Raw genomic sequence first — 121,896 nt, 5'->3', positions numbered from 1 at the left:
AAAGTGTGCAACACACGGTCCACAAGTCAAGTGTTTAAGATAACTATATTCCTGATAAGGTGCCTCTCTAATAAGTAAAATGCAGCATCTGTGCCTCCTGTACAGTGCAGTGCATGTATGGTCTATATCTATAATAACGTGACTCTGTCTTCCATGATCTTACATAATGCTTTATGTATGTCTCCTGTTCCAGTTTAAGTCAGTGTCTCTATACACTATTATTCGAGAACAACAAGAAGTCCTGTGGCACCTTATAGACTAACACCACAAGCTTTCCTGGGCAAAGACCTGCTTCATCAGATGTAGCAGGTCTTTGCCCAAGAAAGCTTATGCTCCAAAATATCTGTTAGTTTATAAGGTGCTACAGGAATTCGGGTTGTTCTCGAAGATACAGACTAACACGACTACCTCTCTGATACTATACACAATTTATTAATTATTAATTATTATTATTATTATTATTATCATCATCATCATCACAGGTGCTAAATTTGGGGCTCTAGCCTCCCCTGGACAGTTGATAACATTTATTTTCCATCAGTCATCATCATCATATTTTCCACTGATTAATTATTGTTATTGTAATACTTCGCGCACACCGTAGACGGCAGTAGACTTACCACCCCGTTCCTTCCTTCAGCTCGGTCTCTTTTGTGCCCGGAACTCTCCTGGCGGGCTGGGTTGCAGTGGGGAGGACTTTTCCTGTAGCTCTCGCCCGGAAGCCTCTCCTGTGGGGACGTGTCTCTGTGCTGCCGGGCCGGGCTCGTGGCTGTCGCGAGCTGCTGCCATGGACGCGGCCAGTCTGGTGGCGAAGCTGCAGCTCCGGGTGCGGGAGCTGGAGGAGGCGCTGGCCAGGGAGCGGGGCGGCGGGCAGGGCGGGCGGGTCCGCATCGAGAGGATGAGCCCGGACGTGACCGACTCCAACCCCTACAGGTGACAGTGGGGCTGGGTGGGGGGAAGTTGCCCTGGGGAGGCCCTGGACGGGAGGGGTCGGGGGTTGCCCTGTGAAAGGGACGAAGCCGCCGTAGGCCGCGGGGGAGAAGCCCTGCCATATGGGGACAGCGGGGACAAGCCTGGCCCTGCACATAGAGGGCTGGGGTGGCAGGGAGGGGTGTTGTGAAGGAGAAGGGAGCGAGCACCAGTGCTGCTGAGTCTGGGAGAGCTGTCATATGGGGGAAGGGTTGTATAGGGGATTTATGGGCCGCGAGGGGATTCCTATGCTTCGTGGAGAGGGGAAGTTTTGACCTGTTTGCCTGTTTAGGAGAGACGATTTGTTAAGCAAATGAAGACATACTTTCCCCGTTTCGTTCACTGAGAATTGCCCCTCCTCCTCCCCTTAACCGGACCTGTTCCTTGATGCTGAATTATAAACTGGTTTGTATTTTATAGACTAACAGAAAAGTTTTTTGTTAGTCTATAAGGTGCCACAGGACCCGTCGTTGCTGTTACAGATCCAGACTAACACGGCTACCCCTCTGATACTTGGTTTGTATTTTGTGTCTTTAAGAATGGAGTATTTACCAGGAGTTCTTTACAGTGAAGTTAATCACAATTAATGAAGAATCTGTATCTGAGAAAGAATTGGGGTTGGGATGCCTGGGTTTTATTTCCACTAATTTACTTTTATACACTGGGTCATTTAGGGCTTGATTCTCAGAGATGCTGAGGATCTTCACTGCCTGTTAGCTTGTGACACTTCTGAAAATCAGTCCTAGAATCTTGCTGTGCCTCATTTTGCCCGGGGATTAAGTTAATAATCTATAGATTAAACAGTCCTTCTTTGGGAGCAAAATATTGCTATTTAAAACATTTCAGCTGCAGGATTATGTTTAATCCTCTGCATTTTGTTGTCTGCACAACCTGAAAATAGCCCAGTCCCTCCAAATGTATCTCAGAGTCCAATATTGAAGTTATATGGTGGTTCTCCCTGAAAGCTTTTGTTGTTGGTAGTTATCAGAGGTTATCAGGGTGTTTCCCTGGCACTGGGAAAGCGGTTTCTGCAGCTACTTAGAAAATATTGAAGGTGTGTACACACATGCCTGCAAATGGTAATACTTTGAGTAGTCTCATTTGTTTCAGTGGATTTTTTTACACTAATAAATTAGAGCATGTAAGTGTTTGAAGATTTAGGACCTTTGTATTCTTATACATAGAGGTGGGTTTTCATTCTCTCCTAGTACATGCCATTTAGCTGTTTGAAGTGTAATGAGCACATTGGCTTCTGTTTATTCTCTCACTAGAAATACCTATAAAATCATGGTATGCAGAAGAGTTAAAGACATGTTCTGCTGAAGTAGTAGGTTTTTTTTTTTCAAGCTTTTGCTTACAGAACGTGATGGGTTGGTTGTAGAAGAGTATCCATTTACACGACTAACTGATAAGATCATATATCCATTAGGGCTACCTGTTACTCACAGCCCCCAGATCCCCAAGTAAATAGGAAGTGGCTGGCTCAGCCTCTCTTCCTGCTTACATTGGGATCAGGCAGTTTCCCCCACTGCTGCTCTGTATTTAAAAGGCTGAGCTGGCACACAGGCTGGCTCAGCTTCTGTGCCTGCCATGGAGATTTGTCTCGTCCCTCCTTTTCATCCCCTACCACTCTACATAAAGGGAGGGGAGCTATCTTGGGGGGCGCCTATGGCATAAATGCGGGGAAGAGCCCAACCCCTATGGTGGGGGATGGAAGCTGAGCCAGCCTGTGTGCTGGCTCAGCCTTTTAAATGCATAGTGGCCAGGTGTAGGGATGCAGTTAACTAAGTAACAAACAGAAATTTTGGCAGCTACTCAGTTACCAGATTGCTTCCTCTTTAACTCTTGGTGGCATGATAGAGTGATGTAGTGATTTTCTTTCAGAGGTATATCTAATATTTCAGTTTTCTGAAATGCATAAGCCTTAGAAATAGAATTGGAAAATGACATAAAGGGTCTGAAATTGTTCTTGAAAATAGATACCTACAGGTGGGAAACTTAATTATGTAACTGTTCTAGAGATTACAGGTTGGACCCCTAGTGTCCAGACTTCTGTCATCTGGCAGTGTCTGTGATCTGGCATCCCTGTGGGTGTTTCCAGACTGGAGCACACTCAGGGAAAACTGGCTCTTCATCCAGCACGTCTTTCCCTATCCTCCCAGAGCTTCTGGAGTGCTGCAAATGAGCCATTTGTGTTGCTCAAGCTGGGGTGTGGGAGGAAAAATGGGGACGAGGGGACACGCGGGGGAAGAGGTAGCGTGGCTGTGGAGTCTTGCAGCCAGGAACCAGGAGCACAAGCTCACTCTCTGCTCAGCCAGTGCTGGCTTCTCTGCTGTCACCGGAGAGCCCCACAGCTTGTGGGAGCATAGGGGATGACATTGACCCCTGCTGGTCTGACAAATTCCTGGATGGGTGCTGGACCAGGGAAGTACAACCTGTCCTTACTGTTAGATTTCAGGGATGAGAATATAGTATGTGGTAAGAAATGTGACATTATGATATAATGGTAGGGTTGGCTTCAAAGCCATTGTCTCATTTTCTATGGTTTTGACTCTGTTATCAGCATTATTATGTTTATTTTCAAATAATTTACTATTTTTATTCTTCCAGTCCCACCTAGGGCATTGCTAATTGTTTTCTTAACATTTTTTAAAAGTAAAATTTATCTTAGACGAACACCCTGATAAATCTGATATTCATATTCTGAATCCTTTTCTCTTAGATACTTTTGAGAAGTAGTGTAAATTTAAATATTTCAGAAATAACTTTATAGATGATAATCAGTCATAGAACTTGATACTGGAATTCCAACAGCATTGACTATGTAACTTAATTCTATTTCAAGCTCCTCTGGGTTTGGTCTTTGTCATTCTGCTCTTTCAACTTTTTATTGTTACTCAAATAGTTGTATCTCAGTGATTTGAGAGAACTTTCCATAAACTTTTTGGATGATTTATTTATTTGTCTTGTTTTTCCTAGCCGCCTGATGGCATTAAAACGAATGGGAATTGTGAAAGATTATGAGGTATCATTATATTTGTTTTAGAAAATTGTTTTTACTTCCGTTCATGAAAGCTGCTTTGTAACATACTATTGTGTATTTATTTTTCTTAACATAGAAAATCCGTACCTTTACAGTGGCAGTAGTAGGTGTTGGTGGAGTTGGCAGTGTGACTGCTGAAATGTTGACAAGATGTGGCATTGGTAAGGTAATATACATTTTCTTCATGTACCAGTAAACAGATGAACTAATCCTGTATATAAATAGGTACCGGCAAGATGGATTTCTTGTTTGAGTCTGTGCCCATGTTGTCAGTCGACTGAAGCAAATAAAAGTAATACTGATGAAAACACTGGAAGTGATGAACCTTCTGAAGCACCTTGTTCTCTGTTCAAGTAGACCAGGCTTACGTAGGGCCTAGTCCTAGAATGCAGAGCACTCTCAGCTGGGTGTGCCACACTTTTTAGGATCATGTTCCTTCTGTATTGCTTTTAGTTCAACTATAGGTGGCATACGAGGAAAAAAGCTGTTAGTAAAGAGGGGAGATTCATAATGCATAAAAGGAAGACTGAGCACTCTGTTTCTCATAACATAAGAACAAAGGAACAGTCAGTTAAGTTGAGAGGCAATGAATTTAAACCTGTAAGTGGAAACAAGTTTTCACACACTGCGTAGAGCTCATTGTCACGATATAGAAAGACAAAAGTTAATATAATCTACATGCTAGAGTTGCAGTTCAAAAATACAATCAGAAATTACGTTGGAATAATTACATGTAGGAATGTCAAAAGATTAATTACTAGTTACAAAAATTAATGTATATCGATATGCTTAGTCTGCTGAATGCTCTGCTTATTTTAGATAAATGTGTCCTGTTAATTGTCATTTTGATGACTTGATCTGAACTGCTCAGTGTTCTCAGGTCTTACTGACTGGTAGAGAGCAGTCCTTCAGTCTATACATATCAGTAATGATTTGCATGTGAGTATACCCTGTAAAATGGATGGAACTACTCACATGTTTTTATGGGATCAGGGCATATCACAATTTGCTGTTGTTATATCAAGGTGGTGTTTGTGAACAAAGACCTATTGAAAATTCATATATACTATAATCTTAATTGTAGCTGCTGCTGTTTGATTATGACAAGGTGGAGTTGGCAAACATGAACAGACTCTTCTTCCAACCTCATCAAGCTGGACTTAGTAAAGTGCAAGCAGCGCAGCATACTTTGAGGTACATAGTGGACATGAAATAGGTTGAACATGGGTTGCTAATTCAAACTAGGATATTTCACTCTAAATAAACTCATGTGGAATCCAAGGACTGACGTGCCCTAGAATTTTTACTGGCATAAAGTAGGATAGATATAGGATTTTTTTTTTGATTAATGACATTTTTACATTGAAAAAGCCTCAGTGCAGATGCAGTTGCATCGGGGAAAAAAAGGGATTTTTGCTTGTAAAGCTTTTCATTCAGAGAATTGCCATAAGCTACCCTGCCAAAAGCACATATTTACCAGTAATGGCTGCATCTATGCTTGGGGGGTTCACCTTTTCTACACTGAAGAGTGTTTCAAAAATAGTCCAGCAGGTCTTATGACCCGGATGGGTGATGTAGTTCTTTCGGGGTTGCTAACTTCATTCATTTTCACTGTTGGTTAATTTTATTTTCTCCTCAAGGAATATTAACCCTGATGTTCAGTTTGAAGTGCATAACTACAATATCACAACAGTGGATAATTTCCAGCATTTCATGGATAGACTAAGGTAAAATGTTTTGAGAAAAGGACACAACTTTTTTGTTTGTTTGTAAATAAAGTCTAAAATTATTTATTGGCCTCTTTTTTTTTTAAATGTTAGGCCTCTAAATGAAAAACCAGTTACATTTTGTGTAAAATATAAAATAAAATAAAAGACACTTTTTGTTTTGTAGTCTTGTTTTTCAAGTTACAGCTAGGTAAATAGCATTTACTTTTGTCTCATTTTAAAATGAACATATTGCGTGATTATATTAGTGTGATTTTAGCTTTTCAGCTTCCGTATGTTGTCATACTTTTTCAAAAAGATAAAAAATTGTGCAATCCCTGCTGTTGAGTAGCTTGACTCACATTGGAAAAGATATTGACTACATTGTATTATTTACATTATATCTCACAAATTTAGTTCTGAAATGACTGCAGATATATTCTGCAAAGTGAAAGTGTGAGGGGAAATAAACTATATTATATTTCTTAAAATATCTGTAAGAGGTGCAAATTGTACCCAGTGGCATTTCCTTGCATCTGAAATAGCCTCTTATTTGAATCGGTTATGACTCCTCAGATAACCCCATTTCTAAGGACTGCCTTTTCACTTAATTCTTTGGCTGTCCCTGAACATTTTGGATGAACAGGGTTTTATTGTTTTTTCTGAGGCAGTTTGTGGACCACACACAGCTCATCATGGTAAGGTCCTGGTGGGACACCTGACCGGCTACTTACATCATGTCTGCAAATACTGCCATCCACCGCTCCCATGGGTCGTGGTTCACCCTTCCCAGCCAATGGGAACTGTGGAAAGTGGAGGCCAGGAAATCTGTGTAGGCTGCAGGTTGCCCACCACTGATCCAGACTCTTCTGTTAGATGGGAATGTATTTGCCATCATTTTATGTAACGGAAAGAATGAAATGTCTTGACAATCATTTTAATAATGTGTTTTGTAATCCATCCTCATGTAATCTGTGGTATTTACTTTAGTTATGGTGGGCTAGAAGAAGGGAAACCTGTTGATCTTGTACTGAGCTGTGTGGACAACTTTGAAGCTCGTATGGCAATTAACACTGTAAGTGCAACATATAAGATCTGTGCTTACTCTTGTGGGTTTGCTAATATATTCAGTTGTTCCCTATCAGGTGCAGGGAAACTGTTCCTGTCGGGGTGGCAGCTGGACTCTTGGCTGCCACCCCTGATGAGCGGTTTCCCAGTCTCTGGAGTGGCAGGGAGCTGGAAACCAGGCAGCAGCCTGACTCCCAGCTCCCCTCCTCTTGCAGAGCCACAAACTGACCAGGGTAACAGCCCTGGTCATTTTTTCTGGATCAAAGGAATGGAGGGGAGCTGGGAGCCCACTGTCCCTGGTTCCCAGCTCCCCTCCACTGGCTGTTGCCCTGGTTGTTTTCGTGGCTCTGCAAGGGGAGGGGAGCCGGGAGCCAGGCAGCAGCCTGGTTCCCATCTTCCTTGTACTTGCGCAAACATTTGAGTTATGCGGTGTTGCAGGAATGCAACGCTTGTGTAACTCGAGGGTTTACTGTATTTGAATATGCAGCAACATTCTGGTCCTGAGGCTGCTGGATATGAAAGAATTTACTGTATTAGATCCATGCTAATGTGTGTAAAAATAAATTATAATTGAAAAGAGAAAATACTAAAAAAAATTGAATAGAAAATTCTGATAACCATATTAAACTCTTGGGTCCTGATCTGGCAACTGTACCCATGTGATCTGGACCCTTGTACGTATTCAGAGCCCCATTGATTTTTATGGAGCTCTTGACAGGCAAAGAGATCTGCCCTCCTGGATCCAATCTCCATATTTGGCCTTTAATTTTTATTATTGTCAGTTATTCAAAAAAGGCACAGAAATAGTTTATAATAATACCTCTTTTAATCTGACAGTTTTTATTTTCTGGCTTTAAGGGGTAAAAGTCACACATTCATCAGTGTATACATGATTTCTAATAACCTTTTGCAACAGACTTCTACAGTATTAATTTATTGTGTCTCTTATATATGTTTGTGCTTTCAAGGCCTGTAATGAGCTTGGACAAACATGGATGGAATCTGGAGTGAGTGAAAATGCAGTCTCAGGACATATACAGCTTATCATACCTGGTGAATCTGCCTGTTTTGCGGTATGCAAGCCTTTGCTAAGGGCTGCTTTTTTGAAATATGGGATCCACTGGATTTCTAGTTTGAGCTGTTAAAAACGAAGTGTGATCTGAAGGTAGCTGGTATTTCAGGACTACATAGCCAAAACTTGTTTTAGTTCAGAATAACGCTGGTTATTACCTTTGTGTGGTGTGTGGTGTTCAGAATTTTGTAATGATTTATTTTTTTCTTCTTCCAGTGTGCTCCCCCACTTGTAGTAGCTGCCAATATTGATGAAAAAACATTAAAACGAGAGGGTGTTTGTGCAGCCAGCCTTCCTACCACAATGGGTGTAGTTGCAGGGATTCTTGTACAGAATGTTTTGAAGTAAGTTATTTGAATGAGCTTCTGTGACTAAACTTACAGTATCTTGGTATAAAGAACCCAGTAGGCTTATTCCTGACAACTTTTAAGAGCTGTACATCTTCAGGACTTCATAAGTTGTTGAGGTGGGTACATCTACACTGCAAAACTAAACACTCCAGCAGCGAGTATCTGCATGGGTCAACCAACTTGCACACTGCAGCACTAAGAATCGCAGTGTAGATGTTCCTGCTTGTACAGGAGCCCAGGCTGTGAGAAGGTCAAGAGGTGTTTCAAAGCTCAGGCTCCAGCCTAAGTGGAAATGCGGACCCTGTTTGTAACTCCTTAGTTCATTAACTCAGGTTTTGACACTTGCTGTCACAGGGTTGTCTTTGTCGTCCCCACCTCCGCTCCCCTTCCGCAGCATAGCTGCATCATCGAACACTCTGCTTTGAAGCTACTATTTTTTACAGATTGTTTAAAGAGCTCTTTTGCAATAGTCATTTTATTTATTTATTTATTTTTATTTTTTAATACTTATTTTATTGAATGAGGAAACAATGAAGAATGTCAAAGCAGCAGGATAACTTGCTTGATATAACTGTCTTGATTTTTTTTGCTCAGAACGCGTGAAGAGAATTAGTGCTGCGTAGTTTATTCAGTGATGCAAAAGAGCTATAAATATTTTCACAGTAAAGTAAAATTTTCTACAAGTAATATCTCAAACTCCATCTGTTCAAAGAACTATGTCTATTGGAAATTTTGAATAATTCTGAGTGCATATATTTATATTTTTGTTATTTAAATTAAGTCTGGAAAATAGAATTTCTATCTCTTGAGTCCTGTGCTAAAATCCTAATTTAGACAAACTCATTCTGGAAATAAATGTCCACATGCTGTTAGCTGCAGATGAAGAATTAAAAGCAGTCCAGCTCTTGTGCAGTAAAACAGAGGCTTCAGTTTTGCTTTCTGCTACAGAGGTGTTCTGGGGACTTTATGTTGTGTGAATCTAGAGTGAGTGAAAATGCAATGTCAGGACATAAAGGCAGAATTTGGACTACTAGTTAATTTCTTGTACAGTACAGTCTCCGAGTACACGAGCTCAGAGTACACAACCCCGCTTTTAAGTGTCTGACCTCGATTCCTATACTAAACCCTGTATCGTGATTTCCTGTTGTGCTAAGCTCACTCTTCCCACCCTGGCTCAACCTCTCTCAGCTCTGCATGACTCCAGCTCCACTCAGCACCCACACATAGCTCTTGTTCACCCCCACCCCTGCCTCTGGCTCACCACCTCTTAGGCGTGGCTCTGGCTTAGCCTCCCCAGCCCCAGTTCAAACCCCCTGCCGGCTCACCACCTGCGTGCAGCTCTGGCTCACCCTGCATGCCCACGCTTGGCTCTGGCTTACCACCCCTCATGCATGGCTCCAGCTCACCTGACCACCCTGGTTTAAAGCACCCGCATGCAGCTCTGGTTCAAGCCGCCTGCCCACCTTGTGTGCCTCCGGTTCAACCCCCCTGATGGATCACAACCCGTGCCCGGCTCTGGTTCAAGCCCACCCCCACCTCCATGCAGCTCTGGTTCAACCCCCTTGCCAGCTTACCACCTGCACATGACTCTGGTTCTGGCTCACCACCCCTACACACAGCTCCAGCTCAACTCCACCCCTTGCCCCCCTGCAGCTCTAACCCACCCCAGGCTTACCCCCCCAACTGCCTTTCTCACCCCAGGACTTATCTTTCTGCTGTTTCCTCGGCTGCAGAACATGTGTTCTGCCAGGGAAGAAGACAGACCCCCCAGTTATGTGAAATCCTGGTTTATGCGAGGGTGGATGGAACGGAACCCTCCCATACTCTGAGCCCTTACTGTATTTATGACTATTTTTAGTGTGGGGTTTCCAAGAGATCAGCCTGTCCTAATTTTGCTCCCACTGAAGATGTTCTTAAGCGGGTGGTTAGTTAAGCCAACATAAATTGCTTTTCACAGTTCTACCCTGACTGAATGGAATTGGATACAAGGTAGGGTGAAGGGGAAGGTTGTACTAAGTGCCCTTCTAAATTTACCTTCTCCTGGTTTGCAATTAAGTCTCCAATTTCATCCGTGATATTTCATATTTATATTTCTACAAACCTAGGGGCAAATTCTTATGTAGTCTAATTCAAGATAGCTGTTATGTGATTATTTTGCTGATTTACACGAAGGCTGCATCTAGATTCTGTCTGGCTGCCAGCAGCATGATGCAAATGAGGGCTCATGAAATTGCAAATGGACACTCATTTGCATGTCTCATCTACATATTCGTGCCAGAAGACAAGCAGTATTGACGTGGTTCTGCTGGCAAAACCCCCCTTTGCTGGCAGACCTTTATGCCTGGAAAAATCAGGGATAAGGGGCTGCCAACAAAGGAGATTTTTGCCAGCAGAGCAATGTCTACACTGCTTGTTTTCTCCTGTGAATATGCAAATGAGTATCCATTTGCAATTTCATGAGCCCTCATTTGTATCATGCTGCCCACAGCTGGACTGAATCTAGATGCAGCCGAAGTGACGATCTAATATATAATTGTTGACGTATGCACACCTAATTTAAAGTCAAACACCCGTAAATTAGAGTAACAATACAGTAGCATGCTTGAGGGGTACAAACGTATTTAATAATAGCACCTGGAAGAACATTTAGGCAACTCTGAATCTGTGAACAAGAAAATACTTTCATTTCACTGCAGTTCTCATTCTGTTTCTCCAGGTTTTTATTAAATTTTGGTACTGTCAGTTATTATCTTGGTTACAATGCAATGCAGGATTTCTTCCCAACCATGGCTATGAAACCAAACCCACAATGCGGTGACAAAAATTGCAGGAAACAGCAGGAAGAATACAAGGTAAAAGTCCATTTTAGTCAATGCACATGGAAGATCTGTGGTAAATAAAGCAGGTCATTAGAAGTAATTTAGATCATTTCAAAGTAAAAAGTAAGCAAAGTGACTTCTGATACTTATCTTTGCAAAAAAAAGTCACGTATTCTCCAGTCCTTCAACCTCTTACATATGTGCTTAACTTTGTAAAGATTACATTTAATGGATTTCTTGAAGAAATTATGGCTTGCTTTTTGATGAATAAAGACTATTTGAACAGTTGTACTTATTTCTTTTATTAAAATATTGGGAGTGTCACCTTTTGGTCTTCCCTGCTTTTGCTCTGAGATTTGTTGAAGGTTTATAAGATGATGTGTCTTATGGGCTCTCAGTCTTTGTTAGGCTGTGGCCACACTTGGCCAAAACTTCGAAATGGCCATTTTGAAGATTACAAATGAGGCGCTGAATATTCAATTAGCATTAAGACGCTTCTGGCCGCGGCGCTTCATAAGCACTGCTTTTGAACGCTCGCGGCTCTGTGTGGCTACATGGGGGTCCTTTTTGAAAGGACACCGCACATTTCGAAATCCCCTTATTCATCTCAGTGGAGGGGAATTAGGGGGTTTTGAAATGTGGGGGGTCCTTTCGAAAGGGACCCCTGTGTAGCCATAGCCGGAAGCGTCCTAATGCTAATATTCAGTGCCTCATTAGTAATCTTGGAAATGGCCATTTTGAAGTTTTGGCCCAGTGTGGCCTCAGCCTTAGAGAGTGCAAGTTTTGAATATTCAAAGTCTTATTTTCCTCACATTTTACATTAGTCATCGATGTTAAATTGGGGGAAGAAATCCTTTCAGGACTTGTGTATACATCATAAAGGAGCATGCCCCTTTTTAATCCGCAGCAGGCCATCCTTAAATGTTTCCTAAAAGGCCATAAACAAACACACAAATAGTTAGACTGACTTCTCTCTCCCCAGTCTTGCAACAAAACTAAACTCATATTTGTGGGTCGTTCCCACCCCCCCCGCCCCCCCGCTTGTCTCTTCAGGAAAAAGAGGCTGCACAACCAAAACAAGCAGTAGTTGAACCGGAGGAAGAAATAGTGCATGAAGACAACGACTGGGGTAAGCAGTCACCACAGACTGGAAGATACACCTCCACTAAACTTACAGAATTTAATCTTTATTAAACACTACGGGTGCATCTACACTAGGAATTAACTTCAAAGGTAACTTTGAAATTAGGCACTACATCAAAGTAGCCAGCAGAGAGTCTACACACATTTTCCCTTACTTTGAAGTAGGGAGCCCAACTTTGAAGTCTTTACTCCATTCCTGGGAATGCAGTAGTGCCCTATTTCGAAGTTTAACTTTGAAGTAGGGTGTGTTTAGGTGCTCTGCTTTGAAGTTACTTACTTAAGTAAGCAACTTTGAAATTATTTTTGTAGTGTAGACATAGCCTAGAAGTTATGCTTTCTTTTCAATTTTAATAAATCTGACAAACTAAATCAGTTTCAGGTTTTGGTTTTTCATATATTGAACAGATTAAAATTTAGACTCCATTACAGAGATATTTAAATATTTTCACCTCATTTCTTTAATCTTGTGAAAATGTCTATATTAGATCTTACAGGATCTTTTATTCAGAACTTAGATCCTAACTTAAGTTTGGACATTAACAACTGAGAGAATTGCTTGGCCAAAACTTGTCAAAGAATTAAATTAATGTGCTTTTGAAATGTTTACTTTCAAAATATTTTATTTTTATTAAAAAGAAAATACAAGTGTACTATCTGGAAAGTAAAGTCTACAGTGAATGACTTAGTTTATGCAAGAGACCCCACAGGAGAGTTGAAAGTCCCATCCCTGGAGCCCCTTATACTATATTGCAGAGAATATGACTTAAAATAGAGCCCTGCACTGATACAAAATTTGTATCCGCATCCATCTGTGCAAAAATGTGCAGCAAAATCTGCATCCATGTGGCTATACAGTGGATATCTATCAATTTACAGGGCTCTACTGTAAAGGTCTTTTACTAGCTATACCTTTAACGTACTTTTTTTATTTTAATAACCTCTGCAGCAGTTTTCCTCTAATGGTGGTAACTTTAATACAATTAGTTTTTTATTTAAATAATTAATTGACATTTTGACATTAAGGTATTGAGCTGGTATCGGAGGTTTCAGAAGAGGAACTGAAAGCTGCATCTGGTCCAGTTCCTGATCTTCCAGTGGGAATTACGGTGGCGTACACCATACCGAACAAGGTAATGTTAAGTTTCCCCTTTTAAAAGATTTATTAATTATAGTATTAGAAGCTTCTGTGTTGTGTAAGTAGTCAAAGGAAATCTTTGTAAAGCAGTTGTCCGCTGTATTCTTTGGAATATACTAAAATATTACATATTACATAAATAGAGGAACATACGTATAGCTATCAACTTTACCATTTGTCCGTAGTAAAACCCCATCTGTAACAACTCTACTAAAATAATTACACACCTGTGCATTCAATCTGCATCTTTCAATCAAATTATTATTGCTTGAATCTGTACAATATAATTCTTTTATACTATGCATTTATTAGCTTGAAGGTAGTTCTGAGGGCAACAGGAACTAATGCATTTGTGTTGGAGCTGAAGCACACACAGGAATTCCCCAGATATGAGCATTTGCAACCATTCGTACAAATTGTTTATCATTTAAAAGAAAGTGTCAAATTAAAATAAAATGTGAGCTTAGTCACTGGTAAATTTAAGTTTCATGTTTGTGTGTCAAAAATTAATTTCCTTAAATCCTAATCAGAATGGTGTTTACAGGTGGATATTGGGCCAGACATATAAAACTGTAAATGTCAATGGCAGGGGTCTGCAACCAGAAGAGCCATTTTTTTTTCAAATTTAGTTACAAAAATCAGTATTTCAAGAGCCGCAATGCATGTGAATGAGACAGTCCTTAATAAATAATGTCAGCTCCTACTTTTTGTAATGCCTATTTTAAGAACAGTGCACACACAATAATTTGTATTGCGATCCATGTAAATATTTAACCCTTTTCTGAGTCCTAGTAGGCTCCAAGATCAGTCCTATCTAGTGGCAGTGACTACCAGAAGTTAATTGGCGATCCAAAGGGGGTCAGTTTAGGAGCACACAATATAGCAGGGGTTAACAAGCTTTTTTATGTTGGGCCCCAGTTTTTGTCCCTGCAGTTAGCAGGGCCCCTCCCCCAGCTGGTCCAATGACCCGGAAGCAAGCATCCATTTCCCATAAGTTATGCACCATGCTCCACTGGCCATGGGGGGGCAAGGAGGGGAGCCAGCAGAGGTCACAGGTGGGAGACTTGACTGCACTGTGCACTCATTATGAAATTTTGTGCCCCCTGCCTAGAGCTTAGAGCAGAAGCAGTGGCATCTGGAGATGAATTATTTTTCCAGCATTTCGTGGTTCAACTTAAGTAGAAGTCCATAAATGGCACACCAAGACTGAGTAGCTTTCAAAGCATACTGGCAACAAAATTAGCAAAGGCCTGTTTTTCTGACACAGGCTTGCAGCACTTGTGAAGCCTGGCTCTCTCTCTGACTTAATTGTCCCACCTGTGAAATAGTTTTATTGATAATTCCTTTCTCACAGGAGAATGAACTAAAACTTATCTGGTTAATCCCCATTAGTAGCCCATAGCAAAATTGCTATTGAAGCAGCCTTGTTGCTGGGACCTACAGCCCAGAGCATGAAGGGAAGCTGAAAGCCCATCAGTGGTGGGCAGACCCTGAGCCTTAGATCATCACAGACCTAGGGAAGTAGGTAGAAGAGAATCCAATAGCCCATGGTGAATGTGAGCCCTCTTTTTCCATCCAAGATGAACACTTTTTCCTCTTACCTCCTGCTCCTGAGTCCCTAGCTAGGAAATATCTCAGTATTAATTAATTTGAGCACGTTGTCCAAAACCCTGACATCGACTGAACGGCAGTCAGGCCAAGGCAGCTCTATGGGTTAACTATAGCAATGCAGCCTCTCTGGGAGCTGCTTCTCCCCAGCCCTAGGCTGGCTCCATTCACAGCTGGGCTGCAAGCGCTTTGCCTGCTGGGCTGTGCTCCCAGACTGAACCTGCTCTCACAAGGAGAATGCTGAGCTTGCCAGTGAGAGGCAGTGACAGGCTGGCTGCAAAACAGGTGGCTGGCTGAAGGGGTTGAGCTCCCAGTCTAAACCCCACCACCCAAAGGGAGGGGAGAGCCCTCCTATTATCTCCTAGCACATCTCCGCTCCCGCCCACTCTGTTTCTGACTTTGCTCCTTGCCAACTAGCTGGAGCAGCTGTAAGTTGAGCTGAGGCAAACACAAGTTGAGGGGGGAAACTCCTGGGTTACAGAAAGTTTGCAAGAGCTGAGCAAAATCCTCAAGATTTTCTGCCTTTTTTTTTTTTTTTTGTAAAAACCCAGCCGGACAGAGTTACCTGGATGTACGGTAAGCCTAATTCCAGTATCCTGAGCCACAGAGGAGTCAGTGGTCGGAGCCACAAGCGACTCCTCAAAGAGCCGCATGCCGCTCTGGAGCTGCAGGTTGCTGACCCCTGGTCTGTGGAATAGCATATATTATAATGTCTGGGCCTGATCTTGCAAGAACCCTGTATTGTGAACTCTTTGGGTCCTTTAATATCCTGTTTTATTCAGAACAAAGAAACTAAATATTTTCCCCCTTTTGCCAACAGGAGGAGAATGTGGTAGCTGGGGAAACAGTGGCAGAGTCTGAGGAAAGCCTAGAAGAACTCATGGCCAAGATGAAGAACATGTAGACAAAAAGAATATTGAATTTAACATTTGGGATCTTGTACTAGAGCCTGATTTAGAAATATCACCAGAAATGAGTACATATAAGAAATTCCAGTCTTAAAACTTGAACTTTTGGTACAGCAGAAGTATATAAACTTCGAGATGGCATCTCATAGCTGTGTTTTGCTGTTCACTTACATGCTGCTTTAAAAACAAAAGTTGTACTACTGTAAGTTACTATTTTTCATCATGTTAGGGTCCAAATCTCTGTGGATATTCAAAATAGATAAACTGGCCCAAAAAAAGGTAAGCATAGAACATCATGTGGAATGATTTCCCTCATCTTGGCAAGCTGAAGGTGGAGTAACCTTGTCTGGATGGAATGGTTCAAGGGCTTGATAATGAAGTTTAACGTGTAAGTTACCCACCTCTAATGTATACCAGACTGGTTGTAGTTGTAAACCTCCAGCTCGTTAGTTCTTCAGTGAGCTGTACTGTTTAAGTGTTCATGTGGCTGTACCAGTCGTGTGGGTAAATAGAAGGTTTCAGTCTTTTCATAGGCCATAAATTTCACTTTGGTGTAAAAGGGTTGAGTGTCAGCTTGTCACATCCCTGTTCTTTCTTAAACAAGGATTTATGTATACATTGCTGTTCGATAGGGGTGTAAGTATGCAACTGTTTTGGTATGAATTCTTTGTGCCCGGGTCAATGATCCATTAACCAAAACAGCCCATAATATATCTTTCCTGCTGCTGCTGACAGCCAAGTTTGTACATAATAACAATGCTTATGACTTATTAAAAAAAAAAACAAACTGCACAAGAACCTTCAGTATTTTCAAAAACACAACCATTCTTTTATTTTAAATGCTAAATATAATTCCAAAAACCATTTAATTACTTGTCTACTACTTTATATGGCTGAAAGCTTTATAAAAAGGCAACTATATACATTTTTATTCTATGCATAGTTTTACAAAATAACATGCATAAATTATTGGAGAGATGTTATGCAAAATAGTTCTTGACTTCTGTGTAAAGCAACTTTTACACTTGCCAGTTCCAAATTGTAAAATGAGGTAGAGTCAAGACCTAATTAGCTTAAAAATTACAACAAAATAAGAAGGTCTGATTGATGTTTTTCACCTTTACAATTAAAGTATATTGGAATTTAGAATAAATAATTGGAATAGAATAAATAGGTAGGATTCAGCCACATTACTTTAGGAAGGAAGTGTGGCCCTGCAAGGAGTCCATAGGAAACTTTAACCAAGCAAACTGTTGGGATTATTTTAAAAACGGGACAGAAGACAACGCTTTTTCAAAAATATCCAATGCAGAACAGGGCCAAGAGCAGAGGCAGATGTCCAGGGTAGTGTTTATGAACAACCGGACACAAGGGATATCAGCAAAGCGCAGGCAGATACAATGCAAATACGGGATCCTTTAAACATAGCTTTACAAATGATTGAGCAGACATCCACATGGATCTGCTGCACTTAACTATTGACACCCCTGCCACACTGGTGTGCCTCACCTTTATGAAATCACCTCCAACTGCACCTTGCCCCATTTTAAGCAATACATGACACTCTGCTTTTCACAACACCATTTTTTTTAATAGAGTGGATGAGCCTGTCCCTCTCTCCTGCTGTGCATTCTGCCCCCCCGCCCCCCAATGAGGGGAGACCAGGGTACAGGGGAAGAGGTTGTATGATTGCCCCCTGCACAGAATGTACAAGCTGCAGTTCCAGCAGGGACTGCTTTAAAATGTAAAAGCCACCACCCGGGGTTGGCAGGGGGAGGGAAAGGGCAGCCCCATAAAATGTACAGCACACAAAGTTTAGCAGCCTCTCCTGCTAACTTCTGTGCAGCATAAAAGCCTTCAAGCACTGAAACCCTACAGAGGATAGGACAGGCTGCTGTCTAGAGGCAGGATGTCCACAGCCTGGCAGCCATGTGATGGGAGGGAGAGGGCTAACCATGTGGTGGTGGGCTTGATTTTCATCTGGCACTGCTGAGCATCACTGTTGTGATTTTTCTTGAGCATATCCTGAGAAATCTTCCCATAAACGTCCACATTTATTTTGCTGGTTCACATTTTACTCAGCATAGGTTGATCATCTCCCTCCTCTCCCCTGCCCAAAATGAGACCTTGGATTGCCTGATGGCTCCATGCTGGGATTCTTGTGTGACCCTCAGACTCATGGCCAGGAAGAAAATGAGCTCAAATTGCTGTGCTTCCTGTTACCTACTTCCTTCACAGCTGGAGAGCAGTGGAGGTGAAAGCAGCCAGAACAGACACATTTGGGGCATTGTGGGATAGCTCTGGAGGCCAATAAAATTGATTTGAAACAACCATGTTTTCACATTAGCATGCATTCAACCTTTTTACATTTAAACTTGGCGTTACACCTCCTTAGAAGGGTGAGGCAAGAAAGTTGATTTTAGCACCCCTTAAAATCGACCTAATGCTGTTTGCAGTAAAGACAGTCACAATATAAAATTGAGCAAGTACCTCATAATTGACTTAATGCTCTAGTGTAGACATAGGCTTAAGTGCTTACTAGAAAAGGAAAAAAGGGAGAAAATAGTGTCCCTTCAAGATAAACAGCTTCTGTACTTTAAGCCTAGCTGAATAAATGAGAGTAGTTCATTAATGATGTTGCTCATAGATCCACTGAACTATAAAGCAGGGGTGAGCAAACGATTTATATCAGGTCCCCCTTTTCATCCCTTTAATTAGCTGGGGCCACCCTCAACCTGTCTAATGTAATCCTAAACCGATGAAATTTTGGTTATGTTCATGTGGGGAAAAAAAACTTTCAGCATGAGTAAAAGTATGTAGCTGTCAAAATATTATTAATCGGTATATAATTATGAATACACATGCATAAACTAGTTACGTATTTTAACATTTTTAATTAAATGGATGAGCATGAGACCCAGCAGCTGATAGTGCTGGGCCCCCTTATGAAATTTCACACCACAAGGGGGCTAACCCCCACTTTGCACACCCCTGTTCTAAAGTCTGAAAAGGAGCATATCATTTTAAAATAAATGAATTTATTAAATTGTTTGTAAATGTTGATCGATCATTGTCGCTAACTGAGAGAAACTATTGTAAATTTAATAAAAATCAGTTCACAGCTATTCTCTGTTGCTAGTCAATTCTCTCTTGGTTAGTACAACATCTATATGGATTTCATTTTTTTTCCAACTAAAACTGAAAGGTATGTACCAGTCTTCAAGTAACCACTCATTGATAAAACGTATCCCTGCTAAAAATAAGTTGATATAATGGACCCAAATTAAAAGCTGTAGTTAGAGATAACCAAAAAGCTCCATCATGTATTGTCTGAAATGTCAGCTTGTCATGCAGCACCTGAAGTGTAAACTTAAGTTAATTAGCATGCCATGCGGACCTTGCTGACTCTCAGCTTTACACAGAAGTTCTATAGTGCTCTTCAATTTGTTTCAGACCCAAGTTTAAATCAAAACACATGACAGAGACGTGTATATTATGGTCCCAATGGCCTGTTAGTGTGCTGAAGGCTTGTGTGCTGTAGATTTCCACTCAGGCTTGCCATGCACAAACGGATGACAAAGGCCCCAGTCAACAACCAGAATCTAAAAACTAAAAAGCACCCAGTTTCCTTAAGGCCAAAACACAGGCAGATGCCAGTTGGGAGTATGTGATTTCTTTTGATAAAAACAACATGTGGGTTTCAAAACTACTCTGTTCCTGAATTATAAACTGCTCCTGCAAAGAGGGTAAGGTATAATACTAAATTCCACAAACACTGTAACAGCATGAACATGGAAGGAATTGATGTGGAATAACTAGAAAGAAGCTCTTTTATTGATTATACCCTGGAGGTCACATGTCCTCTACTAGGAAGAGGTATAGAGAAAAGAACACCCAAACATTTTCTAGCATTATAGCTGCAGTCGGAACAAGTAACTCATAGGACATGCTCAGGTCTGTCACTAAATGCCAATGCCTGTGTATAATACAGAAATAACTGTACCACACGGTCCATGAAAAAATTAGCATGAACAGATACTTTAAACTAAAATTTAGTACTAGTTGATATTTTCATTCATCACAAACATTTTGGAGCCCAAAATCATTTCTTTTCATCTCCGACACACACAGATTTTGTTTAAATACTTGATGGTTAAGGCATTTTTCATTAGCATTTGTTTTTGTGTCAGTCTGCATCACCTTTGCCCATGGTCTAGGAAGACATTTGGCGACAATGCACTTCTTAAACTGAAAGTGTCTCCACTTGATGAGGGTCGAGAAGCTGCTTTGCCTCCTATCAGCAAAGTCTCTGCTTCTTTTATTTCCATAGCTCTCTTGTACAGCTCAGCAGCCTTCTCGAAATCACCTCGTTCATAGCTTGGGAGAGAAGTAAACCAAAATTTAACCAAATGTACCCCACCAACTCACTCCTTTACTGAAGTCTGTGAAAAAAAAATCCCTTTGTTAATGCTGAGTTAAGACTGCCTGGTGTTAGCTGGTGCCCTTCCAGGCCATTTTATTCATCAAGGGTAGGTCTACACAGCAAGTCCTTGTGTCCACACAGCACAACTGCTATTTTGAAAAAAATTCAGAATACCTATTTCAAAATAGGTGCTGTTAAGACAGGGAATAGTGCCTATTTCAAAATAAGCCATAATACATCCAACTGCTCTGTTTCGAAATAGGCTCTATGCCTACATCTTCATTACAGGGTTTTGCCGACAAAATGCATACTGTCGTCAGAACGCAGCACTTCCGTGAACAGCCTTCTGCCTCTCCCTCATGAGGCAGAACACCTTTCTTGACAGAATCTTTTGACAAAAAGCCATGTGGATGCTCCAGGGGGCCCTCTGTCGACAGACAGGGCTTTTGGGTCACCAGACAGTCCTGTCCGTCTACTGTGCTTCTGGTTGGCTGTTTTGTCAAAGGATTGACCAGGCAGTCCAGCCACTCTCTGTCAAAAGATTAGAGAGACAGAGCACTCTGCTTTCGTGTGTGACCATGATCCGTTGACAGAAGTTTTGTTGGAAGATCTCTTCAGATGGCAACTTCTGTTGACAGATCACTCTAGTGTAGACTTAGCCTATGTATGTAGATGCTCTATTTAAGTGCTATTTCGAAATGCATTTGTGTGTGTAGCGTATTTTGAAATAATGCTATTTTAGAATCTCTCTTCTGGAATAGCTTTTTGAAAAACAAGGCTGCTGTGTGGACCTTACCCAGGAATCTCTGAAAATAAGAACAGAGAGGTAAGATAAAGGGCCCACACAACCTAAATTCTGCCCTGCTGTAGCTGGTGCTAGCCACTGGAAATTATCAGCCTGCACTCCAGCTGCGTTCGCTGTGATAAATGTAACAGTATTGCATGGTGAAGCAATAAATTGGAAGAGTTGTGATCTGCAATATGGCAAGATCTGGACCCAAGTACCTTCATGTTTGCTGTGAAGGGAAAGAGGTGCATAGGTACCTCAAAGTTCCCGTCTGCACCATTTCAGACTGTTGCCCTGCTATTATTGACAGTTACTAACACTGAATACATTTTAGCCTCTAATTTGTCTAATAAAGCATTTTCTTTTGATATAATTATTCATATTTGATCATTTTTTAATGGAAGACGTTCCCCTTTATTAGGTGACAGGAGAAAAAAATTTGTCCTTACCTGAGCACAGCTAAGTTTTTTAGCGTTTCTCCCACACGAGGATGCATATGACCAAAGCTGTCTTCGTAAATCTTTAATGCTCGTTCATATAGCGGTAAGGCTTCAATGTGCTTTTTCTTTTTGGGTGGGGAAAGGAAAACAAGGTGAAAACAATTTGTTTAAATGGTATTACACATACTATTTGGTTTCTGCAAATGGTACAGACATCCTAGAAAGGAGCTTCTTTGCTAAACCAAAACAGTATTTTGTCTTGTTTTTAAAATAATTGGCCTGCATTGAGTAGAAAGTCCACAACTACAATTTTATCTGATCTCAAATGCCTAGGCAAGATCACACTTGGTTAACATGCATGAAGACATGCCCGAATTTCAGTAGGTAATGCTTCCTCAGTCAGTACTAAACCAATCCTTTAGGTGTAGTTTTAAACCAAAGACAATGATTTATTAACAATCCCATGGCTTTTTTTTTTTTTTTTTTACAAGATGTGAAGCATTTTTCTAACTAAATATTTTATAAGCTTGTAAAAATTTACATGAGACTCTGAATTCCTTGAGGGTCTCCTTTTAAATGGAGCTATATATTTTAGCAATTTTGTATATAAAATTTAAGACAAGAAAAACCTACCATTTGACAATGAAGAACAGCCAGGTTTACCAAGGCAGTAGCTACACTGGGGTGCTTTGCACCAAATGATTTTTGTCGAATTTCAACAGCCAACTCATACAGAGGCACTGCCTTGTCAAGCTTTCCCTAGAAAACAAACTAGTGTTTAAATCAGACATGTGGCTGTAGCAGGCCTAGGTGTATATACAATTATTTTGTAAATAAAAAGCTTAGAAAAGTTGTAATTGCTTTCAGGACAAGAATGGGCACTTAGACCTTAGAGTTGGACCCTTAATGAATGTCTACACTAAACCATTCCTGTTGATCATTAATGATCCAAGTGCCTTCAACTCCTCATCCAGTCATTCACTCTGATTATTTCTCAAGCATGTTCTTGTCAACATGCAATTCCTCCCACTAGTATCTAAATCAGGCAATATTTTTAAAAGGGTTGTTTCATCCCTATCCCTCAAAATGTTTGCTCCATTCCCTGCAGCTGTATTCCACTCCCTTACGATAAATGGCAGGGGAATGGGTTGATCTTGAGAAATGATTTCTAATGCACCCTAATATTACAGGGGACATGGGAAGAAAAATTCAGTAATCAGAAAACGTCAAAAGGTGGTGTTTTCCAACAGGTATTTTTCAAGCAAATTTGTTCCACTCCAGATTTGCATTTGCCTCCCTTTCTGATTTTTTGGTAACCTGGGACATGTAATGGGGATTCTATTTCTGGGATATGGATGTTTGACATTTAGCATAAAAGGGAAATTCAGGAACATCTCCAAGGTAGTTTTGGCTTGTGAAGTCTGCAGTTTTCTCCCTGTTTCTTCAAAGCATCAATCGTCAGTAATGATTTTTTCAGCTCAAGGAGTAACTGTGAATAAAGTCAATAACTGTGTAAAGTAATGTGTTTGACTATTCTTTATGTACTGCCCAACTCTAGTCTTTTCCCTTCCACTAATTCTCTTTCTATTTTTATTTTTGTTCTTCCAAAGGAGCACTCTCTACAAGCATAGTAGTGTTCTTTTCTGATAGTGTCAGCTGCACCAGTCTGAAATGAAAAAAGCTCATGTGATCCTAACCCATTTCAGAATGTTGCTAGAAATGCTAGCAGAGAAATACTCGTACAAGGGCACAGAAATGGTCTGGACAAGAGAAGTTCACAGGATTCTTCTTCTAATTTAAAAGAATGCCAAAATGCAAGCGTGCCTGAAGAAACACACAACTACTGTCATCCTACTCTGTACTTTTTATTTGAAAAAAATCAGGGTTCATGTTCTGTCTAGGTTCATGGCTGCAATATTCCTGCAATATTCCTATGGAAAGGGATTCCCCTTTATATTAGACAGAAAACTGGCAGTTAATTTGTAAAGTATTTTGAAAACATAAACTACGACTGCCATCAGAGTATTCAGCAATAGAGTGATTACTTATTTTTCACTTAACTGAATTGAGGGTTCAAGATACCCACAGAGGGAGCTATTTATGCAGATGCTGGCTACTCTAAAAGCTCTTTCCAGTTCTATTATATATTCTCAGGTGGCTGACGGAGTTCATATGTAAAAATTAGGAGAAATTACACTCAAGTGCCAAAAATATGGTGTCTGCACCTGGGTGAATTGGAACAAACTCTTTCAAAGGATGCTGCATCAGGTACGCAGAGGAACTCCAAATATGGAAATGGAGAACAGATTCCATTGCAACAGCCACAATGCTGGCTTTTAACTGACTTTTTTTTTTTTTTTCTGGTAAATATACTGGCTGAATAAATTTGCCTGAATGAAGGTAAAGTTTCCAGGAGCCCAATACACTGAAGTCATTAAAGAAAAATTTCTCTATATGCTTAAATTTGTTATTGTGCATTTTTGTAAGATGCTGCTATTGGAACTCCTTTTGGTACTCTGCATCTTGCGGGATGGAAAGTGCAAGACATTATTTTAAAATGATGTATAAAACACATACGCTTACCACCTTTTTGTAGAGTACAGCAAGGTGTTTCACAGTGTACGCCAAGGAGGGATGATCAGGGGCTAGTGCTTTCCTCCTAATTTCTAAAGCTCTTTCATAGAGTTCCTCAGCCTTATCGTAGTGTTTCTTTTCATTGTATAGAGCTGCCAGATTGTTCAAAGACTGTGCACAGTCTGAGTGGTCTGGTCCCAAGACTCTTTCCCTCATTTCTAGGGAGCGCTTCAGAAAAAGTTCTGCTGTCCTATAAAAAAAATTCACACCACAGTTTGCCAAAGATTATTACATTTGTGCAAATTACTAAGGCTACTGTTGTGCCTGCAGAAATGACACTGTATTCCAACAGAAATATCAGCTGCCTCTAGTGAAAGAAATATAACAGAGCAACTCATTTAAGTAGTCTTAGTGAGTAATCAAATACAAGAAAAATAATAGCTAGCCATATGCTGTCTCACTGAAAGAATGTAGTTATAGAATTAATTAAGAGCCAAAATGCAATCTTAGAGCACCAATACCAGCTGTCCAAAAGCTAGCACATAAGGTCATAAGGAATAAGTTCTATCCTTCTATTACATTATCTGGTAAATATTCCTTTTGGATCCGATCTGTACCTTTTTGTATACCTCACACTAGCTTACTCATCACACTAGCTTTAACACAACTCCTCCCAGGAGTAAACTTTCATGAAAAAAGTAGACAGATCAGGCAAAAGAACCCCAGAATGATGGAAAAATTCTGAAAGCAGCAGTTAGAATGCTTGATGCAAACAACTGTAAAGAATGTAAAAGAAACAGGTTTGAATATAATGGGCTCAGCTGCTATAATCTACACGTTGGGACCTATCCCCAGACTTTCTTCTGAAGTAATTGTTCAAGTGTCTATGCTATCACATGGTTATGTATACTAATACACTACTGTGGTGGTGTGTTACTATTCCATCACACATTTACTATTTTCCTCTGTGACAAAAAGCACGATCCCCATAGAATACCTGCATGCAATATCCACTACTGCTAGCTAGTCTGTCATCCTGACACACACAGACTATGGAACCCTATTCTTGAGACAGGTCAGTTTAATAAATTGGAAATATCCCTTTCACATTAGATGGTGAGAAGGACTAATACATACAGAAAATATGGGTTCTATCCTAGATTTGCCCCACAGGAGCCAAATGAATACTTACTGCATAACAGCTAGGGATCAGGCTTACATTTATCATGGTACAAACAAATGCTCTTCTATCATTGTCTCCCTTCAGCTACATCAAACTACCAAAATGATCCTTTTATGGTTGATTCAGAACTATAGGAGAACACCCTGTTTCAAAAAGCAATGACAAAACTGTCATGGATATCTTTACTAAAATACAGTGTACTATTTAGCTCACCAATTAAGTTGGGGGGAAAGAGCTAAAGTAAATAGGGATCTTCTGAAAAAAATTGCAAATGAACTGAGACACTGTGGAGTATACAATGATCTCACATGGCAGATTGTCCAGCTCAGTCACATATTATCCCTGACTTTGGCCTGACTACATGACGGGTGAAACAAGAAATAACTTACATGTATCAACTGCTGCAAGTCAATTCTCATTACTACCATTTTGTGCCAAAACGCTAGACCACAACTTATTTTAAATTTTGTATTCCACTATTGAGGCCTTGATAATTGGATGAAAGAAAGATGTCTAAAAGGAATTAAAGACTTGAGGTGAAATTCTGTGTTGCACTTCTAAGAGGCACGGCAAAGAAGAATGGATGTTAAGGTGGCTTTAAAGCACCCTCCCACTCCAGGCTGCTTGAGGTATCAGAGAGGCTCTCCCTGTAAATTACACAGCTCTGGGGGCCCAAATTAAAGAACATCTCCAGGTTGCCCTGTGAGTTGAGCTTGCAGGGCTGCTACCCTGACACATCAAGCCCTCTAAATTAGGGGATGCAAAGTTGTCCTAGGAAGATAGTTTGATGGATGTCTTCTGAAGGAATTCACTCCTGGTCAGTTCTGTGGCTTTTGTGCCTCTTTATGCTGCGCTGGCCTTTTTGTACCTCATAAAGGAATAACAGCAGGGTCAAGGATCTCACCTATAATATATATGTACATTTCATTCATTACTTTCCTTGCAGGACTGGGATTTTAAATGCTATAAAAAAAACCCCTTGCTATTAGAGTCAGAACTTTATAAAGGTGTCTGATGTAACAAAACCACTCTAGAGATGACATAAAATACTCCATGTATTTACAACTAGTGATACAGGTTGAATCTCTCTAATCTGGCAGCCTCAGGACCAGACTGGTGCTAGTCACGAGAATTTGCCAGACCACTGGTGGTCAATATTGTCTAGCAGCACTACTAACACTTCCACTGCTTACTGGGCTCTTAGAAGACATTTAAGGGTAAATTACAGCTAAATAACAGCACAGAACACTGAGAGCCACGACTGGTGGCTGTAAGCAAACTTTATGGGACCTTGGAAAACTTGGCACGTCCATGATAAGTGGTTGTCTAGCTCACTAAAATCATACCAAATGCTGGATGTTGCCAGATGAGAGAGTTCCGGACTAGAGAGGTTCAACCTGTAGTTAAATTTAGTGTAGAATTGGTAGGACATCAGTGCTAAGACAGACAATTCAGTGATGTGGTAAATATCCATATGCCAGTGACACATAGTACAGCAGATTTCAGTTACTTACTATGTGAGAATTTCATATAGAAAGTGGTAAAACAGATTGGAAATTCCACTGTGTTCAGCATTTGAAAGCATTTAAACTCATCACTGGGAATTTTTATGTGGTTCCATGTACTATGCTTTGCCCCTTTGGATATAACAGGAAAAGAAGGACTCTATCACTGTGTCACATAAACATTACTTACTCCAGATTATTCTGCAGATAATAGAGAACTCCAAGCTCATTGAGGGTTCGAGCATTATCAGGTGAGTCTTTCCCTAATGTGAGCTCTTCCAGCTGCAAGGCTCGTTGACGCAGAAGAGCAAATCCAAACTAAAGCAAAGCACAAGGTAATGAAAGTCTGTCACCATCCCTTCAAAACTTTGACATCTGATTGACGTTCACTTCTGTGCAGAAGGGCTGCAAAAGGCCTTTGCACCAAACAGACCCCTTGTAAGCCCTGTTTTGAGAATTAAAGAGCTGCATAGGTTTTTCGTCTGTCCTCTGCATGGGGGTGAATTACACCCTGTGTCTCTCCATGAAATATACATCCTCAATTCGCTGCGCTCTGGTTTTGCCTTACCTCTAAAATATGCTTTAATCTTAAATTGCAGTCCAAACAATCTGTTTCAATTAATTGTTTAGGTCTTAAAAATGCAAAATGGAATTCAAGCTGATGTACAAAACCATAATAAAAATGTTACTGAAGGTTTTGCAAAGTTTTGCAGGAAGGGTTGTTACAGCAATAGTTGTCATAAATGATGTGGGCTGAGAGCACATAGTGTGGCCAGATACTCCAGAGACCTCTGATGCCCCCTAGACCATACTGGTGGTTTTAATAAAAAATGTGTGTGTAACAGACATCATGATGAAAGTTCAGGAAGTGAAATCCCCAGGAACAGATTTTATTTTTCTTTCAATAACTACGGTGTGAAGAGTCACATTTTCACTGTTGTCCTCTATGTTGTTCAACTACATACATCCTAGCAGAGTTCTTATAGCATGGGTGCTTCTTTTCCTCCAGGAGACTGAGCCTAGAACTAGAATTCAGCTAGAAGCTTACTGGCAGGAGAAACAGACACAGGAAAAAAACAAAACAAAACAAAAAAAAAACCCACACAGAAGAATCACAAAAGGGAGCACACTCTTGGGTCTTCATTCTGAAAACACAACCAAGTGTAGCAGTGATTGACATTGTCACCACTGGGTTGATCTATGGTGGCAAGCACTATATGCAATAGTGACGAATACCAGAGGGGTAGCTCTGTTAGACTGTAGCCACAAAAACAATGAGAAGTCCTGTGGCACCTTACAGACTAACAGATTTTTTGGAGCATAAGCTTTCATGGGCAAACACCCACTTCGTCAGATGCATGGAATCTGATTAAATGGGTGCATGCATCCAGCCAAGTGGGTCTTTGCCCACAAAAGCTTATGCTCCAAAAAAATCTGTTAGTCTCAACGGTGCTACAGGACTTCTGGTTGTTTATATGCAATAGCGTTGTAGAATTAAACCGTCAGTTATCTCCTAAAGAGCACTCTCTCTAGTTTCCTTTCAAAACACACAGTCTCCGGCTGAAATCTAAATCCCCAAAGTCTAATATTTGCAGATTTCTATATCCACATATTTATTTTCCATCTCTCACCACTATATTCCAGTTATACTTATGCACCTTAATCTCCAGTGAGGTTGAAAGAGTAGATATCAATGCTGCTCCTGAAGTGGTTAATCTCACAAACTTTCAATTATCAAAAGCTCTTAAGCACTGGATTTTTAAAACACCTTCTCAAGCAAACTTTACCATCCATTCAACAAAGCCATAATTCGCCCCTATTTTGATTAAGTATAAAATCTTTACCAAATTGCCTTTCCGCCTTGCTGCTTTTTGTCGCATTTTAAAGGATTTTTTCCTCAGCTGTTCAGCTTGTTCATATCTGAAAATAGTTATTTAATATGTTACAAGAACATCATACATGGCAATGATATGCATTTTGGGTTAGATTTTCAAAATTAATCTAAGGCTATGCCTACACAGCAGCATTATTCTGAAATAAACTATTCCAGAAGAGAGATTCCAAAATAGCTTGTTTCAAAATGACGCTACTACGCACAAAATGCATTGCTAGTTTGAAATACAGCATCTACACACGAGTGCCTATTTCGAAATAGAACCACCAAGGCTTATGATGAAATAGATTCTATTTATTCCCTGTCTACACAGCCCATATTTCAAAATAGATATTTTGAAAGAGGTGCCATCTCTTCATGGAATGGGGTTGACCTATTTCTAAATAGTGGCTTCATTGTGTAGACACTAGCAAAGTTACTTCAAAATAATGGCTGTTATTTCAAAATAGCTTTGCTCTGTAGACATATCCTAAGTGACTTAAGATAGAAGTACCCCTGAAAGTTACTTAGGTACTTTTAAAAATCACATCTTTTGTCAAAGATGAAAGTATGCTAAATGCTTATGACTGCATTAGGAGTGTAACAGGGTGGCAGTGTTCTTCTGTTTCCCCACCTTCTTAGCAGGTGGTGTCACCCTGCACAGAAAACCTGACTAGTTATGGACAGCATGCCTTCACTCCACCCCAAATATAAACAGACACAAGCTGCTTTCTGCACAGAGAGAACTGCAAGGAAGGGCTTGTCTATATTAAGTGGAAGATCAACCCCATTAGGGTTGATCTTCTGGGCTTCGATTTTGCGCATCTGGTGAAGACTCAGCAAAACTGATCTCTCTGGGGTTGGCAGTCAGCCCTATACTCCACACTATCGTGTGGCATATGGGAGGTCAATGTGAAAGTAAAGAGGCTAGGTCTTCTCTAGGAAAATAAGCTGATTCTGATACACAATTCTAGCTACACAAATGCCATAGCTAGAATTGTGTATCTGATATTGACTTATTTCCCTACTATAGGCTATGCCTATGTCTACACTACAAGATAAATTCAAATTTAAGGCTCGATTTTACAATGTGACTGTCTTCACTTAAATACCATAAGCTCGATTTAGGGAGCCCTAGTAACGATATTATATCATCGCCAGGACCAGCTGGGTGTAGTGTCAAGTTCAAATTTAAAAGTTGTAATAAAAGTCAGTGTGGAGGTGCCATGTCCTAAAATTGAATTTATTAGCCTCCAGAGGTGTTACGTATGTACCCCTCAATGCCCCACAGTGATCCGCTCTTGCCGCTGCTCTCCAGTTGCGCAGAAATTCAATTTGGGACCAAGAAGCCTGGGTCACGTTTGTATGAGAAGCAGAGAAATGCCTCTTTCTTTTTCTTTCTTTGCGATTAGCACTGTGAGTGAATCTACCCATTACAAATACCCACAACATGGTTCTGCCTCTACCTCTCCTAGATGAGCACTTGGTATTTTTTTTTTTTTTTGCACTGCCTGGTGCTAGCCAGTGCCCCATCACGCCACGTGGCGTCAAGGCTGTTGTGGGGGTTATGCCTATATGAGAGGCTGAGAAACTTCTTCTCATCGGTTTACATTTGGGGAACCACCCCACTCCCCACCACAGGTGCCACACAGTCAGGGGTTTTCCATGCTCAACCACATCACATGGTTAGTCCCTGACCCAATAAAAGGATGTGCCTGCCATTCGGTGCTGACCATGCTGCCAGGCAGCTCCATGCCCTGGCTTGCGCACAGTGAGGGGTCCAAGGGTGGGCTAAGATTTTGGGGGGCTTGCAGCTGCAGGCGGGGGGCAGGGCAAGTTTCCCCAAGCAGCTAAGATTTTTGGGGCGTTGCTGCTGCTGGGAGGAAGTCTTCCACAGCAACTAAGATTTTTCAGGGTGTTGCTGCCACGGGGGGACAGGGGAGGGGGAGGACTACCTCAACTGGCCTCCCACTCAAACCCCACCACATCCCCTGCCACAAGTACCTGGGGGCTGGCTAGCTGTTGCCAGGGGAAGTCTCCCCGGGTGGCTACGAATTGCAGGGCATAGCTGCTGCCCAGGGGGAACGGTTCAAATGGCCCTCAAGCCACAGACCCCACGGCCAAAACGATTTTCAGGGACCATGTCAGCTGGCTAGTCAGCCTCCCAAATACCAAACCACCCCACAATGGCAATGAAATTTGGCAAGTTCCATCCCCTGCGTTGGCAATTTCTCTGTAATGAAGAGGGAAGCCAAAAATCTTTTTTCCAGCCTTTTCTATCCTCTTTGTAACTTTGGACCCCTTCCTGCAGGGAAGAGTGGGTGGAGGGTCAGCTGAGAACACAGACGGTGCACAGAAGCTGTATAATGGACTGGAAAGCTAAAAATCCTCTCTTAATAAATCTCTTTTTTCAAAACCTTTACAATTTACTCTTCACACTTTTCATTGTCCCTGTATTATTTTCAGGGATCAGATGCAATCAAGGGGTGGGGGGGCGGATAGTCAGTGGAAGGCCAGTTGAGAAGATATACACCTGCTGATTTTTATAAAATCTTTCATAAAAGGTGACAAACCTGGAGGTAAGTGGGGAAGGAGGAGGGAACAATCAAGTGGGTTTCCTGGGTGAAGAGGAGAAAGTGGGCCAATCGGCCCCTTCTATAAGATGCTTGTACACTAATGCCAGAAGCCTGGGGAACAAAACAGGAAGAATTAGAGGCCCTGGCACAGTCACACAAGTATGAGATGGTTGGAATAACGGAGACTTGGTGGGACGATTCACATAACTGGAGCACGGTCATGGAAGGTTATAAATTGCTTAGGAAGGACATACGGGAGAAAAGGAGGAGGAGTTGCGCTCTATGTGAGGGAGCAGTATGATTGCTCAGAGCTCCAGTATGAGGAAGGAGAAAATCCAGTTGAGTGTCTTTGGGTTAAGCTTAGAGGTGGAAGTAACAGAGGTGATATTGTAGTTGGTTTCTGTTATAGGCCACCAGATCAGGGAGAGGAGCTAGGTGAGGCTTTCTTCAGGCAGCTTAGTGAAGCTTCCAAATCACAGGCCCTGGTTCTAATGGGAGACTTTAATCATCCAGACATTTGTTGGGAGACCAATACATCAGCACACAGACAATCCAGGAAGGTTTTGGAGACTACTGGGGACAACTTCTTGGTACAAGTGCTGAAGGAACCGACCAGGGGCCGTGTGCAACTTGGCCTGTTGCTCACAAAAAAGGAAGAATTAGTAGAAGAAATCGAAGTGGGAGAGAACCTGGGCTGCAGCGACCATGAGATCGTAGATTTCAGGATCCGGACAAAAGGAAGAAGGGTGAGCAGTAACATACAGACCCTTGATTTCAGAAGAGCAGACTTTGACTCCCTAAGAGACCGGATGAGCAGGATCCCTTGGGAAACAAAGATGAAGGGGAAAAGAGTTGAAGAGAACTGGCAGTATTTTAAAGAAGTCTTATGGAAGGCACAGGAACAAACAATCCTACTGCGTAGTAAGAAATGCAAACATGGTAGGCAGCCAGCTTGACTTAACAGGGAAATCCTTAGTCAGCTTAAATTCCAAAAGGATGCATACAAGAAATGGAAAGGAGGACAGTTGACTAAGGAGGAATATAAACAGACGGCTGGAGAATGCCGGGCAGTAATCAGGAAAGTGAAAGCACAATTGGAACTGCAGCTAGCAAGGGATGTGAAGAGTAACAAGAAGGGTTTCTACAGGCATGTGAACAATAAACGGGTTATCAGAGAAGGTGTGGGGCCATTACTGGATGAGGGAGGTAACCTAGTGGCAGATGATGCAGGAAAAGCTGAAGTACTCAATGCTTTTTTTGCCTCAGTCTTCACAGACAAAGTCAACTTCCCAATGACGGTCCTAGATGATGCAGTATGGGAAGGTGGAGGGCAGCCATCTGTGGGGAAGAACAAGTTCTGAGCTATCTAGAAAAACTAGATGTGCACAAGTCCATGGGTCTGGATTTAATGCACCCGAGGGTATTGAGGGAATTGGCAGAGGTCATTGCTGAACCTTTGGCCATTATCCTTGAAGACTCTTGGAGATTGGGGGAGATACTGGATGACTGGAAGAAGGCAAACGTAGTGCCCATCTTTGAAAGAAGGACAATCCAGGGAACTATAGACCCATCAGCCGTACCTCAATCCCTGGGAAAATAATGGAGGGAATCCTCAAGAAACCCATTTCGAAGCACTTGGAAGAGGCGAAAGTGATCAAAAGTAGCCAACATGGATTCACCAGGGGCAAGTCCTCCCTCACCAATCTGATCAGCTTCTATGAAGGTAACAAGCTCTGTGGACATGAGGAAGTCAGTGGATGTGATATACCTTGACTTCAGCAAGGCTTTTGATACGATCTCCCGCAACATTTTTGTCCATAAGTTAAGGAAATATGGATTGGATCCTTGGACTATAAGATGGATAGAAAGCTGGCTTGATGGTCGGGTCCACTGGGTAGTGGTCAATGGCTCAATATCTGGATGGCGGTCTGTTTCAAGCGGAGTGCCGCAAGGCTCGGTTCTGGGGCCGGTGTTATTCAACATCTTTATTAATGACCTGGAAGAGGGACTGGGTTGCACCCTCAGCAAGTTTGCAATGACACAAAAGTAGGGGGAGAGGTAGATTTGTTGGAGGGTAGAGAGAGAATCCAGAGGGGCCTGGACAAATTGGAGGACTGGGCCAAAAGAAATCTGATGCGGTTCAATAAGGAGAAGTGTAGAGTCCTGCACCTGGGGCGGAAGAATCCCAAACATTGTTACAGGCTGGGGACCGACTGGCTCAGCAGCAGTACAATGGAAAGGGACCTAAGGGTTATAGTGGATGAAAGGCTGGATATGACTAAACAGTGTGCCCTTGTAGCCAAGAAAGCTAACGGCATACTGGGGTGCATTGGGAGGAGCATTTCGAGCAGATCTAGGGAAGTAGTTATTCCTCTTTATTCGGCACTGGTGAGGCCACATCTGGAATATTGTGTCCAGTTTTGGCCCCCCCAGTATAAAAAGGATGTGGATTTGCTGGAGCAGGTTCAGCGAAGGGCAACAAAAATGATTAAGTGTCTGGAGCACAACACCTATAAGGAGAGGCTGAGGGATTTGGGCTTGTTTAGTTTACAGAAGAGAAGACTTAGAGGTGATTTAAGAGCAGCCTTCAACTTCCTGAAGGGGAGCTCTAAAGAGGAGGGTGAGAAACTGTTCTCAGTGGTGTCAGATGGCAGAACAAGGAGTAATGGTCAGGAGTTGAAGAGGGAAAGGTGTAGGTTAGATATTAGGAAAAACTTCTTCACCAGGCAGTTCTTGAAGCATTGGAACGCGTTGCCTAGAGAGGTGGTGGATTCTCCATCCCTTGAGGTTTTTAAGTCCCGGCTGGATAAGGTCCTGGCTGGGATGACTTAGTGGGGGTTGATCCTGCTTGAAGCAGGGGGCTGGACTAGATGACCTTCTGAGGTCCCTTCCAGCCCTAAGATTCTGTGATAAGTCAGTTGCAGCTACAGTTTAAAAAAGCTGTTAGAAGAAAGAGATTTCTGTGTATTTGGCCATCTCTGTTGATGCACTGGTTTTCCTTCCTTCCACTTGGAAAAATGGACATTTCCTTACCATAGGAGGGGAATGAGGCAATTCAATGTGGGAAGATGATGTGAAATACAAGTGAAAATACCCAGAATGCTATAGCAATGAGGGAACTGTGGGATAGGTTCTCACAATGCACTGCTGCAACAGTTGATGTTTGTGGATTGAGTGTGGCAGCAATAAGTTGATTTTATGAGGAGCATGTGGGGAGGTGAGGATAGTCAAATTCAAATTTATAAAATTCAGCATGACAATATTGATACTAATAAATTTGAATTTATCTCATAGTGTAGACGTAGTCTAAGCCAAAGACAAAAACCCTAAAGGCGTAGCCAGATACTTCCAAGTTTGAAGAAGAAACTTCGGCAGAGCTATTGTGTTACTTCAACCGCCCATGAAAGAAAATCCCCAAGACACAGAGTTTGGACACAAATCTATAGTTTGTTCTGCAGCTGAGAAGGTAAGGACTCAGAATCTGAGTTTTCCATGATTTGGTTGGCGAATAGTTTGCAAAGAGAGAAATTTCAACTGTTTCCTCTGGAACTACGTTCAAGTTCTGATGCTTTCTCTGCAGAGCTAATAATACAAACTCTACCAAGGAACTTTTTGAATGAGTTTTACCCAAGCACATTTCCAGCATCTCTCCATTACTACCACCCTGATCTTTGGCCTGTGAGGAGAAAGAGGAGGACTCCTTTCTTTCGTCTCCCTCCTTTCCTCTCCCAACATCACTTCCCAGCTTGAAATGAGCACTGGGAAAGCATTTGCCTCATAAGTGGTGTCTTTATATCATCAGTATACAAAAGTATGTGTTGGGGAAGGATGAATGGCCTTCTTATTACGGCACTGGATTGAGGCTAAGGAAACCTGGTTCTGTTCCAGGCTCTGCCACCAATGTACCTTGGAAAGATCACTTAATCCACATGCATTAATTATTAAGGGTTAAGCATTTTGCTCATATGTAAAACTTCCCTACTCCATAGACATGATGTTAATATAAGACAAGCAGGATTTAGATACATTTATCCTTCAGAGGACTCACAGACCGCTTCAACCAGACTTGTAAATTCTCCCTATATTTTGCCTGGATCTAACAATTTGTTTTTGATGGCTAAGTACAACATCTTTATGATTTTTCCCTGCTGTCATCTATCCCCAGGTAGAAGTAAATGCTGCTGCTAATAAATACATAATATTAATAAATAAATAAATAAATACCACCTAGTACCTGTGTTTGGGCTGGCAAATATTCATGGACTATTTTGTGAGGGTGAAGTCTGTACCAATACAAGGGCTTTTTTTTAATGTATTTTTGTATAACTGCATATAGTTGGACACCACACAAATATGTTTACTAATCTTTTTCTAGATCTCAAGCTCTTTTCCTTGTGATACAAACGCACAGTTCACACAATGGTAGTAGTTCTGCACAGGCATCAAAAGGAAATTAAATCTATAAAAATGTGTAATTGTAGAAAGAAAGACAATGTAACCCCCTAAAAGAGCTGCATGTTCTGACAAATCCAGGAAATCACCAATCCTATTAAACTTACTTGTTCTGTTTTTGGTATAATGTTGCAAGTGCATCAAGTTCACGGGCAACCCTGGGATGTTCAGCACCGTAAGCGTTTTCAGAGATTTCCAGTGCCTGCTTATATAACTGCTCAGCATTTCCAAACTTCTTCCACTGCACATAAACTCCTGCTAACTGATGCAGGGACTGAGCAACCCTGGGGTGATCTGGATCCAGTGCTGTCTCCCAAATTTCCAGAGAACGCTGCAGAGGAGCAACTGCCTGCAATAAAGGAGTTGAGAATGTAATTAGCCAGGCAAGATATTGTACAAAAAACCTGATCAAGCACTTACTATGCTCTGCTTAAATGGCTCACTTGCTGTTATACAATACTGTACTACTATGGCCCCTTTTCGTCTCAAGAGATGGTGGTTAGCAGCGGCAGTGAGAATCTACGGGCAGTGACAATATTACCTCTTATTCCTAGGTGCACTTACCTGGCTGAGGAGGCCCAGATCTTTTAAGAATCGTCCCAGAGTCTCATAAAGATCAGCCAGACAGGTCATATTTTCCTCTCCTTCACAGCTTTTCTCATATTGCTTCAGAGAGTCAAAATACTCTGCTGCCATCGAACTCTTATCTTTTCCGACAAGCTGCCAGTAACTCAGTAACTCTGCAAAATGCCCCCTGTTTTAACAAGAAAACTAAAAAGTAAAATACAGAACACTCCCAAGTCTCAGTGCTAGGAACCAGCCACCCAGCTTGATGGCGGGGTACAAGGAAAGGGAATGTGCACATCAGGAATTTTCCATCATGTTGCAAAGTGGCTGCAGAGCAGCTCCATGAAGGCCGCTGTAGTCCAACAGTTAGAATGACCAAACTGTGGAGCAAGGAAAGGACAGAGGGTCTCTTCATGACAGTCAATTCACTGCCCTGCCTCCATGCACACTGACACCCTACCATGCTCAGAGCACCAACAAGGAAGTTCATGGCACATGCTTTGCAACTAGCCATCCATCCAGAGTATGCCAGAAGTGGTACCTCACTAGATGTCTCCCCATAACTTTACACTTTGCTCTTTATCACCACCCTTTCAGTTAACACCTGTCAGCCAGCTTCCAATCCCTGCTATAGGCTGGCATGTTGATCTAGTTTAATTTCCTCCCATATTTCTGCACTTAACAATTTATTTTTAAACAAATTAAAGACGCTGTTTATTTAACTGGATGGGAAACCATTTCAATACCTGTATGCATTCAAAGTCTCCAATCACTCTTACCTTTTGTAAAGATTCTGAGACACAAAGAGGTTCAGCAGACACTTGTGTAGCTTCTGCTTGTTGCCTTGCTGTTGGAAAAGCCAAGGAAGTTCATCTGCACTCCTCCAAGTCACTCTGCCTTGACTAATGGAGAAAGAACAACCGAACTAAACTCACTTTCCATTCCTAACATTTAAAATTATAGGGCCTGTTTTGAAAAATGGCTAGTCCTCAACTACATGGAAAAAAAGCAATAAGCCTCTCTTCTGTCACCAATTACCTGACTTGTGTATGCATTTCCTGATCCCCTCTTTGTGAAAAGGAGGCCTACAGTATAAAACTAACAGATATTTTGGAGCATAAGCTTTCGTGGGCAAAGACCAGCTTCCGCAGATGCATGTGGGGGGGGGGGTTGTACCAGAGGGATATTTAAAGAGGGGGGGTATCCCAGTAAAAGGGTGGGCCATAGCTGACAAGGTCTATTCAGTCAAGGTGGAAATGGCCCATTATCAGTATGTATCAAAAGAGATAACAACAAGTCAGATCAGACAGGGGGATGTGGCCCATTGTCAGAGTCTAATGTGGAGATGTTAACACCCAGGGCAGAGAAGCTCTTTTGTAAGGGGCCAGCCACTCCCTGTCTCTGTTTAATCCTTGGTTGATGGAGTCAAATTTGCAAATAAATTGCAGCTCAGAGATTTCTCTCTCCATTTGCAAATCTGAGTTGTTTTTTCCTCTTTTGATACGTACTACTGATAATGGGCCATTTCCACCTTCACTGACTAGACCTTGTGAGCTCTGGCCCTCCCTTATACTGGGACCCCACTCTTTAAATATCCCTCCAGAACACCCACCCCCTACCCATGTATCTGATGAAGCGGGTCTTTGCCCACAAAAGCTTATGCTCCAAAATATCCATTAGTCTATAAAGTGCCACAGGACTTCTTGTTCTCAAAGATACGGACTAACACGGCTACCTCTCTGATAATATAAGAGCACAAGAACGGCCATACTGGGTCAGACCAAAGGTCCATCCAGCCCAGTAGCCTGTCTGCCAAGAATGGCCAGTGCCAGGTGCCACAGAGGGGGTGGACCGAAGACAAAGATCAAGTAATTTGTCTCCTACCATCCATCTCCAGCCTCTGACAACGAGAGGCCAGGGACACCATTCCTACCCTTGGCTAATAGCCTTTTATAGACCTAACCTCCATGGATTTATCTAGCTCTTTCTTAAATTCTATTGTAGTCCTAGCCTTCACAGTCTCCTCTGGCAAGGAGTTCCACAGTTAACTAAGCGCTGAGTGAAGAAGAACTTTCTTTTGTTAGTTTTAAATCTGCTACCCATTAATTTCATATAAAATTAATGAAACTAAGAAATATGAAACTATTCACTACAGCTTGAATCAATGATCCAAAGTTTGACTCTCTACAATGTAGGCAGATCTACGAAACTCAGGAAACCCAGGGTAACACAAAAGATTAATATCCCCACGCTATTCCTAGACAGGTTGGTACCCCCGCTTGTTTACTGACACATTTTACAAAAAGGACCAAAGCCTATGTTCTAGTGATGGGCAACCTACAGCCTGTGCACCCCCTAGTCCCTAAACCCCTTGTGCCTCTCACACACTGGGGGCCCTGCACTTACCTACTCCCCCTCCCTCCTAGCATGTCCAGAACACCATGAATCAGCTGATTATAAGAACAGCCATACTGGGTCAGACCAAAGGTCCATCCAGCCCAGTATCCTGTCTGCCGACAGTGGCCAGTGCCAGGTGCCCCAGAGGAGGTGAACCGAAGACAATGATCAAGCAATTTGTCTCCTGCCATCTGTCTCCAGCCTTTGACTAAAGGCTAGGGGCACCATACTTTACCCTTGGCTAATAGCTGGTGCTATTCAACCTCTTGGAGGGAGAGGGAAGAGTGGGGAAAGGGTGTGAATCAGCTGTTTCATGGTGCTCTGGAAGTGCTGGGAGAGAGCAGCAGGAGAAGGGACGGGATGAGCTTAGGTGAGATAGGGAAGAGGCTGAGCAGAGGTGAGAAGGGGTTTGAAGGAAGGGGTGGAATGAGGCTGGGCTTGCAGCACAGGGATGGTTTGAGCAGCCCCTGGAAGAATGAGAAGTGGCACACATTGAAAGCTAGGGCACATGTGGGGTACGTGCTGATTGCAGACATTGTGAGAGCAGTGCACTCCCACTGCTTCTTTACGTTACTTTTATTGGCAATTTAATTTATCCTGACAATGGGTCACTCTGGGCTTGTCTACACTAAGAAGGGGGCCTGGTAATCAGCCCAAGTGGGGAACAGCAATGAGCTGCTGCCATGCACATGCAGCACCTCATCAGGCTAATGCTCACCGCACAAACTTTGAAGTTGATAACTTCAACGCACCGGCAAGCCTTGTAGCCGCGGGCACTTCGAAGTGCCCTTACCTAAGGGACACTTTGAAGTTGCGCAGGTGTTTCGAAGTGCCTGCGGCTACAAGGCTTGCCAGTGCTTTGAAGTTATCAACTTCTAAGTTTGCATGATGAAAATTAGCCTAATGAGGTGCTGCATGTGCATTGCGGCACCTCATTGCTGTTCCCCACTCGGTTCGTATTCATAGTGTAGACAAGCCCTCTGGGTTGAACAGACATGATAAAGAAATAGAATTAATGTATTTGATCCTATTCTTGGGGTCATGGTTAGTGCACATCCCCATTTCAACCTTGCGGACCACTGGGACAAAAGTGGGACACTCATGCAGCCGACTCACTAGCCTTGGTTGCCCATCACTGCTGTACTCAGTGTGTAGTCTGAATTTCCACATTCTGTATTCAAGTGGGCCATGGGAGCTGAGGAAGGTATTGTTTCCTCCACCATAGACTGCTCCTGCATTCTGAGGCCTGGAGTGCCTGTGTTTTCTCTGTGTCCCCCAACACCTCCCCACAGCAGATTAGTATGACCACTGTTCCACAGGCCCCATGCCCATGTCTTCTATATCTTAACCATGTGTCACTCCTTGCAAGTGCTGAAGACAGGACTATGCCCCAAAGCCCACAGTGGGTACACTACTTCAGTTAGAATCTGAGGAAGCTATGAATCTATTCCTTGACTAGAAGTGGCTGCATCAGTAATAACCTGAATGGGACAAGATGAGGTTTAATGTTTTGCCATAATGGACTACTTAGATGAAGGCAGAGAAACCATTTGAAAGAAAAGAAATATCTCCTAAAAAGACCACAATTTCTTGTGTTTGGAGTTCTGAAATACCTCAGCTGCATGGTGAAGTAGTCTATTAGTTTTTCTCTGTAAGCAGAAATAATATTTTGACCTTCTTCCATGTATTCTAGCCTCACCGTTTCCCAAGCCTGAAAAAGACAGTTATAGTAATCAGTAGATGTCTATCACATACTAACAATGCAGGAGGCTGCCTAAAGGACACAAATGGGAAACAAGGATCTTGTGCTGAGGTACATAAAATCTTTTGCTGCTAAAGGGATCTTCAGCGTGAAAGCAAATCAATTAAAAATTAAAAGGAGTTATAAAGGCCCAAGAGATTTAGGAAAAGAAAATATATCACAATGTGGGAGAGGGATTGGGAAAAGGAGGATGGACGCCTGATACTTATTTTTCTCAGTAACAATAATTTCATTGGGTCTATTGTGTTCTTCTTGACCTTGGAAACTACCTCGTTTTGCATCACTAACATCATAGTTCTCAAACGGCCACCCTGGGTTTGCTGAGAAAGGGAAACATAATGGAGGTGTAATGACTAATTTATATTGACTTTTTGTGAAACTAATAAAGTTATACATTGCTGGCATTCAAATATAAACAAAAGGACTCTACTAAACTAGGTAAAAGCTCTTAGATTTATCACTTGCTTAAAATGATCATCCTTCTTTCTCCTTCAATTCTGGCTTGATTTTAGCAGACAATATTTTCTAGGTCTGCTAGAGTTAAATTAATGAAAAGGCAACTTTTGATGAACAACGCTGATCATCCTGCTAAGAGTTCTGAAGATAGGGCTACTGATATCAGATCAAAACTGAAGGGAGAAAAAGTGGGAATGAAAACAAGCTTATAATTAAAATTATGTAATTTAAAGACAAGGCAAATGGGTTCTCCCACTCTCCTTGATGTACAACATTTATTTCTAGTCATGATAGCTCTCTAGACCTTAAAAATGATCACATTCTTGAGACTAACACTAGCTTCTAAGGGCCATGTCTACACGTGCCCCAAACTTCGAAATGGCCATGCAAATGGCCATTTTGAAGTTTACTAATGAAGCACTGAAATGCATATTCAGCGCTTCATTAGCATGCGGGCGGCAGCGGCGCTTCGAAACTGACGCGCCTTGCCGCCGCGCGGCGCGTCCAGACGGGGCTCCTTTTCGAAAGGACGCCACCTACTTTGAAGTCCCCTTATTCCCATGAGCTCACGGGAATAAGGGGACTTCGAAGTAGGCGGGGCCCTTTCGAAAAGGAGCCCCGTCTGGACGCGCCGCACGGCGGCAAGGCGCATCAGTTTCGAAGCGCCGCTGCCGCCCGCATGCTAATGAAGCGCTGAATATGCATTTCAGCGCTTCATTAGTAAACTTCAAAATGGCCATTTGCATGGCCATTTCGAAGTTTGGGGCACGTGTAGACGTAGCCAAGCACTTGTACAGGGCTTAATAAAAGCTCTGATCCTGGACCTTGAAACAATGAATTTCTTATTCATAGGAAGTTAAAAACACAACCACTTAGGCTACGTCTACACGTGCAGCCAACATCGAAATAGCTTATTTCGATGAATAACGTCTACACGTCCTCCAGGGCTGGCAACGTCGATGTTCAACTTCGACGTTGCGCGGCACCACATCGAAATAGGCACTGCGAGGGTACGTCTACACGCCAAAGTAGCACACATCGAAATAAGGGTGCCAGGCACAGCTGCAGACAGGGTCACAGGGCGGACTCAACAGCAAGCCGCTCCCTTAAAGGGCCCCTCCCAGACACAGTTGCACTAAACAACACAAGATACACAGAGCTGACAACTGGTTGCAGACCCTGTGCCTGCAGCATGGATCCCCAGCTGCCGCAGAAGCAGCCAGAAGCCCTGGGCTAAGGGCTGCTGCCCACGGTGACCATAGAGCCCCGCAGGGGCTGGAGAGAGAGCATCTCTCAACTCCCCAGCTGATGGCCGCCATGGAGGAACCAGCAATTTCGACGTTGCGGGACGCAGATCGTCTACACGGTCCCTACTTCGACGTTGAACGTCGAAGTAGGGCGCTATTCCGATCCCCTCATGAGGTTAGCGACTTCGACGTCTCGCCGCCTAACGTCGAAGTTAACTTCGAAATAGCGCCCGACGTATGTAGCCACGACGGGCGCTATTTCGAAGTTAGTGCCGCTACTTCGAAGTAGCGTGCACGTGTAGACACAGCTTTAGTGTGGCTTTGTAACCATTCAAATAGTCAAAAAAGCAGGCACACAGAAAAAAGACACTTTGGAGACTAAGTTGATGACAATTACATAGAAAATTAAACAGATTTCTATAGCATTCTTGTTTGTCTAAGGGAAGGCAGCAGGTAAGACTGCTTTGATTTACACTGCCCTAAATCTGGAGAAACCTAAGTGGCACACCTGGAGTTACACCAATGTAATTAAGAGCAGATTTTACTCAAATATTTCTAATTTAACTGACTGCATTTGCCTCTGTCTCTTACCTGCAGGTGCTGAAACTTTAGCAAACCACAGCCATATGTCAGCATACACATCTTGTGCAGACTGTGAACAATGGAGGCTAACGCAGCACAGGATAATTCGGGATAAAGTTCCATCAGTTCTGATTCACTCACTCCATTGTGGCTAACACTGATGAGACAGAGAACCTGTACAGCCAACAATTTAATGCTTTAATACACTTAACTGCTCATTGAATAACTCTGTTATACTGAATCCCAAGACATGCAGAATGCCAGGTTTCTACATACAATACAGACTGCCCTGATAAATGTAGTACACAGCGTACATAGAGTTACTAGAGATACAGTGGAAAACTGGCTTTGCAAATTAGTTCCAACCCGAAGATTAAGTTATGGATGTTTAATTCAGATCAAGCTACAGCAGAGTGTTATACTGATATCAGTCTGGAGTTAATCCCACTGGCTTCAGTTGAATGACTCAAGATTTATACTGGAGTAAATAAGGCAGTACTGGGCCCAACATGGCTTACAAGACTTCAGAAAACTTTCCAAAAATACACAAAATGATTTCGCCAGCAAACACTGTGACCCAAGTACGTTAGAAATATTTATGTGGCGTGACCTTCAACACAGGAACTGGTTTGACAAATTGGACTATTCAGATTGAAAACATTACTAAAGGACAAATTATTCATCTTTGCATTCCCCATAACACACAATTATGCAGAATTGTCAGTTTCTGTTTTACGACTGGAAATTAAAAAAATATTTTACCCTTCAAAAGGTGTTTTGGAGAAACAACATGGGAACTTCAGAAACTAAAGTTGTTCGAGATCTTTAATGCAATGTAGATACCTTAACAAAGGCCCTGCTGATCGTGGAGGGAGGGAGGGCAAAGCGGGCAGCTGCCTCAGAGCCTGGCATTTCAAAGGGCCCTAACGAACTGGCTACCACCACTGCTACTTTGGCAGTGGTGGCAGCTGTAGCTCTGGGCCCCTTTGAGTTCCATGGCAGTGCTGCTCTGCCACTCCATGCGGCTGTGGAAGGGAGGGGAGCCAGTGCAGTGGTCTGGGCAGCACTAAGGGCTGACTGTCCTAGGCCCTGCCCCTTCTGCCTTGACACTATCCCCTCTGGGGGCACAGAGCTGCCTCCCCCTCGCACCTTGCCCTGGGGCCCATGGTGGCTGTCTTAAAATCGTACAAAATACATGCATCAAAATCTTGTGCACATACAATTATGAGTATTAATGCTTTCACTTTCTGAGACAAAATTGTCCCTCTTGTAACCTGAATGAGGATGGGTTTGGCGATTAACTTTTTTTCTACTTGTTCTTAGAATAACTCAAACATTAGATCCTGGATCTTGAGTGTGTGTGTATCAATACCTTCACGGACAAAAGCACAAGATACACTACCAGCCAGTGTCTGGTACAGACCACCAAATCATACTAGAGAAAAGGATGACTGGCTTCATAAGCACCAATCAATATAGTAAAAACAGGTATGTTATTATGGGGACCCTATATTAACTATTGTATTATTTGACTGAGATAGGGTGGAGCACCTACTGACAGTTCTATATGTCCTGAGAATTCCTAAAAATTACAGGTGATCATTTCCTAACTCAAGAAGTACAGCATCCAACCAGGGGATTTCTATTTTTGCCTCTTGTCTTGAAAGATGAAGAGGACAAAATAATGGTACTGCTGATATGGGACTAAATTAAAAAAGAATTAAAAGGAAGGCATCCATGACTCATTTTTGCAGATATGGAGGCGAATACAAATTTTGTATCTGCGCAGGGTTCTAGCTATGTTGTGAGAAAGGTCAAATTCAGTTTAAAAAAATTAATAATTCAAGAGCCACAAATGTACACGAATACAAGGTGGTTCTTAATAAATAACGTCAAACCATGCTTTTTTTAACCCGTTTTAAGAACAGCGCACACACGATGATTTGTAACTTGACACATGTTTACTGCAGGATATTCACAAACTTTTTATGTATTCTATTTCCTCACACTTTACACGTGTGTGTTTGTACCACTATTTTCCTACTTTAATTCTGCCACTTTTACTTCACTTTTAATTTCAATTTTCCTTCTTAAATTCCGTGTTGCCCTTCACACCAGGAATGCCGCAAGATTCCTTTTCCTGTTCAAAATCAAGACTTTATTAGCAACATGATAAAAACACAGATACAGTATCATATCCCCCAACACACTGCACATATTAAACTGGGAGTTATCCAACATTTCAAGATCACATACCGTTTGCTATTTAGCTATGAGTTGTTCATCGCTGGGCTTTTAGACATTAACTGTTAATCAAATAAGCAGGAGAGGGAGGATTACTTTGCAATTATAGCATTGGGAGCCACAAAGAAGTCCTTAAAGGGCTGCATGCAGCTCCAGGGCCACAGGTTGCAGTCCCCTGGAATCTGATCCTTGGTTGTATAAACAAGAGATTATCAAGTAGAGTAGCTGTTATATTATCTTTGTAGGGACACTAGTACAAAGACTGCAAAAATATTGTACTCTGTTCTGGTGTCCACAATTCAAGAAAGATGCTGATCAATTGGAGAGAAGAGCCACAAGAATGACCAAAGGACTGAAAAACCTGCAGTCTAGTGAAAGACTCAAGAAGCTCAAGCTATGTAGTTTATGAGAGAGAAAGTTAAAGTGTGACTTGATCACAGTCTGTAATTACCTACACAAAGAGCAACTTTGATAACAGGGGGCTTTTCAATCCAGCAGAGAAAAGCAAAACAAAATCTAATTTAGGAAATATAGGTGCATATTTTTAACAGTGAGGTTGATTGGCACACTTTACTAAAGATTGTGGTTGATTCTCCTTTAACGGAAATTTTTAAATCAAGATTAGACGTTTCTCTAAAAGACTTGCTATAGTCCAAACAGGAAATAATTAAGGGAAGTCCTGTGGCCTGTATTATGCTATGGGTCAGACAAGAAGACCACGATGGTCTTTTTGGTCTCTGAATCTATGAACCTATGAATTGCCAAAAACATTCAAATACTTTCTTCTTAACTCACAGAAACTCATCTAGAGGACAGAGAACATGTTTCTTACAAAAGTTTCCATTACACTGTTTGCTTACCTCTCTCATGAGGTGTTTGTCTTTATCATTCACCATGGACTCCTGAACTAATCGTAAAACAAGTCTGTATAGCGACACTGTGTCTTGACACTGGAAGCACTGTTGAAGGATTGCATCAATATTTCCTGCACTTCCAGCACTGTGTGTAAGGACAAGACAAGTTCTAAACCAATCTCCCTCCTCTCCCCCAGAACCAGGCACCCCCAGCCTCCCTGCTCTAACCCAATCCCCCATCCTTCCTCCAGAACCAGGTGCCCCCTGCTCCCCACTATAACCCAATCCCCCACCCTTCCTCCAGAGCCAGGCACCCCCGGTACCCTGCTCAAACTCGATGATGGTGATTCACCACAGCTACCACTACATGTTTCTCCCACCAAGCGATGGGGTGCATGCAGAGAGGTGGACAGCACTCCCAGCATGCAGCTCCAAACAGGAGCTGCATTTAATTGCTCAATGAGCCACATGCAGCTCAAGAGCCATTGGTCGGCCACCACTGTCTTATGGGCTTATCTACATGGCTCCGATGTTTGGATTACATGGGTGTGAAGCGTTCTGTTGTGTCTGTCATACGTGGACACTGCTAGCACTTCTATGAGGTACTTAAGTCCCTGTTAGCAAGACCTGTTTTCAGAGGACTATATTAACACACACTAGGTACCTTATAGTTCATGCTAGGAGCAGCTTTCTCGCACAGCATTGGTTGATAGTGGCATTTACACCCCCATAGTCCACACTGCAGTGCAACGTAGGCATAGTACAGAATGTAAAGCACAGAGTAAATCAGCAAACCCAACCACCCATAGACAAAGCACCTCTCAAAATAATCACGTCCAAATGAAATTAAGTTAAAAATGGAATAAAGGGACTGACTGCTACCAAAAAAAAAACAAAAAACCAGTGACGCAAAAGGATGGATAGGGACCATGGGCTGGTTCGTGGATTCAGAATAGGGAGAAGAGCATAGACTTTTATTCAGATTCAGTAGGTACCCAAATACATAGCCTGAAAATGGCACAGATCACAAGTTCTGTTTAGTGTTCTTCTAGTGCTCTTCCAAACTAAATAGGGAAATAACTTTCTATTTTCTTCTGTTAAAGCAATTTCATCTCAACAAAGAATATTTTTTGATCTGCTGATGAAGCAATCTATAATTTTTTACATCTACAGATTGACATAATAACGTCAAGCTATCTCAACTCACCAAGCAATCATTTTGCCCAGCAAAGTGACATACAAAGCATTGCAAGTTGTGGCAGAACGACAATGTTTCTCAAGTTTCTTCTCCTAAGACAAATTTAAACAAACATTATAAGCCAAAGTAATAATAAACATTCTGAAGAGTTAAGAATCTGACACATGCAGAGTGTGGATGTTAAAAAAGCACATTATGACTACTGTACAAAAAAGTTGTGTGTTTTTTCCCCACAAAGTGAGATACGTATAAGTGGAGACTTCCTTTCAAGTTAAGGATCAAGCAGGGCGAGATCACCTCAGCAGATGATTGGCACCTTGTTAGGGTCCAGCTCCATGGATAGGATTCAAATGCCTTCCTTGCATGTGTACAGGCATATTTATTGAAAATATATATTATACTAATGCAGAAGGACATGTCTGCAGAAAGACAGGTAAAGAATAGTTCCCTCAGTAGTAATTTATACAATTCCACCTCAATTTGGTGCTATCAGCCTATGGATAAAAATATTTACACCAGATCCTTATTTGAACTAGAATTGTATTTAGTTAAACTACAGACATTTTATACAACACATTCTCCTGGTTATTGAAACATGAACAAAAATAAGTCTTTGTGATCTTTCTACATCTTCATTAAAACTTAGAGTAAAGTAATTTCAACAGAATTATAGCAGACATACCTGTTCTTTAGTCAATTTAACACTGGCACAGCTACATTCTGCACTAATGAGAGATTTCACGTCTTTAGAATTCAGTGGCTCAAGGTGAAGGGTTGGCCATAATCTTTGTGAGAAAGAACAAAATTACGTTCACATCCAACAAAATGGTATTTGAAAGAAAAGAGATGTAAGTACTTGAAGTGGGAAAAAAAGATATCAGCGCAAAAGTCTGAAACTAAACACTTCTGTGGCAAAAGGATTTTGATAATACAAAGCTGCATTTCTATTTTTAATCTTGCCCTTTAATGGCTGAGTACATCAAAGTACTGGAAGCCTGAAAGTGCATATGCGGATGTTTAGTATATATGCATGATAACATGTACAGTCTGGAAAATTCAAATCCAAAGTTCCCATTGACTTCAGTGGGTACAAAATCAGACTCAGATTTTATTGTGCAATTTACAGCTATATACAAACGTAAAATAAGTATATTCAAACCCAGGCTATCCTCCACAAAGAGCAACATACCTCCATGCCTGTGGACATGTTTCCACGTTCACAGATACAATCACCCTTACATTCACTGGCAGGGGGTCTATCAGCCATTTCATGTGTTTTTCAGCTTGCTTAAAAAAAAGTTTCAGACCATTAATTCAAAAGTCATTAAAAACAAATGTCACATGTCACTATCATCTCATTAACTGTTCAGCCCAGTGAGAACAATCTTATTGCCTCTGTTCTCTTACAATTGTTCAGGACCACATTTTTGATAGAGAGCCAAACTCCTTTTCATGTGCACCAGCATGGTGACAGCTTAAGTAAAGAAGTTAGCACAGTATCACATAGGCTACGTCTACATGTGCACGCGACATCGAAATAGTCTATTTCGATGAATAACGTCTACACGTCCTCCAGGGCTGGCAACATCGACGTTCAACTTCGACGTTGGGCAGCACCACATCGAAATAGGCGCTGCAAGGGAACGTCTACACACCAAAGTAGCACACATCGAAATAAGGGTGCCAGGAACAGCTGCAGACAGGGTCACAGGGCAGACTCAACAGCAAGCTGCTTCCTTATAGGGCCCCTCCCAGTCACAGTTGCACTAAACAACACAAGATCCACACAGCTGACAACTGGCTGCAGACCCTGTGCATGCAGCATGGATCCCCAGCTGCAGCAGCAGCAGCCAGAAGCCCTGGGCTAAGGGCTGCTGCCCACGGTGACCATAGAGCCCCGCAAGGGCTGGAGAGAGAGCGTCTCTCAACCCCTCAGCTGATGGCCGCCATGGCGGACCCCGCTATTTCAATGTTGCGGGACACGGATCGTCTACACGTGCCCTACTTCGACATTCAACTTCGAAGTAGGGCGCTATTTCAATCCCCTCATGGGGTTAGTGACTTCAACGTCTCGCCGCCTAACGTCGATTTCAACTTCGAACTAGTGCCCAACACGTGTAGCCGTGACAGGCGCTATTTCGAAGTTGGCGCCGCTACTTTGAAGTAGCGTGCACGTGTAGACGCAGCCATAGAGTCTTGCCATCTAAAGATTGGATCCATGCCCATCCCACAAATCAGTCCACAATCTCAGAGCCCCCTGAGATCAAAAGGCAACATGCTTGTTCAAATTCCAGAAATACCCAGTTGCATGGATAAAACTAATGATAATTTAATCCATTTAATAAAACAGCAAATTATTATCAATATATTTTCTTTTACGGCATACATAGTTTTACTGTCTTCCTGTCTCTTCTAACCTGCTATATTCACTCTTAGTTTATTCTACATGTATAAAGGTAAAGCAGGTTGGAAATATACCTGTATTTGGTCTATAGAATCAATAATGATGATAATGCTGCCTTGGTGACGAGCAGAAAGTTTTTCTAGCCAGCGAGGAAACTCTTCCAAAAGCTTAGCTGGATCCAGGGTTAAAGGTGATACTAACCAAGAATGCTGCATGAGCTGCAAAATTATAAATATGCATAAACATACATCATCTTAAGGAATGCTTAGGAGGTTAGGGGAGTTGGACATAAAAAGACAGGGAGCGTATGACAAAATCATTCACTCCTGAGAAGCTGAATACAAACAAGTCGATACAAAGCTGTTTTTCCTTCACTGCATATAAGGAGCAAGACATTTAAGAAAAAGGAAAAAGTTGTTTGAAATTGTATATTTAATTTTAGATGGACAATATCAAATTAAAAATCCGCTGTCTGGGAATAAGAGATGTGGCAAACATGTAAATAAAAATGTGTAGGTTTTTAACAATAAAGGGATGAGCCAATTTCACTTTTTCTGAAGGGCTCAGTCCTGTGAGGGCTCAGTTCTGTGAGGTCCTGAGTGCCCTCTTTTGAAGATAAAGAGAGCTCAGATCCTGGCAGGATCAAGCTCCTAATTTGCACTATACATACCTGAAACATACTTCTAAAGCAAATTAACATGGCAGAACAGTAGTCCAGCTGAAGTGTGGTGCCAACTGGCAAATGCAGCTTCAGGTTTCTCAGCGCATAGAAGAGAAACCACCTGCTTCTTTCTTTGGCCAGATGGCAGAAAATAGTATTATAAAAACAAAAACAAAAAAAACCTTGTGGTTTTCTTTATAAACCAGCAGTGTCCAATAGGAATTCAAAGCTTGCCACCCTTGTGGGTGTCATCTGTCCACATTTACATTATATTATACAAAAGCTTATTAAATAATATAAGAATATTGGTAGCTAAATAAATGTCCTTTTCCTCACACAGAGCCAGGCACCACTAGTCTCTGTTATAATTCAATACCAGCAACTGACCAGAGCCGCTGCTGCCACGTGGTTCTCCCACCAAGCAGTGGGGTGTGTACACAGAGTGAGCGGAGAGCACTCCTCACATGCAGCTCTCAGGACGAGACACATTTAAAGGCTCTAAGAGCTGCATGCAGCTCGATGCCATGGATTGGCTACCCCTGTCTTATGAGTTAGGTATGCATGCATTCACCACAATGCAGTGTCCTAGTCGCCACATGTGGTGACTCGTGAACATACTGGACACCATGGTTATAAACGAACAGTATTTTCCCCTGGAATCATAGTTGATAATTTAGTATGAAAATTACAGTAATTTAATTCCTGATCTAAGATCAGCTCCACAAAATGAGGTAAATCATCATCTGTATCAACATGATTTGGTACAGACAGATCTGCAAGAACTTTTAAAATAGGTTCATACATTTATGAACGAATAAGGTTACAAATACTAGACAACAAGAAGAGTACCTTTAAAGTAAGCCGTTTGATTATTAGTGCAGATTCTGAACTGATAGACATGGGCCTCCCAACAAAATGATAGAGAATTAGCGTGTTTGGTGAATGCTTCTGTTGCAGTTGAATCCTAATGGGGGGAGGGGGGAGAAAAAAAAGAGCCACATATACACTCCAAATAGCAAATAGCCCATGCTTTGCAAATATATTCTTATATCCAATAATTATTATTGTAGATTTGTCAAATGTAATGTACATTTTATCTTGACGTGCACTATATAAATAATAAAATATGTCAAACAATCATCCATAGTTAAATATTTCATATCAGAATTTCTACTTTTAGTAGCCATTCAGCTACTCACTACATTCATAGATTATAAAGATAACACACCAAAAAGAGCAGCTCCTGGGGGAAAAGGAGAGCAATGAGTGATCTTCATGGCATCACCATTCAAATGTTACTAATCTGAATACTGTCAGTTTATTCTGCACTTGCAGGGTCTAGCATAGATAGTAAGTAACTCCAAGAGGCATTTCTGCAACACATTTCTGGGTTCGGATTCTCCTGTCCATTTATCTCAGTCAGGGGTGGGGGGGAGGTAACAGGTAAAAATTTTCCTTTGTGCAGAATGCCTACACTACCCTCACTTTCAAAACAAGGCACCCCCATAAAGGTTCTCCATGCCACTGGTCCCTCTGGGCTGTAACTGGTATCTAGAGGGGAGTAATTATCAAGTGTTACTAACAAGAGAGCTACACTTTATAGCAACGAAGGGGAATAATTTTTGATGTGGGGTGGCTATTCCAAGGTTTTGGAAAGTGGTCAGGGCTGTGCTTTTCTACGGCAGGAGTGCGGGGTCTGGGTCAGAGCTTGGGTGTAGAAGGGAGCTTAGGGTAAGGTACTGGGTGCAGGAGAGGGAGTGGGGTCAGAGAGGGAGTTTGGGTGAAGGAGGAGATTGTGACCTGGAACAGGAAATTGGGGTCCAGGAGGGGCAATGCAGGAGAAGATTCTAGCCTGTGGGAGGGATGTAGGAGCAGATGCAGGGTCTTGGAGGGAGTTGGGGTGTAGTGCCAGAAGCAGGCTGTGCCAAAGAGCTATTTACCTAAGCAGCTCCTGGCCAGCAACACTTTCAGGGAGGCTCCCCTGCCCACCAGTAGCTTCAGCCCGCGGGCTGTTCCACATTGTTCTCTGCACCAAGGCGGGGGGAGGGGGAGAGAGGGTACCGCTTTGTGTGCTGCCCCCCACTCCCCCTTGCAAAATCTCTCAGCTCCCACTGGCCAGTTTCCAGGCAGGCAATGGCAGCTGACACATTTTGGTGGCGATAGTGTGAGAAATCACCCAATGGGAACCGAGAGATTTTGCTGAGAGTAGCAGCAGCACCCAAAGCTCTCCCCACTCTGCAGCCATAAGGACTGGCCCTGCGCTGGATTAAAAGGTTTGGCAGGCTATATCTAGCCTGCCCCTGCTTTACGCTGCTGCTTATTGAACTTCAGTATTTTCTAATGCTGGTTTCTCCTGCTACAAATCTGATACTGTGCTGCTCTGGTTTGAAGTGTACTTTTAAAATACATTAACTATTTTTACAGGTACCATTTTGATAGGAGAAGAGATTTGCCAGACCCTGGTCCTCCAGACACTAGAAGAGGTGGGATGGGCGCTGGTGCTGCCACTAGATCATTTAGGCGTTCGTAATACTGCAAGCACAATACTGCAAGTTAGAAGGGCTCCAGTATTAAATAAATACATACACTAATTAATTCATATATTGATTTATACATCCACCAAATATTAAAGCACACACCTAACTTTAAGACTGTTAGTCCCCTTAAAGTCAAGGGGACTAAGAATAAAACAAAATACATGGCTACAGAGACAAAGCAGTTTTGTTGTTGCTTTTTTAAAAATGGTAAAGGAAGAAAGGATAGCATCACTAAAACTATTTAATGCAACTTTCACAAAAAGTTTGAAAATAGAAAATTTTTGAAAATTAGTTTGGGATGAATTTATGGTAGTAGTAAATGTGACTGACTAGTGACTTTGGTAAAGGAAGACCACATACAAGAGGGCACACTATTTACTCCCTGCAACTCTGCTAATGCACTGCAATCTTAGCCTGCCAGAGCCCAGTGGGGTTCCAGATTTGGTCCTCATGAAAATGTATTTACCAATTGAACTAAATTAAGGCATTGTGATGAGGTAAGCAAATGTCATTAGGGTCGAGAGTGAGACAAAAATTCATTTTGACGCACATGGCAAATTTGAATGCAAACTTCCGAGAATGAAAGGATGATCTGGTAGTTACTGCAGAGAGTTAATTCACTGCAGCATCACAGACTTCTGTGAGGCCTGGGGCAAGTCGCATAGCCTTTGTGTGCCTCAGTTACCCATCTCCAAGCAGGGAATAATAGCATTGCCACACAGAGGCTATATCTACGCTGGGGAAAACTTCGACATGGCCATGCTAACGGCCAAATCAGAGAATACTAACGAGGCACTGAAATGAATATTCAGTGCCTCATTAGCATGCTGCCAGCCACGGCACTTCAAAAGTGCCGTGTTTCACTCACGCGCACCTCATCCACACTGGGGTCCTTTTTGAAAGGACCCTACAAATGTCAAAATCCCCTTAAGAATAAGGGAATTTTGAAGTGAGCGGGGTCATTTCAAAAAGGACCCCCCCATGTAGATGAGCCGCATGTGAGCCATACGCGGCACTTTCGAAGTGCCGCAGCCAGCACCATGCTAATGCTAATGAGGTGCTGAATATTTATTTCATTGCCTCATTAGTATTCTCCGATTTGGCCATTACCATGTCCATTTTGAAGTTTTCCCCTAGAGCAGGCACAGCCAGAGTGTTTTGAGGATAAATACAGACACTCAGATATTACTTATGTGGATCCCATCAATCTAACTATGATATACTGCCAAGGATAAAAAGCTATTACCTTAGTACTCCATGTCAAAAATTGCTATATGTGGTTGCACTTGACTATCTGTAACTGGCGATTTTTCGAACCTTACAGAACCAGAAGTACAGAATGATATGAATGGAGACCAGGAGGGCACATTTCTTACAATTCCAAGAAAAGGAATCATGTGAGTGTTAACCTTTTGATTTCCATTTCTAAAATAACTAGATCAAATTTACTGGAAAAAAAAAAAATCAAGCATTCCCACAGCTCTCTGTTCCAGCTTTCATCTCAGTTGGAGGCGGCTGAGTAGAGTATGTCATTACATTTGCCAGTAATGTAAAGGGCACCATCTGTCAGTGGGAAATAGACAGTTTTCCATGACTAACTCCCCACATTGATCCTTACCTTTACTTTTTTGCATGCCAAAACCCAAGGGAAGAGATTCTCTCCCATGACAGCCTAATGCGTGAATACTGTTGTGACTGTGTAGTCCAGGGGTTCTCAAACTTCATTGCACTGACACTCCCTTCTGACAAGAACATTTATTAAATAAGCCCAGGAGTGGGGACTGAAGTCTGAGCCTGCTTGAGCTCGATGACCTGGATGAAGAGGAACAGGTGGGCAAAGCTGACATCCAAGGGTTTCAGACACAGGCCGGGGGTCTAACATGTGAGCTACAGGACCCAAGGCTGAAGCCTCCAAACTTTAGCTCCGGGTGGTGGGACTCAGGCTTCAGCTTTGGCCTCAGGCCCTCGCAAGTGCAAGCCAGCCCTGGCAACCCCATTAAAATAAGGTTCTGACCCTCTCTGGGGTCCCAACCAACAGTCTGAGAATTGCTGTTGTAGAGAAGCCATAAAATTCCCTCAGCCAGGTGCCCTCAATACAGGCACTGCACAAGACAGTTATTGGCTCACTTAGTTCTCACCTACACCAAGTTATTGTACTGCTTTAACTATTCCCGTATGCTGTAAAAAGCTGTACAATTCCATAGCGTAAATGCAGTTATAAGTGATGGATATAGCTTATTTCTGTAAAGAACGGAAGTACAGCTAAGGCACACTTATGCTACTATAACTAGGGGTTACATCGGTTTAACTACTTCAGCGGAAAACAAACACATAACCTTAACAAAATCAGTTCAATCACACAGGCTCAGATACATTAAGATTGTGGGACAATACGATAGTCTTTTTATTATCCAATTCCAACAGACCTAATGTTATGTATTGAGACAGAGCTTTCATTTGTGTAAAAAATCTATTAGTGGCCTTTCACTTAGACTTCAGAGTATGGGGTGTTTAGGGTTACCATGTAAAAAGAGAACACCCCTGAAAGGGAGTGTATTTGTGTCAGTATCTACCAACTCACATTGTATTAATCTGTTATGGTCAGGGGTCTGCACCCTGTAACCTGGAGTCACATGGCTCTTTAAGGACTTCTTTGTGGCTCCCAATGCAATAATTGCAAAGAAAAAACACAAAAACCAAAACCAAAAAAACCCCCCTCCTGACTATTTTTGATAAATGGCGAACATTTAAAAGCCCAAAATTGAACAACTCATCTCTAAGTAGAAAAAGATGTGTGATCTTGAAATGTAACTCCCTTTAGTGTCCCCCAGAGAGGAAGAAAGAAAAGGGTCAGGAGTGAAAGTCAGGAAGACAGTGGTGCAAACACACATGTAAAGTGTGAGGAAATAGAACATGTAAAAAGTTTGTGAATGTCCTGCAGTAAACATGTATCGTACTGCAAATCATTGTGTGCGCACTGTTCTTAAAATAGGGGTTACAAAAAGTATGGTTTGATGTTATTTATTAAGAACCATCCCGTAGTCACAAGTATTGTGGCTCTTGAATTTTTGAGTTTTTTACTGAATTGGAAAAAATGGCTCTTCTTGCCATTTTGGTTGCCTATCTTCGGTTATGGTACAGCCAGCACATTAATACAAGGTAAGCTGGCAGATATCCATACAGATACACTCCCTCACAAGGATGTCCTCTTGTTTTGGAAGGTCAAATATGGCAACCCTTGGTGCTACTCACCGTCTAAGAGCAACTCTTATTTCAAGCTGGCTATCAAGGCCACTTTTCTTTCAATGGAAAAAACAAGGACCACTTCTTTACCAATAAGAGAGGTAGCCGTCTGTATCTTCAAAAACAACAAGAAGTCCTGTGGCACCTTATAGGCTAACAGATGTTTTGGAGCGTAAGCGGGTCTTTGTCCATGAAAGCTTATGCTCCAAAATATCTGTTAGTCTATAAGGTGCCACAGGACTTCTTGTTGTTCCTCACCAATGACACTTTAAGACAAAAATAACTAGCCTTTTTCCAGAAACTAAATATATCATATGGCCTCAGCCAGTCTAAGGCGTAAAAGCCCCTGAGTTGTTCTTAAACACAGGTACTTCCATACACCATTACTGCTGCACATGAAATGGAGAGACATTTATTTCCCTTAATCAATAGACATGTCTACCTGCTTACTTTCTCAAAGCCTAGTTCACATGTTGAGTTAGATGCCTGCTGGAAAGCTTCCATCTGTTCTTGTTCATCATGTGCATCCCACAGTACATCTCCAAAAACTTCCTCTTCAGGGGCAGCAGAATCCTCTTTATTACCTAAATCCTTGCCTTCTACTTCTGTGCTTTCACAGCCCAATATATCCTATGTAAAAAACAAACCACAATGAAAAATTGTAACTTATTTCTTAAAAGTACATGCTATCATAGCCCCATTCTTTCAACCAGGCAGGGACACCTCTTGCATGTCATTTGTGACATAGAACATATTTTGTGCCACGAATACTACCTGGTATGGGCTGCTACAGTGTTCACACACCACTGGACAGGACAAGATTTTATGAACTATATCCCTTTCCTATTAATGTTAATGTATCTGTTCCCATTTACACCAGCAGCGAATGTGACCACTGTTTTATAGTGAGATCTCATGAAGCTGCTTTCAGTTTTCCCCTGACAGAGGTGGCCTAGAGTAGCATAGTTCTTAAATTATTCTGTGAAGCTGTGGCTTTCCTTACTTCCAGGAATTAGTAATGTTGAAACATATGGAGGCCCTTCCATCATCATCATCGTCCTTTACACCTGCTGGCGTGAAGGGCAACAACAAAGGTACTCCACATCTGTCTGTCACTGGCCAGCCTCTCAATAGCACCCTAAGTGTGATTCAAGCTCTTCATTTCTACTTCAACTGTCTGGTGCCATATTGTCTTGAGTCATCCTCATTTCCACTTCCCTTCAGGAGCCCAGTGAACAGCGGTCTTTGTGATGGAGCTTCCATCTTTTCTGAACACATGCCCCATCCATCTCCAGCATCTTTTCATAATGATGGTGGTCATGTCATCTTGCTTGCACTGTGCAAGCAGGTCCTGATTTGAAATTATTCTTGGCCAAAAAATATAGAGGATCCTCCAAAGGCTTCTGGTATGAAAGATCGACAATTTATTGAGGTCATCTCCGCCATCCACCAGCATTCTGATCCATATAATAATGTTGATAAGACACAGCTCTGATAAAGCTTCAGTTTGGGGTGGATGCTGTACTGTGATGACCTCCATACAGCATTCTACCTCATGAAGACATTTCTGACTTTATTGTGTCTGCTCTGAATACGGCTTCTGACACCTTTATCTTGTCTGATACCACCACCCAAGTATGTAAAGCTCTCTATGGCAGATAGGTTATGGCCATCGATCTTGACTGATACTGTTGTCTCAATGTTTAGGGTCCTGATTTCTGTCTTCTTCTGGCTAACTCTTAGTCTAACCTGTTTTCTGAAGGTGCTGAGTCAATTTGTCGTCTTTTGCATACGATGATGCATATGGGAGAGCAACACGAGGACACCAGCAAAATCTAGGTCCTCTAGCGTGGAGAAGATGTACCATCTGATGCCTCTAGGCTCATCCTGTGTTGTACCCCATATAACCTAGTCTATGATTAAGTTAAAAAGCATCAAAGATATGATGCATCCCTGGCTTACTCCAGTCTTAACTTTGAAGTGCAGATCATTGTTTCCCATGCTGCATGTCAAATTGTTATAAAAACTCTTGATGAGCTGTACTACTTGGTTGTGGTACTCCATATGCTCTCAAAATGTGCCAAAGACTATCCCTATGAATGCTGTTGAAGGCTTTTTCAAAAACCAGTGAAGTTGATGAACAACAGCTTCTGCCATTCAATGCATTGCTTGATGATGCTACACAGTACAAAAATTTGATCTGTACACCCCCTTCCTTTGCAAGAGTCAGTGTGTTCTTTCCTCAGTGATTTGTCAACAGTGTCTGAAGATCCTCTGAATAATGATCTTAGCAAGGATCTTGCCTGACACTGAGAGGACAGTAATGCCACACCAGTTGTTACAGTCATTGAGGGCTCCTTTCTTGCGTATCTTAACAACAATTCCATTTGTCCATTCCTCTGGCACCTCCTTCCCTTCCCATATCGCTGTAAAGAGTGGTTGGAGAATAGTGGCTGCAAGTTCTGTGTCTGCCTTGAACAATTCAGCAGAAGTTGTCATGTCCTGAAGCTTTACCATTCTTTAAGGATCTTATTGCCATGCTGATTTCTACCATTTCTGGTGGAGCAGTATTTATGTCAAGGTCTGTTTCTGCTTCTAGAATATCGGCTTCCTCTTCTGAGGATGGCCTGTTCAGAACTTCCTGAAAGTATTCTGCCCAACGAGCCTCTTGTTCCCTCTCTGTTGTAAGTAGATTTCCTTGTTTGTCCATAACACGGACACTTGTGCTGGCATAATACTATTAGTTTTTCTATGTGAGCTCTCTTACCAGCTCTCACCAGTTTCTTGACATGCTGGTCTGCTTCTATGTATTGCTGCTGGTATCTTTTTGGAGGCCCTTGAATTATGATAAAAACTTTATTCATCTTTAATTAATATACACAGATTATTAAATGGACCATGGATTTAGTACAGTGCTTGCAGAATACTGGCAATATGGCAATTCTGGAAAGTATGGATGGCACTGCCCCTTCCAGAAACCTTTTTACTGTGGGGGACTAATATGCTAACAATTACTTTTCCCATCATTTGAATTGTAAGCAGGAATGCACAAAACATGCATTCTCCATTCTCATGTAGAATACACTGCATCACGTACTCTACCTGTTTAATGATCTTTTCCACACAATTATAGGTTTCATATGCGCCTTCTTCTACTCCTCCCATGTGATCAATGAGCTGAAAAAGTTAATGAGAAAGTATAAGGCAACTCTAGGACTCACTATTAAATGAGGCTACACAGGGTTTGATGGTTACTGAGACATGTACATATAAAATATACCCAAAGCTTATATTCTTTCCAGAATAAAATTCACCATCTTTCAGAATGAAAAATACTTTGGGCGCTTATCCACTAGCATCATAAGATAGGATTGATTTAATTTAAAAACGAGATGCTTCCATCTCACTAGAACTAAGTTGGCAGTGGAAGACTTCAGGATGAGTTAGGATCAAGGAGGGTCCCTCTCTCAGATCAGGGAAACTAGGAGAGGACAGAGGGGGAGGAATAGCTCAGTGGTTTCAGCACTGGCCTGCTAAACCCAGGGTTGTGTATTCAGTTGAGGCGGCCATTCAGGGATCAGAGCAAATAGATGTCAGGAATGGTGCTTGGTCCTGCCAAGGGGGTAGGAGACTGGACTGGATGACCTACTGAGGTCCCTTCTAGCTCTATGAGATGTGTAGGTATATCAGGAGAATGATTTACTAGAACAGCTAAATTTCATTGTTAATAAAGATGCCTGTAAGAAAAGGTCAGCTTCTATGGGATGATGGCTGTCAGAAGAGTGTATTTAAGCAGAGCCTGGTATCACTTGTATGTATTATGGGATTATTTCTTTGTTGTCCTTTTCCTTATTTGAGTGGCAGGGAGGAGGAGGGGACTTAGAGTGAGAGTTCCTTTGATGTGATACCCTAAAAAGCAATACTGAAAAAATGTATCATTAATCATGTGGTTACATAAGTTTTCAAATTGGAAAGTCCTATAACATGTAACAAGGATTTAGCATTTATAAATTTAGTAGTATTCTATGGGAAATACAAATGTAGTTTAAACAGATGATGTCCTGTCATATACTTTCAAAAAAAAATTCAAAGAATTCTAAAGCAGGGTTTTTCCCTAGAGGATGATCCAAAACAACACAGAACAGAGGGGTTTTTTTTCATTAAATCTTATAGGATTTTTTCATAAGACATTCACAGCTCACTTCTGCATCCCATTGCACAACTGAGAATAAAACTTGGTTCAAGTTTTTGTACAGGTGCAGTGCTCAATTTTTTAAATGTACAATTTCCTAAAATTCAACACCATACACTCGTTCACAACACACATCCATAATAAAGGCTGCGTCATGCAATTTCTCACTATATCTGATGTTACAAGTGTATGTTACAAAACATGAAGAACAAGCTTTGAAACATAATCCTCTAGGTGTAGTACCTTTGCTTTGTTCATATAACCAACTTGCTCAGTTAACTGCTGCACAGGGTCTGAGCTGACTTTGCCATCTTCTAGTCTGCGGTAAATCAGCCGAGGCTTTCCTTCAGGATTTTTCAGTAAGGCTTCTTCACAGTCCTTCAGCAAACATCTAGATTGGAAATCAGCAGTCGTGAATTATATTACACTGTTTCAGTAAACAGTTCAATCAACAAACTCCAAGGATGAGCTTCACTGCAAAATCTAATTGAAGGGGCATCCCTTTTACCACAGAAGCAACCAGAGATTGAAACAGAGGATATCCAAAGTCTGGGCCAAGAAAATGGAGAAAAGTTCTCTTGTTGCTAATTATACTTATTGATATTAAAACTCTTTCAGAAGCAGGTTTGTACATTATTGCTTTTTTAATTCAAAAGAAGTCTAGCTTCTACAAATTCTTTCATATTAGTACTCAGATTAAACAGAGTAATCGTTCTGCATGAACTTTTCATACACAAGAGAATAGATTCAAAGGTAGTTATTAACATGTCAAATATATTGACACAATGACATTAGTTATCTGAATACCCTATTCTGCTCCTTAAAGCCAAAGGGAAAACAGTTTTTATGCCTTTACTGGAAATAGGATCAATTCCATAGTTACGGCTCATCAAAACACTCAGATTACACTCTTAACTTGAATCTGGCCAGTGCACTGTACTGGTAGGTGTATGAAGGAATATCTATCTTTGTTCATGAAAGTTCTGCATTGTGAATCTATTATACCACATACATGTCCAGCTTCAGGGAAGACAAAGCAGTTTATAGGTGTAATCTTCCCCCCATGAAGCATTATAATCTTAGTTTCTTGTACAAATAGTGAGACTATTTAAATCAGTGGTGGGTAACCTGCAGCTCGTGGGCTGCGTGTGGCCCACAAGAGCTTTACCTGCGACACCTAGGGGAAGACACTGTCTAGGAATGACTACAGCAGAAAGGGATCTAGGGGTTATAGTGGACCACAAGCTAAACATGAGTCAACAGTGTTGCAAAAAAAGCAAACATGATTCTGGGATGCATTAACAGGTGTGTTGTGAACAAGACACGAGAAGTCATTCTTCCGCTCTACTCTGCGCTGGTTAGGCCTCAGCTGGAGTATTGTGTCCAGTTCTGGGCACCGCAGTTCAGGAAGGATGTGGAGAAATTAGAGAGGGTCCAGAAAAGAACAACAAGAATGACTAAAGGTCTAGATAATGTGACCTATGAAGAAAGGCTGAAAGAATTGGGCTTGTTTAGTTTGGAAAAGAGAAGATTGAGGGACGACATGACAGCGGTTTTCAGGTATCTAAAAGGGTGCCATAAGGAGGAGGGAGAAAACTTGTTCTATTTGGCCTCTGAGGATAGAACAAGAGGCAATGGACTTAAACTGCAGCAAGGGAGGTTTAGGTTGGACATCTGGAAAAAGTTCCTAACTGTCAGGGCGGTCAAACAGTGGAATAAATTGCCAAGGGAGGTTGTGGAATCTCCATCGCTGGAGATATTTAACAACAGGTTAGATAGATGTCTATCAGGGATGGTTTAGACAGTACTTGGTCCTGCCGTTGGGGCAGGGGGCTGGACTTGATGGCCTCTCGAGGTCCCTTCCAGCCCTAGTATTCTATGATTCTTCCCATTTGGTTTTGGGAAGAAGGGACTTTTGAAATCCAGGAGGGCCTTTCGAAAGGCTCCTGTCTACACCACCAGCGTGCATTTGGAAAGCAGCACTTTTGAAATGCGCATGGCTGCCATTATGCTAATGAGATGCTGCATATTCATAGAGGTGCCACATTAGCATCTGCCAAAGTGGCTGATTAGCATCCCCCTTTCGAAAGGAGGGGGAGCAAATGTAGCCAAGGCCTCAACGTCTTTGCATTGCCCCCCACCCACTCCTTCAAGAACATAAACAGCAAAGCTGATCCAATTTTCCCTCAGTTATTTTCTATCACCTGTGCCAGCGAGACAGAACCCCTGCAGTGTCTGTGTCAGCCTGCTTCCTTGCATACTGTGCTTGCATTAGTTAATCAGGGATACCGTCAATTAGCAAGTTGTTAATTAACTTTCCTGACCATTAGCAAAAAAACTGTTCTTAGTCAGACATTTAATTATAAGTAACACACCTACATCCAAATGGGGGGCTAGCAAAACAGCAAAAGATAAATTACCAGTGTTCAGAACTTAACTCCTTGTGTAATATTTCAGTGGCACAGAACAGACACTTCTATAGATAGCTTTTATTGGTTTAGACGAGTGATGTGCTGTATGGTCCTCCTCCTCTCAGCAGGCTGGAAAAGCTAGAGAAGCCTTATCCCAAATTTCTGACCAAAGCTAACAGAGTTCCATATGAATGCATTTATTCATTTACCAGTTCTATTCCCCAAGCCTCGCTCAACTCCAAAGGAAGCTAAACTTCAGATACTTAATGTAGTAATGTTATATTAGATGAACAGATCAAAATCTGTTAATCTAGACTGTTCCTGGCTCTTTGCTAATAAGGTTATGGGTCAGACAACATCTTAACAGAGATTATCAAAATGGCTGTTCAATTGTAAAAGGACAAATGACTCTTCTCATTTTTAGTATTTTAACTTCTAATCCCTCTTTTTTTTAACCCCTTCATGAAATACAGTCAGAAAGAAAACAATTACAGTTGCAAAATAAAAACCATCATAACTGAATTGTAACATTATCCTTAATTCAATACTTTTAATTTAGGAAACTGTTTTTGTCTAATAAGACAACCAATTATCTACTGTACAAGTGGAAAGTACTGCAACATGAGTTGTTATGAAACATCATTGAGTAAAATCAGCACAACAGGCTAGGATCAGCCACTGAACTGAAGAGCCAGAAAATTAATCTAGAAGTGGGTTACATATACGAAAAGAATATGTGACCATATAAAAGGGATGCAATATAGGAAGATGATTAGACAGAGATGCAAATAAAACACACAGATGTTCTCACATACCATCTCTAATTTCCATGATTCTATCACTAGGAACAGCAGAAAGCTGTTCTTGGAAAGCAAGCGATTTAGATATTATGGCGACTCTTTTATCTTGTATTTTAAATAGAATCTAAAGCCACAGAACCAGGGAAACCTAATCAAGAAGCTGCATTACCATAACTGCCTGAACTAGAAAATCTGAAGTCTGAAGCAATATTTGTTATAAGAAACTAGTTTAAGAAATGCTGTAAGTAGAACATTGTACCTGTTTTAATCAACCATGTGCATAAATTGTCAGTTAATCAACTATGTACATAAATTATCAGTTTCTCTTTGCTTTGTCAATCTGCAAAACTATTAACTTACCTTGGCAAAGTTAAATGTATGAACAAAATGACTAAGGAACTTTTCTCAATTTCCCATTTTCTCACAGCCTGGAAATCATTTCCATTTTCTATTGGAAAATGTACTACTTGAAAGAAGTACCCCATTGTTTCACATATTCTTTGAAGCTTTGGTGAATAGTTCTGAAAGAAAATGTAAATAAACTGCCTTTTATTATTAATTATGCCTATGCATTTCAAGCAGGATGTATTAGGAAACCCCAATTTATTTCATTAAAACCCCAGCAAAACTCCCATTGATTTCAGCGGGATCATGATCCATCTCCTAGACCTTTTAAGAGCTATCACAGGGATTTGATGCACAAGTATTAGAGGAGAAAAATAGAGAATCTTAAATTAATGATCAATTAACATAATTTTTGCACTGTTCTCTCACCCTAATGAAGATGTCCACTTCAGGCTGAGTCTCATCTGTGTTAATGACATAGCATCTTACTGTGTTACTCCAGAGAGAGTGGGAAAACAATGGAGTGACCTGCAATAAACTGGCAATAGCTGCATCCCAGTCATCTGCAAACAATATACAAAGGTATAGAACTCCTTATTACGTACACTGTGTAACAGTTTGCATCAATGTTCTCGTAACATACCCTCCTAAAGAAATTTTATAAAAAAATATAAAACTAATATCATAAAATACTTCACATTTAATTAAAATTTAGATTTAAATACCATGCAAAATTATAAAATACAGAATGAAATATTATATATATTCACATATTATACCTATTATTATGTTTCTTTTAAAATAAGTGTTTGTGAAATTTAGCCAAAATGTGAAGCTGATGGCTGCCATACCAAAAAAAACGTTCTCTAACAGGAGTAATAAAAATGCCTATCTAATCAGATGCTTAATTAAGCAATTCTTACTAAAATATTGCTATTTCAAAATTAACTGTAACTATATTAAGTTAACAAATATTGGTGAACTAATAGATCACATAATTCTTCTTTAGACAAACTGCACTGCTTGCCACGTGTGTGCTCTAAGTTAATTCAACATATCACAGAGAGCTTTAAAGCTACAATAAATTCTCTTGTATCTGGTATTCTTTCAACTGGAACTCTCAGATAACCCACACAAACATGCCACGTGTTCTGAGAGCAAAACTGACTAGAAGTCACACCTGTCCACCACTGCCAGTGTTTTCTCGGTGTGGTACCGGGCCCCACAGTGGCCAGCACTCCCCCACCCCAGCGGGATCCCTGGCCCAGAGTTGCCAGCACTCCCCTGGCCAGGTTCCCAGCCCCGGTGCTGCCCGCACTCCCCTCGGCCCCAGAGAGCTTCCCAGCCTGCTCTTGTGCTCTCCCGGCTTCTGAGCACCAGCTCCTGCCCACTTCCAAGTCCCAGCGCTTCCTGTGCTCCCCCAACCTCAGCACCAGTGTGGTCCCTGACCACAGAGTTGCCAGCACGTTCCTCCAGCCCCTGCCGGCTTCCCGGCCCCCAGGCTGCAGGCTTTCCCTGCACCAGGGAATCCCACATCTTTGTCTCTTCCCACTGCTCTCTGAAAACTGGCATGTTTTCGTATCCGGCAACCTTCTGGTCCTGGGGTTGCTGGATGTGAAAAAGTTTACTGTACTTCTTTTTCTTAGCTTCTCATTTTATAGGCTCACATCACTTATGTTTTGAGCAGTTTTGAGGAAACTGCTGACATGTGAAAATCTTAACACTTTAGCATTACTGAAAAGTAATTTTGTGTGTGATTTTCTATTTTTATGGAGATCACTAAAAGCTCACTATAATCTTGTAAATTCCTGCTAATGTATTTGGAATATAAAACACTATCTCTACTAAGCTGTCTGGCCAGTTACTAATGGTCTCCAAAAAATGTCAAAAAAGCTACCTATAACAAGCAGGAAAATGGTGTCACAAAGCAATAGATACAGAAAAACTCAAAGTTAAGAATGATAAATTACTTAAAGTAAATACCCTGAACTAAGTCTGTGTCCCAGGCTAGTACTGATATTAAGGTACTGAGCCAACCCAAACTAGAAAGTGACCATTGTTGTTACTAACTTAAAAAAAAAACAAAAACCAAACCCTAAAATTGATATGGAAATCAGGGATAATCTTTCCCATAGTACAAATGTGTAATTCAGTAGCATAGGCCTTGATCACACAGATGGAACTGTGTGAATGGACCCTCAAAATCACGCAAAGTTCCTGGAAGGCTCTTCCTATGCAAATCCAGCTAAAATAGTGGGGCCATAATGTGTGACATCACGCATATTTCCTTTGTGATGAAACAATGAGAAGTACTGTAGCACCTTATGTATCTGACAAAGTGGGTCTTTGCCCCTGTCTTTGTCTTATGCTCCAATAAATCTGTTAGTCTGTAAAGTACCACAGGACTTCCCATTGCTTTTGCAGACACAGACTAACATGGCAACCCCTCCGATACTACGTGCTGAAAGATCTGAGAATTAGGGGGAAAAAAAAAAGACAAAAAATGGACAAGATACAGGGACTCTGTCAGGATAAAATAACTCACATTTAAAATACATTTTTCTGGGTTACGTTATTCAAAGCAGGGTCATCTAAAGCTTCTTCTTGAGCCCCCTTGCAATAAAACAGCATTCGGTGTATTTATTATGAAACATTGAGATTTACTAATCGTTAAGTAAGAGGTATATTGGTAGCAGTGAAAATATTAAACCCAATTAGGCATGTCTTAGTTATACTTCCATTTTATTTTTATAAAAAGCAATCAAATTAAAATATTAAGTGAAAGACACAGAACATAATGTAACAGAACAGAGGAATGGATGCAAAAGACCTCAGTGGTAAAAATTACTTAGTACACAGCCATTTGTTAAACCCACTTAGCAGACAAACATCAGTTGCTTACCTCTGTTTATGTTTGCAAATGGGCCTTCCACATCTATGGAACTATGAGCAAATTCAGGCCCTCTGAAAGACTGTTGAAGTTGCATCATACTACCCATGGACGGCTCACTCCCCAAAACTCCACCCGTCCAATATTCAGATTGGGCTCCAGTCGCTTGAAAGTAAATACAAACTGATTTTCACTAATGGAAAAACATTGTCACACCTAAATACTTCAGTTAAAATTTTCTGTCAAGTGCCATTAATTGAAATTCTTCTCCCTTAGCAAGTTCACTTATTGCTTTGTCTCATGTAGTTTCCCATCAACACTCTCTGTTACCAAGAAGCTGTGCTATTAAAGAAACACATAACTGAGCACGTTAGTACATGGGTCTCTCACAGGTGACAATCTCAGTGTTAGTTTCAAATGCAGTGTTCGGTCACCTGTAAAGAAGTGTGTCATAGTTTTAATGAAGATTTGCACTTCACAAAGTCACCAACCACACTGTTGACATTCTCTGTTTAAGAAAGACCCAGAATTAAAGCGCAGAAAATAGTTGCAGGTCAGAAACGAAATACGTTTCTCAGTTGGGTGGAAAAGCTTTATAGTTAACTATTCATATTATGTTTGGATTACACTATTGTTTACTAATCTATCACTTTACAGACCACTAACTTCAAATCTCTGGGGGGGTGGGGAAAAAAGAGGAAGTTAAGAAAAACTTTTCAAAATGAGGGATGAGGAAGTATAAAACAAAAATTAGAAGGCATATAAAAGAAGAAAAAAAATGCATAGGGAAGAAGTAGGAATCATAGACCCATTACAATCAAAGGGATCACTAGACTATAGTACATGTATAAGTGCTTTACATTAAAAGAACCATACATATCACTATGAAACTTTTCTAGTTCTGAAGGTTATTCAGCCACTTCAGCGGTGATTTTGTGTCACATCTTGTTAGCAAATCAAGGTCAGACGCAACAGCACTGGACCTCAAAGGAAAACTCAAGTGTTTCAGGAAGTGATGCTGGTGGTTCCTAGTCTGTATCTAACCAATACCTTTGCATGGTACTAATGGGCACTGAGCTAATGAAGAAGCCATGTTTTTGGATCAGATGTAAAACCAGAAGGCTGAAAACCTACAACCACCAACTCTCCCGTTAGTTACAAGACTAAGGCTATTCAACCCTGTTCCCCTTGTCAAATTCCAATTTGATGTTCTGCCTAAGTTTCCCATGGATTTTGCTCATTTTCTGTCCTGATGGTTTGTGTGGGGTTGATTTGCCAAATTGGAACATAACCCATAGACATGGTTAAAGGAGACAGCAGGAAACTGAAAATGGAAATACAAGAAAAGCAAAAAGGTTCAGGGAACATAGAATGACCATATGTCTTCTAGAATATATAGCACTATAAATAAAAATAGAATCACCAGAAGTATCTAATTTGTTTAGAGCCTCCGCAGACTTCAAAAAACACAAATTTAAACTGTAAACTGTTTTTATCCTTCATAAAATATTTCCTCATTCTTCTAAAACCTGCACTATAAAAACCACACAACCTATAGCGTGCGTATATTTTCTTTTGCCTTACTTCCAGGGATTTAATCTGTTTTTATTCCCTTGCTGAAAGTAGCAGATAAATTCTTACCAGTGACTTCTGTGCAATTGTCATCTGAATCAGACTCTCCAGGATCAAATATTTGGATCCCTTGGGCTTGAAGTCTCTGAAGTTTTGTCTCCAGCTCTCGTTTGGCCCTCAGTAAATCCTGAATTTCATTTTCCTTAGTTTCCCTGAAAATCTAGAAAAAGGAAAGATTTTGGCTACTTTTATTATTTTATCAAAAGTTTTGTGAAATTTCATGTTTGAGCTGTAGCCTGCTCCTAGCTCTTGGATTCAAGTAAGATCCGAGCCCTCACTGTGGTACAGAAAGACTTGAAAATGTGACCTAGGTGAACATAAGAATGGCCATACATGGTCAGAACAAAGGTCCATCTAGCCCAGTATCTTGTCTTCTGATAGTGGCCAGTGCGAGATGCCCCAGAGGAATGAACAGAACACCTAATCACCAACTCATCGTCTCCCGTTATCCATTCCCAGTTTCTGGTAAACAGAGACAAAAGGACCCCACTACCTGGCAAACAGCTACTGATGGCCCTATCCTCCATGAACATATCTAGCTCTTTTTTGAACTCTGTTATAGTCTTGGTCTACGCAACATCCCAAGTGCAACCCACTTGCTCAAAACCAGAAGATAAAGGCCTCACTGTTTACCATTTTTAAATCATTATTTTCAAAATCAGTTTCATGATTGGGGTTTCTGACCCATATTTTTTAATCTTTGGGATGGACAGTATTAAAATAAGCTCACAAGTAACATGTATGGCTTTTCACTTAGTTTTAAAAAAGCTCACATTTCTGAGCAACAAAATTCCAATTTGTTCTCAAAGATTTCTCTTATTTTTGAATGGACATATTATTTTACTGTGGAATTGTCATATTGACAGCGAACACACCTTTATGTAGTCCAAAACACAGAGACCAAACATCTGAAACTGTCTTGCATATAAAATATTACTGTCACAAGCTAAAACTGAATAGTCAGTTTGGGCTTTATCAAAACCAAATACTTAAAATTTCAATTGTGCAACAGAAAAAAAACCTGAAGACTTAATTACAAATACAATTTAAAACACAACTCTTTGTTGAGGAAAGAATTGCTTTCAAAATACCAAAACATTTCCTCTTCTGCAGTTGAAGATATCAGCAAGTCCTAAACAATGCAAACAAATGCATTTACTATGTAAAGTTGGGTTCCAAGAATGACATCAGTTGTAGGAGGGGAAACCCAGAAGCATTAGCTTGGCAATTAATAAGGCTTTCAAGTCACGCGAAGGCAAAAATATTAAGGCTTTTATCTTCACTTGACACATCTCTTTGTGCTACTATACAATTGCTGACAGGTTATTTTGGGGATGAAAACTAAAAATGCTGAACACCAATCAATAAAATATAAACATTACTGAGAAATAACCAAAGTCAGTGTTTGAGCCTACAATTTATTTATTTTCTTTAAAACTTCGTGTATTCAGGATGTTGAGCAATGATACATTTTCTCCTTTCCATTTTCAAAAGTATTACTTGCCTCTAAGACTAAACGTTTTTAAAGAACAGTTCTATGGGTAAATTTTGGTACTATTAATTTGAAGGAAATTCATGTTTCTCAAACTGGACGGCTGTGATCGCTCCAGTGGTTGCAAGGTCATTATGGCTACGTCTACACGTGAAGCCTACATCGAAGTAGCCTATTTCGATGTGGCGACATCAAAATAGGCTATTTCGATGAATAACGTCTACACGTCCTCCAGGGCTGGCAACGTCGATGTTCAACATCGACATTGCGCAGCACCACATCGAAATAGGCGCAGCGAGGGAACGTCTACACGCCACAGTAGCACACATCGAAATAAGGGTGCCAGGCACAGCTGCAGACAGGTTCACAGGGCGGACTCAACAGCCAGCCGCTCCCTTAAAGGGCCCCTCCCAGACACACTTGTACTAAACAGCACAAGATACACAGAGCCGACAATGAGTTGCAGACCCTGTGCATGCAGCATGAATCCCCCGCTGCAGCAGCAGCAGCCAGAAGCCCTGGGCTAAGGGCTGCTGCACACAGTGACCATAGAGCCCCGCACGGGCTGGAGAGACAGCGTCTCTCAACCCCCCAGCTGATGGCTGCCATGGAGGACCCCACAATTTCGAAGTTGCGGGACGCGGATCGTCTACACAGTCCCTACTTCGACGTTGAACGTCGAAGTAGGGCGCTATTCCGATCCCCTCATGAGGTTAGTGACTTCGACGTCTCGCCGCCTAACATCGAAGTTAACTTCGAAATAGCGCCCGACGTGTGTAGCCGCGACGGGCGCTATTTCGAAGTTAGTGCCGCTACTTTGAAGTAGCGTGCACATGTAGACACAGCTTATATGGGTTAGAGGGGCCCATAGCCTCAGTGGGCCCCTGAGCAAGAGGCTGGGGAGGCAGCTGTGCATTCCCAGAAGGCACAGGGCCTCAGGTAGAATAGGTGGGGCTGGGAGCCAGTCCATGCCATGCCCCTCATGCCTATGCTGCCCACAGCATGTCACACTGCATTCCCGTGGTAATTTAAAGGTCCCAGGGCTTCAGCCATTGCAGCTGCTGCAGTAATAGCAGCCCCCGCTATGAAACCAGGGTCTTTTTGAATTGCTGGGTCCCAGGGCAACTGCCCTTTTTGCCCCCCAAGTCATTAGGCCTGATGTGTAGGGGTGGGGAGGGGCATGTTGTGAGCTGTCAGCCTCAGTCTCCAAACACCTACTTTACTGCCAACATTTGTAATAGTGTTAAATATAAAAAATATTATTTTAATTTGTAAGGAGAGTTGTAGTCCAAGGTTTGCTGGGTGAAAGGGGTCACCAACACAAAAGTTTGAGAATCACCCAAATAAAGAGTAGATTAACGCTTTGGTCCTGCAATGAGTTTCATATTGGCAGATTTCTGCATCTATGCAGAACCTACTTACAGGAAGCTCACAGAAGGATCCTGGCCAAATTGATTACTTTGGATTTTCTGGGTCATTGTCCTGTGGGATAAAGTAAAGATTCTTACCTTGAACTGTCTTTTGACTTTATCTCGGTCATGTTCAAATGTAGCAGCTCTCTCCATGGCTTGATATTTGGCTTCTAAAGCACTTTCTTTCTCTCTAAGTATTTTCTGGTAAGTTTTCTGAAGAGCCTGAAAATATTTAATACATTATTTCTCTGAGACAAAAATATAGCTGCCATAAAGCTTTAGCATACTTTTCAGCTGCTGAGTTTAGATAGCAAATTCATCAGTTTTGCTCACATTGCCCTTTTACAACTCTTAATTAAATGAAGAAATTTTAGTTTTTTTTTAAATGAAATTTAAACATTGCATTACATTGCCATGTCATAACCCAAATCAGCACAGCAGTGCAATCCTATTATAAACGGGAAACAAAAGTATTGCACTGCAAGCAGACCTGAGTGCTTTAATGCAGCCCCACTAATTTAATTTTTACATCAGGCCTCTGAAGAAACTTGTAAAGAAAAATGAATATGACCATTTTAAATTGAAAGCATTGCAAATAATAAACCAACAGCATAAATGATGAAAAGTGAACCAAATATTTTATTATAACATTCCAAGTTTTTATTAAGGACATTTAAATTAACACAGGTAAAGAAATGGAACATATTGCTAAACTGGCCATTTCTTTTTTTGTTGCTGATTTCTTCACATTCATCTGGATCTGAAATATTTAGTCTGTGGCTGTTGTTTCTGTCACGCTATATTCAAAAGCTGACATTTTATAAGGGTGCTACTTAGCAGCTCCACACAGCATAGGTGGGAGAATACAGTACTGCGAGGTGGATACCTTGTCTTGATGCTGGGAACAGGAGATGAAGAGTGCCAGACTGCTGTCCACCCAAAGATGAGTTGGGAGAAGGCAGCCAGTGCTAAAGCCATGTTTGAGCAGCCCAATCCCCATTTCAAAAGGTGCACAGTTTAGAGGAACGCAATCTGGATTTGGTTTCCAGCTTTGACATATTTCCTGAATGACTGTAAACAAATCTGTCTTCTCTAGGCCTAGTTTTCCCATCTCTAAAACGGATACTCAACTTAACGCTTTATGAAGTCAGCATGAAAAATGCTACGCTGAAGCCAAGTATTATTTGCCTCAAGACCCCTCTGATCCCTTTCTCTACCAACCAAGCCTTGGGTCACTATAGTTGCCAGTTACCTGGAGCTCTGCCCGGAGTCTCTTATTCTCCAGGTCCAGCTTGGCTTCTTTCTTGACCATAGAGGCCACCTCATTGTTCTTGCTGACACGGAAGATCTCGTATTCTTTCTTCAGACGCTCATACTCAGCCATGCACTCCAACTCTTGTACAGAGGCAGTAGACTTGAAGCTGGCCCCAATCAGACCTCCGGGTCGTGAGGCACCCACCCGGCGGAAAGAGCTGCGCAGCAGACGAGCTTTGGGCTTCACCTCCACTGGGATCTCACAGGCTTCACCGCCACCTCCCTCATAGGCATCCTCGATCACCTCCCCACCGGTGCCCGCTGGGCCCACCAGGGACGAAGCGGTCCCCATCCTGGGAGCCAGGCTGGGATGCCGCCCTCACTGCCACTCCCCTTTCTCCACGGGTTTGGCAGCTGGGCATGGGTACCAGGCAGATGCCACCGAGTCTCCACCTGTAGCCGTTTATATTAGCTTCACCCCTCTGGTACCCGTGGAGTGGCTGGCCGTGGGGCTCCCCACAGGGCGAGGGCTTGCCCGGGGCTCTCCCCACCCGACCCTGCCAACTAGGCTGGCTGCCAGCCCCGCTTCCACCCAAGGGAGCAAAGATGGGCTGCCTAGAGCGGGAGCAGAGGAGAGCAGCAGCTTCCCACGGCGGCATCAATAACCCCCTCCACCCTGGGCGGGATGGAGCCGCCACAGCCCCGGGCCGGCGACCTGAAGCGGCCGCAGGGCGGGACAGCGCTCAGAGGAGGAAGGAAGGAGGAAGCCACGTGGGCCGCCGCCTCCAGCCCTCCCCGGGCCGGGCAGGGAGGCCGGCGAGCTGCGGCGGGGTGGACGGTGCTGTGCGGGCCGCGCCCGGCCGGGGAGGGGGGGTGAGGGCAGGGGGCGTGGGGGCGGGGCGGTGGACGAAGGGGAGGAGTGAGGGCGGGAAGAGGCGGCACCCAGAGGTGGGGGAGTTTCCTGGGGGAGGCAGCGAGCGCGCCGGAAAGCGAGAGGCTGGGGGGTTGCCCGGGGGGACAAGGGACAAGCCGGGTTCCTCCGGGAGCGGGGGCAGAGCGGCCGCTTGCACGTGGGAAGCCGCGGGATAGGCGGCGCGGCGCGGCTCGCACGCTCGTGCCCCTAAAAGTGCTGAGTGCAGGAACGCACCTGGGGCAAACGGGGTTCGCCCTATTTAAACGTTCAAAAAGGAGGCGGCCCCCAGCAGTGAGCGTATCAGTATCTACCAGCGAGGGTGGCCCCGTCTCCCCCGGCCACGTATGGGACATGGGGAATGAGCCCTGTCCCGGCCAGAATGGGACAGATGGTCACCGGGCCGCAGCGCCACACAGGTCCCCCTCCCGGCTGCCTCAGCGGTGGGAAGCGGGGCAGCTCTGGATCCAACAACCCCACTGTGGCCAGGGTTCACCCCCACCCCCCAAACCCCCACCGGGCTCTGGCTCCAACCTCCCCCCCCGCCCCGCCTCAGCTCCTTCTCCAACCTCAGGCCTGGCTCAGCCTCCCGCGCTCCAGCTCCAATCCCAGCTGCCGCTCCAGGCGTGCAGCCCTGTCAGCCGCTGGCCGGGTGGGGGTGCCCAAGAGTCTACTCCGTGGAGGCAGCGCGACTCAGCGCCCAGCTTTTACTGCACCTTACCACTGACCAGGCTGAATATAGCCAGACTGGCTAAGGTTCTTTGTTTGTGTTTGGCCGAGTTACAGCAACTAGAAGGAGTCAGGCTGAAGCTTAAACATGGTTACTATTTATTACAAAGCAGAAATGAAAATCTTAATGGTTACAGAATTATATAAAGTCTTAATGGTTACAGTTGCAGGAAAAGTTAGATAAAATCTTAATGGTTACATTGTTGTTGCTCTGTTTGCTTAGCTACTATAGTAGGATGTTACCAATGACATGTCAATTAGAGAAAGTTACCCATTTGAGGACCAGACGCCTCAGACTAAAGAGCTCTTACTATTAAATGTGCACAAAAAAAAAAACATTGCAGGTATAATTCTCACCCCTGCATCCTTCGACTCTGGCGTAGCAAAGGTCGTTCACTGAATCCCTCGGGAAGAACTGTACGAGGAAGGGGGTCCCCTAGATCCTCGAGAGGCAATAATCTTACCCGACCGGCAGGCACAGGAAACTGGAGCTGAGTTAGAGTAGGCTGCCGGGCCCCTCTTTATACCCCTTGGGGCACGTAGGTTCTTCCTTATCTCAAGGTACCAATTGTACTGATTCATCTTTGTGGTGCCAGCGCTTACAAGGCAGTTACACTTGTAAGGACAGAGGTAACTAAATTTATAGAAACAGGGCAAACTTTCACACAACCAGTAAAGTTCCCCTCCTGGGACCAACTGTGGGTGCATCAACTATCGATGCCAGCCAAGGGCAGCTTGAAGCCCTGAGGCTGACGGCTAGCCTGTTAGCCCCCTTATCTCTCCAGGGTCATGCTGACATAGCACATCTGTGTTTGTGAGGCACCAACAGACAGTGTGCTCTCAAAACATTCCAAGATTGTGCTGTCTCTTTGTGCTGTGTGCTCTGAGGCACCTAAGAGGAGCAGGCAAGATGGAGTAGAGCAGGGGGATTCTGGCTGGCTGCAAGCCCAGGCCCCAGATCCAACCCCTCTGAAGCCCTGGTTCACCCCGTCCATCCCCCATATCTCCAACCCCAACCCCTGCATCACCTCTCAATGCACTGGCTCCCACCCCAACCTACACAGCCCTGGCTCTGCTCTAGCCCCTGCTGGGGTAACTCAGGTGGCAGCTGTGCCTCTGTGCTGTCTGGTTCCCAGTTCCTGGCTCCCCCAGGTGGGGGAAGCCTCTGAACAATGGTGAAATACAGGGCAATTAGCCCCTTTTGCAAAATAAATCAGGATGCCACAATGCCACCCAAAATATGGGGCTGTCCCATTGAAAATAGGAAGGATGGTGACCCTACATTTGACTCACCTATTCATGTCCTATATATACACACTACGCTGTGCTATATAGTACATTAGTACAATGTGACTTGGTAGATACTGGTACAGATACACTTTCTTTCAGGCGTGTCCTTTTTTTTGAAAGTTCAGATGTGGTAACCATAGGAAATAACAGTGTACTTACACTCACAAACTCTTTGGCACAAGGAATCAAAGTCTTTCTTTTCTGTTCTGGGTCTCCACAGGCCCTACCACAATGGGGTTCTGGTCTGCAGCAGTAATACAAATAACAAAAATTAATAGTAATTTTCATGTGCACTGAAAAATCTTCCTGTTAATTTATCATTGCCCAAGCAGCACAAACCCAAGTGCCCATTTGTTAAGGATGACAAAAACAAGCAGTCCTATAGCACCTTAAAGACTAACAAATTTATTTATTAGCTAATGAGCTTTTGTGTGTAAGACCCGCTTTATCAGATTTTCAGACTGGAGATTTCTCTTCTTAATGATTATTTTGGATTCTCCAATCTGAAGATTGGAAGAAGTGGGTCTTACCCACAAATGATCATTACCTAATAAATAAATCTGTTAGTCTTTGAGGTGCTGCAGGACTGCTTGATTTTTGTGAAGCTAAAGACTAACACAGCTACCCCTCTGAGACTGTTAAGGATGGCTAGTCAGTTTCTATGTTCCAGCAAAAATATTTTAAAATTCCATCTGCAGTGTGACCTATCAAGAGGATTGCCACCTGTCCATAAATTCCTGTACAGCTTAGACCACCAAAGTTATTTAGGCTTTTATAGTTTTAGGTCCCAGTTCCTCAAACACTTTTGGTCATGAGTAGTTCTACTTTAGTGGGACTGCTCATGTGTATGAATGCTTACAAGGTTGGAGCATTATGCACTGTTAGGATAACATCCCATGATGCTGTAAAAAAATACAGTCCTGGGAGCTTCCCAGCCTAAGTGGAGTTATTGAAATCATGGGGATTTGATGGTGCTGAGTACTTCCCAGGAGGTAATCATCAATACATAATAGGAACAGGTTGTAACATTGTAACATGATGGAAAATATCTACATAAGGCATTTCTACTTCAATGTGTTTTGTTGGCATTAAACGGGATAGTTTCCTCCTGCCTTCAAGTTTTTTTTTTAATAGCTTTCAGAGCTACTTGTTGTGGAAGACCCAGGAAAATTCCTACTCCCCTTAAGTTTTAAGACTTAAGTTATTTGTCCTCTGGCTCAAAATCATTGATATCCTCCCTGCCAAGTAACATATCTCCTCTCTATCTTCTGGAGTTCAAATCTCATGGATTAAATACATTATAATGCGCTATTTACTTCTCTCTATCTTCAAGACCTTTGTCTGTCTTCCCACACATCCTGGGATTTTTTCACAAATAAACCACTATGACTCATAAACATGTTGATTTGTTTCCAAACCTGAGAATCCATGATAGCACAACAGTATGAAAGAGAAACAAAAACCAACAAACTGCATCAAAGAAGATTTTGTTTGGTTTATACATTCGTTTTGTGAACAATAAATCAACTTAGACTGGGTGCAAAATTAAAAGCTTTTTTAGAGAAATCAACAATTAGCTCATTCCAAATGCCTACAAAATTGTTTGTGCCAGAAGGGAAAATTATTGTCCATAAATGAAAAAGGAAATGGTTTTATTTTCTTTAATAGCTCTGGATTATGAAATGTGGGGCACTGCCACGTAGCAAGATCCTATGCTACCTTTGAAAGATATTACATGTTTCTATGAAAAAGCAACTCATTCCTTGGCTGAATGTAGGCTGTGATTGATTGTCCTATGCAAAACTTATTTCTATTAAAAAAATATTTGTTGGCACACTGAATATTGCATGGGTGGGAGAATGCTAACATGGTGCCTCACATTGACGTCAATGGGTGTTATGCATGCCTAGCCAGAGCAGCATAAAGATCAAGAATTCTGAAATGAAGCCAGGCTCTGAGTTTCCATGTTTGCATGTTAATATACAGAATGCACTTCAGTTTCAGAGCATGCCTGGTGTCTAAGTTCTGGGAACAAAGTCCAGGGTTTGGTCATGCACTAATTTCTGTGTTCTGAATTCTTTGCAAGCCTGCATTGTGATTTCCCTCACACATAGTCTCATTACCTTTAAACATAAAAATAGAATAACAAAGACAAGTTCTGCATGATAAAGGGCCCCTTGATCCACTGCTAATAAGCCACTAATAGTAGCAATCACATTGGAGAAATAGTTAATATTGATTCTCCGATAGTGCCTCTGATTGGTTACTTCTCTCCCCACCCCACCCTCCAACCCATGTGTGCGTGTTACAGGAATTTAATATAGAGAGGACAGCATTACTGAATATGAAAATTACACTGCTTCTCTGTTTCATGGGTTGTTTTTTTCCCATGAGTAGAGATTTTAGGATAAACTCATTGGTGCTGGAACATATTGTATAGTAAGAGTGCGGAGAGGCATTGAACCTAAGTGAAAATCCTATATATGATGGAGACCACTTCGGACCGGGAGCCTGACAGCGTCAATGATACTTGTCCAAAATTTAATTTATAACTCTCTAATAGTGCATACTGATTAGATACAGTATAGTTCATGAGGGTCATTGCACAACTCCTGAAAAGAGAGCCTCAAGGAATGTGAAGACTGACTCTCTTAATTATCAAAGGCCCTGGTAAATAATACTTCAACCTTGGCCCAAATATCAGATTAAATTGTCCAAAAGTACTGTAATGTTACATTTTGGTTTTCTTAAGATTCAACAAGAGCAACTTGACCAGCAGCCCTTTTGGGAGTAAAACGATTAGGCATATTGTGCTAATGTCATTCACAAACCATATGGGTTAGAATCTTGGAGCTACATTATGTCATGGGAATCCAGCTACCGGTACAGTTCATTTGGGACAACTCATGTGTAGATAATTTTGTTTGTAACATCAGGACCCATATTTGTAAAGCCCCTCCATTGCTGCTTTGTGCTGGAAGGACGACTTATGCCCTTTGGCACCTCTTTGAGAGGGCTCTCACTCACTAGATCCTCCTAATTGCAAATCCAGTGGTCCACTCCCTAGATCCACCAACATCTCTACCCTCTACTCTTTTCTGAGTCAATATAGAGTCCACATCTCTGGTACATAAGTGGTACCCTTTCCCCTGAGCAGCCTTTCTGCCCATTTTCCCTCTGATGTAGATTATTATTAATTGTTTGTAGTACAATAGCACTGAGAAGCCATAGTCATGGATAACGACCCCTTTGTGCACTACCTCTCTGCTGTTATGGCATGTGTGGTTCACCAAAAAGTTGAATTTCACCCCAAGAGAATATTATTTGTCAGAGACTCCACAGGCTTTAAGCATGCCCTCATGTTACTTCAGTGTTGTCAAAGAATCTAACACTGAACCCCTATCACAATTTTTCCAGAATATATTCATTCACGGTAGAAACACAATGGAGACACCAAATTCACCTTTAATATAAATCCATCTGAGCTTCACTGGGGAGAATACGTATCTCGGATGTCAATTTTTGGTGAAACAAACCCTATTTCTTAAAAACAAAACTTGGTATTGAAATAAATTAATAATCCACAGTTTTAAAAATATCTATTTGCAATCCATCATAATACTATTTTTGTCTTCAGTGTATCCCATAACATTTTAAAATGTTTAATTTGATATTTACATTCTTGCTTTTATTCTATTTTAGGATAAACTGTTGACTGTGTCTAAACAAAATCTGTGGGCATGGATCTGTTTTCCTGGAGAAAAGGGGAGTGCTAAGAACTGCAACACTGTATGAAGTTTTCTACAAATCTGTTCTGTGCAACGCCTTTCTTTTGTGGAAAATTAAGATAACTGTTTTATTCTGATTATAAGCCAAGTGGTCGTTCCTTTTGCATGTATTCTTGTGCTGTTTTATCACCCAGAGATTCATCACAGCTCAAAATTAGCAGATGTTGATTTTACAAAAACACCCACACATGCAGCATCTAGCTACATACATATTCCAATGCAATTTAATATAAAAAGGTACAGGAAACAGCAAAGAAATTTGCAGCTGGAGTGAGTATTTCAGACATACTCTCTTATAGTCTGCCTGCATGTTATAAATAAGAGTTTTGCTATGACTGAAATATATTACTGAATATAGGATGCTCTAACTGTGCAGCTCAAAGATATCTTTTTCCTTGTAAATTCAGACAGAATAATTAAGTACTACAGACAAATACAGAGCATTAGAAGAGCCCTTCATATATTAGTAGTATGTTGTTTGTGGTTTTACTTTACCAAAAATGGATAAGCTTTTTATGATTTCACATATTATTCAAAAATATGTGTCTAAGCATTGTTTTTGTCACATCATTATTAAGAGTTCTAATGAGCGGGTGTTGTGAGAGTAGTTCAGTGTGATAATTTCAAAAATTGCTGTTTTCATATTGAATTATATATGATTCTGCATCACTCTTATTAGTGTCTGTGAAGCTGTTAATATAAAATTTAACCAAATGATGGAGCAAGTTGTAGCTTGGCTAAATGATTTTAGCTCTTTTCATAATCTCCTGAGAAGACAGATTGCTGACTCTGGTGTTTAGTACAAGAAGAGCTGAGCTCCCAGTTAAAAGCATCTCGATTTGGTTGGATTCAGTGTGCGGGTACTGGGCTGTGTTGCTGGCCCGTTACATAGAGGAGGCCAAAAAATGACTTGGTAGTATCTTCTGGCCATACGTTCTATGACTTAATATAAAACAATGCCTGATTCATAGCCCGTTGAAGTTGATAAGAGTCTCTCAGTTGACTTCAGTGGTTCTTTGTGTTAGGTCCTTAAAATGGCTATTATACCATGCAAGCCAGTACGGGGACAAAAATAATGATTAGCCAGAATTCACCATTAGGTCAAAATTTAACGGGTTTGACTTTCTGATTAAAACTTGGGCATGAATGCATTAAAATATGCTCTTTTCTATTTGTTTCAGATGTCTGAGAACTAAAATTCTCTAAGGCATTTTAAAGAGAGCAGATGCCCTAGTCAATCAAATTTGTTCTGGTAGCCAAGGCTATGTGTGTGTATACTGGAGAGAAATGGCTGTTATATGTAAGACGTTCAGGTTTCCAGTTTTCAACCAGAAAGTCTGGTTGAAAAGTGGACCAGAAAGAGCAACAGAAGCTCCCTAAAAGGAGGCCACCAGTGCCGAAATTGTGGCTCCACATCTCTTTTTGCTCAGAGTTCCTGCCCTTGTCTTGCTGCTTCCCACAAGGCTTTACCCTTGCATCACCTCTTCCCCTCAAACTTCCCCGTTTATGCTTCCCTTTTTCCCCCAAACCCTGGCCCTCACACTTCCCCTTCTCCCTGAGGCCCAGACCCCATGTCATCTCTTCTCCCAAGACCCTGACCATGTTCACTCCTCTCCCTTCTGTTGCTCGCTGATAAACAGTGATGGGATCAGCCCCCCAGCCTCCCATTCCACTGCTCCTACCTGATGGGATAACCAAAGCCCAGTTACTGTGGGACGGGGAGAGAGGAAGGTGCTGGATTGTCACCACTGCCAGATTGTACTCAGCCAGGGCCATCGTTTACTTGCATCAGGTTGGCTGCACCTTCCAGCCCAAGCTCTGCAGGTGAGTCCATCTTGACCTGCAAGGGGGAGGAGAAAGGAATGAAGGGGGAAGAGCAGGGCCAGGTTGAGGCCTCAGGAAGAGGCAAAGCGGGTCAGGACCTTGGGGGACAAGAGGTGTGGCAGGAGTGGGGGTGTGGAAGAGGCAGAGCAGGGGAGGTACCCAGTTTTTAAAAATTATGAAGTTGGCAGCCCTCATTATGTGCCCCATGTACATGGTCAGTTACCCAGCTGGTGCTAGTAGGTCAGGGTTCTGTAACAGATATGGACTGACTACAAAGCTTCTTTCTCAGAAAGTTACACAGAGCATTGTTCACTTTAAGATCCTTTTGTGCTCTACCAGGAATGGCTGAAATTAGCTTAATAAGGTATGGGACACACACATCTCTGCCTAGTGCCTGAATTGTATAATAAAGCTTAGGATTCCAATCCACTGGCTGTTCCTTTCCACTACATCATAATTTTAGCTGATTAAAAAGTCTTTCATAGTTTTACAGAAAGTTTTGCTGCTTTGAAATATGACCATATGTTGGAGTTGAAAGTTTTATTCTCTTTTAAACTTTGAATGTTAAGCTTAACAAGGTGGCAATGTAAGGTAACATATTAACACATGTAACACTTATTGATTTTATTGATTAAGTTCTTTTATTGAATATATGCCTCCTGTTTTAGAGTTTAGTGAATTTAGTAAGTAAGTAAGAGACAGTTTGGTATTGTGTCTATGTTAATAAGATTACAGGCTGATGTTGAAGGCTGAAGCCTAATTGTTTGACTTACAACTCATTTACTCTGCTTTTCTCTGAGAGTCCTTGTAAGGGTTGTTTCGGCAAATGCAGAATATTGCCTTTTCCCCTATAAAAGATCTCGTGTGCTTCGTTCAATAAGGCAATGTTAAAGTACTAGAACACCTTTTGCAACAATGAAAACCATCTTTGTTTGACACTTACAAAAATGAATGAATACAGTATGTCTCTAGCAAAGTGAAACCTGAATTGTTATTAGGAGAAATTATTGTGAAAATGGCTCATCAACAGTCTGTGGAAACAGACCTAGGGAAAGTCAGTCCACTACCAAAATTGGCCATGGGATACTTCTGCTTACCCTGCATTCTGGGACAGTGGTCTGGGAAAGAAAAAGAGTTATTGGATACATGAGAATGTACAGAGTAGGACCCTCACAAATGGGTATGCCTCTCCCTCCCTGCCACCACAGAGCCATTTAGTAGGGATACATCACTAGGCACGTGCGTCTGGGATGAGCTAGAAAATGTGACCCATGTAATGGACAATGGAGAATGTGAGTGTGTCATATCCCAGGAAACAATATTTTGGGAGGATAACAGCATCAGCCAACCACCAGTAGATGAGTGTAAATGCAATGCAAGAATCTTATACACTAAGAATCACACTTATTAACTTCCTAAACTAGAGAAAACCCAAAGTACAGTGATTGCTCTTTTAGTTAATTTCTCCATCTCTCTCGGTTTAAACTGGGAAGAATTAGCAGACCATTTGCTTCTAGAAACAAAAGTTACACAATTTCTACAGGAAACTCAGAAGGATGTGAGAAGGCGAGTCCCTCAAATAACATATCCAAATGGGGATATGATTAAAATTGCTGATGCAGAAAAAGAACTTACAGCCTACCACTGCTATGATGTTTTTACAGGATGGTGTCCCACGTCTAAAAGTATATTGTCATTTATGCTTCATCCATTAATGATTGTATTAATACTGTCCTGTATTTGCCTAATCAGAATGATATGTATGTGTTGCTGGACAAAAAGAATGTTTGTCAAATTAGAACCACAAGCTCAGATTGCCTCCCAATATATAGCCATGAGACAATTGTATAAGATGTGACCCACTCAAGAAAGATTCTTGAGGGGTCAAAAAGGGGATATGCTGGAATTGAAAGTGTTATTCTTTTTTAGTCTCTTTTAAACTTTGAATGTTAAGCTTAACAAGTTAGCAATGTAAGGTAACATATTAACACATGTAACACTTATTGATTTTATTGATTAAGTTCTTTAATTGAACATATGCCTCCTGTTTTAGAGTTTAGTGAATTTAGTAAGTAAGTAAGAGACAGTTTGGTATTGTGTCTATATTAATGAGATTACAGGCTGATGTTGAAGGCTGATGCCTAATTGTTTAATTTACAACGCATTTACTCTGCTTTTCTCTGAGAGTCCTTGTAAGAGTTGTTTCAATAAATGCAACATACTGCCTTTTCCCCTATAAAAGATCTCGTGTGCTTTGTTTAAGCGTAACACATAGGTATAAAGAAGACTTATCTGAGGAATAAAGATGAAAAATGTCCTGAATATTGCATCTGAGGTCTCATTCCTCTTTTCCATTCCATTTGATTCCTTTTGGCAAGTGTGATTTATGTCAGTATATTGCAGTTTCTTATTAATTTATTATTGAAACTGTTAATTATAAGTTACCACAATGAATATTATTTTGGAACATCATGCAGCTATTCTTCTCACTACTTCTCCTATGAAACAGAAGCATTTATTAGTCTATCAAGCTGAGCTCAGTGTGGATGTACCCAGAATCCATTTCTTGAAAGGCCTGCCCTGGAATAAAATCAAGGGAGGAGAGGACATCCACTTTTTAAAGTTCCTGTGCCTTTAAAATTGTCACATCTTCACCACTAGGGGTCAGCAACATTTAGGGAAAAGCTGGGGAGAGAGTGGCTTGGTGGACAGAATAAGATGGAATTTTCCTACTAGTTATACAGAGATAGAAAAGTATGAAATTAAAAAGTGATGAGTTTCTATCTATGATCAAACCACCTAAAGAATTAAGACAGCATAACTAGAATACTTTGCAAGATGTTTGAAGTCATGGTGCTGAGCTGGGGGAGAGAGAGAATTCTGTTTTTATATTGTACTCTTCATACCTGTCCTGTAGAAGCATTATGAAAAGCAGACACTGACCTAGTAAGAGTAAGTGGCAAACCTCTGTTCCATTGAAATCACTGGCAGTTTTGTTGTTGACTGGGAGAAGATCAGGATTTGGCCCTATCCATTTTGCAAAGTTAACCAGCTGTCAGAGTGGTTTTTTTTTATTGTTTACATGAAGGACTGAATACCCTAAAGGCTTTTTAAAATTTAATTATTCCAGGTAAATCAAAAATAATCAGAAACCATCAAAAACAAAACAAAACAATGTCTTCTCTAACCATCCTATCTGTAAATTCAACCTCAATTATAGCCACACTACTAAGCTACAATACAAACGCACAAGAAATGCTCTTCTTTGAGTGGTCCCCATGGGTGCTCCACAGTAGGTGTCGAGCTCGCCCAGCGCCGCAGATCGGAATTCTTCTAGCAGTTTCCACTGGATCGCGCATGCGCCGATGCGCACCTCTCCCTTGCGTGCCCTTGGTCATGTGCGCAGTCCGGTCCCTGCCAGTTCCTTCTCAACTGCCAACGGCTGCAGACGGAATACGGTCCGGCTCTAAAGCCTGAGATAGATAAGATCGTTGTTTTACTTGTTAGTTCGTTGTTTTCACTAGTATACAAAAAAAAAAAAAAAGAAGAGCATACAAGATAGTAGAGGGAAGAGGAACGGAGGAGAGAGGGGCAGACAAAGAAGGCTGTGAAGCTGTCCGCTACCCTGAAGGCCGTGAATGTTATTTGGGTTGTAGAACGCACTGATCAGTGGCTAAGTATCCTATTAACAGTAAAGACTCACCGCGATGGCTTCCTCAGGGTTTAAGAAGTGTGAGTCGTGCCGCGAAGCTATGCCGGCCTCTGATGGGCATAGTGAGTGCATTCATTGCCTGGGGGAGTCCCATGTTACACAGAAGTGTTCGCACTGCGCTAAGTTTACAGCCAGGGCCAGGAAGGACAGAGAGATGAGGCTCAAAATGATCTTGTTTGATAAGGCCCTCCAGCCTGAGCCGCCGGAGAAGCCTCACACAGAGGGGCCCTCTGGGTCACATAAAAGGAAGGCGGCGTCTTTGACCCCCTCTGTGCAAAAGAAAAAGAAACTCTCTCCAGCTGGATCCTTGCCGGCGGTTCCAGCGAGCAGGACGAGTGGAACACAGAGCCCTCAGCCATGGGCTGATGAAAGCGGCAGCGCAGTTGCGCACGTGGCCGGGGCCAGGCCTCCGACTTTGCAGCAGTCAGCACGGAGGGCACGGCAAGTGCTGGAATCGGCGGCGCCGCCTCACGCGGCACCAGCTATCACGGTGCCGACAACGCAGGGGCACCCAGCACGGGGCCCAGCGGCGCCAGAGGAAGCTACCTGCGCGGCACCGCTTGTGATGGTACCGAGCGCAGCGCCGACAGCGGGGCCGAGATCCCCGGCACAAGACGGGGTGGCGCCCACCCTGCAGGGGCGGGGGAAAGCTAGAGCTAAAACCCGGCACCTCAGTCCATCTCCAGACAGGGCTGCGATGCCCTTATCTCCCAGCCCCGCCCCCCCCCCCGAGATACACACGCTGCGTCGCCGGGCGGCAACTCCACCAGCTTATTTCGGACCTCCCTCTCCGTTCCTCCAACCACCTTTGCCTTGGCTCAGGCTTCCTTCACCCTTTTTGGGCATGGATCCCCTTGAGTACTATCACAAACCAGCTTCACCATTATCAATGTCGTCACGGAGATCCCGCTCTCCTAGACATCACGGGTACACTCTCCAATCGTGGTCCAGGTCTCCATCACCAGGCTCTTGTCCATGTTGTTATGGCCATCCTCATCATACCGAACACCGACATCGGAGGTCTAGATCCAGGGGTAGATCGCCTCCCACTCCTCACCAATACTCCCGTGTACACTCTCGCTCTGGGAGAGGTACGCAGCTGTCCCAGGGAGAGTTAGGTCCAGAGTCCCGAGACTTTCCTTCACAGCCCACGAAGGAGCAAGCATACCAGCGAACTCGGGAGCCAGAGGACTTGGGGGAGGGCTATCCCAATGGTTCCTCCTCATCCTCCCCAGATGAGGCAATTGTCCCTGGGGATGTCTCCCCTCTGGATGACCTTAAACAATTCCAAGAGCTGTTCAAAAGAGCAGCATACACGCAGGATATTCAAATAGCAGAGGTACAGGAGAAGCATCATAAACTCGTGAAAAATTTGAGACCCCCAGCTTCATCTAAAATCACTATCCCACTGGACGAAACCATTATGGAGTCAGCCACAAACATATGGCAGACTCCGGCCTCTATTCTGCCCACGAATAAAAGGGCAGATAAGAAATACTTCGTCGCAGCCAAGGGCATGGAATTCCTGTTTAGCCACCCACAGCCCAATTCTTTGGTGGTCGAATCGTCCCAGCAGAGGTTGAAGATGCCTCAGTACAAATCAGGGGGGTCAGATAAAGATGCTAAGAAATTAGAGCTGTTCGGCAGGAAGGTCTACTCCTCCTCTACCTTATTATTGAGAATGGCAAACTACGTGGCACATTTATCAAACCATAACTTCGACAATTACTCTAGACTCACTTCTCTCCTGGATTCCCTCCCAGAGGACAAGAAGCTAGTGTTAAAGGCAATCGTCCAGGAAGGCTACGCGGCCTCGCGAACGGGAGTTCAGGTTGCCCTGGATGTGGCGGACACAGTGGCACGCTCAACAGCCGCAGCAGTGGTAATGCGTAGGGAATTCTGGGTCCAGACGTCTGGTATCCCTAGAGATCTACAGGCGAAGATCGTGGATCTTCCCTTTGACAAGCAACAGCTGTTTGCAGAATCAGCCGACTCGGTCCTCCACTCTAGCAAAGATTCGAGGGCCACACTTAAGACCTTGGGTATATACACTCCTCCATACAAGAAAAAGGAATTCTATCCTCAGCAAAGATGCAACGCGCACAATATCAGCGAGGCTATGACCAAGGGTGCCATCAACAGCAGCAACAGTACAGGGCCCCCAGGCGATGTTCTCAACACAGTCGTAAAACCTTGGGGCAAGCCCAGAGGCAGCAAGTTTGATGGGTATGTCGAGGACTGCGATATCAACACCATCGCTCAATGCCACTTTCACCTCATGTTCCATCATCGCCTCAAACCATTCCACTCCCAATGGCAAAAGATCACAACAGACAAATGGGTGCTGGAAATTATAGTCACGGGTTACACGATCCCCTTCCAGTCACTACCACCGACGAAACCTCCCACCCGGCCTATCCTCAGGGACCCCTCTCACGAGGCGCGGCTGAAGCAGGAGGTAGATCACCTCATGTTCATAGGGGCAGTGGAAAGAGTGCCGGAACAATTCCAAGGGAAAGGTTTCTACTCACGCTACTTCCTAACAGAGAAGAAAACAGGAGGCTGGAGGCCGATTTTGGACCTATGGGGCCTCGACTGATACTTGCGCAAGCAGCGCTTCTGGATGATTACAGTTGCCGCCATACTTACGGCACTAGACGATGGAGACTGGTTTGCAGCCCTCGACTTACAAAACGCTTACTTTCATATAACAATCCACCTGGCACACAGACGCTTCCTCCGCTTCACGGTTGGCGGGGAACATTTCCAATACAGGGTTCTTCCGTTCAGCCTATCCTCGGCACCCAGAGTCTTTACCAAAACCCTGGCAGTGGTATCAGCTTACCTGCACAGGCAGGGCATGTTTATTTTTCCACATCTGGACGACTGCCTACTGAAAGGGGCCTCAAAGGCAGAGGTCCTACGCATGATACGCGTCACCGCGAACACGTTTACTTCGCTGGGCCTAGTTATCAACCTTGCAAAGTCAAAGACCAAACCCACGCAAGATATAGAGTTCATAGGGGCGCGCATAAACTCTATCGCATCAAGAGTATACCTGCCCAATGCCCGCTTCCGCACCATCAGATCCTTGGTGCAAGTCATGATGTACAGCCCCACGGTGCCGATCCTAACATGCCTGCAACTGTTGGGGCACATGGCGGCCGCTACATTTGTGGTACAGAATGCCAGGTTACACATGCGAAGCCTGCAGCATTGGCTGGCAAGTGTTTACAGACCGGCAGCCCATACTGTCCACAGGGTAGTATCGCTCACGACGGAGGTACGGAAGTCACTAGCGTGGTGGGCAGATCCCAAGAACTTGCTAGTGGGAGTGCCCTTCCACCAACCACAAATTTCCATTTTTCTTACAACCGACGCCTCCCACATAGGATGGGGAGCGCACATGGGCAACAAGGTGACGCAAGGGCTATGGCCCCCGCTGAACAGACACTGCACATAAACATACTGGAGCTCAGAACAGTGTTCAATGCGTGCAGACATTTTTGGAAATACCTGCACGGCAAAGTAGTCGGGACCAATACCGACAATACCTCCACCATGTTCTACATGAATCGACAAGGAGGGGCATGGTCCCGTGTGCGATGAGCAGAAGCAGTCTGATTGTGGAATTGGTGCATTGTCAACAACATAATGTTGAAAGCCTTGTACTTGCCGGGCGCCCACAACGTGAAGGCAGATCAACTGAGCAGGCGCTTTGCACCCACGCACAAATGGCAGATCCGCTCCGACCGGCTACGACGCATATTTCACACCTGGGGGTTTCCCCAAGTCGATTTGTTTGACACCCAGCGCAACAAGAAGTGCCCCCAGTACTGCTCCAGAGCAGGAATAGGGCGGGGGTCCCTGGGGGATGCCTTCATGATCTCATGGAAGGGCCCTCTACTCTATGCATTCCTCCCCACAACACTTATCCACAAGGTTCTACAGAAAGCCAGAAGGGAGAGAGCTCGCATGATACTCATAGTTCCAACTTGGGATCAACAACAATGGTTTCCCTTGCTTCTGCGCATGTCGGATCGTCCACCACTCCCCCTACCGGTAGCGCCGGACTTACTCACGCAGGCTCAGGGGTCCATAGTGCACCCGCACCCCCAGGGACTCCGCCTACAAGCATGGTTAATCCATGGCCCAGCGCCTTAGAGAGCACGTGTATGGAGGGAGTAAGACAAGTCCTAGAGTGTAGCCGAAGGACCTCCACCAGGAGGACTTACGAACAGAAATGGACACACTTTACCACCTGGTGCTCTGCCAAACAGTTAGCTCGTCTTGACGTTCCTATAACTGTAATTCTAGAATACCTGCTGGACCTCAAACGAGACGGGCTCTCTCTATCCTCGCTAAAGGTCCACCTTGCAGCTATATTGGCTTTTCGGCACAAAGAGGAAGGGCCCACCGTATTCGCCCATCTTATCGTCGCAAGGTTCTTGAAGGGGCTGGTACACCTGTACCCTCCTCGAAAACCGCTACCACCGTCATGGAGTTTGGACTTGGTACTCCACACGCTATAGGGACCACCCTTCGAACCATTAGCCACGGTACCCCTCCGACTACTTACCATGAAAACGACCTTCCTTCTTGCGATTACGTCAGCCCGCAGGGTGAGCGAGCTCGCAGCAGTGATGGCAACGCCGCCCTGCACAGTATTCTCAAAGGAGGCGGTGATCTTACGGTTACACCCAGCCTTCGTTCCAAAAGTTTCCTCGGAGTTCCACATTAACGAACCAATAGTATTACCCTCGTTTTACCCGAAGCCTCACAGCTCCAGCAAGGAGGCGCGCCTGCTTCTCCTAGATGTGAGGAGGGCGTTGGCCTTTTACATAGACAGAACTAAGTCCTTTCGGAAAACGGACAGGCTTCTGGTGTCTCTCCCTCCCAGGTCAAAAGGGGAAGGCCTCTCTTCCCAGAGAATTTCGAAGCACATTGTGTCCTGTATAAAACTGTGCTACGAGCTTTGGAAGACCCCCTTGCTAGCCCCGCCCAGGGCTCAGTCCACTAGAGCGGTGGCGGCATCAACGGCCTTCTTCAAGGGAATCGCGCTGAAAGACATCTGAAGAGCGGCGACTTGGTCATCCTATGACACCTTCACCAAGCATTATGCCCTGCATTGGGTGTTTGATGAGGATACCCGTATGTCGACAGCAGTCCTCTCGGGGCAAGCTGCACATGAATCGAGTACCCACCTCCTTACTTGGGGTTACTGCTGGGTAGTCACCTACTGTGGAGCACCCACGGGGACCACTCGAAGAAGAAAGAGAAGTTACTCACTTGTAGTAACGATGGTTCTTCGAGATGTGTCCCCGTGGGTGCTCCACTACCCGCCCATCCTCCCCGCTTCGGATCTCTGTCCAGTGTTTTTCAGGAGCATCCGGGGCGGTTGGTCAAGGAACTGGCAGGGACCGGATTGCGCACATGACCGAGGGTGCGCAAGGGAGAGGTGCACATCGGCGCATGCATGATCCAGTGGTAACTGCTAGAAGAATTCTGATCTGCGTTGCTGGGCAAGCCTGACACCTACTGTGGAGCACCCACGGGGACACATCTCAAAGAACCATCGTTACTACAAGTGAGTAACTTCTCTTTTTGATTCAAAGAAACTACTTGCATTCAGCAAAATGAAAATGAGGGTTTAAATCTAACATTTCACATTGACAGCTATGAGATGTCAGAATAAGACACCCACTTTAGTCAGTGTATCAGGTGACTCAGCAATTCTACCCCATACAAACCTGGGCCAAGCCTGAAAGACTGCCTGGCTCACCGTTGGAACTGTGTTTTGACTGACAATCCAGTTGTTAGAGATCTACAGAGGCTTCATTATCCTAGTCTGCATACAATCTCTTTAGGATCATCTCAACATTGACTTGGCCTCCATGGTACTGCACCCTCTTTCTTGTTGTGTGATCTCAACAGCAAGTCTAAATGAGTTCAAATTCCTCATGAGACACTTTTACTCCAGTGCAACTAGAGAGTTTTCACAGCAAAGGAAGGCAGCCTTTTCAAAACAAGACAACATTTACTAGTCAACTGAATACAGAATCTGCATGTCCTTAGTCAACATGGAACAGCAAAGTTTATGGCTTCATCTACACTAAAAAGACCCCTATATACATAGGTTGGCCACGGTGTGAATAAAGCATATGCAACTGACAGCCATGCTGACCTAATCCCCAGTGTCGATGTAACTATGTCAACGGAAGCTAACTTAATTCGGGTAGGGTGGTGTTCCTATAAAACTCTTGTACTGCAGGCTATACGTACACTGCAGGGTTATGCCAACATAGCTATGCCAACACACTTGGAAGGCAAAGGGAAGCAATGCCTTCACTGAGTCTTAGTGATCATGCTCTACCCTCTTCCAATCCCTAGTCTGACCATTCCTGAAGGGTCCCACAGTAGACTATATAAATCTTCCTGCCCCCAGTGCCCTAGTAGCTCTAGTGACTTAAAAGTGTGCATCCTTTCAGTTGCCAGACCTAGTAACGTAACACTGAACTGATGAAAGAACTATTAAGTAGTAATAAAGTCATTTAACTGGCGTATGTCAACCCAGAAGTATATACAGTGATTTTCTGAATTTACTGACAAAAGTAGTTCTACATTACTGTAATATGTCTACAGGACCTTAGTTTGAAATTTCTTTTAAATACTTCATTAGTTTGTTCATTAGTTCATTGGTTTGTTGTTGAAGATTATAAAATCCTTGCATGGATTTTAGATGCATAATTTGAGTATTCAGTGTTAGCCTTAAACCTTTGGATCTTCAAACTTATAGCTTTTAAAATAAATTACACACGGTAATTTTAATTATTACAGTACACGTTTTGCTTCCAAAGTCTTCCTGTCCTTTCTGCCCATCTCTGCTCTCCTTTCATCCTCCCTGTTGAAGAGAGCCCTTAAAGAGACAACATCTCTTTTCTTCCGGATAGCTGGACAAATGAGTTTCACTTTCTTTACTTATTTAATGAACTAGTGTTAAGAGACCCCCTCCACCAAAATCAGTACCTTAGTAAGATATAAAATCCTTTGCTATACCTAAAATCCTCAAAAACATATTTTAACATTATCATATGGTGGAATTTCATAAACATGTCTATTGTTGTGGAGTTCACACAAAATAAATTTGTGTTCCTTTTTTCTAAAATCAATGAACTTTATGAATACATTAAACTGCTCTAATTAGTTTAAAATGTCATTGTTTCAATGTGCTAAATATTTAGTAATCTGGAATGATTACTTTATGAAGGCTTAAGAGTACATTTAAAATATAAAATCAGCTTAGGCATACTGATTAAGAAAATGTAAAACAGAGAAGAGCTGCATTGTGTATTCCATAATATTTAATGTTGTATCAAGTAGGATGTCTGACTTTCTCTTACTGTAGATTGAACCTTTCTCGTCCAGCACCCTTGGGACCTGACTGGTTCTGGACGAGAGAATTTGCTGGCTGATGGGAGGTCAATATTGTCTAACACATTACCAACATGTCCACTGCTTATTGGGCTCTTAGAAAACATTTAGGGCGTAAATTACAGCTAAATAACAGCTAAGAACACTAAGAGCCAGGACTGATGGCTGTAAAGAAACTTTATGAGACCATGGGAAACTTGGCCACACCCATGATAAACTGTTGTCCAGCTAATTAAAATCATGCTGGATTCTGTAGTTTGCCAGACAAGAGATTTTTGGATTATACAGGTTCAGCCTGTACAAAGGTTTTGCAAATAAATCTCTGACAAATGTCAGGATATACAAAAAATCCATGACTGACATTTTTTATTCCCAAATTTAGTGATTTTAATTAGGTACCTTCTGCATGTACAGTCTTCAGAATCTAGCATGCAGGAAAAACATGCTCCATTTTCTTTAGAAAGAAATTGTAGAAGAGTGGGGTTTTTTTAAAATGCCATTTTTTATATTTGGGTTCAGGGATTTCGCTGAAACGGGGGTGCAGAGTGGGGAGGGAAGAAAAGAGGGAAGAAGGGGAGGGGTAGTGTCTGGGCAGACTGGGGCAGGGACTGGGTAGAGCAGGGATGCAGTATGGGTGGGGTCACAGGCTGGCTAGCTTGCCTCCCCAAGTAGCAGGTCCACTTACCACCCATGCCAACATAGCTATGCCCATATAATCACCATAGCATAGGTGCCAATTCTGTGGGTACAGTGAGGCTGGAGCACCCCTGGGATAAAAGTTGTGGGTGCTGAGCACCCAATGGGAGTCCCCCCCCCTCAGTTCCTCTCCCTCCCAGAGCCTGTGGCCCACCGGTGGACCCTGCCAATCAGCAGTTTCCCCTCAGTTCCCATGCCTCCTGCTCACTGCAATTAGCTCTTTTGTAGTGTGCAGGAGGCTTAGGCTGGAGAGTGGAGGGAAGAGCAGGAAACAGCACACTTGGGGGAGGGGTGCAACACTTGGGGGAGGGGTGGAACACTTGGGGGAACAGGGCAGGAAGAGGTGGGCCGGGGGGAGAAAGAAGCATGGCGGAGGGAACTTGGCGGAGGGGTAGAGCGGCGGGGGGTGAAGTCTGGGGCAGAGCCTGGGATCACGCACCTCCCGAGCACATTGGAAAGTTAGTACGTGTGCACCATAGTGTAGACTACTGAGCTTAAAGTATCATCTTCCCAAATAGTCCATGTTCTCCTGTAATCTGCTTGTGTTCCCTTCCTTCCGTCCATATTGTAGACTCGTAGAACTTGAAGGGACCTCAAGAGGTCACCAAGTCCAGTCCCCTGTGCTCACGGTAGGACCAAGCACCATCTAAACCATCCCTGATCTGCTTTCTGTATGCCTTTTATAGGTTAGCATCCACATCTTGGTTTCTTTCTCCAGCTGCTGGGTTTTTTTCCCCATTCCAGTTACCTGCAAAGAGTTAATAACTTGCTCTTGGCTGCTAGTCATGTCAATGGTCCATTTGTTGGATCGTCCATTCACATGTGTTGATTCCATTCACATTTAGAAGAGCCAGTCGAGACAGACCTATTGCCTACATGTAATCTGGTTGTACCTTGTTTTCTTTTTTCCAAAGTAGAGTTTAAACCCTGCATACTCAGTGGATAGCAATACCCAGTGAGTGGATTAACAGGAGCGAACAGTAAAAGAGCAGTGGTCCAACAGGGTAGGTCCCTGGTGGGCTCTTGCCATTATATTTATCTGCACCTCCATAGGTAATGGGCAATTGCAGCTCTTGTTAGCCACGGATCACCATCTGCAGCCAATGGGAGCAGCAAGAAGCAGCGTGGACTGAGACACCGCTTCCTACCGCTCCCAGTGGTTGTGAACAGCAATCTGTGGCCAATAAGATCTGTAATCACCTGATACTTGCGGAGGCACAGGTAAATATAGAAGTGGGAGTCTGCCAGGGCCTAACCCTTGCAGACTAGATCCAGCCCATGGGCTAATGTTTGCCAATCCCAGGGATAAACTGATTGCACGTTATTCATAAAAAGTGTTACAGAAATTTCCACACTCCCCACACCAATAATGGATTATAGAATGAATGCTTAAACACCCACTTCGATAAGTGTACATCACCTCTGGCTTTTCCAGCCAGATAGTCACTTCCTTCTAAGTCACTTAGCTGAATATTCCATGCAAGCACCTCTTTCTTGGATCACAGAGGCTATGGCTACAGATCTTGCAGTGGTGTAACTGCACCAGTGCAGCTGTAGCATTTCTACTGTTGATCTTCTAAGTCAATGGGAGAGCTCTCCCCACCAATACAGCTCAGTCCATACCAGTGGCCTAGGTCAGTTTGGCTTATTCACACCTCTGAGAATTTCTACTGAGCTAGGCTAGAGCCACACTACAACAGAAGATGGACCCACTAAGGATCGATCTTCTGTGATTTCATTTTGCGCATGCGCGAAATGGTGCTCCCAGGGGTCAGCGTTGACCTCTGCACTCCTCACAAGAGGTGAGGAATAAAGAAGGTCTGTGGGAGAAATGCTCCTGTTGACCTTCCTCTGTGTGAGCAGACATGGAAGTTGAGCTGGGATAAATCAATTTTAGCTAGGCAATTGGCATAGCTAAAATAGCGCATCAGTGATTGACTTCTATGTCAAGTACAGACATAGCCCTAAGCTGTAGCGTGTATCAAAATTATCTGAATCAAAATTCTGAATTATTTTCCAGCTCTGACATTAATCACTATCATGATATTAGGCAAGTGACTTTTTAATTTAAAGTGATTTTTTTAAAAAAAGTGTGCTTATTTTGCATGCTTCCATTTTTGAGTGTCTGATGTGAGACACCTATGATCTGATTTTTGGAGCTGCTGAATACTCACAGACTCCAGTGGACTTCATTTTGATTCCCAGTATCTAGCCATCTTCATGTCTCTTGGTATTTTCTGCTGTTTTCCACCCTTTCTTTGCTTAGCATAATAGGGATCTCTTAACCAGACTGGTTACTATGATTATGTGTTATTCGCTATTAGTTGAGATAAAGCGTTAGAGAGAATTATAGGCTGACCTGCCTTTGTCGCTGTTTTTGAAGGATCTTTTAATCATAAGCACTTCTGATACAAAAAGAAACAGTTGCCCCTCTCTGACTGTTTTCCAGACAGTAAAGTGAGTGTAATATTATGGATCTTACGAGATGATTGTAAGGCAATTTGAGATCCTTATAAGAAAGACATGAAACAAGTGTGAGGTACTGTTACTTTTTTGATAGGTGAGGTGATCTAAAAGAAAAGATACATGCAGCAATAATGTGCAGCAGTATTGTTTCAACAACATGACTGGGAGCGGCTTGTGTTATCAGGGTTGTGTGTCTCTCTCAGTTGTCGCATGCTTTTACTCCCTGCTCTGCTGGGACAGTGAAAGTTTCCCTTCCCCCAAGAGCCTAGAGAAGGGAGGGGAGAGGAATGGTCTAGGCATAGCAGAGCAGCTTGTGCTATCATAATAGCTTAATGCTCCTTCCCCTGTTTCCTCTATGTTGCAGAAAGAGATATTAGCCTCCTTAGAATAACAAACACCGACAAGCTGCTCCAGGATAGTGGGGAGAAGCACAGGGTGACCGCCACTGCCATAGTTCCTAGGCCCTGCAAACCCCCCACCCCCTGCTTGAAGAGTGCACAGATGCAGAAATTGCTTTTGCAGTTGCAGGCTTGGGAGCATGCACCAATCTGTGGCTTATCATGATTGTAAGTGAACTGTGTCAGGCAGGTCCTTTACGTTCTCAGTGTTTTACCTGCTGCACAGAGGATGCTTAAAAGAGAAAATCTGTCCTTCCACAGGACACATCCCTATTGTGTTGCACAGAGATTCTTTCATGAAATTCCTGTGTGTTTTGTTAAACTTATCTAGAGTAAATGTATCTATTTAATGTCTGGCCTTCACTTATGTTTCGTTGCAGTGTGCAAAGCCGTGGGCTCGTTGACCACTACTCTCCCACCCAGCTGTTAGACTTGCATAGATCCAAAAGAAGAAATGAACACGGGAAGATATGTTCCTAGAGCACATGGAAGCCTCCCACATAGACAGGGTGCAGTTAATGTGTAGACGAGGACCATGCTGCAGGAAAGGCGAGTGAATTCTGAGGAGCGCAGAGCACTTAGAGAGCATGAAGTCCAGGTCCAGGACACATTGCAGCGGATCAGGCAGCAAACAGAGCTCCTGAGGTCCTTGGTACAGTAGCACAGAGCCCCACTGCAGACCATGCTGAACCACATGCCCTCCTCACCATGTTCCCTAACCTCCCCTCATCAGCACCCCAGAATGTGGGCAGGGCAGGGAGTCAAGGGCAGCCTTACATTCCACTCCTAGGGACACTTCCGAGAGAAAGCTAACATTCTCTGACCTTTGATAGCAAAACACCTCTTGCGCTGGCTTATGCACCCCAAGCCCCTGCCATGAACTCCTTTACTGTCCCCTGAGTAAAAACAATTAAGCTTACAAAAACAGTGTCTTTATTACTTGCGTTACACATGGAGATAGAGAGTTACAGGATTTACAGACCAACATACATCATACAGGTGGCTCCTCCTTAAGAGGATTGGACCTGACTATCAGGTTGCTGTCCGGTCATTCATAAAGCTGTTTTCGAAAGCCTCCTTGATTAACAGTATCCCCTCACTGTGCTCTCCTTATTGCTTTGTTGTCTGGCTGCTCATAATTATGGGCCAGGTGATCTGCCTCAGCCCCGTAGCCCGCCATGAAATTTTCCCCCTTGAGGAAAATACAGTGTGGAGCACACAGCAGGCTGCCACCACGAGGGGCATGTTGCTTTTGCTGATGGCCAACCAAGTCAGGAGGCTCGTGAACCTGCTTTTAAATGGTCAAATGCACATTCTACTACCATCTGTACTTGCTCAGCCTGTGTATGGCTCATGAGCCAAGGAAACAAAGTTAAACTGGATCACCCAGGATCGCTATTGGCATCTCCTCATCTCCAGGGGTGATTTTCTGGTCCGGGAAGAAAATCCCATCCTGGAGCTTTCTGAACAGACCAGAGTTTCTAAAGATGTGCACATCATGCATCTTTCCCAACCATGCCATGTTGATGTCGGTGGAATTACCCTTGTGATCCACCAATGCCTGCAAAACAATGGAGAAGTAATCCTTGTGGTTTATGAACTCTGTAGCAAGGTGGTCTGGTACCAAGATAGGGATGTGTATTCCATCCATCACCTGGCCACAGTTAGGTACCTCTGTTGTGGCAAAACTGTGCATTATGTCCTGCACATTTCCCAGAATTAGTGTCTTTTGCAGCGGAAGGGTATCGATTGCCTTGGCTACCTGGATGACAGCAGCCCCCACTGTAGATTTGCCCATTCCAAACTGATTTCTTAATGACTGGTAGGTGTCTGGCATTGCAAGCTTCCACAGAGCTATTACCATTCGCTTCTGAACTGTCAGAACAGGTATCATTTTGGTATTGCAGTGCTTCAAGACAGGGGAAAGCAGTTCACAGTGTTCACAAACACGGATATATGCATGTGGAAATTTTGTAGCCACTGCTGATTGTCCCATGACTGCGGAACAATCTGCCCCCACCAGTCTGAGCTTGTTTCACAGCACCAGAACCAGCTCTCCACTGTGTACACAGCATTCCAGTGTTTCACATACATGTATGTCCATGACCTCCTTGGAGTCTTCATCACTCTGATGGCTGCTTAGGACCTGCAAATGCTGCAGTACAATGCATGAGATGCTCATAATACTTGTCACGACAGTTTGAAGCTGTATGGGTTCCATGCTAGAAATGGCATCTGCATGGATATGAAAAAGAGGCACAAAAACATTTTTTAATGTTGCTTTCCAAAGGGAGGGGGAGGGGACACAAGCATTATGGGATGCTGATGACACACACTGAGAACCACCCACTGCACCTTCTTGTCCTGTCAGACACTGGGACAAAAACTCACAATGCAGGGGAGCGGCAGGAAGAGTGCGATAGGGACCCACAGTGCATTGCTGACAAAGTCAAAGCTGCCAGTCCTCATGGGGATGCATTTGTTGACTTCATGTGCCAGTGTGGATGTATACCCTCAACTTTACAAACTCAGGTGCTACAAAATCAACCTTAACAAATTCAACCTAATTTCCTAGTGGAGGTGTACCTTAACTAATAGAATTATGTTGAAAGCTGTGAGCTCTATATCCTAGAATGCCATCCTTCCCAGGCAGACAGCGGTGTCCTCCTGCAAAGAGTATGTCTATTGGGGCAGTGATTGTGATACACATTCTACTGGGCCTTCTTGCTGCAAATTTCAAATATTTAATTCTCCAGGACCTCACTCCTGTGCCCATTGACATCTGTGAGGGTTGAATTGGCTCCTGTGTTCTATGAGCCCAAGAAGAAAGAATTAAAGTCTGAACTTTTTATCAATTTTAGTGAGATTTTATCAATTCCCCTAACACTGGGGAAGTACCAATGCAATTCCATGGCTGATGGGGCATGGATGTGTAGGCTGGGCACTAGCTGTTTCTACCATCATGGCATCCACCCCTGTCCTAAGGTACAGCAACAATCGGAGGGCTGCTAAAATGTTCTTAGCATGGACAAGGCCAGAGAGCAGACAAACAAAAATAGACAGTACCTGGACTTCAGAGCACAGTTCTGATCAAATCCCCACCCAAGGAGACAGAACAGTATATGTTATCATAGAATCAATTATATTGTTTTTTGATTATATGACACCCATCTTGCAGGGTACAGGTGCACTCAACTCCCTCTTTGTAGGGCCAGGCCTTTTTTACCTGTCTATAATTAGTATTTATTAACTCCACTCTTTCCTTAATTCACAGACAGCTATTGGAGCTTTTTACTGGATAATCCTACGATAGTCTACTGTATATGCGGCCGAAATGGATCTGATTGTAAACAATTAACCCAAAAGTGGAATAAGAGTTCTAATGTTCATGAGAAAAAAATTCTCAAATATTTTTCATGGTGTGAATGCTCTTTGAATCCTCTAGAACCAACTTGTTGTTTCTTGCTATAAGGAATGCTAATTCTACGCAGACAATCTGTATGTTTACAGTGCAAAATTTGATTTCTAAGCCACTGTCGTTGAGTGGCATATTTGATGAACAACTTTATATAGCTTTCTAGCAAAAGCCTTAAATATTTTTAGCAATATGTCATTTATGGTTTTTAAGTTTCATATGTGGGTTATGGAATGAAGCTTGATGACACTGAAATTGAACGATAATGCTCTTTCTGTAACAACTAGAGCAGATTCTGTGTTTCCTTCCTTTCTTCCTCCCTTCCTTCCTATGGCTGACCCGTACATAGATAGCAAAACCACTGTGTAACATGAGCGCCTGTCCAACAACGATGCCAAATACACTGTTTTTATATGTATTCCAGTTTGAAAATGTTATCTTGATGACCCTAATGGACTGTCAGGGTCCTGCATGTGTGAAATTAACTTGCAAGTGTTATTTAAAGAAACACTAACTCCATTTTTTGCATTTTAGAAATCAGAATAGTGGGTAAGAATAATGGCAAAAGGGCTGGCAGATTTTTCTCTGAAACATGTGAGGCATGCCATTGTATCAGTCTGTTGGGAGAACTTTAGATTGAAGGTGTAAAGGTCTGTGATTACATTCCAGGTTCATGCCACAACTCATTTCACTTCAGAAATTTTGTAGCAATGAACTGTGACCAAAAAGAGTGGGAGGAGAAAGACCAGTGCGCAAATGCTAAATCTGTGCATTCAACAGAAATGTTCACTTTCGAGTTTTGTCATGGCACATGCAACGGTACACTGGATCTCAGCAAAAGTCTCATTTAGAGTGTTTGAATCTTTGCATACAGTATGTTTATATGTCTATGGAAATATATAGTCTCCATAATTAGGCATCATATGTACTACTGAGGAATTCTGCTTTTCTGACTTCAAGCACCTTTTCCCTATAAAAGGCCAAAAGATGACCTTGTCAGTTTTGAGCTCTGAGACTGGGGAGTACCTCTGCCATTCTGGGCCTTGTACCCCCTTAAAGGGATATTGCAGTTAGAGGATGGCAAGTTTTAAGCACTGTGATTGCTGCAAAAATCCAATGTCCATCCATGATCTGCATAACATTTGTATTAGGTATTTGGGTAAGTTGCATAGAAGTGAGAAGTGCTGTATCTGTAAGTCCCTTCAAGCCCCAGAATGTGAAGCAGAGAGACATTCATCTCAAAGTATTCCTGAGGGGCTGGGTGCTAACTCCAGAACCAGAGCAGAAGAGATCTGATTCTGTCCAGAGCACCACAGTGTCAGTTCAGAATGCCCCCCACCCACCCCACTCTCCCCAGCACCATCAACAGATCAATACCAACCCCCTCCCTGGTAGCTGCCAAATGGCAAATGAAAACCGGAAGGGGAAGATCATCTACACCCTGCAAGGGAAAGGAGATGGCAGGAGAGTCTATCCTGGTGTTACGGGTGCCACTCACATTGGCTACTGTGGTACTCTGGTCCAGGGGTAAATCCAAAGAAGGCATCTTTTCATAAGTCCCTGTCTCAGCATCACTGCTCCCCATCACAGGAGATGTCCTGCCAGAGCTTGTGTGTGTGTCAGCACCTGGCCTTTGAGGCAGGAAGGCTTGGCAAACCCCGTGTCAGTCTCCAGGTTCGGGGCACTACCCACAGGGTTTGTGACGTGCCTTGCTGGTGATCTGGCACAAGTCTATAGAGGTGTGCCATTCCCAGCATCTGTACCCCTGAGAACGGTGCAGTGCTTCACCCGTGACAGCTCTCTGTGCGGACTGTCGGCGCTTTGTATTGCTGGGTTTTCAACACAGTGGCGCAGGGTTACACCCTCCAGTTTCTTTTTATCACTTCCCCTCTGCCCTCTTTCCCCAGGCCCGTATGCAGATGTGGTGCGAGGGGTGCAAATACACCCCTCCACTGGGCTGCCCCCCCTTCCCTGCTCTGCCCCCATCCTGACCTCTGGCCCCCTTCCCAAATGGCCTGGCTTGGGATTACTGGGACAGGGCAGGTGGTGATGGCAGCAGCAGTCACGGGGGATCACCTCCCCATGGCTTCACTCACCCCCCCATTACACACACTTACCATGGTGTGCTCTGCCATGTCCTCCAGGCTTGCTGAGCCCTGGTGGGAAGCTGAAGGCTCCCTAGCTGCCCGTGGAGAAGCAGGGCTCAGCAGGCTGGGAGGCCGAACAAAGCCACATAGGGTGAGTGCTATAGAGGGGGAGGGAGGCCACAGGGAAGTGATCCCTTGCAGCTGCCACCACCTGCCCCCTACATGAGTAATCCTCCCACTCTCTGGCTGAGTGCGGGAGGGACTCTTCAGAATGAGCTGAGGTGGGGTGGGGAGTACTTGGGACGAGCAGGGCCGTGGAGAGAGGGGTCCTTGAGCTGAGGGGGTGGTGGAGGGTCATTGGGCTGAGTAGGAGGTGAGGGAGGGGTTTCAGGCTGAGGAGGGCTGGCATGTTTGGGCTGGGGGGGGTGACTATGTTTGGGCAGGAGGGATGCCGGAGCCTTGTGGTGGGAGTTTTCAGGTTGCATGAATGTCAGATGTTTGGGTGGGGGGATTTTGGGGACTTGCAAAGGAGGTTCATTCTGAGTAGGGGCAGCATGGGGTGTTCAGGCAGAGGAGAATGTTGTGACCTTGTGTGGGGGTTCAGTCTGAGTGGAAATGGGGTGTGGGAGGGGTCCTGGGGTTGAGGCAGGGGATGGGGGCTGTTCAGGTCTAGCTGGGTAGGGGAAGGGAAGGGAGGCTGTTTGGGGTGAGACAAATGGGGGGTGGCTGGATGGGGGCAGGGTCAGCTGGAGAGGTGAGGGTGCAGGGAGAAGAGCAGAGCCCACTGTGTGTGTGGAGGGGTGGTCTGTATTTACAAAAAAAGCAGCCCCTCCCAGAAATTCCTATTCCCTGTCCCTCATCAGGGACCCTTCTCAGGAGAGTCTTGCGCAGGACATGAAGGGCCTGCTGCAACTGGGAGCAGTGAAAGAAATTCTTTATGACTATATGGACAAGGTATTCTATTCCTGGTGCTTTCTTATTTCCAAGGACAAAGGAAATCTAGTAGGGGTTGGGTGGGGCGCTTGGGGGTGGGAGAGAATGTTGGGACCTTGCAAAGGGGGTTCAGTCTGAGTGGGGGTGGGGTTGGGGGTCCTTGGGGATAAGGTGTTTGGGCCGAGCGAGGGGTGGGGAGCTCTTTAGGCCTAGCAGGGGTGGGGGGTGGAGGGCTGTTCAGGGGTTGGTGTAGGCCACATCCTAGACCTGCTAGACCTAAGCAAATGCCTAAAGAAGCTGAAGTTCCACATGGTCTCACTGGCCTCCATCATCCCCTTCCTGTAACTGGGAAACTGGTATGCCACCCTCAGCTTGAAGGACACGTAGTATTATATAGTGATTTTCCAAGAATATAGATACTTCTTAGAATTCATCATGGGTTCCCACCACTACCATTTTGGAGTCCTCTCTTTCGACCTGGTAACAGAATCAGGTGTGTTTACCAAGCACATGTTAGTGGTAGCAGCTTATCTCAGGCATCAGGTATTGAGATTTACCCATAGCTAGACAACTAGCTGGTTAAAGGTCTTTCCATGTCCCAGGTCCAAAGGGATTTTGCAGTCCTTTGATGAATGATGAAAAGTCGACGTTAGTTCCAGCATAGAGGATAGATTTCATTGGAGAGGTGCTCAACTCCACTTGCACCAAAGCTTTCCTGCCACAGGAGAGCTTCCAGACTATGGTGGTCTTCATCAAGGAGTCTCTGCAGTCCCTCTAAACATTACCCAGGTTTCTCTATGGTTGCTGGACCACATGGCAGCATTGTCCACCATGGAAGGCTCGAGGAGCTATCCTTGTATCAGCAGCTGGCAACAGTCTATCCCCAGTCTGGAGATCACTGCACAAGGTTGTTACCCTCCCTCTAGTGGTACTTACCTCCCTGTCATGGTGTGCTGACCCCAAGGCCATCCTGGAAGGAGTTCTGTTTGATAGTCCATGACACTCAGTGAGCTAGTATCAAATGCTTTGGACATCAGTTGGGGAGCACATTTGCACGAGCAACGGGCTGCAGGGATGTGATTCCCAGGGGACACGATGTTGCCCGCAAACAAAAGGAGCTCAGAATGGTATGTTTGGCCTGTGGGGTCTTCCACTGCATCTCTTGGGCAAGCTGGTGAGTGTTGATAGAAAACACAGCCTTAAGGGTCTTCATCAGCTGGCATGGTGGAGCACGCTCGTTGGCTGTCTGTCAAGAGGCCCCCCCCCAGCTGTGGAATTTCTGTATCAAGTGTGCAATTTACCTGGAGGCTTGTCATCTTCCTGGTGCCAGAAAAACATTGGCAGATCACTTCAGGATGCCTTTTTTTTCTTACCACAAATGACCACTCCATGTGGAGGTAGCCCTGATGCTCTTCCAGAGGTGGGGAACTCCCAAGTGGACCTATATGCCACCAGACAGAACAGGAAATGTCATCACTTCTATTCTCCACAGAGTCTCAGCAAGGACTCTCTCTTCAAAGCCTTCCTCCCATCATGGCTGGGAGGTCTGCTTGAGTTTTCAAAATTATCTTTTGCACCTGAATTATATGATCTTACAATACTTCAATGTTGAATCAGTTGCATACCAATTTATGAATGGGGTTGCCAGAAACGTTGTCTGGAAAAGAGCAGATGACTTCATCAGCAAAGCAGTCAAGATGATACGCAGTTTTGTTCTTCACAACCTCTTTACAAAGTTCTTAGAAACCTTCATTTTCAGCAAGTTATGAAAATGTTAGAAAAGATGGAAAGTTGGGCATTTCGATTTTTTCTGTAAATGCTTTGGTGGCATCATTGTGCTCTATAATGTTTGCAGCATTGTTCCTTGCAAGCTTCAAATTGAGGTTGTTCAAAGATTCAAAAAGGTCCACAAGGTATGCCAGTGAAAGTTGAAACGTTTGGTCCATAAAGGCATGATATAACTCTTCTTTCTTCTATTGCTTGAGGAAAATTTCCACTTCGTCTTTCAGTTTGAATAATCTCGAAAGCATGTTACCTTTGGAAAGCCATTGTACCTCCGTGTGAAACGAAAGAGTTTTATAATCCACTCCCAAATCCATGCAAAGAGCAGCAAAAAGTCCCACATTTAAAGCACTATTCTTCACAAAATTGACTACTTTGATGGACAAATTCAAACAGTCATGTCAGTCACCTGGAAGTATTTTAGCAGCCAGTGCTTGTCTGTGTATGACACAGTGAGTTGTGGTTACAGCTGGATTTTTTTTTTTCACCAATGTCACAAATCCAGAGCAAGAGCCAAGCATCACTGGAGCACTGTCTTTGCATACACCAACCAGTTTTCCCCAGGAAAGTCTATTTTCTTCAGAAAATTTGGAAATCATTTTCATGACATCAGAAGCCTATGATGTGGTCATCAATTCCTTTGAAAAAAACAAAACAAAAAGCAGTCAAGTAGCACTTTAAAGACTAGCAAAATAGTTTATTAGGTGAGCTTTCGTGGGACAGACCCACTTCTTCAGACCATAGCCAGATCAGAACAGACTCAATATTTAAGACACAGAGAACCAAAAACAGTAAGCAAGGAGGACAAATCAGAAAAAGATAATCAAGGTGAGCAAATCAGAGAGTGGAGGGGTGGGGGGGAAGATCAAGAATTAGATTGAGCCAAGTATGCAGAAGAGCCCCTATAGTGACTCAGAAAGTTCCCATCACGATTTAAACCATGTGTTAATGTGCCGAATTTGAATATAAATGTCAGCTCGTCCACTTCTCTCTCTAAAATGGTGCGATAATTTCTCTTCAGTAACACACATACCTTGAGGTCATGGTTCGCACCGTTTTAGAGAGAGAAGTGGACAAGCTGACTTTTATATTCAAATTCAGCACATTAACACATGGTTTAAATTGTGATGGGAACTTTCTGAGTCACTATAGGGGCTCTTCTGCATACTTGGCTCAATCTAATTCTCGATCTTCCCCCCCACCCCTCCACTCTCTGATTTGCTCACCTTGATTATCTTTTTCTGATTTGTCCTCCTTGCTTACTGTTTTTGGTTCTCTGTGTCTTAAATATTGAGTCTGTTCTGATCTGACTATGGTCTGAAGAAGTGGGTCTGTCCCACGAAAGCTCACCTAATAAACTATTTTGCTAGTCTTTAAAGTGCTACTTGACTGCTTTTTGTTTTGATAGTGTATAGACTAGCACGGCTTCCTCTCTGTTACTATTTGAAAAAAACAGTTTTTCTTTCACAGTTTCATTGTAAATGAATTGAACGTAGACAAGCAACTGGCAGCATTGTGCTACATTCGTGGTACTATCGCACTGAATTGCGAAAAAAAGAGAAGCCAACACTGCTTCCACAACTTGAAGTTTAAGATCTTCTGCCAGGTCATCCATGAGATGTTTCATGGAATTGTTGGAAAGCAAAATTTCTGATTTAGTTTTCTCTTGCTTTTGACACCAAGCACAATATGAACTGCTTTCAACAAGCCAGGCTTCACAAGGGTTTCTCCAATTCTGTGTGCTTTCTTGGCTTTAGCGATGAGCAATGACTGTTCATAAGATGCTTCTACCACTTTGGCTGATGCTTGATGAAAAGCTCCAGTAGTGTCCAGCTTCATGTATTTCAAATTTTGAAGTTTAGCAGCAAAAAACTCCTAGGATTAGTCTGCCGAAGCGCTGTGGTTCGCTGTCAAGTGTTGCTCAAGATGACAAGGTCTCAAGGCGTCATTGCTGAGAACTGCGTGGCATACTATGCATTGAGGATGATCAATCCCATTTTTTTTTCCATGACAGTGAAGCCATGCTTAATATCGTCTTCATTGTGCTTCCTTTTCTTACTTGTGGCCATAATATATTAAAAAAACTAGAAAAACAATTGTCCTGGTTAGAATAAATTTAATGGGTGCAAGTTACTTTGATAAGTTATTGTGACTCTTTATTTACTACTATTACACACGGACACATGCTGCCATATATATTCCCCACCACCAGTAACCACACAAGTCCAGCTACCTACTCCCCTGATAGAACAGTCCCAAACACTCCCATGAGCTTGCTAGAAAATTCAAAAAAATTCCACTGCCTTCTACATCATTCTTTGGCCTCCCCACTGACTAAACCAGTACATCTAAACATCGAAAAAGAAAAATTCACATTTTGTGAAATTTGAAATTTAAAAAAATTGACAGCAGTGGTCTCCAATCTTTTTACACCCAACATCACGTTTCAATGTCAGGTTAAGTCCCAAGATCCTATCTTTTCCCTTCCCTTCCTCTCCATCATTTGCTGTTCCCAGCCCATATTCACTCTCACTGGGTTGAGACAGGATGTATGGGCTCTGGGGTGGGACTGAGGGATCTGGGTGTGGGAAGAGGTGAAAGGTGCAAGCTCTGGCAGGGAATATGGATGCAGGAAGTGGTGGAGAAGGGGCTGCTGGCTCAGGGAGGGGGCTCCAGGCTGGAGAGTGTTGCGTTCAAACGGAGTGTTGGGGTGCTGAGCAAATCACGGGCATGTGGATGTGAGGGTGCAGGAGTTCCGGTTGGGGTATATGAGGGGCTCAGTGCAGCTGGGGTTGGGAGTATGATGGGCTCACGACACAGATTTGCAGTGCGTGGATTGTGTGGTAGTGTTGTGGCAGAAGACTGGAATTGTGAGAGGCTCAGGACAGGGGGTTCCGGTGTATGATAGGCCCAGGATTGAGGTACGGGGAGTACTGCAGGGGTGTTACGATGGTGTGGCCAGATGGGGGGTTGGCCCCGACTGGGGGCTTGTTGGTCAGGTTTCATTTTTAAATAAAATATGTCCAGCACAAACCTGTCAGCATTGTCTGTATTTATGTGAGGGGTGGGGAACCTGTTTTGAGGCAGGGATCACTGACCCACAGAAAAATAAGTCAGGGTGCTGGTGGGGGCTGTGGCAGGGGGCAGGGTACTCGTGGGGGTCTGGGGCAAGGGGAGGAGACAGCTCAGCTGGTACCTGGGGATCCCACAGCTGCATGCCAGGTCTGTGGTCTTAGGAAGTGCGTGCTCTGCTTCCCCTCCCCAAACAGCCAGCATGTTTCCTGAAAAGCTGGGTCTGTTGCCCACCAGCAACTTCCCTCCACCTTCTGCCTTCCTGTGTGGAGGGCGGGTGGGGAGTGGAAGTCCCAGGTCAGGCAGCCGGCAGGCAATAGACCCACCTTTTTAGGAAACATGCCAGCTTTGTGGGGAGGGAAAGCAGCGCACTTGCTCCCTGAGATGCTGCCTCTGGCGTGCAGCTGGAGGACACCCCCTCTCCCACCACCCCACCACACTGTAGGAAGCTGGCTCTACCTCAATTTTTGGTGGTGGAACTCAAGCTTCAAGCCCATCCCCCCTGCACCAGAACTCAAGCCACAAACTGCCCCCAGGCTTCACCCCCCAGCAGCCCAGCCCCCCTCACATCTCTAAATCAATGCCCTCCCCCCAGAGCCAGGCACCCCCAGATCCCTAACCCCCTCCCCCCAAGCTAAGCACCACCAGCCCCCCACTCTTACCCCATCACTCTGCCCTCCCCTAGAACCAGGCACCCCCAGGCCACCCGCTGACTCAGTGGTGTCCAAATGCATTTGCATGGGTTGCCACACGACCCTTCCACAGCCTTGTGCAACCCTCTGCAGCCAGGCACCCTACCCCCCCACCCCCCACAAACTACCAGTGACTCAATGGAGCAGTGCTGCCCCAAGCCATGTGCCAACTGCTGGAGCCTGAGTGCCCCCCCTCCAGGCCCAGGGCCCCCCTACCTCCTACTGGACCTTGACCCCTGCTGGGCTGACACCAGCCCAGCCACAGGCTGTGAAGGCTAGTTCCAGCCCCATGCTGGACATCTGCCCTGACTGGGCTGCCAGCATGAACCCAGAGCTGCAGGCGCAGCCCAGGCCCTGCAGAGACCAGCTGCAGCTCTGGCTGAGGTGACAGACACTGTGCCAGCTCTATCCCAGCCTGGAAGCTGACTATGGAGCAGCCAGGCTAAGGGCACTGCCCCTACTTTGTGAGTGCCTGGTGCAGCCCCAGCTGGCCAGCTGCCTGAGCCCAAGCTCCCACGCTACAGGGGATAGTGGCCTGAGCCATCTGAGTCACTGCACTGCTGGCCTAAGCCCCCGCGAGCCACCCACCCAAGCCCGTCCCCTCCCCTGAGCCAGGCACCCCTAGCCCCCACATCTAACCCCATCCCCCTCTCCAGGCCCCTCTGGCCCCCCCATGTCATCCCCTCCTCAGACCCAGCCCACCAACTAACCCCATCCTCGTCTTCCTTCCCCCACACTCTTACTCAGCTTTGCGGGAGGCAGCTAGATCCACTTGGGTCTTCACCAGCTTCAGATGAAAAAATCTGCTGCAATGACACTTTTTCAACTTACTTATACACATGGATTTGTCATTTTGTCCTCAAATGAGGTAAACAAAGCCAGAAAAAGCATAGCTCAGACCTGTCAAAACCTGTGTACAGCCTTTAAATCAGAAGGAACATTTCCCGGCTGCACCTTCAGTACATTATGACAGGAACTCTTTGTTGCAGTGAAACGAGTACTGGAAACAGAAACATACTTAGTTTTAGAAGCATTAGGCATGAAAGCTGAATTCCTGTTCCCTGTGCTATTAAATGACAAATACTATCATTTGAGTGGTCTTTATTGAGTAAACCATTTGTTGTTGTCTTCTGGCAAAGTCTTTCTGTTGACCTGACTTAATTTAGGTTAGATGTGATGTCAGAATTAGCAGTGATAGTATCTAACACTAAAGAAAACATCTTAAGGATCCCTCCTCCACCTCCAAAAACAACTCCACAATCACTTAATTGACATGCATTTGGTAATTCATCCTGGGGGAAGTCCATTGCTTCTGAGCCTTGTTTTGAAAACTAAATAGGAACATATTTCAGAGTAAGTGCAATGACATATTCTTTCTGCCCTAGTGATTTTCCTCTTCACAGATTACAAGAAAAGCCAGAAGTATGTTGTCATCCAGTTGTAAAATGGCCAGTACTGATTGGGTGGCCATCCAGATTGTCTTTGGACTGTACAGAGGTAGTGAGTGGTGGTGGAAGATGCAATGAGCCTTCCTTCACTCCTTATCCCTACACACCCTGTGAGAAGGGCAGGCGCACCCGCACATCTCTGCATTTGGAGGCAATACAAGGACTGCTCCCTCAGTGCTCCACATAGGATGGAGAGGAGACAGGACTATAGCTCTGTCTTCCTCGTGTTCCAATTCATACAGTGGTACTAGTGCAGCAGGAACGAGTAAACAGCTCCCCTAGAAGGGATGCTGGAGCGAGTTGGCTCGCCTTTGTGCAGGGGCTAGGATGGCTTCATTTAAACCCCAATAGAAAACTGTGTCTACATGGCACAGTTCACCACCTGAATATTGCATGTCTACCTGGGGGTGTGATTCCCAGGCCAAGACATATTGGCACTAGCTCTTATCAAATTCATGTGCTAAAAATAAAGCATGCCCAGGGTAGAATGAGTGGTGAAATGGATGAGTCACCTTGAGTACATACCTATGGTCTCAGATGGGCTGCACAACTGGGAATCGCCCCCCAACTCAAAGTGTAGCCATACTGCACGTGTGTGTTTGAGTTTGGTGGCTTTTTTAAATATAGTGCCTGCATTATATGCTAAGCATTTTGCAGAAAGGTAGGAAGACAGAATCATGGGTCTGGGAAGTAAGGTTGTGGGGTGTTTGTGCTGCAACACCTCTTCCCCATATTTTGAACCTGGTGGGGAATCCCAGCCACCCGACTTTACCTGGGGGCTCCACTGCCAGCAAGGATCCTGGTCAGCAGGGCCAGGGGGTCCTGGCCCAGTCACACAGGCTCCACTGTGCATCCCAGAGTCCTGGCTGAAGGGGTTCCATTGCCACCAAGGACTCTGCAACTTCCCCCAGCTGTCGCCCCAGCCTGTGGTGGTGAGAGCATAGACAGAGTAAGGTGGCGGGGGGGGAGGGGCTACTGCTCAGCATCATCATCCTAAAAATTGATCCAGTACCACTGAACAGAATAACGGGCTAAGTACTCCACTTTCAGACAAACAATGTAGGATGGATGCGTTGCTTGAGAACGCACTGTGAAATGCATACTACGAACCACACGCACCATAGCACAAACACTAACCCAGGAACCAGGATCTAATATAACAGAAATATTAACCCAGGATCCCTGAAACAAACCACATCGCCAGGTCTGCCCATATCTCTATCTTAGTGACACCATCAGAGGAACTAACCACATCAGCCAAACCATCAAATGCTCTTTCACCTGCATGCCTACTAATGTGATATATGCTACTATGTGCCAGAAGTGCCCCTCGACCATGTACACTGAACAAACCAGACTGTCTCTATGCAAAAGAATAAATGGACACATAAGAGCCTTAAAGAATGATAATACGCAAAACCCATAGGAGAACATTTTAACCTTGCTGGTCACACAGTTACAGACTTGAAAGTTGCCATCCTCCAGCAAAAACACTTCAAAACCAAGCTGCAACATGAAACAGCTGAGCTGGAATTCATATGCAAATTTGTCACCCTCAGAATGGGTCTGAATAGAAACTGGGAAGGGCTTTCTCATTAAGTAATTTTCCACTCTTGGTAGTCTCACCTTCTTATCTACATCCACCCTGTCTGAAATAGCTCTGATGTAAGCTCCCATCTCTGTATCCCTACTGTCTATTTCTTTTTCTTTCACTTCATGCATCTGATGCAGTGAGCTGCAACTCATGAGTTTATACATAATAAACTCATTAGTCTTTAAGGTGCCAATGGTGTTGTTGTAGTGATTGAGCAGCACAGTTTAGCATACTTTTTGTTCTGTTTGCTATTAGTTAAAGATTGTCTGTGTTCTTCATGGTGTGTTTTGTTTTTGTTAAAAATTCCCATGACCACATTAGAAAAGAAAGTTCAAGTAACTTCTATTTTTTCACCTAATAAATGGTTGAGTATCTTGTACATTTTCAGGGCCTGCTCTTACGCTTATTGTCACCAGTGCACCCTAAAAGGGGACTTCACTTTGTCAGTTATTTAAACTTGCCAAAGAATAGCTATAGTAAACAGTCTCTACTGTGCTAAGCAGGCACCTTTTGCAATTCTATGGTAATAAAAAAGGAAAATCTACTAATAGCTGCAACAGATTTCATGGAGAAAATAGTCTAGTGTGCTGCAGATAGTATATTTCTTGGCCTGCTTCAAGCCTCAGTAAATTCATCAGATAAAAATAATTGGCATAGACATGGTTCTTATATTATTCTAGTATTTTAAATCTTTTTAAAATAGGGTTGTACTTCATTAACTGCAATGTGCTTAATTTATATGATTTAGTTTTTCAAAGCATGGGATTTTACACAGTGGCCATGATCCATCTCTCCTTCAACGGGAGGTTTTGTTGCCACTGACCCTAATAAATGTGTGTAGCCGCTCACTGAAAGGGCAGTATATATTACCTGCAAAGCAATAGGATCATTCTGGAGGAGTCTAGCTGTGTGAATTCAGTTGCTGTGGAAGGGACTTACAAAAGGGGATTTTTGATCAGTCATGTCTAAGTTTGTTCTGGTCATGCACCAATATACACCAATTACATGCAGTAGTCATTTAAAATAAGACCTACTTTGAATATTGCTTTTATGGGATGCATTGATTTTGCATTGCAGTAATATAAAATCATACATTTAAACATATTAAAACGAAATTTGAAATGCCAGACAAAATCAGGGATATTTAGGGGTTAGGTTGGTGCATCATTATTAACTAAAATTTGAGGTGCTTAATTAGTGTGAGAATGGGTATGTAGCCTTTGAGATTTAAAGAGCAAACCTTTCTGGACTGACAGTAGACTTTGATGACAGGACAAGAAGCAATGGGCTTAAATTGCAGCAAGGGAGGTTTAGGTTGGACGTTAGGAAAAGCTTCCTAACTGCCTGAGGTGGTTAAGCACTGGAATAAATTGTAACAGAGAGAAAGCCGTGCTAGTCTATACATTATCAAAACAAAAAAGCAGTCAAGTAGCACTTTAAAGACTAACAAAATAATTTATTAGGTGAGCTTTTGTGAGACAGACCCACTTCTTCAGGCCATAGCCAGACCAGAACAGACTCAATATGCTGTGAGAAGTTGTGGAACCTCCATTACTGGACATTTTAAAGAATAAGTTCATCAGACACCTGTCAGGGAGGGTCTAGATGATGGTTGGTTCTGCCAGGAGTGCAGGGAACTCAACTTGATGACTCTCGAGGTACCTTCCATTTTTTAAATTCCAAGTATAAGTATCAGGTGCCACCAGTATTCAAAACCACTTTCAAAAGACCACGGTAAACCATTGCTATGGCTAATCTGATTTCTTTTTAGAAAAATGTTACTCTTTATTTTTAAGCCTTGTTAATGGGCAGAAGAAACACATTTGAATTTCCATTTTTGTGATGAACATAATGAATAAGTACCAATATGACAGAAGGAATGTCGATGTGTGGAAGAATAGCAGAGTCTCATATCCAAACAGCTTTTCTGTAATTTTTCAAAACTACTTTTAATAAAATTGACAGATGATATCTTGCAAGGAGATATTGCATTTTAAAGAGCTTAGACTGAAAAAGGCAGTTAAGCTATGTTTTCCTTCTCTAACAACGCTGTTTGGTTTATAACAAAACAAGTACATTAAAAAGAAGTTTGAATAACTAACAAATATGCTACCAAAGGCACAAACCACTGATAAAATCAATAAGCATAGTAAAGTACACAAACAGTGGAAACTGTTTTCCTTTGAAAACAGGCTAAAAACTAGACTTCTATAAGAAGAAGTAAGAGTATATCAATAATCACACAGTTCACATATTAAATTTCCGAAAGAAGATGTAATCCTGTTTCAGTAATCTTTTTAGATGGTGTATGGTGTGGCTTTTATCCAGAAACCTTGTCTGGAATTTTAATGTCTCTTAAATAAGTTCAGGAGAGGTCTTGCAAAGAAGACTTTATTCCATTTTTTTTTAAGAAAAACCTTTCAAAAAAGAGCACAGACTTGTCTTAAGCACATCAATTTATGTATGCAAAAAGCTCACATTCACAAAAGCATTTTTAGTACAAACTGCCTGAACAGATATACCCACGTGTTTTGCCAGTAAACTTTTAGAAGTTATTTTTCAAAATAAGAAACTGGGCCCCAGTTCTGCAAGCTCATCTTGTGTAGACAGATGCCTGAATGCTTCCAGAGCACTTTTGCCAATGTAATAAATTCTCCATCACTTGGCGTCTTTACATTAAGATTGAATGGCTTTTTATAGATATTGCTTATTTCAGCCACAAGTGTTGGCCTAGCTGTAGGAATGATTGGGTGATATTGAAAACTGTTTTATATTTACAGTTTATTTATTTATTTAAATATTTATATATTTATATATTGAACTAGATGCTTATAGTGGTCCTGTTACATTTCAAAATCTGTTTATATATTGACTTTCATAGGGGCCTTCATGGTATAAGAGTCTGACTGTTCAAATAAGCTTGAAGAATTGGGCCTTTGTATATATTTTCAAAGATTAGTGGAAATATAGCTATAGGTTTAACCTCTCTAATTCAGAAATCTCTCATCTGGCAGCATCTGTAATCCAGCATGATTTTAGTTATCTAGATGACCACTTACATGAGTTTGGCCAAGTTTCCCGGGGTCCCGTAAAGTTTGTTTCCAGCCACCAGTCCTGGCTCTCAGTGTTCTGTGTTGTTATTTAGTTCTAATTTACCTTGAAAGGTCTTCTAAGAGCCTACTAAGCAGTGGAAGTGTTGGTACTGCTTCTAGACAATACTGACCTCCCAGGGTATGGCAAATTCTCTCATCTGGCAACAGTCAGGTCCCAAGGGTGCTGGATTAGAGATGTTCAACCTGTGCAAGACTGCTAAATATATTTCAGGATAATGTGTTAGTGTACACTGTACAGTAATATATCCTAAAAATAAAGGGGAAAAGACACTGCAATAAGTTCAACACAAGTGCATATAGTGTTATGATTATTTGTGATTAATACTGTATAGAAGGGGTAGGGGGAAACCCTCACAGAAGGAAGAAAACAATGGCACTTTCCCTTGTGGTGGGAGGGTAGGTGCTGGGACTCAGGGATTCCCCTTTCCCCCGGATCAAATTAACTCTTTGGGGGGCTTGTGGCTGGTATATTTTGTGGGCCCACTAGACTCTGGGCTGGGGCCAAAAATGAGGTGTTCAGTGTGTGGGAGGGGGCTGCCAGGGAGCAGGCTGGGGTAGCTGTGCAGGGTCTGGGTGGGAGACTGGGTGCAGCAGTGGGCTGGGGGTGGAGGTGCAAGATCTGACTGGAGGGTGAATGCAGGAGTAGGTGGGTGTGGGATATGGGCAGGAGGGAAGGCGCAGGAGTGGGCTGGGGATTGGAGGGGTCTGGTTGGGAAGGAGGGTGCAGAAGCAGGGAAGGGTGACTGTGTGGGATGGGAGAGGAGATTGGGGCACCTGTCGGGTGCAATTCCTGGTGGCGGGGGGTAATGCAGCTGGTTTTTTGTAGGGCTTTGCATGCTGCAAAGGAAAGCAGTCCCTTCAGGCACTGCTTCCATTGGTCAGTGGGACTGATGGGGGGCAGTGTCTTCAGGGAGAGTTTCTTGACAGCACGCAGAGCCACCTCTTCCCTGCCCCTCACGAAGAGTCTGTGGGACAGATCTGGCCTGCAGCTTGCCTTGACTGGGCCTGCAAGGCTCAGGGGTCCCCATCCTGCAGAGCATCTGTACACAGCTTCCCCTGTGTGACTGGAGTGCTAGTGCCGGCTCGCCCCACTGCAGGGAAAGAGGGAGTGCCTTGAGCCTCATAGGCCCAATCGAGGCATGCTTCAGGCCATCGGTTCCCCATCCATGATATACAGGTTGTGTGCATACACTGGGGAAAAAAGAGTGTTTCTGCTGTTGAGAGCGGTAATAAAATAAGAAATTCAACATGCCCACATATAAACCCGATTCTGGCATTTTGAAACTTTTGAATGCTCTATTTTTCAAGCTTGACATTCTTTGCAGTGTGTGCACACACTCATACTCATTCATCTTTATTTACACAAGTCAATTCTTCTATTTTTGCAATGCACCAACCATTGATATTGGTGGCATTATTATTTATAATTTGTGTTGTGATGGCACCCGAACACTTTCAGTGTGGCTTATTATAATTTGGATCTGTACAGCTCCAAACTTTGTGTGTGTTCAGGTGAGTTGATTCAGACCTATCTACAGCTTGTGTCTAAATATAAATTTGTTAGCAAATCATTTCACTTTTTGCGCTAATGTATCTCTAAATGTCTGTGAGGCTAATGTGAATAAGAGGAGCGACCTGTTGTTTTTTGATTACACAGCCAGAAATTAGGCCCAACTGCACAGTTGCCACACGCCCAGCAGCCTTTGCTGCTGTCTGACACTGTTGCCTTCAGAATACAGAGAAATATTCTTCCTGGATGCTTTCTGATACTTTGCTGAACCCTACTTTGGAATGCCTTCAATAATTGCCTCCTAGAGACAGAGCCTATTGTAGATAATGTAGTAGTCAGTAAGGGAGTCAGTAGGGTGAAGCTGAACACAGCAAACCTGTGGGAATGTTGCTACCGTGTAAGCTTAAAAAAGTAGGAGAGAGGGTGGAAGGAACAGATAACTAATAAGACAAAATGAACAATATTTGTTCTGAGCAAATATTTCACATTTCAGGTGGTGGTATGAAGCACAAGAAGCCCAGTGGACTGAATAGTTCTAGAAATCCCTAGAAATGCATGACCAGGATGAGATTTTTTATTAGGTGTAGAAGAAAATGAGAGCCACACTGCCACATTGTTTTGTTTTGAATTTTTTAAAAAGACAATTATATAGACATCAAAGAACAAAGTTAGCAAAAGGGAAAGAGTTCTGTGTTTTACATTTGGATATCTTCTTCACATTCAGCTTTTCAAATCAAAGATTAATTGTGTTTGACCCCAGTCAAGGATGATCAGCCCTTTCTAGTACAACTTAAAAAGGACACTCTTAAGTACTTCCATAGTTTTTAATTTATATTGTCTAGCTAGTTGTCTTAGAATTTTGACAACTGCAGTTTTCATCTACTGATTTTATCCTTGTCATTTGAAATCCAGTAATTTACTTTCTTGTCTGGGGCAAGGAGAAAAAGACATTATGGATCTCCTGGGCTTACTGCCTTGTTTTCATTCCGGCATACATGGTTTGCTTCCTTGTTCTTTAATTCTATACAAAGTTGGTCTGCCAACTAAGGCAATTTCTCTCTTTCCAGAGCTCTAGCCCTGGGGTTCAAGTGGTTCTTAAACAACAGACTATTATTGTTTACTAATAGATCAAGTGGTGGTAGAAATTGAGGTCTTGAGTCAAAAAAGGCTTATTCACATTTTTTACATACTGTGAATATTCCCAGTGGAGTCAATATAGCCAATCAGGACCAGGGTCTAGTTTGTTAATTTTGACTCCTAATACCAATAAAAAGGTGGCCATTCAAAGGCTGTGTTCACCTTATCTCTGAAAATTGTTTAAGCATTATACAGTTTTGCATGTAAACAAACAAAACCCACCCTAGCCCTGAATTGAAATGCAGTAACTCAGACCCTTGCACATATGAGGGATTCCTTTTTACTTTAACTGGACTCTTGAGTGCTCCTCTGCTGCAGCTGAGGAGTGGGCCTGTTGGTTTCGAGGGGTCTACATGCATGTAACTTAAACATAATTTGTACCAAAACATTTTGCAGAGATCATGTCCTTAGCTTTTACCACCTGACCTAATTATCATACTGTCTTCATTAGCCGAAAAGGTTAGTTAGCATGATACAACAAAGTTTTTAATCTCAGGTTGAGTATCAATGAATGAAAACAATGTGTGAGTCTTTGTCTAATTAAGGTTCTTCAATTAGGTCTAAATTCTTCTTCCAGATTCACATAGAGAAGGGGTCTTCAACTTGTGGCTTTGGAGCTGCATGCTGCTATTTAAGGACTTCTCTGTGTCTCCTGACACTATAATTGCAAAGTTAAAAAAAAAACAACACCTTCCTGATTGTTTTTGATAAACAGTGAACATTTGAAAGCCCCACAGTGAACAACTCTTCTCTAAATAGCAAAAAATATTTGATCTTGAAACGTTAGACAACTCACCCTAGCATCCTCCAGAGAGTAAGAAGGTTCGTGAGTGAAAGTCAGGAGGACAATGGTACAAACACGCATGCAAAGTGTGAGGAAATAGAATATGTAAAAAGTTTGTGAATGTCCTGCAGTATTCATATGTTGCATTACAAATCATTGTATGTACACTGTTCTTAAAATAGGGGTTACAAAAAGTATGGTTTGATGTTATTTATTAAGGACTGTCTTGTGTTCGTGTGTATTATGGCTCTTGAATTATTGAGTTTTTACTGAACTGGAAAAAAAGGGCTCTTCTTGTTGCCGATCCCTGTCATAGAGGAGCTCACTTCTGATTTTCTGGCTGTACTGAAAGAAGGACAAGAGACATTTGACATGGGTTTAATCAGGGTGCCAGATTACTATTAGATGTATGGGTCTACCCGGCAGGTAAAAGTGCCCAGTTCCAGTAACTCCAGGTCTATTCCATAATTACCTGGTGGGCTTTTACTACCTCTCTGCATTTTCCATTCAGGTCCCTCCAGCAAATCCATTACTAGAACCTTAAAATATCAGGAGGCTTCCAAAGGAACTCACTACTGATTATTGACTCTCTGGGTGGTTATGGAATTTATATGAAAATAGACAGGCAATACTATTTTCAGGCAGATGAAATCTGCTATGTATATTTAAGAGCCAGAAATTTCCCTCTCCCCTTTGGAGGAAGACATGCAGTATGCCTTATGATATGCCTAAAAATGGCTTGTTTTATCTTTGTTGCATTCTGAAAGATCCGTCATGTGGATGTCTTGTTTAGCAACATTTGTCTTTTATGTCCTAACAGAGGGGTGCTTCAAAAAGCATGGGTAATGTATATTCCTCAGTAAGCTAGATCAGTTGAAAACTCAAAGAAATGTCAAGCAGCTGTTTAGCTTTGTTTAAACATTGCAATTAAAATGTAAAGCTTAATTATTCATAGAGAAGAAATGGAAAACTCAGTGACTTTTCTATTTACAAAGGAACATCTCAGAGGTAACAGGCTTGAAGCTTCTGTGGGAGGTTGGACTAAAAGACAGGGTTGTTTATTATTTGTGGTAGTGTCTAGGAGCCTAATTGTGGACCAGGACTGCATTGTGCAAAATGCAAAACCAAGAGAACAGAAAGATGCTTCCTGCTACAAATAGTTTATCGTCTTAAGTATACAATAGTAAGGGGATACAGATAGATAGCATGACCAACTGTGGTCATAGCACACCCTGGTCACTTTTTTATAGGCATCATGGCAAAGGAAGGTTTTAAGGAGGATTATGAGATAACTTGCAGATGCTTACGGCAAGTCCTCCCCAGTATGAGGGGAAGCATAGTGAAAAAAAGAACAAAGATGTGTATTTGAAAACGTAACACACGAATAATGGAGGCTGCTATCCTGGGCCCTTGGAGATGCAAGTCAGCATGTTGACAATGAATGAGAAATGGTAGCTAAGCTGGAGATGGGACATGAAGAGCCTGAAAAGTGAAATCATATTTGTTATATTCTGTCCCACAAAAGCTCATCACCGAATAAATCATTTTGTTCATCTTTAAAGTGCTGCATTTCTGCTGTTCTGTTTTATCAGATTGGTTTTGTGTGCTGTAATAGAGACAGGGAAGCTAGTTCAGGAATGCAGAAGGAGGGGATGACATTGTCAAAGAAGTGGTCTAGGAAAATGATTTTTATATCTGCATTCCAAATGGGTGTAAGAGGGCAAGATTCTATCAGTCAAGGCCACAGAAAGGATTTTGCAGTAATCAGCATGTGAGGTGATAAGGGTTTGGATGAGAGTTTTAGCTGTGTGGATCAATAAAGCTCTAGCTTAAAGGGGTTATACAAGATTTGCATATATCCTAGAAGTGAGGACCTAAAGAGAGATCTCAGTTAAAGATGATGGCCAGGTTATGTACCTGATGGTGATGCAGGATGGTGGTGTTGCTCACCATGGTTGAGAAAAGACATAATGAGCACGAGGATTAAGAGCTCTGATTCAGTCATGTTGATATTGAGCAGCTGACTAGACATCCACAAGATGTCAGAGAAACAGGACAAGATAGTTTGAAAAAAGGAGACTGTTCTGCAGTAAAGAGGAAGGACTGTGTCATTAGCATGCCAATGGTAGTTGAATTTAAGATTATATATAAAGAAATTAAGAAAAAAATCCCTGTGGCAAACACTGCCCCCCTTCCCTCCCCCAGCACACAAAGCTAGAGGGCAGATGAGGAAGATCTTGTGACGGATGTGCTGTAAGAGTAATTAGAAAGGTGGGAGGAGAACCACTGAAGGACAGAGCTACAGAAGTGAAAGGTATACAAGATTTCAAGAGGAAGAGCATGGACAACTATGCCGAAAGCAGCTACCAAGTCAAAGAGGATGAGGATGGTGTACAAGTTGTACCTCTTTAATCTGAATTTCCCTAGTGTGGAAACATCCGAGGTCCAGCACTGTCAGTGATCTGATGGGTGCTCTGGAAATGGAGTACTTACTGGGGAAAAACTCGCAAGCTGGGACCAGAAGCACTGCTGGAGGAACTGGAGCCCCAAAGAATGTGGAGACCCAATTCCCTGGCTGGCTAGAGCAGCAGAACCCCAGCTGGCCCATGGCCTTAGCAGCAGAGTCCTGGGGGAGGCAGTGGCCAGGAGTGTAGGGGCTTGCATTGGCCTTCCCTGGTTTAGTAAATTCCCTGTTTCAGGACTGGTGATGTCCTGAGCGTGCTGACCAGGGAGGCTCAAGCTGTACTTGTCTGAGTTTTAGCTAGAAAGAGCTCATTAGAGACTTGGGAAAGAGTGTTTTCAACGGACTGCAAGGGGCAGAAGCTGGACTGGAGAGGGTCACAGATGGTGCTGGAAGAGAGGAATATCACAGGACTCCTCCATGTTTTAAGAAAATGGGCTTATGAATATGCATAACTCAAAGACAATTTAGACAAAATTCATTGTGTGACATTTTTAATGTTACAAATTGCTGAACATGTATATTCTATTTCTGTTTATGTGTCATTCTTGTACGTGAAGTTAGAAACACCAAGTTTGAATCTGTTTATATATCTGGATGTGCTAATGAAGGGACTTACTGATACTGTTGAAAAATAATGGCCGTGTCTACACGAGCCCCAAACTTCGAAATGGCCACGCAAATGGCCATTTCGAAGTTCACTAATGAAGCTCTGAAATGCATATTCAGCGCTTCATTAGCATGCGGGTGGCTGCGGCACTTTGAAATTGATGCGCCTCGCTGCCGCGCGGCTCGTCCCAACGGGGCTTCTTTTCGAAAGGACCCCACCTACTTCAAAGTCCCCTTATTCCCATGAGCTGATGGGAATAAGGGGACTTCGAAGTAGGCGGGGTCCTTTTGAAAAGGAGCCCTGTTGGGACAAGATGCGTGGCGGCGAGGCGCGTTAATTTCGAAGTGCCACAGCCACCCGCATGCTAATGAAGCGCTGAATATGCATTTCAGCGCTTCATTAGTAAACTTCCAAATGGCCATTTGTGTGGCCATTTCGAAGTTTGGGGCTTGTGTAGACGTAGCCAATAGCTTGTAGAGCATTGCCTTTATGCTCTGCACTTGTGTGGCCACTCAGAAGAAATTCAGATATTGCCCAGGTGATTAGCAGTGTCCACAGCTAGGTGTTTTATTTGTTTGTTTGTTTGTTTCTACTGGTGGTACACATTTGCATATGCCTCCATGCACATACAAATATTCATTCAGTTCATGGACAGAAAAAAATCCACACATAGATAGAAAAGATTAGGGGGAACATTGCCTGGTACTCAAATCAACTTCCTGTGAATAGTCTTGTTTTTTCAGTAAGTCTGGATAGTGGTTGGTGCTGCCAGGACATGTGGCCAGCACACTTCATGCCGAAACCTATTTTGGATCTTTTCCAGTAAAGGAGACAAAAAAGTTGAAATAAAGAACAAAGAATCCCAGACAAAGAGGGTATATGGCACATACCAGCAGACACACACCACCCTGCCCTCCAATTACCACCCAAGATGACTGCTGGAAACATCTAAGACTGAACAGAGGGAAGGATTGGGCCCAGGCTAGGAGTCTGTCTGACTTGTGGAAAGATAATTAGAACTACTGTTAGGGTAAAAATTTGTGTTCAACAAGTTCGTTGGTGTATTAGGGTTAGCTGACATGTTTTCTTTTGTTTTTGCTTAGTAGCATATTTTGATCCATGTGTTTTCACTTGCAATCACTTACATCCTATTTTTTATACTTAATAAAATCACATTTGTTTATTATCAAGCCCAGTGCAAATAATTGTTACCTGAAGGATATCTCTCTTACATTGACAGAGAGCTCGGGCATCTCTAGGAGCTATCTCTGTGTAAAATTTTTATACACAGTAAGATAGATTTATCTGGACTTTTGATCCCTTTTAAGGGTTATGTTCCTGGATGCTATCAAGTCCCTATAGAAGGGCCCTCCCAGAAGAAAGCTGGTTCAGCATCTGAGTTGCTTGCCTGGGGAGCTTTTACCCCAACCCTGTGCCTTTGTTGAGAGAGTCCAGATCTTCTGGCCCAGAAGGACAGGGTGGTGGGCTGCCCCAGAACATAGGCAGGCAGGCTCACTGGTATGAGCAGCACACCAAGTGACAGCCCTGGAGGATCTCTGTGATCCAACCCACCACAAAGAACTCCAGATGGCAAATGTAAACAGTTTTCAATAAAGTTAGAGATTAAAGAGAAGCAGTAATAGCCTTCTGTAGCTTGGAATACCAGTTTTTCCAATTACTGTTTTTTTCCTCTCATTTTCTCACTTTTTTGTAAAATTTGGAGGGGGGCAGTTTCATTATTAAGGGATTTATGGGAATAACAGATTTACTGTGGAAATGGCAAGCACCAGGTATATCTCT

At 43.0% G+C, this 121,896-nt stretch overlaps 2 protein-coding genes across 4 annotated transcripts; one reads left to right on the top strand and one right to left on the bottom strand.

Annotated features, from left to right (window-relative positions):
- The first annotated feature begins 868 nt into the window (after nt 1–868).
- UBA5 (ubiquitin like modifier activating enzyme 5) lies at nt 869–20,011 on the top strand. Of its 2 annotated transcripts, XM_074988275.1 has the most exons (12): nt 869–933; nt 3,949–3,994; nt 4,089–4,178; nt 5,097–5,206; nt 5,653–5,739; nt 6,709–6,793; nt 7,755–7,859; nt 8,075–8,202; nt 10,925–11,060; nt 12,081–12,156; nt 13,194–13,300; nt 15,734–20,011. In XM_074988275.1, exons 1-12 carry the CDS (start codon nt 899–901, stop codon nt 15,815–15,817), a joined length of 1,089 nt encoding a protein of 362 aa, XP_074844376.1. In that variant the 5' UTR covers nt 869–898; the 3' UTR covers nt 15,818–20,011. The 2 variants fall into 2 exon arrangements, with proteins under 2 accessions (XP_074844376.1, XP_074844377.1); XM_074988276.1 differs by lacking the exon at nt 869–933 and having other exon boundaries at nt 3,968–3,994; nt 4,089–4,173; nt 15,734–20,010.
- A 6-nt stretch (nt 20,012–20,017) lies between these two features.
- NPHP3 (nephrocystin 3) lies at nt 20,018–73,066 on the bottom strand. Of its 2 annotated transcripts, none has more exons than XM_074988272.1 (27): nt 72,213–73,066; nt 71,057–71,182; nt 68,066–68,216; nt 66,437–66,607; nt 63,964–64,097; nt 63,550–63,710; nt 60,222–60,369; nt 58,889–58,963; nt 56,237–56,416; nt 52,435–52,538; nt 50,856–50,970; nt 49,420–49,563; nt 48,131–48,228; nt 47,624–47,726; nt 46,951–47,033; nt 45,750–45,888; nt 42,655–42,819; nt 40,212–40,309; nt 36,981–37,103; nt 36,199–36,388; nt 35,742–35,983; nt 28,578–28,653; nt 26,924–27,051; nt 24,055–24,295; nt 22,105–22,230; nt 21,481–21,596; nt 20,018–20,198 (listed from the first exon to the last, which is right to left on the bottom strand). In XM_074988272.1, the coding sequence occupies exons 1-27, from the start codon at nt 72,564–72,566 to the stop codon at nt 20,018–20,020; spliced, it is 3,972 nt and encodes a 1,323-aa protein (XP_074844373.1). In that variant the 5' UTR covers nt 72,567–73,066. The 2 variants fall into 2 exon arrangements, with proteins under 2 accessions (XP_074844373.1, XP_074844374.1); XM_074988273.1 differs by having other exon boundaries at nt 66,437–66,589.
- Between the last annotated feature and the right edge of the window lie 48,830 nt (nt 73,067–121,896).

Source organism: Carettochelys insculpta, chromosome 2, assembly GCF_033958435.1.
Source record: "Carettochelys insculpta isolate YL-2023 chromosome 2, ASM3395843v1, whole genome shotgun sequence".
Lineage (NCBI taxonomy): Eukaryota > Metazoa > Chordata > Testudines > Carettochelyidae > Carettochelys > Carettochelys insculpta.
Note: the sequence above shows the minus strand (reverse complement) of the source record. Positions and strands in the feature narration are given on the sequence as shown.

Bases quoted from the DNA above. Each gene is read 5' to 3' on its own strand.
- UBA5 (XM_074988275.1), top strand. From the start codon at position 899: ATGAGCCCGGACGTGACCGACTCCAACCCCTACAG. The intron at 5,740-6,708 runs GTAAAATGTTTT...TATTTACTTTAG, and splicing joins CATTTCATGGATAGACTAAG to TTATGGTGGGCTAGAAGAAG. The intron at 13,301-15,733 runs GTAATGTTAAGT...TTTTGCCAACAG, and splicing joins CGTACACCATACCGAACAAG to GAGGAGAATGTGGTAGCTGG.
- NPHP3 (XM_074988272.1), bottom strand. From the start codon at position 72,566: ATGGGGACCGCTTCGTCCCTGGTGGGCCCAGCGGGCACCGGTGGGGAG. The intron at 40,310-42,654 runs GTAAGAGACAGA...TGTCTTTTTCAG, and splicing joins TAAAGTTTCAGCACCTGCAG to GCTTGGGAAACGGTGAGGCT. The intron at 27,052-28,577 runs GTAAAGATTTTA...GCTTTGCTTTAG, and splicing joins CAAGGCGGAAAGGCAATTTG to TTTGGATTTGCTCTTCTGCG.